This window comes from Talpa europaea, assembly GCF_964194135.1.
Source record: "Talpa europaea genome assembly, chromosome: 12".
NCBI lineage: Eukaryota > Metazoa > Chordata > Mammalia > Eulipotyphla > Talpidae > Talpa > Talpa europaea.
The window spans coordinates 89,233,197-89,377,375 of NC_140079.1; the positions used below are offsets into that span (position 1 = coordinate 89,233,197).

The 144,179-nt window shown below is 45.4% G+C and overlaps 2 protein-coding genes across 3 annotated transcripts in view; both read right to left on the bottom strand.

Annotated features, from left to right (window-relative positions):
• Positions 1–20,012: 20,012 nt before the first annotated feature.
• On the bottom strand, positions 20,013–96,109 carry CACNG3 (calcium voltage-gated channel auxiliary subunit gamma 3; the record flags this gene model as incomplete). The annotated part of the gene is made up of 4 exons (XM_084248788.1): positions 20,013–20,524; positions 25,048–25,188; positions 27,335–27,418; positions 95,899–96,109. 4 exons carry the CDS (start codon positions 96,107–96,109, stop codon positions 20,013–20,015), a joined length of 948 nt encoding a protein of 315 aa, XP_084104914.1.
• Positions 96,110–124,562: 28,453 nt separating this feature from the next.
• The window catches only part of PRKCB (protein kinase C beta), a gene marked incomplete at both ends in the record, with an annotated part of 248,868 nt that continues 229,251 nt past the window's right edge, over positions 124,563–144,179 (bottom strand). The window contains one exon of one of the 2 annotated variants that reach the window (XM_084251362.1): positions 124,563–124,715. In XM_084251362.1, the coding sequence (XP_084107488.1) occupies positions 124,563–124,715 (153 nt within the window). Of the gene's footprint in view, positions 124,716–130,590; positions 130,750–144,179 lie in introns of those variants that run through there. The other variant, XM_084251361.1, reaches the window with a different exon arrangement.

The window sequence follows — 144,179 nt, forward strand, 5'->3', positions numbered from 1 at the left end:
CTGGCTCCACCCCCCATCAGTCACTTACTGTGACACTATAGGCTGTTATCATTACTTTTTTGAACTTTGATATTTTACCCTAAAAACCAACTTTACATAAAAGTATAAATTACACAGAACAAAATGTATCAGTCTTAAATGTTCAGTTTGCTAAGGTTTTTTTGATGAGTTTTGCTGTTGTATACATATACGTAACAACCATTCCCAAACAAGATACGAGGCCATTTCCATAGATTCATTTAACCTGTTCTTAGAGCTCTCATAAGTATGATGATACAATATGCTCTTCTATGACTATCTTCCTGTGGAGATTCTCCTCCAGGTTTTGAGGTAATGGTTTCCTCCAGTTTTGTTTATCTCTGGTTTGTAAGCTATCTGCTTCCTCACTTTCAGCTAAACTTTCTGATTATCTGATGACATGTTCTTGTTTTTCTATACAAATCTTGTTACAGATTTGTTTCATGAATTTGGGGTATTCACACTCAGTTTATCATGTGAGTCAATCTCTCCAAGGGAATTTTCTAACAAATTACCTACATATTGAGTACAGAGCATGGTATTGGTTCATTGTAGGCATTGTGCAAGTTATTTGCAGAATGAATCAAGGGACTGGTGGGTGGTAATGAAACTTCCAGACACTGTAAAGTCCATTAGCCTTCCCCTCTGACCACCATAATGTAGTGTCCAGGATATGGTGCTGTGGAAATAGATGGACTAACTAGGGGGGCTCTGAACAAGTCATTTCATCTCTTTAGACCTCACTTTCTTCATTTATAAAAGGATGCTACAAAATTCCACCTTGTGGGATTGTCATGAGGATTAATGTGAAATGCTTATTAGTGCTGAGGATGCCACCTGGTATGTATTAATCAATAAGGATGAAATTTGTTTTAAATTAACAACAAGATTTATAGATCCCAAAACATTTCTGAGTCAATATTTGTTACTTGCACTCTTATTAGCAGTCGTCCCTACCTTGAATCTGTTTCCTCATTCACCTGCACCTCTTTCCACTTGACACCCTATCCCCACCTCCTCAGCACCCATGTGCTGTCTCCCTTCCAAGCAACCAGAGGCATGCCACAGTTTTCCCTTTAATGGGCCTTAATAAAAACCCTTAACCAAGCCTGTCATCACTGTCAGTAGGAGGTGAGTAAGCAATTAGCATTCCTTACTTAATGACCCAGTATTTCTCTTGGGGTGCCAGTACCAATTAGGAGATGGAAATATAGTTTTAATCTTGTTTCCTGATGGTCACAGTATAATGTGTGGTGAAATGTTTTCTCCTCCAGGCACCACTCCAATGAATTTGAGAACACCTTTATCTGGAATGTCACTGGACCAGTGACTTACAAGTCAGACTTTAGAAATACAAATGCTGCTTGGGTTCCAACGGCATCAGCCATAGGGACTTATCTGGCTAGGTTGGAAAGCATAGAGGTATGATTCTAGAGAAAATAATTAATAAAAAGAAATGTAGGGTGCATTTCTGGCAATTCAGAAAGTATTAGTTACCAAGAGATGCCTAGCTATGTGGAGAATATATTTCTGGTGGGATAAAAGAAAGCTCTTCTTTATTTGGGAACTATTTATTGAGCACTTACTATATGCCAGTCACTCTTACAAGTGCCAGGGTTACAGCAGGAAGTTAAACAGACCCAAATATCTTCCCTTAGCAAGTTTATACTCCTTGGAAAACCAAGGAACCATAGGAAAAAGTAAGTTTGGTCAGCATTTGAAGACTTTTAGAGATGAGCAATGGACATTAGAATTCTTCAAGGTAGAATTGCAGGGGCAGATGAAAACATTGAACCCCTGATGTTGGCTGGAAATAGGAATGGAGAAATTCTAAGAGCTCATTGTTGGGGAGCTCTTGTGGCCAAGGAGCTAAGTATTAGCAAGGGGACTTGTTACCTAGTTTAGGGACTGGAAGTAGGTTCTTGAAGGAGACAGACGAAAGGATGCTGTGAACTGATAACAAAGTTGGCCTTGCTGGAACAGAGGTGGCTAGAGGAATCCAGGGCTTTGGGCTGGGGAAGACAGAATAAAGTATTCTTTATGCTTTGAAATCAAGCAGGTCTGGGTTTGAGTTAGGGTCTTCTGCTTACTGTATATGCCATCTTGAGAATGTTTTCTATTTTCTCCTTAGATGAAGACCTCAACTTCCTCATCTTTAAAATGGGAACAATTCCATAGCTTGCTGTAAGGATTTAGCAGGTTGATGCTCACACACACATTTATTAGTATATACCTGCCATTATTCTGTTTGCAAAATTGTGTCTCTATGGGTTAATTCACAGCCATGTCTGAGGGGTGCCTGGGAGGAACACACCTATTTCTCCCTGGACCATCACGGCCACTGTTTCAGGAGGCGAGCTCCTCAGACGTCTAGGGTTGCTGAGGGTCCACTCCAGCTGGGAAGGGGCTCCTGGCTGCCTCTTGATGTCCTTGCACTTGGAGGCCTCTTTTCACTTTGTTTTAAAATATTTCCTGAAGCTCTAATTGCTATACTTCCTCAAATGTTTTTAATACAGGCAATCAGTGACTACTGCAATTAGGAGGGCCTAATTACCATCGGCGTTCTTTCCCTTCTCTCAGAAACCACCACTGAAACAGTCACAAATAAACCTTAATGAAGACAAAGATCTTTCTTCAGTCTAAAGCCATTTGTAATCATGATGTGTTATTGTCAAAGCAGGCAGGCAGAGGATTCCTCAGAAGGACTTACACATTCTTTTGCAGCAGCGGCAGCAAGAGATATGCAGGGCCCTGGGAGGATGGGAACAGGCAGGCTTGGGGTGGGGGCAGGGTCTGTATAAGTACCAGGGAAGGCTTGCACTCAATCTATTATTAATATATTTATTTGGCTAATAAGGCCTTGAAGGATAGGCTTCCTGAAGATGTTCTGAACAGGCCTGTTGAAGATGTATCACTTGAATGTGGACTATGTTAAACTGAAGTCAATTGAGGACCTGCAGTTACATGAGGAACATTTACCACTCCCTTAACTACCCAGTAGAATAAAAATTGGGGTTATTACCTTACCCAGAATTAGAATTTTTGCCAGAAATAAATTTTCTATTGGAGTAATCTATCTATATGACAGGGCAAATGTGTGATTACATGTTGTCTTTGTCTGGGTTTTTGTGATATGAGCCCTCCTCCTCATTCCTTGAAGTTCCAGGTCTCTGTTCCATTGCTTAACTCAGAATATATACCCCTATTTCTCCCCACTAGCTTTGGAATTCATGAGTGTATTATTAAATTTGTTCTTTTCTCCTGCTAATCTGTCTGATGTTAATTTAATTCCTTCACCAGCTCAAACACCCATAGGGGTAGAGAGAAATTTCTTCCCCTCTCCAGCTGTGTGTGTGTGTGTGTGTGTGTGTGTGTGTGTGTGAATGAGAGGTGGGGTGGGGGAGAGAGAGAGAAACCAGCCATCCAGTGAGAGGATTGCAGGAAATCACTGTAGAAGGGGCATAATTTCACCACTATTGAGTTACCACTCTTTTTAAAAAATTATTTGTTTCTTAAACTTTTGTCTCTTGATGGATAGTCTGCTTCCATGTCCTAGCTACTGTAAATAATGCTATTGTGAACATTGGATGCCCAAGAATGGGGCTGATGCTTTGTACGTTATTTCCATACTTAGTTTTTTTAAAGATAAATTCAGATCACTTTCCATAATGGTTGCACCAGTTTACATTTCTACCCCGACAGTCTCTTCATCCACTCTTTCAAAAGTTATTGAGTTGTAGCATATTAATGGTAAAGTGTAAAACTCTCACAGAAGGAAATAGTAATATATTACAGACAGTAATGGATATCATTATTATATAATATAGTTAGTACATAATATATAATCCAATAATAAAGTAAGGGAACAGAGGAAAGTTTCTTAAGATGTAAGCATTTGTGGGGCCTCCCTGGTGGCGCAAGGGGTTATAAGTCGCAGCACTATGAAGCTATCTGCAGACACTGCAGCACAAGTTCGATCCCAAGCTACCCACATGGCACAGCAGACCTCTCCTGTCTCGCCCGCTGCTCCCCTCAGCGGTGTATTTCAGTCAATCTGCCTGTTCTGTTCCCCACTCTCTCTGGTGAATCCTCTCACCGCCCCCCCCACACCGCTGACCTACACCCCAGTTCTTCTGTGCATAAATAAATAAAAAATAAATCTTAAAAATAAAGACTTAAACATTTGTACTTGGACCACAAAAACATACATCAATCTCCCTCTCCCAGTTCAGTTTATGCATTGGGTATTGATTTCTCATTGGCAAGTAAGAGATTTCATTCTACTCCATTAGAAGGGGAGACAGGGAGAAACATTGGGTCAATGTCCCTGCCAGGCAGCTGAAGTCCTAACACAACTTCGGTTTATGTATCAGATGCCATCCCAGTGTAAAGATGACTAAGGAATCATAGAATCAAAACTGATTAAGGGACCATCCAAAATGGAGTTGATGGCCATTAAGGAAACACCATGCCTGACTGCTTAGTAACCTGATTTACAGCTGCACACCTCATCCCCATTAAACCAGCATCCTGACAACTGGAATTTTCAGAGTTCAGAGAAATAAGCTAGCACAGGAATCTGCAAACACTATCGAACCCCACCTTCACAGAGGTGATCTTCTCACTACACAGTCTACTGCAGGCATCCATTCCTTTTCCATGTTTTTGCTGCTCTCTTTAAAAAAATTTATTATTTTACCTGTAGGAGGCAGTTCAGCCTATACGAGCTCTGTTTCTCTGAGCCCCCCACATTGGAATACTTACATGGCTTTTCAGGGTATGTGATGCCTGAATTCCAATTCTCTCAAAGACCCAAAATAAAGGGTTGTTTCCTCCTACAGATTGAGCTCTGGCTCATGGTTGCATGATTTTCAACACCAGAAATTGATTTTTTTTGGCACTAGCCATAGAGGTAATAGAAGGTCATGTTATCACTCTTGGGTCTTTGTATTTTGAAGCTCTAGTCCTCTCTGGGGTAAATCAAGCTCTATTTTCTAGAAGGGGAAGTAATCACATTCTTTAGGGATCTAACATGACTGTGGCATCTCCTAGACATAATCCAGAAAATACCTTTAAAGGGTATATTGCACCATTGTCTGTAAGAATGAAGTAAGAACTTTTAAGAATTCAAAGGAGCTGAATAACACGTGGATTAATTTCTGGGATAGATAAAAGATAGTACTTCCTGGATGCCTGGGATCTTAGGGTGGATGGTGAGTACTCTAAGTAGAAGAGGTAAACAGATGTTTAACTCTGATTCTCCTTTTTCTTCTCCCCCTCTTTCTAGCTCTCCTTCCTCTTTTCACTCTCTTTGTAAATAAAAAGTTCTCTCAGCATGCTTGATTTTGGTTCTTGTCCCAAATTCTTAAGCCTGTGGGTGAAGACTTGTTACTGAGTGAAATCTGCATAAAAAGGGGAGGTTCCAAGTTCCCTGTCCCACCTAATGAAGGGTGGAGCTGAGTGGGCGAAGGGAAACTGACGAACACTCAGCAGACTTAGAAGAGGCACATGAACAGGGTGTGTTTGCGTCTCAGCTTTGGACTTGCCTCATGGAACTCGGGGGACATGGAAAGAGACACATGGAGTTGAGGCATGTAGAGACATTTGGGAGAGTAGTGGGGGAGACCCAGGTGGAGGCTGGCAAGGGTACCTGTTACCTTGATTTATACTTTGATTTTCTCCTTGCATCCCAGACTTGCCTGGCCCTTTCTGCCCCTTTCCTATGGGCCCCAACCACAAGGCACCTTTGACTTATGGTTAGTTTTTGGGCCTCAGCAGCCCTGCTTTGGGCCAACCCTGTTTTGTTGGACATTTACCCAAGAGGGACTGGGTAACGTTGGGCATTTCATTGGGAAACTACTATTCTTTCTTACCTCTCAATGCACAGTAACGGAGTAAAGTTCTTTTACACTAAGAATTTGCTTTGGCTTCTTGTGGCAGATGGCAGAACCCATTTGAAGCATGAAAGATTGGGGGGGTCCCATAGTGCCCTGCATGCTAAGAGACACAACCGAGGTCACCCTTGTTTCCCCTGGTGTTGCCTTTTCCCTATTCCTGTCCCTATTTTCCTCCCAACTTCAAAGTCTGCCCAAAATTTTTAAATCCACCCTCCCTTTCAACAAATATAAGACCCCAGCCATCCAAACCTGCCATCTTGGTGTCTATTGTCCTCTGCTTTCTTCTGCTGGTGGGGAGCGATGAGTTCTGATTTCCATTTCTTCTGATTTCTCAAGATGAAGAGAAAGAAGTCCTATTTCCATGGGTGAAAAGTACAAGGAATGGGGTGATCTTCCAATGGAGCTGTGACTTGTTTTCTCCTAACGTAACTGAAATCTGGCACTAGTTGCTTCTCTGAGGGTTGGCTTCCTAATCAAATATCATTCCCCAGTTTCAATAAGCTATGTAGTTTGTTAAAACATGAAATTTATTCGGATACATTTAGAAATCTTGCTACAGGGCAGCCCCAATATAAAACGGGTAGCCTGACTGTGGGTCCTCACCCGAGCTTAAAAAGGACTTATTAATACTCTACTGCAGCACACACAAAAGGTTAATAAAAAGTTTATTTACAAGGGAAAGGGGAAATGAGGAGATATACAACTCAGGGAGAAATGAAGGAGATAAAGTCTTAAATGCATCACCACCCTGGAATCCCAATGGCACTCTGAGAGCTGGTGGTGAGCCAAGAGCTGTGAAACCAAGAGAGAGACCCAAGGCCCACGTGTCTGATTTTACACCAAACCTGGCGGCTTAACTCCACCCTCAGGTCCCAGCAACCCTCCCCTTGATGATGATGGGATTTGTGTCTTGATGGCTTTGGTCTGGAGTTGGGGTGGAGTCCACAAAGCCTGTATGTAATTAGCTCGGGACATCCTTTCTCCCTACCAATCTGACTTTTTTATTTCATTTTATTTTTTTATTTTATTATTTTATTTATTTATACAAGTACTGGGTACAGTCAGAAGCGCGAGAGGGTAAGAGAATTCACCAGAGCCAGAGCGGGGAACAGAACAGGCAGACTGATGAAATACACTGCTGAGGGGAGCAGCAGGTGCAGCAGGAGAGGTCTGCGCACCATGTGGGACCATTGCCGGTGGTCTGGGATAGAAACAGCACTGCAGAGGCTGCGGGTGGCTTTGCAGCCCAGTGCTCAACCATTGCGCCACCAGGGGAGGCCCACAATCTGACTTTTTTTAAAGGAAGCATGAACCAGACAGCATCCCATTTAGCAAGTACAGTTGCACAAAATGTAAAGTTTTTGTACTCCAATAAGGTGGGCCAAGAAAAGAAAGATTATTTCAGGCAAATCACCTTCCCTCAGGAGAAGGCAGAGTGTCTAGATCAGGCAGATGACCTCACTAGTGAGGCATAGAATGCGCCAGATTGATTGGTTTAAAATTCCACTTTGGAAGAGGTTGAAACTGCAATTCAATAGGCGTTAAGTCTTGGCCTCCTCTGGCAGCGCAGCGATTGAGTGCTGGGTTGCCTCAGCAGCGCCGGTTCAATCCCCGCTGCTCCTCGGCCACTGGAGGAGGGTCCCACATGGCGTGCAGACCTCTCCTGCCACCCGCTGCTCCCCTCAGCAGTGTACTTTGGTCCTTCTGCCTGCTCTGCTCCCCGCTCTGGCTCTGGTGAATTCTCTCACCCTCCCGCGCTTCTGACTGTACCCAGTGCTTGTATAAATAAATAAATAAATAAATCTTTAAAAAAAAAAAAAACTTGCATTTGAAAAAAAAAAGGCATTAAGTCATGGCACGACTTGGCGTAAATGACTCCATTTTTGGGCCTTTTTTTTTTTTTTTTAAACAAGGGGAAACCTGCAAAAAATAAATAAATAAAAAGGAGATGGGGTGGGCTCAAGCCAGTTTTGAGTTATTTTGGAGAAATAGATCTGTAACTGTACTCACTCCCACCCAATGTTGTGAACTATTTAAAATCTAGCACAGTTACTAGTAACATAATTATGGAGGAATATAAAAGTGTTAACATTTCAGAGGCCCAATGCTACCCAGGCCTAATATTAATCATGAAAAAGCTTCATATTCAAACAGAATTGGAATGAACCAGGCTGCTGTAAAGGCCTTCCTTTGTGTTCAAAGAGGACATTATCTTCTCAAGGGTAGAATGGCCTCCATTTGCATAATGTCTTTCCTTTTGTTCCTTCCTGGTCCCAACTAATTGCTTTAGAATACTTGACCTCTGCTATTTCCCCTATCTTTCTTGCCAATAATGACCTGTGCGCCTCTTCCCTCTTGATATGTAAAATGTAGGTAAGTTGAGACACTTGAAAGCGTCAAACTTCAAGTGAATCCCTCACAGCTGGGGTGGAGAGATGGACTTATTAACGGTGGGGTGCCAGAGAATGATCAGCAGAGGGAGAGACTAGCTAGCTCCCTAGGGCTCTCTGCTAAATGGAAGTGTCTTATAGCGTGATGGGAGGGGGTAGGTTGGAAGAAAAGATTATAAAATTTGCGCCTTAGAAATTCCCCTTTGTTAACCTAAAAGCTCAGGTGGCAATTAAAAGACTAAACAAGTTTATCTGGGATCAAAGGATTATAATTTGGGGAGCACAGATTCAGGCAGAAAAACAAATCATGGTATGAAGAGGGACAGAAGTTAGGGGTTATTTATAGAGAGAATAAAAAAGGATGATGTATGGTCAGGTGAAGAGTTGGAGGGGTCACAAATTAAAAGTAGGTAAATCCAGCAGGGTATTCCTATTCTTGCTAGTTTGGGGGAATGTTCTTGGTTTCGCCCAGGCTGAGCATCCAGCCCAGTTTAAAGAGCAAAGAGGTTTTGTTAGAGGGTAATCCCAAGGGAAAACTGGGTGACCTGGATGTGAGTCCTCACTGGTATGCCTAAGAGCTCAGGACAAGACACAAGGGCAGGCACACAGGGAACAGTTAATAAAAAGTTTAAATATGTGGGAAATGGGGAGAGGAAGAACTCAGAGAAAGAGAGATTAATAGGTTAATGCATCCTACCAGAAACGTTGCCTGAGATGGAACCCCAAGTGCACGCTGAAGGCAGGCAAGGCCAAGAGGGCATAAAGGCACATTGCTTCATAGGAAGCATGGCTGCTTAACTCCACCCTGGTTCCCACCACCTCCCCACTCAGTCAAGGCACGGCAGAATCATGGCATGCTGGGAGTTGTAGTCCCCAGCTCCTGAGCTCTCCCTGGCATGGAAGTGGGGGTGGAATCCATAAAACATCAGTGGGTGGAGTTCATTCAGGACATACTGTTCCCCTAGCAGTTTTTCTGCAATGGTAACTTGGCCCCATTTTAAAATGACTCCACTAATGTTAACGTTTCACACCTTCCTGAGATAGATCTGGAGTGAGAATTGCCTGCTTCCTTGTGGTTAATAAATTTGGCTGAGTTTTTATGACTTAGCAGTTTGGCTTTCTTTAAATTGTCCTTGATGTTAAGGGGCAGGTGTCAGGGCAGAGGGGAAATTCTCCCTATTCTTCTAGGTTCTTCTAGGCTGGCAAATAACCATATAAACATCAGACAAACTGACAAGAGAGAAAACAAAAAAAGTATGAGGACAGTGGCTTTTGCAGTGCTACCCTCTGACTTCCTAGTAGGGATTGCTGGCACTGAGGGATAGTGTTGGGCAGCTGGTGGACTTGAAAAGAGAACAGGCAGGCAGAGCTTGGGGTTCCTCTGACTGGCTTCCCGCCTGTCCCCAAATCTAGCAAGAATGGGAATATGCTGTTTAGCAAGGATGGATAAAAGGGCATTTTTACCTACTTTTACCCTACTTCGGGGGTCCTGTCACTTGCTTCCTACAAGCAGCCGGGAGGATTTCCTAGCTGGTTCCCCTCCTGGGTTTTTTTTTTTTTTTCTTATATTTATTTGTTTATGCATACAAGAACTGGGGTACAGGCCAGAGGTGTGGGGGGTGAGAGGATTCACCAGAGACAGAGTGGGGAGCAGAACAGGTGGATCTACTGAAATACACTGCTGAGGGGAACAGCAGGCAAGACAATGTTGTAGAGCAACCCCGAGTGCGCTTATGGTGACCAACGCAAGGAATGTTACTTTGGGCTGGTCAACCGCGGGTGTAACTTGGAAACCATGCTGGGCGCCAAACTGTTGTAGAGCAACCCCGATACAAAACGGGGTGCCTGACTGTGGGTCCTCACCCACGCGCTTAAAAGGACTTATCCATGCTCTACTGCAGGCACACGCGAAAGGTTAATAAAAGGTTTATTTACAAGGGAAGGGGAAATGAGGAAATGTACAGCTCAGGGAGAAAAGTGGGAGACAAAGTTTTAAATGAGTCCTACCCGATCCGCCGATCAGGAATCCCAAAATGGCACCCTGAGAGCTGGCCGCAAGCCAGGAGCCGTGAAGCAGGGAGGCGAGCGATAGCGAGCCCCCCAAGGCCCACGTGTTTGGTTTTTATACCCAACCTGGCTGCTTAACTCCACCCTCAGGTCCCAGCCACCTTCCCTTTGGTGGTGACGGGATTTGTCTTTCCCAATGTCCTGATGGCTTTGGTCTGGAGTGGGGGTGGTGTCCACAAAGCCTGTATGGGATTAGCTCAGGACATCCTTTCCCCCTAACAACAGGAGAGGTCTGCTGTGCCATGTGGGTTGCTCCCTGGCTGGCTGGGGATCTAACTCGTGCTGCAGAGGCTGTATGCGGATAGCTTCAAGTGCTGTGTTTAACCGCTTGCGCCACCAGACAGCCAGCCCTCCTGTTTGGATCCCAGGCTCAGCAGAGTGGATGATATCTAGGGTAGGATAAGTAGCACCTGGCTGTGTACAGGTCAATCAATTTTCTTTTCCCAGGCTCTCTCCCTGTTCTCCCATTTTGCCACTCCCTGTGTAAATAAACTTTGTTTTTGTCTGTGTGTCTGCTTTGGGGTAGTGTTCTGCATTCCGAAGTGACACCAACTAGGTCATTCTCTCTCCCTGGGTTTTGTCCCTTTTCAGAAGTTTAATACCTCCTGTGTACATGGGAGAAAGCCAGTAGAACTAGGCAACACAACAAAATGTCTTAAGTGACCACCTTAAATAACTTCAGTCAGAGACATAGGACACTGGGGTGGGGGAAAGCCAGCCATGGTGTTAGAGTTGGGGGAAGGCAATGCCTAGAAGAAAAATAAATGGCCAACTACATGCAGGACCCAAGAAAACACTTGCCAGGGCTGATAAAACCTGGGTCAGGAGCCAAGAGACACCTAGAGGGGTGAAGGCAGACCCCACCCCAACCTACAGACAGGCCAATGAAGCCCCAGGAGAGAAAGAAGTCGCAAAGGGGAGAATGCAGGCCCCACCCCAACTGGTTGCCAGGGCTGATAAAAATACACCCTGGGAGCACAGTAGAAGGGAGGTGATTTAGAAACTGCTGCCTGGACCAATAAAACAACACCCCAGAAGCACCTGTGCAGTAAATCCCGGAAAGGGACAGAGTGAGCAGCCTCCTGCACCCCACTGAAGCCAGGAGTCCCCCACCTTTGCTTGAGTTGTTCTTCCTTGTACTCTGCTGCCCTGACCTTCCTGGGTGCACCTTCATTCTGTCTGTAACAAATTGCTTTTGCTTCTGCTAAGACATGGCTTTGAATTCTTTCATGGTCATAGTCAAGGACTGAGGAACTCCCAACCCAGAAACATCTGGGAATCCCAAATCCCGGTAACAATGAGAGCTCCCCAGGAAAGCCACAGGCCTTATGCTGATTAAGTTGCTGCCTTTTCCATTTGTAGGAGTTAAAGAGATTAGGTCTTCCCTATGCAGCGAGGGGAGCACCCTAACAAAGGGGCATTTCCCTTTACACATGTGGCAATTTCTGTTGTGTCCCTATACAAAATGAGCATATTAACATCGAGTAAAATGTATCTGTCACCTCCTATTAACCTGCTGTCAAGTGATAAAGCAAGACCATTTTGTAATGTGCCTGGCGTGCAGTCTATCCAGCTTTCAGAGCCCCTCTTATGAAATAATCCTTACACCAAAGATACATATTTTGGAAATGCCAGAATTGGCATCTAAGGATTCTGGGGGTAGAGGGGATGTGGACAAGACCAGTATTGGTAACAAACACATTCTCATCTTAGTCTCATAGCCAAGGCCCTGCAAATTAAACTGATAAAACAACATTGAAATAAATTTCTAGACCCAAGATGGAACTGCTCGGCAAACCAGACCCTACTCCAGGAAATGCTCATCCCGACTAGAAATAGTTTATTTGGTCAGCTGATTCCCAAATGCCAAGCCCAGCACTATGCTCTATACTGACACCCTCATCCCTTGATTTTTCTAAATAAGGTCAGAAATGCAACCCCAGCCGCTCACTCCCTATTTCCATGTTGCTGCTTCTGATCTTCTATAAAAACCTGCTCTTGCCCCAAATCCCTTCAGAAGAGTGTTCCATTGCTTGTGAGACACTCTACCCCGCTCCCCAATCCATGGATCCCCTTGAATAATGCACTCCAGACTCATTACAAAATGGTCTTGCTTTATCACTTGACAGCAGGTTAATAGGAGGAGCCAGATACAGCTTACTTGCTGTTAATATGTTCATTTTGTATAGGGACTCAGGGATCTCAAGAAAAGGCAGTGAAACTCAAATAAGTGGTTAGGTCTGAGAGCTTATATATCAAAAGTGATAAATTGTGGTGATAAGACAAAGGGAAAACGCTTGGGTTTCTAGGAGCTGTTAGTTGCAGAAGATAAGGGTTATTTCAGTCCAATTTGTTTATGCAGCTTCAAGTTGGTGCCCTCTCTGGGCATAAGGGCTGTTTCCTCCTCCTGGTACGGGAAGTGGGGGGGTCACCCTCTCACAAGGGAATCTGTGTTTTGCCTTTAGGCAGAAAGGGAGAGGGTAGAGCTTTTCTTGTATCTGCTGTTCCTCGATTGCCTTCTGCTCAACTTAATCCTTATGCCAAAATGGCATATTTCACCGTGGCATATCCTGAGCCCTCCAGCAGCTGAATGAACGGAAGCATAGAAAGCAACTTGCCCAAAGTCTCAGAGCAGGGAGCTGAACTGGGTATGTTTGCAAGACAGGGAGCTGGGGCAACAGGGGCAGAACTTCCAATGGCAGGGGGTCAGGGTGAGTAGCTTTTGGTGTTTAACTTTTTGTTAAAAATGATATATAAATATCTCTTCTCCCAAGCCCTTTAAGTTACATGGCCAACACAGGGGAAGAAACTTCTAAAATTCAAGGAAGTGAACAGTAGCAGGAAAGAACCAGGAGGATAAGAACCAACCAGGAAACTTCCACCAGGGGAACTGGAATGACAAAAGGACAGGAACCAGAGATGACTCAACACAGAGGTAGGGAATAAACACCCAGATGTATGCCTTTTAACCAAGTGGTGGCGAGAGGGAGGAGGCTGGGTAGGATAAGGTCATTGAAGGTTAAGGCTGTAAAAAAGATCTAGTGTAAGGAATCGTGAGGCTGGCTGGGCTAATTGGAAATACAAGGCTGTCCAGAGGCAGAATTTCTTCTTTTAGGATGCCTCTGTTCTGCTCTTAAGCCCTTCAACTGATTGCATCAGGCCCACCAGATTATTGTGAGTAATTCCCTCTACTTAAAGTCAACAGATTGTAGGTGTTGATCCCAAAAAGCAAAACTGCATCACAGCAACACTGAGATGAGCGTTTGATGAAATAACTGGGTTATTCACAAAAATCTGACCATCGCGTACTCAATAAACACTTGCTGAATTGAATAAATAGGAGTAAACTAGTATTTGTTGAGTAGTTGATAGATGTCAAGTATGATTGTAAGATCTTTGTATGTGTTATGTTCAGCCTCCTGACAAATTTTTAAAGTCAGTAATATTATTATTGAGTCTGACATATGTGCTACTTATCAATCAATATTGCCTCTTCTCTCTCTAGGCATGTGGTAGGTTTTCACTTTGCTGTTCTTATTCAAGGTCAGCATAACCATATGAATTGTTTTGATCAATGAATTATGAACAGTAGTGATGTGCATCATTTCTAGGTAGAAACACTTAAGAGTCAGTTTGTCATCTTTTTTCTTTTCTCCTTCTAATTTTGATCATCAATGTCCAGATGGTGGAGCATCTACCAGTTTGGGTCTCCTGGATTCGTTGACTTGACCACATTGGACATAGAGTATGTGCTTCAAGCTTCAGATATTTGGGAGTTGTTTGTTTCTACTGCATAATCCAATTTATCCTGATTATGCCATTTTATAGGTGAAGACACTGAGGCACAGAGAGGTTAAATATCTTGTCCAGAGTGACCCAACTCATAAATGGTTGAGCTAGAATTTCAATTCTATTCCCCTTGTACTCTAGACTCCCAGAAAGGCTCAGGTTGCCATGTTTTCTAAGACTTAATTCCACAGTTGTTCCATCCTGTACCAGTGGATCTTAATTGGGAGCAGCTTTTGCCCTCCTACTCCCCCCGCCCCCCACCACCACATTGGCCAAATCTGGAGACATTTTTGGTTGTCACAATTTGGCAGGGAGAAGGTTGACTTAGTGGCATCCGGTGGGGAGAAGCCAGGGAGACTGCTACACAGCCTATACCGTGCAGAAGCCAGCCCCCCACGACTAAGTGTTATCCAACCCCCATGCCAATAGCACCGCTGTTTGGAAGCTCTGACTTAGATGAATTTCCTCGGTGGCTTAAGTTAACCATGGCTGGCTTATTTCGTTTGCAGCCAGAGAATTGGTTGGGTTGTTATGATTTAGTTAATTGATTAATTGAAAACAGTGGGGTGTTGGTGCTGGGACTGGTCTTATTTGACATTTGCCTAACTGATGTGGAGGAGGAAGTGGGGAGAGCTCCACATTTGCTGATGACACTTTGCTGTGCCAGGTAGTGAAATACCAAGCCACTGGTGATGAGCTGCAGGAAGATCTCACCAGGCTGTGTGAGTGGGCAGAGGAGTTGCCAAGGATGAGCTTTAGTGTGGGCAAGTGCAAGGTGCTGCAACTGGCAAAAAATAATCCAAGCTATACTTAGAGGTTAAAAGAGGATGGAGCAGAATAGAAGAAAATGAACAAAAATTGAAAGGACTCCAGGGGGCGATTCCCAAGCCTGATTTGAAGACACACCTGGGCTGTAACTAATGATGTGGGTTTACTAACCCTCAGACACTGCTACTTGGTTTCTGGCTCCTGACTCTTCCTTGGTTTTGGCTCTTTCTGAAATTAACTTGTTTTGAATTTCTGATCTCCCTTCTATAAACATCTTGACTAAATACCATTCTAGCTCAGCTGTGCAGCTGTTTCTAAGAGGGACTCTCAGCGACCCCCATATGGCTAGGCGGTCCCCAGTGCCATCTGTGGTCCAATTATCTGTGCCTGGGGACAAGGTCATGTCCAGTTATGGTCATGTCCACCTGCTAGGATCTGCGGACAAAGTAGGCAACAACACAAGCCTTTAAAAAAGTATTTCCAGGTTCAGATGTAGGAAACTAATATTTCACTGGATGCCTAACTTATTAAACTTCTGAAAACATGTTAGATTGTGTGTAATATAATCTTGATTAAAACTCTTAAATGACTTCTGAATGTCCTTAGGATCAAAACTCAAAGAGATTTAGTGTCCCTGTAATGAATGTTGCATCCTCTGAGTCCAGAGGTCTCAGCTGATGCTGTTCTTCTTCTCACTGCATCATGATTTACAGATTTACTCTCTCTCTCTGTGTGTGTGAAGAGCCCAGCTTATATTCCTTTGCATTATCTGCACTATATTTCTCCTTCGGGACACACGTCACAATTTTAGATGATGCTGTTTTTTGCATTTACTTGTGTAAATCTTGTCTCCTCCTCTGGACTGAGAGTTCCATGAGGGCAGTGGTCATATCTGTGGAGGCTGTGACTGTTTCTGGCACAAGCAATAGTACAATAGATGCTTGAGGAGAGGCGCTAGATGAATGGGTGACAGAATGTGTCAATGAGTGAATGCCAAGAAGTGAGAGATTCTGTGCCTGAAAAGTCATACAGACTTCATGGAGGAGATGAGGCTTGACTGAGGCCTCCAGGAATGGATAGAATTTGGAGGGGATAAAGGAGCACTGTTTATCAGCAAAGCTGAAGAATTGGGAGTGAGTTTGGTGCAGCCACGGTCTAGTGATCCCTGGTCTGATCACAGCAGAGGTTGTGCTTGACCCTCTGAGCTAGAAAGGAAGATTATCTGGGGCGGGGGTGGGGGTGGTGGTGGTTGGTGAACAGCCCAAGCAGAAAAATGTCAATCTACAAACTGTACTAAATAATAATTGCACATGTTTACATGTTGGTTATTATGTTTCAAGTACTTTGCCAGGTGCTTTATGAATGTAAGTTCATTTAATCCTCCCAGCACACCTATGGCCTTACCACTTTTGTGTCCATTCGACAGTTGAGGAAGTAGAGACCCAGAGAGATTATTTTATCAAAATCCTGGCTGATAAGGGCAGCCATAGCTGCAGAGTTTGCAGGCTTGAATGCTGCGCCAAGCTGCCAGAGACACAACTTCATGAAACAGAATAGAGAAGCATGAGAGAGAAACCCCAGGGCTTTGGTCTTGGGGTTGGCAGAAGGATGCTGCTGGTCCAGAAATAAATGGGCTAGGAGAGGTAGTTGCAGTGGAGGAGAGAAGGGTGGAGCACGAGAAGAGAGGAGCATGATGGGCAGAGCTTAGTGAGGGGCCAGCGGCTCTGGAGTGAAGCAGTCAAGGGTTCAAGTACTTGCTTTGCTATCTCTTTGCAATTCGTAACATCTATCCAATGGCCTGGACAGTAGTGCTCCCCTCACAAAGTAAGATTGAATGAGACAACATAAGTGAAATTCGAGGCCCATGTCTTGATACACAGGGTGGGAGGACAGTGAATGCAAATCTTCTTCATGGGGATTTGGAAGACATGGATCGGCTGGGCCGTTATGATCTGAGAAGGTGGGATGAATATCTGTTGATGCCAGCAGCTGGGTGTAGCTGAGCCATCTTCAGGCAAAGGCTTTCTGGGGCTCCACATGCCAAAGCCTTGCAGGGAGCAGACATGGACAGGGTGGGGTGTCCTTCTGGGGATCTCTCTCCAATTCTCCAGTTTTCACAGCTTTGTCCTTGGTCTCCGCAGCACCTGGCCAGTCCCTGGACCTTTCTCTTCACGCCTCCCAGCTCCCCACATGCCATTTTACACAAACTCCTCATTCCCAGGGCTGCAGTTGCTGCTTCTACCACTTCGCAATTTTCAACACTTATTTTCTCCATCTCTCAGAGCCTTCCCTCTCTAAGGGTTCCTGGAACTGCTTTTCCCAAAGTAGAGGTTGGGTTAATTTGACCTGACACCCGGCTGCTATGTTAGAAAGTACAGAATCCTGCAGTGAGAGAGGCAGCCTCTTCCTAGTCCCCTTTGCATCCTCTTGATGAAGCCAAGGGAAGCATCTTCAGTGCTTGACTCTACAGAACACCTTTTCTTTCTTTCTTTCTTTCTTTCTTTCTTTCTTTCTTTCTTTCTTTCTTTCTTTCTTTCTTTCTTTCTTTCTTTCTTTCTTTCTTTCTTTCTTTCTTTCTTTCTTTCTTTCTTTCTTTCTTTCTTTCTCTCTCTCTCTCTCTCTCTCTCTCTCTCTCTCTCTCTCTCTCTCTCTCTCTCTCTTTCTATTGTGTGTGTTTTAAATTTTAAAAAATTGAACGCCTTCCTAACACCGCAGTTCTGTCATTTTTACAAAGAGGAGGCGGCCAGGCTCTCACTTAGAACAGGCAGCAGCTAGGCTATGGTGTGATTGTTTTGTTTTTATTGCATTTATTTTCCCAATTCGGTTACCATTTTCTTAGCAAGTAATTCCAGTTTTCTTTTTACAGTAGTGATATAAAGTTCACTGTCAAGATATACTTATTGAAATAAAAAGTGAATCAATTCAAAGAGAAACATAAATAATCCCCCATGGGGTATGTGGGAATGAAGACTTTGCAGGGGCTGCTTCTGCAAAGCAAAAGTGGCTGGGTTTGCAGTCTTGGTGAGGGAGGAAGCTAAAGGTTGGATATAAACGCTGCCTCTGCCCCTTTGCACCCAAGATTTTTCAGTGTCCTTGAGCCCTCGCCCCTCCACATCCTCCCCTGCCAAAATGTGGATAATAACTCCCATGACATGTGGGGTTGTTTTAAGGACTTAATGAGATCATTTGATGCATGGGAGTGCAATTTCCATGCAACGACTCTTAAGTGTTAAACAAAATGAATTGTGAGCTGTCTGCGCTCTGCAAAATCTCTTGTGTGAGTGTAAACAAGTCACTGGCTCCCCAGAACTTCCATCCCATTGTAGGGATGAGGATTAGGCAAGTCACATGATCTCTCTTGCCTCAGTTTCCTCTTTGGTGAAATGAGCACATTACTGGGAAGATTAAATGATGTCCTATGTGTACAGTCTGATGCATCGCAGCACTAAGTTAATTGGGAGCTTGTGACAATAACTTTGTCCCCTGGAGTGACTGGAGCTTCTAGTGGGAGTGCTGTTGGGAAGTGTCAAGTGGTGGATGTGGGCGAGGGCACGCCAGGAAGTCAGTGTTGGGGTGATGATTCTATCTCTCCTGCTTTTGATACCAAACATTCAAAGTATTCAAAGGTGCTTATACTCTCTCTCTCCCAGCATCCTCAGAGTCTGCAAAGTACCTCCCTCTCCCTGTTGAATCATTCCCAAGGGCTTTTATCTTCCTGCAATAATGCCAGCGTGGACGGCATCATACCACCTCTCCCTCCCCTCGATTCATATGTTGACGCTCTAACTGTGAATGTGATGTAATGTGCAATGTGATGAAATGGGGCTTTGGGAGGTAGAGTCAGATGAGATCATAAGGGTGTGGTCCTTGTGATAGCTTTGTAAGAAGAGGAAGAAAGGCCTCTCTCTCTCTCATGGAATTTGCAAGAAGATGTTTGATTACAAGCCAGGAAGAGAGCCCTCTCTGAGAACTGAACTGATCAGCTTCCTGATGGTGGTCTTCCCAGCCTCTGGAACGGTGAGAAGTAAGTGTCTGTTGTTCAAGCCCCCAGACTAGATATTTTGCTACATACTAGCCCAAGCAGACAAATACAATGCCCGCTCTGCCTAGAATTCATCCTAACATTTAATAAAGTACATTGATTATTTACAGCACGCTGATCACTTTATACCTGACATCTATTTAAACCTCACAACTTCATGGAGGAGAGTTCTATTCCCCTGTCCTGGTTCACAGATGAAGAGACTAAGGCTGCAAGATTAACTGGACTTGATTAAAGTCCTAGAGCTATTGTGTGCTGGGGTCAGATTTTGGATGCCAGCGTTCACAGGCTTGTCCCCAGATAGCCTCAGGGCATCCAGGGCAGGACTCCCCAAAGCTGATATCGCTGGGAAGAACCTTGTTGGCCTTAAGAGGTGAAGGCAGTTTCCCTCCAGTGACAGGGTGTTGGCGACCTGAGCTCAGCTTCCAACAGATGAGCCAGTCAATGTGCAGGAAGGAAGAGCCCAGAAGAGACAAGACACCTCAAGTCGCTTGGTTACGACAAGGCCAAACCTTTAATAACATGAGTGCTTATTACATTAGCTGCTTCAGGGCTCTGACATCTTTGATTTCTGGTCATGATTTTCTAACACGGAAAGTTGAATGCCTCTCTCAGGACGCCCTGGGCACCGGTGTCCTGAGGATTTGTGTGAGTGGACAGTGGGGACAACCGGGCACACACCTGGTGGGAGGTCCAGGGAGACCCCCCCCCAGTGACCACCTGTGACTTTTAGTAAAGTCCTCTTCCAAGGAGGGAAGAATGTGGAGGTCCTTCTAGTAAAGAAGGAAGAAAGGAAAACATCTGGCACAGATACACAGAGAGGAATGATGTCAAGGGCATTGGCTTGAAAAGTTAGGGGGGAATGGACTGGCTGGACTGGGAGGGCCAGGGGCAAACTGTGGGAGAGGGCTGAGTCCATTTGGTTTCATTCTTTGCAAAAAGTAATACCATCACGAGGACCATGCCATGCAACCTCAGAGACACCTCTGGACACTGCCCCCAAGGCTGTGCTGGGATGGAGGGCAGAGGGCAGAGGTCAGTTCATACGGGCGTGGTGCGCCTGTTGGCTGGATTATTATGCAGCGACTCTTTGAACTCTTTGGGCGTGGAATTGTGGAACTGTAGAAAAGCGTGGTCCCGGTCGGAGTTTAGCAGGGTCCCCATGGTGATCTTTGAGGGGTCCCGGGAGAGGGTAAACATAGAGATGTCGGTGGACGGGATGGTGTGGAAGCCTTTGCTGATGGGGGACAGGTCTCGGGATCTGGGCTCTGTGGAGCGAGAACTCGACCGCCTCCGGAATCGATACCTGTAGGGTGGAAGGCGAGCAAAGGTAGATTTCTTCAGGAACTCCGAGTGGGATCTGGCACGTAACTGCTGATGTTTTTCTATGTAGATGTGCACAGCCACTACTCCCACGATTTCTGCGATGATGAAAGAGAAGGCTCCAAAATAAAAGGACCAGCCATATGAGTAGCTTTTTTTGGAGTCACGCTGCCCGGGGTCTCCAGCATTGGCTGATATATAAACTATGATGCCGATGATGTTGCTTAACCCTAAGAGAAGGGGAAAGAAAAACAAATCTTTTATAAACCTCAGCCACAATGGTCACTTGCTATCTTGAAGTGGTTATAGAAAATGTAGAGGAAGTGGAAGAGAGGAGAATGGATGGAAGACCAGGAAAACCAACTGCTGAGCTCTTCTTTGCGAGGTCTGTCTTGTAGCAAACACTCAGTCCTGAAGGGTGTGTGTTCAGCTAACGAATACATCCTACTCCCACAGTGAGTGCAGTAGATTTCAACGCATGCATCTTTCCTGATGTAATTTATTCCATCAACAGTAAATTGTTGGCACTAAATCATAAGGATGGTGAAACAAACAAGTATAGGTCCCTGACATGTACATGCAGTTATAGCAAAATACAGTAGGCCTCCATCAGAGGCACGTAGACAATGGTTCAGGAGAAGGTAACAATGAACATGGGTGAGCCAGGAGATAAGAAGCTACTGACTATGGCATGTGAAAGCAGACTTTGGGGAGGACTTAAGAGGGTTCTAACTTGGATGATGGGGCGATGGGTGGCCTTGAGTTAAAACAAGGACAGCAGGGGCCTCCCTGGTGGCGCAAGGGGTTAAGGAATGCACTGTGAGGCAATCCGCAGCATGAGTTTGATCCCCAGCCAGCCAGGGAGCAACCCACATGGCGCAGCAGACCTCTCCTGTCTCGCCCACTGCTCCCCATAGTGTATTTTGGTCAATCTACCTGTTCTGTTCCCCACTCTGTCTTTGGCGAATCCTCTCATCCCCCATATCTCTGGTCTGTACCCCAGGTCTTATATGCATAAATAAATAAATCTTTAAAAAAAAAAAACAAGGATAGCAGAGGGACTGGGTTTAGAGAAAAGGGCAGATTTGGAGAGGCTGAGTTGGAAGTGCTTATATAGAATTCAAATGTAGCTGAGCAATGAATATGTATGGGTCTAGAGCTGCGGTTTGGGGAACAAATAAACCCATGGGGAAAGGGACATTAGCTTATTAAGTCCTTCTAGCTGTATAGGGTAAGGTAATAATTTAGATCGGCTCTTGTTTGAACATCAGGAATTGGGGAGCATGAGGCTGTTGTCCTCAGTAAGCAAGGCCTGCAGCCTTAATTCCTTGCGTTTATGAGTCGCCCTGGAAATAGCTGCCCAGCCAGATGGAGGGGAATTGATGTTCTCAGGGAATGGTAAAAAGAAACCATGGGATGGGATTTCCTGGGGCTGTCCTCATCTCTGGCCGCCTTTTTCACATCACTGCTCTAAAGGCAGAATGTCTCTTGTCCCTTTGCTTCAAGGACCTCATCCAGACCTTGAGACCAACAGTGACTCACGGAGATTGGTACATTGGCTGGTATCTCCTTGCTTCCAAATTTAGGCTATTTATAGGGTAGGACTAAACTGTAGTTTCCAGCTCTAGTTGGTAAATAACCCTTTCTAGTTGTCTCCTGAGTCCTCCATCCCTGAATGTGCCATAATCTTCCTGGGGATCCTCAGAATCTCCCCATACTCCAGCAGCTGAAAGTTTAAAGTTTGGCAGAGCTGGGGCCACTGAACTCTGCTCCAGTGTTCTTCTGATTGACTGGTGCTCATACATTAAAGGAAAGAATATTCCAAATATGATCTCTGGCCATACTCTACCCGGGACTCACCCCCAGACAAAGGACCAGGCTCTGTACCCTGTTTTCTCCTCTTGGCATCTCCCAGCACAGGCATTCAGCAAGTAGCTAGTGAGTTCTAATCACTGAGCTATTTCCTAACATAGTACTCGACACAGCCAGTGCTGTGTCAGGCTGCAGGAAACTGTAGGGTGAAAAGCAGCACCTCTTCCTGGAATGTCAGTTTGACTCGAAGATTAGCAAGGAAGACATTCTTTTATATTAAAATGAACACGGATATAATAAGGAGGCAAGAGCAGGATTCACATGAATTTTTAAGTGTAAATGGAAGATAGGCTTCAAAGACATTTCAGCTCAATGAAGGTGGCCTCCAGCAAAGCCCCCACCTCCCCTGGGCCATGTCCCCTCCTCACCTCTGTCTGCAGGGAAATTTTGGTGGTAAAGTTTGGGAAGCCCCGAAAAGAATGCAAAGAAGCTTACTGGGAAAAAAAGAAATGAAGTTCAAAGAGAGGCTCAGATGTCAGAGCAGGTTAAAGGAGATAGGAAGCCAAGCGAGTTTTCTTTCCTTTACAGAGTACTATGTTCCAGACTCAGTGCAAAGTCTGTGTGCACTATCTCAATTCATCATTGCAATAAGTCTGCTTTAAACGAAAATTACCCCTCTTTTATAGAGAAGAAAAGCAACTTCCTAAAGAAATGAAAATGGTGGAAAGAGGATTGAACTCAGAACTGTTTGTTACTCTTGGGTGGATTTAGGTTTCAACAACAAAATTTAGGAAGAACAAGATGTAAGTGGGCAATCGCTTTCTCCCAAGCATCAGACTGTCAGCTCCTTGAGGGTAGGGACCAGGCTAATTTTGTTCAAACCTACAGTTCTAGCTCCTACTCCGGAGCCTAACCCATATTAAGAGGTCAGTGCATATTTGTTGAGTGAATGGATGAATTGAGTGTAGGTACAATGTAGGTAATAACAGCTACCATCTACCAAGCAGTTACTGGGTGCTAGGTTGATTTTATGCCCTTGACCTACATGAACTCATTAAATGCTCTTAACAGCCTCAAGGTAGGTACAATTGTTTTCTCCATTTTTCAGATGAGGAACCTGAGGTACAGACAGGTTAAGAGACTTGTCTGAGGTTGCACAGCTGAGAGGTAGCAGATCTAAGATTTGCACCACACAGCCACGTTCTTGGGCATGATGCACTCTGCCTGGCCCCCAGGCGACACTCCATAAAGATATTGATTGCTTGCCTGAAACCAAAGATTCTTATAGCTGAGTAACTAAGAGCCTTGGAAAGTGCTGAGTCCTTCAAAACTTTCAGTTTATAAGCGGAAAAATGGAGGCTGTTTGGACTTGTCGGGGAGACCAGTGGGAGGTCCAGGATTTAACCCCAACCTGGCCTCTCTTCATATTTCCCAGTTCCCATAATGTCTAATATGCTTTCTATCTCTCAGAATATGTCTCCTGAAAAGAAAGCTGCTGGTGTTATTCTTCCCTGACAATCCCCTTGGGGGAGAAAATAATGATCTGTTTAGGAAATGCTCATGTCAGCACATGCATCCTCCTCTGGGTCGGTCAGAGCCCAGGAAGTCTGGCTAGACTAGAATATGCTAGACCAATGACTAGAATATGCTTCAAAGCAAAATAGATCCCTCGGTTTGCCAGTCATTGCCATCTGTCTACCAGAGCCATACCCACTATAGGGCTGACCACACCCCTTGGCAAGATGGCGGCTTCCTTTCCTGGCCTGGTACTTGAGTTGGTTCCCAGAGACACAGATCTGGGTGTCATCGTCCAGCTTCCCCACTTCGTGGAAGGGGAAATCATGGGGAGGGAACCCAAGCAAGATTTAGTGGGGGAGCCAGGACATGATGCTTCATCTTTGGAATTATGTCTTGCTTTTCCAATGCTAGAAAATGATATTGTGCTCTTTATGTTCAGCCTCCTTCCAACAAACTTACAAAGTAGCTCCTATTGTTACTTCCATTTTATAATGGAGCAAACCAAGCTACAAGGAGTTGGTAATGTCGCTGAGCTCCCACAGATGAAGTTGGAGTTCAAATCCAGGAACATCTGCCCTGGTACCCACCATTCTGTACTCTCCACCAGGTTCCCAGCCTGGTAGAATTCTGCTATTATTTTGCAAAGTTTGAAAGTCATCATCAAAGAGCCAAGCCTCCTCTCCCCTGCTCCTGCTCTGTCTTTGCTTCCTGAAGACATTTCATCCAGATGGGATTGACTGAGGACTGGGGTGGGAAGAGGTGGGAAAGTGATGAAGGAGATGGAGGCCCAGTGCATAGGAGGGAGGTGAGGAGAGAGCAGAGGAGAGGGGCAGAAAAAGGAAGAGACAGAGGCAGAGAACAGGACCCCTTCCCAAAATGGTCTCTCATGCTTATCTCTCATCCTTGGCCCCGGTGATGAAGGCTTCCCTGAGAGCATCTGAGGCTGCTGGGTTTACCTCACACTCAGAGAACCTTAGGACAGTATGAGGATTTTGAGAGCTTAAAAAACTGTGCACAAGACTTAACCAGCATGCGCATCTCTCCAGAGTCAGAGTGTTAGAACATGCCCAAGTGGTCAGAAAGTTGAAGCCTTTAAAACACACTGAGGCAGTCTCAAGTGTGTGTACCACACTCGCCAATTGGGGTCCAGCTCCCCATCTACAAACATGGACTCTCTCATGGACCAGCCTCTCCCTCTGAGCTGAGCTGGCCTCGCATCTCTACCTCGGCACCGCTTCATTCCACCCTAAGCAAGAGTCAGAATCTTTGTTTCCACTTAGAGTGGGTCCTTATTCTTAAGACAACAAATTGGCCATTTTCTTACTCTTTCCCCAGAGGGGACCCTGCATATCATCACTCTGTGCTTCTGGGCCTGGCATGGGTTTGGTGTCTGTGAAGATCTCCGGGCTGGGGCCAGACTCACCTGCAGAGACAAAAAAGATGCCGGCGCTGAGGATCACATTGTGTCTGCTGCGGTGGAACTCGCTGGCGGCTACGCAGAGCCCCCCGAAGAAGAGCAGAGTGACGCTGAGGATGGGGAAGACGCTGGAGGCCCTCACAGCCCCTGCGGGAGGAGACAGGCTCAGTCTGCACCCCAGCCAGCCTCAGAACCCACCCACCAGGGACATGGGGGGGGGACCCCGAGGGGAGAAAACTCTTGAGCAGGACAGAGCCCGAAGCCACCCTGGCGTAACTGTGGCGCAGGACCCCATGCTTGGGGATCCCACGCTGCAGTCACTGGGGACTCGGACTTGACTCCTGTGGGGTCCCACTACCCACCACCTCCCACGTCCATCCTCAGCTGCCCACTGCCCTGTTCCTGGCGGGCCCCTGGCGTGGACACTGGAAGAGTCAGGGTTGGTGCACCCCCCAGCCACCTTCCAGGATATGCACCCACCCACCCAGGGTCCCTGTGTTCTCAGAGTGTGACATTAAATAGCAAAAGATACTGTGACAGATCACAAAAGAAAGGAAAACGCCCTATTGCCTGTGTTTTCAACAGGGAACCCAGGATTTTCACCATCATCTGTTTCTGTGGGGTGAGGGCAAGTGCCCCTGTCTCCCCACCTTCCCAGAAGGGAGAGAAACATTTTGTTGGAAAAGTAATCAACCGCTTTGAAGAACTTAAAATCAGCTTTGCAAATTGTGAACTTGAAGTCACAGTTCTGTCTGTTTTTAACAGGACAGATATAAAATGTTTCATCGAAGTAGGAAATAAAAAAAAAAGCAAAACTCTGGGCATTTTGGTAAAATTCCACGGGGGATGATTCTAAAGTCACCTCTTGGCAGGTGCAAGTAATGTGTCCATCCCCTAAACTTTGGTGAAGCCACATCTTTAAGTGTGTCTTTATTCCTCACACCTAACCTTTGTGAGCTGCTGGTATAAATCCTAGTAGGCATTTGGATAAACCTAGGAGCTGGATGAGGATCCAAAAGAGAGAAATATATTTACCATAAAGCTAACAAAAAAGGAAACTTAAAAAGGACTATTCCTTTAAATTGAACCCCACACCAGTTGTCTGATTTAATCACCTGTATGATTTAAGGCTCATATATGGACCAAAAGCACATATATGATCGCCCATCTGTTAGACTATCAGGGGTGAGAAGAGCTAAAAATGACTTAATTTAAAAACTCATCTTGAAATATGTGTGAGTTATAAACAACCCAACAGGACAGTCTCTTAAAGCTTTAACTTAGAAAAGCAGTTTTTTAAAAAACAAAAAAACACCCAGACCTCACATTTAAGGCTTCCTAATAGTGAATTAATCAAAGCCTTAGAATGTTCCATTTGAGTGAGTTGGACACACCTTCTCGTTGAAGAAATTACATTGAAATTGCATTAAACCTCCAGTTCTCTGTGTACCTGGATCAAGGTCAGGACCGAGTCCGCAGCTAGACTTTGCTCTTGCTGATCTCATGCAGCCAGAAAAGAACTAACACGTGTGGCTTCATGACGGTGTGTGGGTCCTAGTTTAGTGTGAAGTGCATTCGCTTATTTATTTTTCATGACCTTGTTCCACAGATGATATCCACTGAAGTCTTTGTTCATTTAAGAGAGGGGCAGGTAATGTAACTTGCCCCAGGTCTGTCCCAGCTTTGGGAGTCAGGGAGTGTGAACCCCAGAACCCTGGGCCTGTGCTGGAAGCCACACTCCATTGAGAGGCAGCAGGCGAAGCTTAGAGTCACACAGGACAGATGCTGCTTTAGTGACAGTCCCGTGTCCTAGAGGCAGTGACCTTGGGTGACGCTGGCTCTGCCTGGGTTTGGAGGATGGTGAGCTTGCTTTGCCCGTGCCGTGCCCCTTAGAACCTTGTCCATTAGCACCTCACCATTCACACCTCTCCATTCCCACTTTGCCCATTAGCACTTCCACCCTGGGGGGACTTGAAAACTTGTATTCAAGTTGATAAAAATTCCTTAGATCTTCTCCTAAGCAGATGCAGACTGAAAAGAACTTTCCAGGTTTGACTCATCTACTTTTCCTTCTTAAAAAAAAAAAATTCTATTTCTATTGCTAGTTCATTGACATTAAAGTCTTAGTTATCAGAACCACATGAATGTCTCTATCTAGTAGCGAAGATCCCTCAAGCTCCTTTGCTTGTTACTTATTTCTAGGATGGGTGTTGAGGACCCAAGCTCAGAAGTAGTGGGGGATCTCAGGCCATTCTCTCCTTCCCCTGGGAGCCCCGAGAATTGGGGAACTTACTCAGGAGATACTCCGCTGTGTCCTGTTCGTAATCAGCATCTTCAGGGAAGTGGTCTATTTTCTTGCACACGCCTCGGAAAGCCCCTGTGGGAACAAACGTGGTCTTGAGCAAGGGAGGAGGCAGAGCCCCGGGTTCTCACTCCTACTGCAGATCCTTCTCTGGCTGCTGCTGGACATGCCTGGCCAGCCCCTCATCATCCTTCTTAGGTACATCCCTTCCCAGTACAGGGAAAGAAAAAAAAAGCAGAAGGCCATTTGCAGCAACATGGATGGAGCTGGAAGGGATCATGTTCTGTGAAATAAGCCAGAAGGAAAAAGAAAAATACTGGATGGTTTCAATTATAGGAGGAATATAAGGGGACCACATAAGGGACCAGGACAAAAAAATAATTATAATAAATAAAAAACCAAAATAAACAGGCAATTATAAATCAGAGACATTCTGCAGGGGAGGGGTATGGAGAGGCATCAAAAGAGGGGTAGGACGAGCACAGGGGACTGTGGTGCTGGTGCACGGGTGACTTGGTGGTGGGAATTTCACGGGGACCACACCTGAGAGAAGAAAGCATACACTGTACAAAAAAGAAGAATGATGTAAAATATATATACATTTTTTAAAAAGCATAAGGCTAAAATTTTCTGCTCTCTAGATTTTTCATGATGCTGGGACCTACGTAGAAGAGCAAAGAGCTAAGAAGCAAGGAAGCAAAATATTCATTATTGGAACAGTGTTGTCTTATATTTTTCTCTTCACTCCCCACTTCCCAACCCGGTTTTGGTGAGAGGAAAGGGAATGGCATTTACAGATGAGGAAACTGGGCTTAAGAATTTTTCTGGAGCTCACACAGGCAAGGACTAGGGCCCAGGTTGCTTTCAACATCTGCTGATTATCAAATAAGGGATCAGTGGAAAAATAATAACAATAAAAACTACAACCAAACTAAACAAAAATAATCAAAAACCATAAATCAGAGACATTCTGCAGGGGGGTGGGGGGAGAGGGATCAAAATGAGGGCGGGAAGAGCACAAGGGACTGTGGTGATGGAAATTCCATGGGAACTACACCTGAGAAAAGAAATCAAACATTGTAAAAAAAATGAAAAATGAATAATGATGTCAAATATATATATAAATAAATAATTTATTTTAAAAAATCTGCTGAATCCATGGTGTGGATTCCAGGCATTGATTTGGAAATAGCCTGCTCTCCCCAGTCATGTTCATTACTGACACCAGTGGTGCCTGGCCCTGCCCCTCACCCAGGATTGCAGCTTTCTGGGCTCTGCTGTGGGCTCCCCCCTTCAGGAGGTACAGAATTTTCCCACTCTCTCCTGGGGAAACTGACTGAATGTATTTTGCTTCCTTGTCTTTCTTCAATATCAACTTGGCTTAACTCATTGTTTGTGCCTGTGAACTAGCCAATTAACCAATCTCTGGGGCAGCTGAATGGCTCTGCCACTTCTTAGAAATGACAAACAATTGCAGAACTTCTCACCTCAACACAGCATGAAATTATACATTACTGCTCTCATCCCTGCTGGGAAGACAGGGTAGAGGTGAGGGGCAGGGCGGAGTCGTGGCAGCAGGCAAGGTTTAGAGTCACACAGTGCAGGTCTTAGATTTCGGAGTGCTTACTGGAAGAATTCAATAAGGCGGTACATGAAGACCAGATAATTGCCAAGCTCTAGGCACATCATAATAACAGTCAACACTTCCAAGTGGGTGTCCGGTGGGCCAGGCACAGCACTGAACCCGACCTTCCCTCTCTCATTGACTCTTGTCTACCAGCCCGGGAGGTCGGGGCTATTTGTCCTGGCACTTGGTGATGAGCAATATAGGATCACAGCTGATGAGAGGGGATCCATTTTTTAAATCCAGATTTCAGGGCCTCCCTGGTGGTGCAGGGGTTAATGTCACAACGCTATCAAGCTATCACCAGCTATTGCAGCATGAGCTCCATCCCAGGTTGGGAAGCTGCACACATGGTGCAGCAGACCTCTCCTGTCTCGCCCGCGCCTCCCCTCAGCAGTGTATTTCAGTAGATCCACCTGTTCTGCTCCCCATACTGTCTGGTGAATCCTATCACCCCTGCACCTCTGGCCTACACCCCAGTTCTTGGATGCATAAATCAATAAAAATAAATCTAAAAAAAAAATCCAGGCTTCAAAGTCTGTGGTTTTCACCATTATACTATAATAGAAGCCATTTTTATTTTCTGTCCATTATTATCTTATTATAATGAGTGCCATATATTTACCTCCTACTCTGAGTGGGCTCCCCACCAGAGGCATTTTACAATCACGTGTGGAATATGAAAGCATCCCCTTGGTTCTGAGTCTCCACTCACTTGGGCAGAAGCCCAAGAAGGAGAGAAGACTTGAAGGCGCAAGGAGATTCTAAGAAGAAAGCCCAACTCATAGCTTCTTCCTTGATAATGAAAAAATGGTCTTCATTTTTCTTGTTCAGATATTCCAGTTCTATTCACCTATTCCTGTTTGTTTTTCAGCCCCATCCCCTTTCCAGCTGGCTGGACAAAATATCAACACACACTGAGCACTCCCACACGCCAGCTGCCATTGAAACACACTACACCTTTTATTCTCCTTAGGGCCCCAGACAGCCTGAGGAGGTTGCTGCTTTTGTGATCCCTATTTCCCCACCAGCCTTAGTGAACTAGGTGAGTTCCCAGGGACACAGCTATAAGAGGCTGTGTAAGTTGGCCTGCTCCAAAGTCAAAGTTCCTGCCCATTATTGGGAATTGCAGTCTCCTCAAAAACATTGAGTTGGAAGCAAAGTCTTTTGCCTAGGTAGTGCTATGATCTTCCTGCTTGGTGCTCCTCCCACTGGTGCTCCCCTCACTTGGTGCTCCTGCTTGGTGCTCCTCCCGCCAATATCAATGGGGGCAGTGGATCTGTTTTCTCATCAACCATGATTTTCCCCTCATGAGACCCAGCAGGGGCTCCTAAGCAGGGCAAGGCAGTGGTTGGGGGACCACCTATGTGAGCTGTTTTATCCACAGGGAAGATTTCAAAGGAAGAAAAGTTTCCATTGAAGATGAAATTCAAACATTAAGAAAACAGACAAGCCAGAACCATGTGGGAATAAGGAGCTCCACGCCTGCCTGCATCTGCTTGTGAAGTGGGTGTTACCCAAGGGGTTTTAGGCAGCTTGAAATTAGGTCTGAGAGCCAGCTAGCTCCAGCCCTCCTGGAGAATCAGTCTCCCATCTTTAATGGTCTAAAGCAGCCCACCACCTGTCTTTGCACCCCCTCACCAATTAAAAATGATTTTTGCATATTTAAATGTTTGGAAGGAAAAACAAACAAAAGGAGAAGACTGTTTCATGACATGCAAATAAAATATGTGAAATTCAAATTTCAGTGTCTGTAAATAAAATTTTATTGTAACACAGCCTTGCCCATTTGGCTGTGGGCTTCGTGAGAGAATGACAGGATTGAGTCGCTACAACAGAGAGGGCAAAGCCAAGCATATTTACCATCTGCCTAAGGATAACCTTGCTGATCCCTGTTTAAAAGGTATCTGTCCTGTGAGGCAGCACTGTCTCCATGAGGGCAAGAGTGGATGGCACCACCTGGGACTGAGGTCTTCGCCCAGGCTGGTGCATCTAATGCCGATGATGTAGGATGTCAAGGGCAAATCTGGGTGCAGGATGCTTTGTTTTATGTGTGTGTGTTTTGTTTTCTATCTGCGGTATTCTAGTATGCATTTTGTTGTCATTTAAAAAAATTAAATATGTTGCTACAATTTGAAATGTCATATGAAAGTCTGGAAGCTTCCCTTAAAAAATAAGGAGCCCTGCCCCATCTTTCCATGTAGCAGCAGTTCTTTGTAAGTGGACATAAGCATCCCTTGGGGTGCAAGCTCTCATTTTCTTCTTCTACAGAATGAAGATAATCTTGGAATTGCCACCGGAATTAATTGAGGCAGTAAAAGTGGTTACAGTACCGGTCAGTGTTCCCAAACCTTTATGCAAAACTCTCTTCATCAGGCAATGGCTAAAGCTCTTAGCACAGTGCTGGCCCATAGTAAGAACTCAATAAATTATAGTTATTACTACCATTGGTTCAGGTAGGGATTTCAGAACATTGGTGCCAAGGTGAGCGTTTTAGAGGCAGTATGAAAGGGAATCAAGAATTTCCCCGAGGAAGACTCCACACTGAAAATGAAGTTGCTGGCACCCGAGTCAAACACTCATCAAAAAAGTGAACTTGGCCATTCATGTAAGAAGCATATTGCTAGCTCCCAGAAATAACCGTTATTTAGCATTTCTGTCTCTTTCCTTCCAGGCTTTTTTTTTCCCCCGTGCTTTCACACACAAGCGGTTTTACAAAATCGGGATCATGCTGTTCTCACATTTTCTCATGAGTATTTCCCCATATCAGTAAATCTAAGAAAAATAGGCTTGGACTTGCCCACAAACTGCAGAGGATGGGGCCAAGAGAGAAAGGAACCCATATGCACCCTGCAAGACAAAGTTGGCTCACAGAGACAAGCACTGACCCAGCAGGGGTTATGCTAAGGCACTGGGGCAGAGGGAAGCAGAAACCAGACCGGGCAGTGGGTGTGTGAGGACAGATCCAGTAGGACCCGGAGGTCAGGCAGATGTGAGAGCTCAGCTGCGAGAACACATAGCCCCTAGGTCTTGGAGTTGAAGACGGCACCAGGGAGCTGATGAAGCATAATGGGATGGCTGCTTTGGTGGTGGCAACAGCCTGCTCCCAGGAGAGGAAACTGTTTTCGTGAACCAAGGTGCTCACAGTTGAGGTCCAGCTTGGACAAGGGAAGAACGCTTCATGGAAGGAAGATGCCTTCTTGTAGTCCTGGATGTCATCCCAGTAAAACCAAGACTGAGCTAAGAATGCCCCTTGGTGCCTGTGTTATGTACCATGATTCTACACATTCTAGGGCAAGAAGAAATAAAACAGAAATAAGAGATAGGAAAAAACAGGGGTGAATTTATCATTTTTTCCCCAGGTGCTAGAATAGTCTACTTGGGAAGCTAAAGGCAATTTTCTAGGAAAAAAAAATAAAATGAATGAAAGAGCTCGGTAAGGTGACCTCATGAGAGACATTAAACCATAAAAATAAAGCCGTTATAGTTAAGTCATTGTGCTATACTGATATTTAAAAATAACATTTATTAGGATTTTTAATGCAGAGAAATATTATTAAAAAAGAAGTCCATTATCCTACGTTCAGAAAATCCCCATTAAAATAAAAGAATATATGTATGTAATTAGAAGATTCAAACAGTAGCTATAGAAGAGGACATGATTTAAAGCCCTTTCTTCATCACCCGAAATTCTGTCACATGCTATTTTAGTAGCGTGATTTTTGTTAACTGAACGTTGAATGACATCACGTCTAAGCTGAGATCTGAAGGTTAATTAGAAGTTAACCAGAGTAAAGGAGGTGTGTGTCCAGGCAGCCTGGAAAACCACATGTGACGATGAGATAGAGTGAGTGAGAGAAAAAAATCCTTCAGGAACTTGAGGGTAGTACAGAGTGTTTAGAGGTTTTGGGGTGGTTGGTCTGGGGGACACATCCAGGGGTCCCAAGTGAGATGCGATGAGATGCTGGTGACCTGGGATAAGACAGGTGTGAGGACCGGGATGGGACTGGTTGATTCAGGCTTTGTCCTTCTCCTTCCTTCTGTCTCTCCCTTCCTCCTGCCCTCCCTCCCTTCCTTACTTCCCCTCATCCTTCCCCCAAATGTATCAAGCACCCACGGTGTACCAGAGCTGTTTTAGCTCCTAGGGATTGAATAGTGGCCAAGATAATTCTGGTCCTCAGAACTTGCATTCTCATTGGAGACGGTGTACAGACTAGTAAGTCAGTGAGTGAGATAACCATCTTTGAAGGAAATGCAACAGGATGACATGATGGCAACTTGTGCTGGGTAGAGCAGGAGGTGGGCACCTTTAGAGAAGGTGAAAAGGTGATCTGGGGGGAAATTTGACTCAGATCTTAGTAAATAGATGGAACAAGTTCTCAAAAGAGCAAGGAAAGGCCTTTCCAGGCAGCAGCAACTGGGCATGCAGACTCTGACATAGGAATGAACTTAGTTTGAGGAGCAGGAGAGAGGCCAGTGGGGAGAATGAAGCCCATTGTGGAGCTCTGGCGGGTGCACCCACACCCTTCTAGCAGTGCCATTACCACTGGGGTCTCTAGAACATGGAAGACATCAAGCTGTTCAAGGACAAGCTCAGCTCCGTCTCTTCCTCAGGGTTGGGCAACCTAAAGCTCCTACCGATGTGGTGCAGAGTGGCTTCCAGACATGCAAGGTAGGCAGCAAGAGTTGGGAGGGAGTCTGGAAAATGGGTTATTTCTCTAGGAAGAGAAATAACACATATCTCTAGGAAGAGCTCCCAGGTTCCTTGACTGAAAGTCTCCATTCTAGTTCCTTCCAGATTCTGGCAGCGCTGGCCCCCAGCCCCATACTGGGACATGGCCATGTTGTGTAGGTGGGATGAGGCTGCCAGACTATGAATTTTTAGAAGTAAGTCAGAGTCTTGCATTCTGGGGAGAAGGGAGGCTGCCTTCTTCAGCAGGTGTGTATTGGACCTCTGGAGGGGGAGACAGTGGGAGTACATACTTTGGAGACTTCAAGTTCAAATCCTTGTTCTGCCCATTCCTAACTTACCAGTTGGGTGATCTTGGGTGAGTTATTTATTTCTGAGTCTTGATCTATTCATGTGTAGAATGTCTATAAGCTGAAGATTGTTGGGTTGTTTTCAAAGAGATGATTCTATTGTTATGCTTGCTTAGATGTGTTCTGTGCCAGGCTTCAGGTTAAGGGGTCTTTGGGAAGTCTCATGCCCCCACAAAGCAGGTTCTTCCATTGGCCGTAGAGTGGGCTGAGGAGCTTGGAATCTGGAGCCAGACTGCTTGGGTGTGAGTCCTGGCTATGTCACATATTAGCTGCAAGTCACTTATGTGTGCCTCAGTTTCCTCGTCTGTAAACAGAATAATGCTAGTGCCCACCTCAAGGACTTTTTATGAAAGATCAGAAACGGTCAGATTTTTCAAGTGCTTTAGAGTAATTCTTGGCACCTGTGTTTGTTCATCAACAAGTACATTTTAGATGGGGAAACTGAGGCATCAACCAAGGTTTGTCTAACCACAGAGTCTGAGCTCTTAATGGCATCTTTTAGCACAGAGCTGTGTATCTAGAAGAGAGTTAACAAGGGGCAGTTATTAATATTGTCACATCCACTCTCTTCGGCACGGGGGAGAGGAAACCAGTGGAAAGCTGGAGATAATGTCTCCTCTCCCCACCATCACATGGACCCACACACATCATTGCAGGTCTTGATGTGGGTCTTGCCTGTGTCCCCACATAGGGCTATCAAGCAGGAAGCTGGGGGAGCTGTCACACTGCAGTGGGAATAAGTCTCGACCACCTGCTAAGCTGAGTTTGGGCAAGCGCCAGACACAGTTTTCTGGGTCATCCAGAGACGGCTCTGCAGTTAGTACTTTTGGACTCAAGTCAGGAAATACTAGACCCAGAGCAGAGAGGCCTGGGGAAGTGAGTGCTACCCGAGTCCCAGCCTTTCCCAGTGCATGGCCCTGAGGGGAGACCCTGCATGGGGGCAGCTATTTCTGGATACCCTCTCTGATAGAAAGAGAGAACTTCAACAGAGCTCCCCATGACCTTCCAGGAGGAACCCTCCACTGGCACCTCCCATGGGCGGGGAGCAAGATCTGGTGTCACCCATGATAACAATGCGACATTTCTTTGAACAGTCTCTGCCCAGTAACCATGACCTCAGAGTGAGGGTGGACAGTCCTAACAACCCACCCAGCCTAGCAGTGGTACCAGAAATTGGCCCAAGCTCTGCCAACCTAGTGCCCAGAGATTGGCACCCATCACAGTCATAAGTCTAACTGGTGAAACCAAATTCCAGGATTAAGAAAGCAAAAGTAATGATCTAGCTATTTTATTTCTAGTATTTTATACTCCTATGTTCATTGCAGCACAATAGCCAAGTTATGGGGACAACCTAAGTGCTCAACAACAGATGAATGGATTAAGATGTGGTTTATATACACAACTATAAAAAGAGATGAAATCTTGCCATTTGTGACAACATGGATGGAATGGAAAGGATTATGCTAAGTGAAATAAGTCAGAAAGAGAAAGAGAAATACTGGATCATTTCACTGATACGTGGATTATAAAGAAACAAGAAAGGAACAGACAAAACAAACCCTAGATACATGACTGCAGAGTTGAGGGTACCACAGGGGGTTTGGTGGCGGGTGTGGCGTGGAGTGGCCATGCACCTCTAAATCATAGTGCTGTAAGCCAGCATCCCCTCAATTAAAAAAAAAAAAGAAAGAAAGAAAGCATAACCATCTGACAGCAAGTGTGTTTGGGTTCTAGGTGTTACAGCAGCTCTATTATCTGAGGTTGAGGATGCCTTCAAATGACGATTCTAAAGGTGTGTGGCACGTTGGCATCACCGTGGAGGGGGAAAGTTCAGAAAACACAGAGGCTTGAATTCCACCCTCAGAGATTCTTTTTTTTTTTTTTTTTAAGAAGCTTGCTTTATTTATTTATTTATTTATTTATTTATTTATACATACATACATACATACATACATACATACATACATACATACATACAAGAGCTGGGGTGTAGGCCACAGGTGCAAAGGGTGAGAGGATTCACCAGAGACAGAGTAGGGAGCAGAACAGGCAGATCCACTGAAATACACTGCTGAGGGGAGCAGCGGGTGAGATAGGAGAGGTCTGCTGCACCATGTGGGTAACTCCCTGGAGATCCAACTCATGCTACAGTGGCTTGTGTTAGTTTGATAGTGCTGAGACGTTAACCCTTGCAACACCGGGGAGGTCCCTCACCCTCAGAGATTCTTACTTAAGTAATCCGGGCATTTTTTAAGCCTTCCAGATGATTCTAACCATCCAGCTAAGGTTGAGAACTGCAGTCCTCAAATGTGGCCGCTGAAAACAGGGCCCATCGTATCACAGTGAACAACAAATTCCAGACACGTGCTTCCAACTCTATCTTGAAAATAAAATGACTGTTTACAAGAACTTGCTGATTTCACCTTATCTTTTCTGACGATGTACTAGGGTGCGCAAAAGAGAGTAAGCAGTGTTGATTTTTTGGTGGGGGAGGAGAAAGCCACAGTGTTCTGATAAAATCACAGATGGTCCAACGTGAATCCTTCACTTTCCAGCCAGGATCATCAAGTTTGACTTTCACGGCAAAGAGGGTTATTTTTGCAAAAACTATTTGAGCACATCATCCGTTTTTCAAGGTCTTCCTTAATCCTTTGATATTCAAATCATCGCATGTGCCTATCACATCATCCTTCTTGTCGATTTTCTCTTCTTCCACTGTTAACGGCTGTCTCTCTGCCAGGTTGATTTGACACATCGCTCCTGGATCTCCAATACCCTCACACCCATTTTATGAAGTCCTGTGTATTTTGCTAGATGTGCAATCTCACTTTGCCATCGATCTGCCTCTCTTTTTGCATTGTACTGTCACACGTTGACAAGAACTGGCAATCAGAGACAGGCTGCTAGACAAAGACAGTGAATTGCAGAATATTAAATGGGGATGGGGTGTGGGATGGAGTGGGTGTGTTTGAATTGAGGTGGGTTTTATAAAGGGTGAGGCCATTAATGCACATTTTCATATGGAGATGGAGCTTGCTCGCCTGCCCATGCAACCCTCGCGTGTGCAGGGACTTGGGTAATGAATTCACAGATAATGAGGAGCTTGAACTAAACCGGGTCTCTCTGAGCAAGATGAAGCACTTGGGGTGTAGCCGTCATGGCTTGTGGCTTCTAATAAGAGAAGCACAGGAGCAAGTGAGTTAAGGAGAAATAAGCTTCCTTTCATGTGTAACTGAGCTGTGTTGTGGGTGCACACCCGAATTCGTGCTTTTGTTCACCAGATTGCATTGAGGTACCTGTTTTGTGTTAAGCACCATCCTGGGTACTTGGGGGGGGGTGTATTAGTTAACTCTAGATTCTGGACCTCAAGACCGTTAATTCTACTGGAGAGAGACCTACAATAAACTAATAAACAAATGAAAGAAAATGTATCAGTAAAAAGAAAGGTAATTGCAGACTGTGATGCTGGCCTTGCCTTGAAAAGAATAAATCTGGAGAGAGACTGACTGGGGCTGGAGGGGGCAATCGAGATTGGGTAGATACTCATATGTGGAATACAGAGAAACAAAACAAAGGAATTGACGAAATTAAACCAAAACAGACCTTAGAACTATTACTGCAGAATTGAGGCTACTAGAGGGGGAGGGGAACATGGGTGCAAACAAAGGGGGAGGGGCCCAGTGGTCTAAGGTAAAGGCTAAGGGTGCTTTGGTGGTGGGGGAGATGCAGCAACATACATCTGAGGAGGTGTGGACTAGTCCCTAAATCATATGTAGTGTGTAAACCAGTGTTACCACAATAATAAAAGGATAGACAGATACATAGACAGACAGATGATAGACAGACAGATAAAAGACTTAATTTGCCTTGGCAGGTAGTAACAGAAGCCAAGAAATCCCTCTTCCAGGACTTGGGGGTATATGGGGTGCAGCAGCTCTGGGGAGAAGACGGCAGCTCCTTCATCTCTGCTGTTAAGTGGGGCTGCCTCTCCTCCAGAGGGGTTGGGGAAGTTGGCTCCCCATGTGAGAATAACAGAGGCATTCCTGGGCTCCACGCAAGCTACCGGCTGAGGAGCTGAGCTCATGGACTCCGCCAGGGTCCCAGTGCGCAGCGATCAGAGCCGCGCTGCTGGTGGACAGACGGGGCCTGGCCTCTGTGGACCATGTGGCCGTGACTTGATCACAGGCAGGCAGGGTGGCTTTGGTGTTTGGAGGGTCTGTGGAGTGTTATCTGCTCTCACAGGGTCTGATGCAGAGGCCCATATAAGGTTTGTCTGTGGTCTCCCCACGTAAGCCTCACACAGCCCTGAGTCCCGGCCTCTGGCTGTCAGGCACAGGAGGCCCAGCCGGTGGACTTGGCCTTCATACTCACAGGTGCCAGGGGACTTGGACATCATTCCCAAGGGGGCTCTGCACGTGGACATGCCGACGGACCTGGGACTCACCACTTGACTTTGAACCGATCGCCTTTTACGGACCCCTCCATTTGTATTCTGACACCACTAAGTAGATGTCAGTGGCACTTATAATACAGTGCGGGGGTGGTTTCGAAGGGTTATTATTATTTCAAATAGACTTTTTTAAAGAGCATTTTTAGGTTCCTAGCAAAATTGAGCAGAGGCCACAAAAATTTCCCGTATGTCCCCTGCCCCCACACATACACAGCTGCCCCCTTTATCAATACCCTGCCCCCCAAGAGGGGTAATTTGTTACAGCTGATGAACCTGCATGGCTGCGTCAGTTTCACCCAAAGCCATATCTCCTATTAGGGGTCGCCTGGCGGTGTTGGGACAAATGCATAACGATGTGCACCCACCTTTAGAGGGTCACACAGAGTAGTTTCATTGCCCCCCAAATCCTCTGCATTCTGCTTATTCATTGTTCCCTCTACCCTCACTCCTGTCCACGGGATACTGTCTCCAGGCTTTGCCTTTCCCAGGACATCACATGGTTGGACTCGTACAGCAAGTGGCCTTTTCAGATTGGCTTCTTTCACTCCGCATAAGTATTTCAGGTCCACACGTTTCTTTTCAGCACTGAATGATCGTTCATTGTCTGGGTGTCCTTACTGAAGGACAGTGTGACTACTTCCAGGTTTGGAATTATGAATAAAGGCGCTATAAATATCTGTGTTCAGGTTGCTATATAGACATAGATTTTCAACTCCTTAGAGTAATACTAAGGAATATGGTTGATGGGTTGTGTTGAGTATGTTGATTCGTAAGTCATTGCCAAACCTTCTTCCATTGTGGCTGTACCATTTTGCATTCCTGCCAGCAATGAATGAGAGTTCCCACTGCCACACATCCTCGTCAGCACTTGGTGTTATCAGTGTTCTGGATTTGGGCCATTCTGAAAGGTGTGTCTCTTGTTTCAATTTGCAGTTCCCGGGTGACTGGGGATGTGGAGCACTTTTTCCTATGCTTATTTGCCACCTGTGTGTCTTCCTTCATGAGGTGTCTTTGGCCCATGTTTAATTCACTTCCTTTCTAATTGTTGAATTTTAAGAGTTCTTTGTATATTAAGGACAACAGTTTTTTAGTAGATGTGTCTTTTGCAGATATTTTCCTCCAGGGTGTGACCAGTCGCCTCATAATGTTGACATTGTCTTTCCAAAAGTTTTTCAACCCTGATTTGGCACTTTCTTCATTAAAAAATTCCAGAACAGTTTTCTCTTTTTTTTTTTCTTCTCTAATTGGCATCTCTTAACTTTTGAGAAGCCGAATTTCTGTCCACTGCAGACTCTGAAAACATGTTACAGAATCAAATGGGAACACTGTCCCCTGTGTTTAAACTATCTATACAGAAAGCCACACTTTTTGACATTTTTTGCCCATCTGACTCTGCTGAGCTGAGCAAGGGGAGAGAGAGGCTCTTGGATTTGTTGCCAGCCACCCTGGACTGCTCATTTCAACCTTCAGTGGTCAGCTCTGCCCAGTGCCAACAGATTTGCTCCCAAGCAAATCCATCCCAGGCCCTGACATTTATCCAGCGTCTTTTACTCTCTTCTATTCATTAAGCATGGACGGTTGTCATAGCAACCATTAACTGCACCTGACATCCAGGAATAGTACTGGCGTTTTGAGCAAACATCACACTGGGATTCAGTTCTGCAAGGTAACGAACCTGGTTACCTCCCCGTAACCTGTGCGGATGTCATGGTTTCTCTCTTGAATCTGAGCTGGGATTCAGGACCTGGGGCGGGGGGGGGGGCGGCGGTCCTTCTCCAGATTCCCCATTGTCCCTTCCCACTCACTGCCAGAGTCTTTCTGAGTTGCAGTTAGGAGAAGGTGTGGCAGGGAGTGCCTCTGGGTGGGCTGTGTCTAAGGACAAGAGTGTGTATAATGGGAAAGGGAGGAAGGAGGAGGGAGCCCCTGGGGTTATCAGAGGTGGATGCAAAGCACTTTGGAAAAGCAGAGGATAGAAAGGGGTCCATGGTATCCATGTGTGGATGTGACTGTGTGTGCACGTGCTGGTGAGGGTGCGTGTTCTTGGTGGGTGTGGGGTGGAACCAAACCATGCACTGGGGGCAAAACCCCTATGACCTTTCACCACCTCAGTTCCCTCATGTCCCACTCACCTCCCCACTCATTATGCTCTAGATCAGCTGTTCTCAAATATTAACAAGTACTTGAAGATGTGGATTCTGAATCTGAAGGATGGGTCCAAATTTTTGCCCCCTCTGGGAATTCTAACCAGCTCCTAATGGTGCTGAGGTTGCTGGTCCATGGACCACATTTTGAGTAGCCAGACCTCAGGGACCTCTAAGTTCTGGCTGATATCAGAAGCCCTTAAATAGCACTGCCTCAGGAATCCTACTGCAGACCAGTGGAATCAGAATTTCTGCAAGTGAGCCCAGTCTTTTTGAGAAGCTCCTCCATACCTTTCTGTCATGGGCCTGATGTTTCTTACCTGCTGCAGGGCCTTTGCACCTACTTGCTCCACCTCATTTACCCTGTTCCAGCCATTCTCCGTGTGATAAATTTCTACTTGTCCTTAAAATCTTACCCCCAACATGTCCTCAGGCGGTGCCATATAATTATTTGCTCTCACAACACCCCATGCTTTTCTTTGGGGAGAGACATATTGTAAATAATTAAGTACAGGTTTAATTATATGTCTGTTTGTTCCATGCTACTATAAATTCCGAGAGTGCATCTCCGTCTTGGTCACTGCTGTCTTCCCAATGCCTGGCATGCAGTAGGTGGTTAAATAAGTAAATAAACAAATGCAGGGATGAGTATTATTGCCTCCAAGTCTGGCTTCTTCTCTAAGCTTCTTGCATTGGCATCGCTTTACTACCCAAGACCCTCCTTTTATTCCAGAGCCTTCCAGTGTTTTGCCTCACTTCCTCTCCCCTCTCTCAAGATCATGTTTTTTTCTGCATGGGGTCCTGAGCCCAGCCCACTCCTTTGGTGCACTCATCCCTGTGGGGGGGTGGTGGGGCTCAGAGCACATTCACTACAACCCTTTCAGCAAGCAACATGCCCTGGGTGTGGCCAGCCCCATCACTGCCCTGAACTCAGACCTGGAGCCTGCTGTCAGGTGACATTAACTGGGATGGCTTAGGATCTGGGGCTGTGGGGGAGGAGCACAACATGTCCCTCTCTGAAGGTCAGGGATGCTGAGGTCACTGGTCAGCCCCAGGACTCTGGAGGGGACGTCTGTTCTAGTTATCTGAGGAGTATCCATTCTCCCTTCTGGCAATGGCCTTGTGATTCCACAGTAGGAAACCACTTCTCTCCTCCTTCAGTCTCTCTTTTCTCTGTGTGTGTGTGTGTGGGGGGGGCACCCCACTGTTAGCTCATGTTTGTGATTCAGTCATGACCAGCCAGAATTCCAGATCAGCCTAGCTGCCGTGCTGTCTAAAGGGCCCACTGTCCGACCCAGCTTGGCCTCCTTGACCAGAGGGATTGGCTCAGGGGTGGGGATGTGCCCACATTGGTTAGGTGAGGACAGTCTTGGAGCCTCCAGCAGAACCGTTAAGAAAAATTCTTTTTCACTGGGTTGCTGAGAAAGTAGGTGGCGCTGGAGCTGCCAAGAATCACTCTTGGGGAGGACAAGCTTTGGGTGAAGCCAAGACAGAGATCAGAGAACAGAGAGCTTGAGGGGGTATTGGAGGTCTGAATCTTGATTGCTTTGGAGCACACGGATCCAGCCAGGTCTGAATGCAACCACCCATGAGTATTTCAGTAGCATAAACCAATGATTTCTCTGATCGTATGCATATTTGAGGGGAGTTTCTGTTGTTTGTAATTTAGAGTCCTTACAAATATAGGCTCCCCTCCTGGAATGGCATAATTTGCTACACAGTAAATGCTAACTATATAATAATGATAACAACAACAATAATAACAACAATCATTAACTGAGTGCTAAGCCCAGTTGTAAGCACTTTAGATCTCACCTTGCAAGGCAAATATTATTATTGTATACTTATTTTATTCATGAGGAAACTGAGTCATAGAGAAAAAAGCGTGACTCGCCCAAGATGACACCTCCAATCTGTGGCAGACTTGGAAATCAAACCCCGAACCTGGTTCCAGGGTCCAAGTACTTACCACTATCCTATCTTGCCCCTATCTTTCCTATACTACTGCTCTAACTATTCTATCCTACTTCATCCTCACACCACACCACTTGAAACAGATAAGCTCTTGTTAGGACTATATTACAAATGTTAAACTGAAGCTCAGAGAGGTTAATAATCTAGTCCAATTAGCACAGCTAATGAGTGGCCAATTCAGAACTTAAATACAGATCTTTCTGACTCCAACATCTGAGTCTGCTCCTTCATGACTAGCCAAGCAGGGGTTTAGTAACCAGTCTTCAGTTCTCACAGATCCTAAATCCTCTGCAGGGTCTTCTCTGGGTGTTAAAGTGTTCATCTATACTGCGGCCTCAGCCTGTGCCTAGCTTGGATCCTTCCTTTCTCCAAGAATGGGTCTCACCCTTAGAAACCCAGAGCTTCTATTCCTTTCATTCAGTAAACAATTTATTTCTTGCATGATAGAATCAGTGTGCCTCCGGCTGGAAGGACCAGGCTGACAATGAACAGGTATGTAGTTTCAGCAGTTACTCTTATGTTGGGGTAAGGGTGGGAAAGCTGCTTCAGATATGGCTGGATCCAGGAGCTCAATGAAACCATCAGGATTTATCTGATTGATTTGCTTTCTCATCACTCCAGTGTGGTTTCTACTTACAACAACTGTATGAAAAGCTATCATCAAAGAGAACTGGTGGACTCAAGAGCAAAACAGATTTGTCTCCTGTCCCAGCTTTGCCCCAAATCCACACTGCGAACCTGGGCACTTTACATCACCATTCCAGGTTTTGGTATCCAGGTTTGTGAAGTGAGGCTTACCAGCCTTACCTTTTTTACCTGGCAGGTTTGCTATGAGGATTGGAAGAGGTGATGCATGTGAGGTGACTTGTAAACCATGAACTGTGAAAGCAAGGCAGCCAGAAGTGATTGTAATCAGCTAGTATGTTATTTTGAAGGCACTGGACTTGGTGTGTGCGGAGAGGGTGGTGAGAAATGCATCAGCAGTGTCTGTTTTCGGTCCATGGGACAGGGGTAAATAATGGGAAAGTAGGATGAGATGAAAATATTGGCCAAGGAGTCCAGTTTAGGAAAGAATTGGAGAAATTAAGTTCACTGGCATAAGAACAAAAGAATGTTCATGCTCACTTAGGTTTGTGGGCTGAGATCTGTACCCATGAGACATATAAGCAAAGAAGTGGGTTCAAATACAGTTTCTACCAGTTCTTGTATGAACTCAGGCAAGATGATCAATTTTCTGTAAACAAGGACAACAGCATCTTTCCAAACAACTTTATTGTTGCTTGTTTGACGATTTAATAAAAATAATTATATGAAGCATACAGCAAGGCCCCTGACACTGACTGGTTAGTTAGCTTTAGTTTTTGTCTCTCCCCTCTTCCAGGTAATCCATTCATGAATTGATATTTATCCTGTCAACCTGTGAAGAGGATGACCTTGACTTATTGAGAGTTGCTGAAATCCATGCTCAGTGTCGTGTGCTTTACACATATGGGTCCAGACCCACCTGGGATTGAAACCTGTCTCTGCCACTTATCAGCTGTTCATCCTTTGGCAAGTTACACCACTTCTCTGAACTCCAGTTCCCTTAGCTTAGTGTGGGTATAGTGATGCCATCCTCAGAGAACTGCTGTGAGTGTTAAAGGGATAGGCTAAGAGCAAAAAGGCTTGGGAACATCTTAGAAGACTCTCATTAGGAGAAGGGTTGGGCTTAATGAGGTCCAGTAATGGACTACCCAGCTGCCATGGCTCTGACTCTGTGGGAGACCAGGAAAGAGGCCCAGGACAGGTACAATTTTTGAAAGTTGTAGTTGATATAGAAGGCTTCGTCTCATATTTGCAAGACAGAAAAAAAGCATGTGTGTGGATTTTAAGGCAGTGGATGTGAATGGTGGCATCAGTTGAGCAGCACATTACCTGAGCATATAGGTTATTTTATGGATAAACATGTAAATAGGTAGAAATTGACTCAGTTCTGTAATTGTCCTAGACAGAGGTCTGGATCCAGCTGTGTCTCAATAAGCCAAGGACAAATTGAGAAGGTTACTCTCAACTTTGTGGTTACCACTGTGGTTTTGGGAGAAGATAGAATTTGAGTGGCAGAAGTCAAGCACAATTCTTGCCTCTTACTCTCTCTCTCTTTTTTTTTAAGTAGACAGTGAGTGAGTTTTACTTTGGGGGGGCATTTTTCTAATTTAAAAATCTAAAAACAGAGGTAACATATAAGAAGATGTCTAGCTGACCACAGCCTGGCAGGGGGCTCTGTGTTCAATAAAAACAAGGCAACTGAAGGGAACAAAGAGGCCACCGGGAGTGTTGCTGATGGTGAGGGGCCGGCGAGATGGAGCTGTGGCCCTGGAGCACAGTTCATCTTGGCAGTTTCTGGTGTGCACCCAAGGTTGATCAGGTTCCTCTGAGGTGCTGATGGGATCATAGAGCTATTCGCAAGTGCTGGCTGAGCTCTTCTTCTGGGGCATCTGCTGACCGGTGTGTTCTCTTTCTTGCCTAACTAAGGATTGATGCCGATGTGAGAGTCTCAATCCAAGTGGGAGAGTGGGGTCAGCTGCCCTGGCGTGGGCAAGGAAGAGGCCATGTCCCATTTCCAGGCCATTCTGTTCTCCTCCACTGGCTTGTCTGGCTCCAAGTCAGGTCCCACCATTGTACTGGCTGTACTACCTTGGCATGTGAATCAACCACTCAGTTTCTTCATCTAGAAAATGGGTATGAGCCTAGGGCATGTCTCTTGGGATCATTTTGAGACTAAATGATATCAAATAGGTGAGGCCTGACTCATCTAGGACCAATGAGTATTACTTCTGAGGCCACAACCCTTTATCCAAAATTCTGGAATCCAAAAATATGTGCTAATAAAAAATTCCCTGGCATTTTCTTGGGAGCAAAACTGTGAAGTCATCACTAGGACTCTGGGCAACAAAATCTGACCCCCAGATGCCATTCCTGGTCTTTATCCACCTCACTGTGACCATTTCAGAGTTTTGCTGCAGAGCTGCGCACGTGTCTGATAGCAGAGCACAGCCCCAGAGGGGGTCAAGCCATGGATGGCAATAGTCCAATGTTGCCTTTCTTATGCCCTGGACATCCTGGTTCCTGAAATGCCTCTGAGCACCAGACGCAGGTACAGCTCCAGCCCCAAACGCCCCAGGCTGCACGCCTTTCTCCATAAAGTCATCATGCACGTTTTCGAATTCATCTTCTACTTCTCTATAAATTAACTCCCTTTTTTCAAACCTGAATTTATTTTAAAAGGAGACTTTAAAACCTGACTGTTGATGGAAAGCCTGCACTGCTGGCTGTAAACAGAAGGCCACTGCAAAAATAAATACAATGAAAACAAAATGATGTGATTCAATTCCAGCTAGATACTGTGAATTGAAAACCAAATAGCTTTCTCACCATGTGGTGAGATGTTACTTAATGCCATGTCCCGATGTCAGGCATCAAGCACGGGCAGTGCCCACTGAGGCATGGGGAATGAGCCTCCCTGGTAGAAGGCGGGGGCTAGGGCAGCCCCCTTCCATCTGGGTGGGAGGCACTGCTTATCATGCCCCAAGGGGCAGCTCAAACAGCTGCCTTTCATGTGATGAGACAGCAGAATTTGCCCAAAGCCCATACCTGTAACAGGTGCTGTCCCACCTGGAATAGGAAATTGCCTTCTGAGTGGGGCCTGAGTTCTTGGAGACTTTGCATTGCAGGAGCCATTGTCTAATCCCCAGGGTGTGGAGCGCCTAGTAGTTGGGGTAGGGGCCAGAGGCTCAGGAGCTGGGCCCCATGCAGGAAGCTGTGTTTATTCATTCATTTGTCAAAAAAAAAAAAATGCATGGAGTGCCTCTTCTCTCTAGGCCTATGCCTGGCTGCACGGCGCTGGACGAACATTAGATGAACAAAATCACACCTTAGTAGATGGGGGGGGAGGGGGGGAACAAGCTCATGACTGTGTGGGGGATGTGCTGTGAAGGAAATAGATGGAGCCAAGACACAGCAGGCGGGGGCGATTGCAGCCTCCTGAAGGGCCCTCCGAGCGGAGGCCAGATGCCGCACCTGAACCAGCAGGGCTAGGAACAAGAGGCAGAGCCTCCTGGTGGGGTGACGGATGCACACAAGAGCCCAGAGGCTGGAATCTTTGAGGGCAATGCTCCTTAAACTTCAGGGGGTACAGACTCCTGGGAATATACTGCTTCCCCAGAGATTCTGATTCAGCCAGTCTGGGCTGGGGCCCAAGGTTCTGCATTTCCCACAACTTCCCAGGAGATGCTGCTGCTGCTGGTTCAGGATCTGCCCACCCCACCCTACTTACATTCCTCCTGAGGGAAGCCCCCCACCTTTGTACAGCTGCTGGTGCTGTCTTTAAAGACAGATGCACCCGCCCTAGCTGAGGAGGTGGTACAGTCTCTCCAAGCTCCAAACCTGCAAACACTCCAGATGCCAAAGCCAGCCTGGGTTCTCTCCAGACTTACTTTGTGCAGCTACCCCTCCACCCCCACTCTGGCCTGAGCAGAAACCAGGAGGCTCACTTACTTGAGCACCTAGGCTCGGGGCACCACAGCAGCCCTGCGGGGCCCCAGTGTACCCATCCCCGGTGGAGAGGGGATCCTCCACCTTCTGCCTGTAATCCCTGGAGCAGGCTGAGAGGCACAGCTGCCCCCTGGGCTCTACCTACTTCGCCCCCATTATCTGATTACTTGAAGATAGACTGGTGCAGCCCAACAGCCTGGGTGAGGGCTAGCCTGGCAGGATAACTCAGTGGCTAAAAGCTTGGACTCAGGAACCAGGCAATCCACAAGTTCAAACCTGCCCCCGCCCCTTCTTGGCTGTACGACTTTGTTCAAACATCTCAACCTCTCTAAGCTTCGGTTTCCTCAGCCGGCAAGTTGGAGACCAAGTAAATGAGGTAATACAGAGCCCTGAGCGTGTCCCTGGCCTGGGGCTACGTGGCCGGGGCTGGGGGGTGGGGTGGTCACTGGTGGGTCCCTTGTGGGACCCCTTCATTCCCATCCACTCATTTAGCCCCTCGTTCTGATGTTGTGGTGAAGCCTGTGCTGGGCACTGTCCCAGCTTTCTGCTGTTATTCCCGGTGCTCTTTTGTCTACATGCCACAGGTGAGGACTCTACAGCTTGCAGAAGTGAGGGAAGTGATCTAAGGCTGACCCGGCTGCATAGCTGGAATTTGAACCTGAGTCTGTTTTCGGTCTCCACAGGCCACCATACCTGGGGCTTGGGGATGCCAGACAAACTGGGCAGAACTGTCACCCACTCCCAGGAGCCAAGGGCAGACAGGCACAGCCCAGAACAGGTTGGGGGGCTCGGGGCTTCCAGGGGTAGGGTGGAGTGCTGGGGTGTCTCAGTCCAGAGGTGTCCAGAGCAGAGTGAAGCCACAGAGGGCTCAACCAGGGGGCAATGTGGCTGCCCACCAGTGCTGGCTCTGTGGGGGGTGCAGGGAGCAGGCAGGACCTTCATCTCTCTGGAGAGACAAAGCACAGACTCACAAGGAGGGAACCCACCCCAGAGCGGGCAGTGAGTGCTCAGGGTTCAGAAGAGCTGCCAGAGCCCGGGGGAATTGGGCTGGAGCCTGAAGAGGAGGCTGAGTCCAGGCCTGGGCCAGGTACCGGTGGGAAAGTTGTGGGGCATGCTCCAGGGGCTGGCAGAGCTCAGATCAGTGGGGAAGCTCCTCATTAGGCGCGGAGAGGGTGGCTGTGCCCGCTCTGTGCCTGGGAGGTGTAAGGCCCAAAGGGCACCTGAGACTCTCCAAGTGGGGACGAGCTCACTCGCTCCTCTGATCTGGCTCCCGGGCTGTGTGACCTTGGGCAAGTCACGTACAGTCTCTGGTCCTCAGTTTCAACTCTGTGAAGGGGGGATAATAGCACGACCCACCCCTTGGTGTGCTGTGGACCAGGATGAGGCCGGCGGGCCCAGAGCACTGTCTGGTAGGCCCACGCTGGGGTGGGGGGAGGTGCAGTGCAGGAGTGTCCTGGCAGCTGCGAGGTGCGCAGAGGAGCCCACGCGTCCCTTCCTGGGGTCCGGAGACCGTTCTCCTGGAGGCCTGGGTGAGACCAGAGGTGGGCAGAATGGGCCGGGACCAGAGACCCGCTTTGCAGCCCCCGGCGGCAGCAGGGCGGCCGGCCCTGGGGAGCTGTCAGTGAACACGTGTTGAGTTAATAGAGCTCCAGACACAGTCCTGCGAGGCATGGGGGGGACCCTGAGCTGGGGAGGCCCAGTGCGGGCGGGCCGGGCGGGGGCCTCCTGCTCCCAGGCCCTGGACCCTCACGGAGCAGCCATATGCCCGCTCCGAAGCGCCCCAGACCCAGGCAGCCAGAGAAGTCGCTCTCACTGGCCCGGCGCCTGTGGCAGCCCCCCAGGACACCCAGGGGCCTGCAGTCGCGGGGACCCAGCCCCTTACCCCGCAATGCCTGTCCCCACCCCACTGCCTCCGGGGTTCCTGGCTGTAGGGACCCTGGATGGCGTGAAAATGAGGGAGAGTGGGCAGGGCTGGGAGGAGGAGGAGGGGAGGGGGGAGGAGGAGGAAGAGGAGGGGAGGAGGGAAAGGGATGATAGAGAGGAGGAAGAGCAGGAGGAGGGGGAGGAGGAGGGAAGAGCACAAGGAGTGAAGGTGGGAGGAGGGGGAGGGGGAAGGGGAGGAGAAGAGGGGAGGAGGGAGAGGAGTGGAGAAGGGTGAGGGGGCAGGGGGAAGGAGGGGGGAGGTATATAGGGGGGAGGAAGGGAGAGGGCAGGGGGGAGGAGGGGAGGGAGGGCAGGGGGAGGACGGGAGGGGGCTAAGGGAGGGGGGAGAGGGCGGGGGGAGGAGGGGCGAGGGTAGGGGGGAGGAGGGGAGGGGGCATGGAAAGGAGGGGAGGAGGGGAGGGATATAGGGGGAAGGAAGGGAGAGGGCGGGAGGGGAGGGGAGAGGAGGGGAGGGAGGGCAGGGGGGAGGAGGGGAGGGGGCTAGGGGAGGAGGGGAGAGGGCAGGGGGGAGGAGGGGAGAGAGCAGGGGAGGAGGGGTGGGGGTAGGGGAGGAGGGGAGGGGGCAGGGGAGGAGGGGAGAGGGCAGGGGGGAGGAGGGGCTAGGGCAGGGTGGAGGAGGGGCTAGGGCAGGGTGGAGGAGGGGAGGGGGTAGGGGGAGGAGGGGAGAGGGCAGGGGGGAGGAGGGGCTAGGGCAGGGTGGAGGAGGGGAGGGGGTAGGGGGAGGAGGGGAGGGGGTAAGGGGAGGAGGGGAGGGGGTAGGGGAGGAGGGGAGGAGGGGCAGGGGAGGAGGGGAGGGGGCAGGGGGAGGAGGGGAGGGGCAGGGGGAGGAGGGGCAGGGCAGGTGGGCTTGCTGGGGGGCAGGCAGAGCCCTGGGGGGCGCTGCGGCCTCAGGAGGAAGCTGCTGCGCGCTGGGTGGGCGCCCAGGGCCTTCTCTGTCTACACTCGGTGGTGGCCCCACACGCAGCACTTTGTCGGGGCTCATATCCTGGGGAAAGAGCTGGGCTGTGGCTCAGGCGGAGGCGGCGCCTGTCTCCAGAGGCTGCCAGGAGCCCGGGCCGCCCTCCGCGCTCTGGGCCGGGCCCAGGCCTCTCCCCCAGGCGCCCACAGGCCCGAGGGACCCCACCTGGGCCAGGGCCCGTGTGGAAGGCGCAGCCCGGTGTTTTCTGAACATCCCCGTTCCCTTCTGCGCGGGGCCCTTGCAGGAGGCCGCCCGCCCGCCGGCACCCCGGCCACCCGGGCACCCCGGCACCCCGGCCACCCCGGCACCCCGCACCCCGGCCACCCCGGCACCCCGGCACCCCGGCCACCCGCACTGGCGAGGGGCCGCGCTGGCCCCAGAGCTGTGGGAGCGGCTCGCCGGCGGGGCCGTGTTTTCATAGCATCTGACGGGTATAAAAAAAAATAAAGGTTTTATAGACAAAAACACTAATTCCTAATTCCCTCTTCTTGCAGGTGTGGAGCCAGAGTGCTTGGATTCAAGTCCTGACCTTGCCATCTCAGGCTGTGTGACCTTGGCGGGCTGCTCTACCTCTCTGGGCCTCATTTTCCTCATCTGCAAATTGGAGCTAATGTCTGGAACGCATCTCAGGGGGTTGTGGGGGAAATAAATGAATTCATAGATGTGAAGTTCTTAGAACAGTGAATGTTTCAGTTATTACTGAAAAAAGACAAATTGCTCCGTGCACCAAGTTTGGTGTGTGTCCAGGGCTCCCGGGCCCTAGAAACCTTCTTTTCTTTAATTGACGGAACGTGGCTTTGGGACGCTGTGTAAGTGTCAGGTGTGCAGCAGGGTCGCCCTGAAGGTCACTGCTGAGAATCCAATTCTGTCTTCACTGTCTTCACTACACCTCTGTCCTCTTTTACCTGATGTCCCCAGCCTCCTTCCCCCTCCTTTCCGGGAATCGCTAACTGGTCTTCGAGTCCAAAAGTTTGTTTTTGTTTTCTTTAGTTTATCTGTTTGTTCTCTCTCTGTGCCACATATGAGTGAAACCACGTGATATTTGTCTTTCTCTGTCTGGCTTATTTTACTAACCATAACTCCCTCTAGGTCCAGCCACGTTGTTGCAAATGGCAGGATTTCATCTTTTTGGGGGAATAGCTGAATAGTATTCCATCGTCTACACATAGCAATTCACTTTCTTTACCTGCTCATCAGCCAGTGGTCACTTAGGCGGTAGAAACATCCTCTTATGTAATCTCATAATGGCATCATAAGATACATATTATTATCATTTTCATCCAAGTTTTTACCAATGAGAAAATTCAGGCACAGAGTGGGTCAGTGACTTGTGCAAGAAAAACAGCTAACAAGTGGCAAAAAATCCAGGTGCACCAGTTGTAAACACATCCAGCTCTTTTCTGCCCCAGGGCCTTAGCACATGCCATTCCCCCTGCATGAAATACTTCTCCATATTCAAACATGGCTGGCTTCATCTTCCCATTAAGTTTTCAATTCAAATGTCACCTCCTTAGATATGGCCCCTGCCATCCCATGGTGGGGCATGATCTGATTTACTCTTTAAGAAGATCATTCTCGTTGCTTAGTGGCGAAATTATTACTTACACAGTATGTTCTTCCTCTGTTTCTACCAAGTCCCACCAGGCACCAGGCACCCCTGCGTGACAGTCCGTGAACTATAATTCATCTGCTCACTCAGCAGACATTGTGCTAGGAAGCATGTGCAAAACCAAGACAAGTCAGATAATATGCTGTCCCACCAGGAGGTCACAGCCTGAGCCAGAAGCTCCTCTGGTGGTTTCTTTCATGCTGAGAACATTTCATGGCCCACAGCTTTCTGTGCAGAGTGTGCTGCTCACACAGGTGTGAGAGACCTGGCTTTGAATACCTGGTCTCACATTTGCTGTGATGGCCATGGGCAAATTACTTAACATCTCTGACGCCCTTGTACCCTCTCCCCATCTCATAGCATGGGGAATTACCTAACACACATTAAGCACTGACTGCCATTTATTTCCTGCCTCCTTTTCTTCTCCATCTAGTCCTTAGGCCTTTTTTTTTTCTTGCTCAAATGTCCTATTTTTGTGCACATGGGAGAGAAACAGAGCAATGGTTATGAACCTGCACTCAGAGACCAACTCCACTGCTTTATCAGCTGTGTGACCTCAGGAAGATTGCTTGGCGTCTCTGTGCCTTAATCGCCACACCTGCAAAGCAAGACCAGCAACGCATACAGCTCTTGTACAGGTGACATGAGCAAATTCAGGAAATGTCGTCGGGCCAGTGGCACCAAATAAATGTGTACACATGATTAGCTGTTATCACTGATAATATTAATCAATTAAGTGCTTACAGTGGGCTCAGGCCTAGATTAGAAGATGCAGAAATACAGAGGCAGGGAGACACAGCCTAGCTACAGGGACAGCTGGTGGAGACGATGCCGGAACGGAACAGTTCAAGGCCAGAGCTGCGAACTGCTTAGATTGTGCAGATTCTCAAGTTCACCAGCGGGACATGCACTGCCACTGCTCTGGCCAGGCAGCCAGTGTCAGGGGCAGCCACACCCAGGCCCCCCAGCAGTGCTGCACCTTCCCTGAGGGTATGCACTGCTAGCACAGGGTACAGCATGGGGGGGTGCTGGGGGCTCCCCATTATGTGTGGTCATTCCACCTTTCCTGGCTTCCTTCCAGGGTCCCAGTGTGTCTATTCATTCAAACCAAACTTCCTAAGTGTCCACAAAGCCAAAGGCCCTGTCTTTTGACCAGGAGTTTCAACTGCAAGTAAGTACTAGTTCAACTGAGACTGGAGCAGGCATGGTGGATCCATCAGCAAGCCCACTGTCCCCTCCCCCAGCAAGTCCACTGGTTCCCGCCCCCCCCCCCCCAGCTACAAAGGGGAGGACACAAGACTCGCACCCCTGGGCCAACAATGGGAGAGGCTTCTGCTGCAGGCCCAGGCTGCTGGAGTGACAATGGCTTCCCCAACCCACCACCTGTCTGGGGAGAGGCCAGCAACCACAAGAGGTAGAGTCTTGAGTTAGAAATGCAAAGGGTGCAGTCAAGTCCCCTGTGGACAGGGACCCCTGCCCATCACTCCAGGTGGGGTTCCCTCCCTGGATGCTTGTTCTCACAGTCAGCTTGTCCTACGTGGGGATCTCCAGTTCCCCTGGGAGGTGCGTGGAAACTGAGAGGGCTTGTGTGGTTCGGGGAGCTGCCATGGCGGCCAGTGTGAGTACAGTGGAGCCCAGGAGTTAGTGTGACTTGGGCATCTTAGTTTGTGGTTTCCAGATCATAGACTCCTAGAGATTTGCCTGCCAGAGGTTTATGGGGGTGGACTCTTGGGAACAGCTCCCAGGGGGAGGGGAACGGGGGAGAGAAGCAGGACTGAACAGAGGGAGGCTGGGGATGTGACGTGTTCATTATGTGGACTCAGCCAGATCCATGGGGACTCGAAGTGAGATGGCACTTGAGATACCCCGCGTGAAGGCAAGGAGGCCGGGCCTTCAGCCCCCACCTTGCCCAGCCACAGCATGTTGGAGATACCTGGGCCCCAGGAGCTCCCACACAGTGAGCACAAGCCCCAGGGAGGGGCTCAGCTGTGGGCAGCTGTGTTAGCAGGTCCAAGGCAGCAGCTGGGAAGACGCAGGCTGAAAGGGAGCTTTAGGTGGTGCACCCCAGCCGTTAGCCTCCATGTCAAACAGACTGTGTTGTCAGTCTTGACCCTGCCACTTACTAGCTGAGAGACCTTAGCTAAGTCACCTCCAGAGCCTAATTTCCCACCTGATAAGTGGGAATAAGACCAGGAGGGCTTTCTAGGGCTAAATAAGGGGCTGCAGGTGGAGATCTAGGAGAGGGCACGGCAGTGCTCTGAGGCTAGCAACGCATACAGCTCTTGCTGTCAGCACTATGTCAGTGTCATGCAGAATGCCACCTCTAGTGCATACTGTTGTATTTGTATGTGGCACAGGAGTTAGGAGTGGGGAGTGTCCAGAAAGACTTCTTACAGTGGGATATAGTTTACTTTGGAAGAAACTGAGTACCTGGCCATATGGGCAAAGGTATGGGTGAAGGAGGTGCAAAATGGACAGAAGGAATAGTTACCAGTTTCTAGACTGCCAGGTGGTCCCTGACTTTTGGGGTCCATAGCAGAATGCTGTCTCCCCCCTCGGCCCCACCCTCCTGCTGCAGTGGCAGTTGTGGCTTAGTAGTTTTCTGCTTCTGGAACGGCCATGCAGCCTTCCAGCTTCACTCAGCATGGCCGCTTCATCAACCAGAAGGGAAAAAAGAAAAGCCTAGGAGGGAGATTAGGGACGCAGAGCTTCCATGGGGCTAAGTGAAGCCCTGGTCAAATGCAGAGAAACCCAAAGCCAAAGACCATGGTGACTCCAAGAAGCCCACTGCAGCGATAATTCCAGCTAATACTGCAGAGCCGAGGCACGGCTGAATGTGTGACCCGGGGCTCCCTGCCCAGACACTGAAGAAAACTTCCCTTGCTGGTTCCATCAAAGGCTCTTACCCACCTGACCCGGTGCCCACACTATCAATTGCCTGGTGCACGGAAGCAGATAGAGGTCAGTTCTGAGCCCGTGGCATTTTTATCTGATTTTGACAGCTCAGTCTCTGAGAGCCATGCTCCCTGGATCCCCCAGCAAGAGCGTGCATGGAGATTACTGGGGGGAAGTAATTCTCAATGAAGCAAATACTTTATCCAACAAACACGGATTGACCGTCTAACGTTTATCAGGCACTGATAGCTACAGTCACTGGGTCGCAGAAGTTGATGTCAGATTAAGATTTTTCGAAAGACCCAGTCTACCCTGTTGGAGTCAGGGCTGGTAGTGACCAGGAGGCGCACAAGGGAAACTTTTTGGGTGTCTTTTCTTGATTGGGGTGCTGGCTATGCAGGTGCGTTTAGGTAATGAGCTTTCAAAGAGTTGTCTGCTTTGGGTATGTGTGCAACATTTTCATTTTTTTAGCTAAAAATTTTAAAGACTCGAGTACTAGGATGACAGTACCCTTTCTGCTGTGGGATTTTTAAAAACCCACTCTTCTTAAAATATGTCTAAGGAAGTGCCACAAATTCTAATTTTTTCCATGATGATCACTTCGGTCAGTTTTTGAAATATCAAATCTCTTTTTTTCAAAAGCCTTCCTCTTCACTCCCCTGAGATGTTCGTGCCCAAAGCGCAAGCACAGTTGGCTATGGATCCAGGTCCTGATGCAAATCGAAACCCATACGGTCCCTGTCTTCCTGAAACTGAAACCCTAGTGGAGGAAAGCAGTCAGTCCTTGGGCGAACAGAGATAAGGTCCCCGCAGATGGCCAGAGACTCAGTGAGCCGGTGGGAAGGGATCAGAGTGGGGGAGTCAGGGAGGTCCCCTGAGAACTCGGCCTTTAAGTAGCCCTAGATGATGACAAGAGCTTTCTGGGCAGCAGGGATGCAAGATTAAGGACCCAAGAGTTTGCTAGATGATGAGAAAGGACTGAAGGAGAGGGAGGAAGAGGTGAAAATGAAGCTGGAGAGGCAAGCAAGGGACAGAAAAGGCAAAGTAATTTTTTTCACCCTGATTTGCACCTTCAAATTCCCTGGGGAGGTTTGTAAAACTACTGGTGCCAGGAACCCACCACTGTGGCATTGGGCCGAGCCGGGATGTGCTTTAAAACTCCCATGGTGATGAAATATGCCACCGGGGAGGAGAGTCAGTGCTGTAGAGCCTGGGAGCCCAAGGTTTCCTAATCTCCGTGTGCATGTGCACCCCAATTGCCAGAGAAGTGGTTCCAGGGCAGATCCTGACTCAGCAGGTGAGTCTGTGGAGAGTTGTTCCCTGCAAGGCCCCAGGTGATGTGGACGTGCCTGGTCCAAGGACCACACTTTGAATAGAGAGATTCCTGGGGGTGATAAGGAGGCTGATTTATCAAGAGCCTTGAGAACTCCTTGGAGAATATTAAGCAGAAGGATAGTACTATCTTATGGGTGTTTTGAAAGGGTTACTCAGCCGACAATGAGAAAAAAGGGGTTGGGGGGAGAAAAGGGGTGGGGAGTCTGCAGATAAGTGATGAGGAATAAGAAGAGAAGGCAGAACGACTTCTCTTTACACATGGCCCGAGGCCCTAGGGGGTCTGGGCACTGGGGTAGCGGAGAGAAATTAGAAGGTCAGCATCCAAGGTTTTAATCTAGAATCCCTGCCCTGTCATCCAACCAGCTCTCCCAACTGTCCCATAAAGAATAATTCATCCAAGTAATGATTTTCTAATCCTATGCCCCAGCCATGGGGAGCATGGGGAGAGGCAAGGAGGTTCAAGAATAGGCAAGTGTAGACCTGAAGCATATGCAGTTGTTGTAAACTCTAAGAAAATGATCTTTCGGGTTCTGACTCATTTGTTGCCGACGAGTTGGGTGGAAGAACATGGGCTGCCAGCCAGGATGGACAGAGGAGGGAGGTTTTCATTTGGAAGCCTGGTACCTCAGTCTCATTCCCTGCTTCGGGGATGCCAACCCACCTCTACACCCCTGAAAAAGTCCTAAGTCAGCAAGCAAAGGCTGCCATGAAGAACCTAGGTGATGAGGGTCACGCCTTCCTCTGTGATGGTGTTGGGCTGTGGGACAGCTTGCTTCCCCTGCCCCCTGAGAGAAGTTGGCTGACTTGGGCATTTATGATGATTTGCAAAGTCCCAGCACTGGTCCCTCCACAGTCAGAGAATCCACATTCCAGCTTGTCTGAAAATGCATTGATCCAGGAAAGAAATAAAGTGAATGTTTTTGCAAGACCAATAAACCCCCAAATTTCTATAATATAATGGATTTTTAATGGAAGGTGTTATATGTATATAATATAATGGGTATATAATACATCATCACATAATTTAGTTGTTATGCTTTTCTGTCACTAGAGAACAAATACTGAGCGAGGTTCCAACTGGAGTTCTGAAAGTCATATCCTGCCAGAGGACACACTGGCTGACTCTTACAGCATTTTGGAAAGATTGGCAATCATACCAATGTTTAAAAACTGCATGAGTCTACCCCCAAAATCTGGATTTCTGACCTCTTCCAAAAAAATCAGAGGACTTGGAAACCATGGAACCACGTTCCTATAACAGGTCATGTCATCCCTAGTTTGCCGCAGTCCCCCAGACATGCACCCATGCCCTTTCCCTGTGTGTCACCCACCTGGCTCTGCAGGCACTGGTGCTCGTGACACTCGTCTGCAGATTCCAAAGCCCATTGTTTGCCCCGTGAGGTCCCAGGTCCACAAGTTGGGAACAAAAGACTCACTCTTTATCTGGGACTTAAAAGCAGATCAGAAGCCATGCAGATCAAAAGATCTTAGTCATAGCTCAAAGAGGACTCTACAAAGCAAGCATGAAAAATAGAGCCAGCACTTTTCTGCAGGGTTCTCTGATGTTGGTGGTCTCTGGTTCTCAAAGTGGGTGAGTTGTGCACACAACTACTTTTAGATTTTGATCTCTTCAAGCAAAAGCACAGTAAGTACCTCAAATAGCAAGAGACATGGTGTGTGACTGTATACTGTGTGTGCGCAACCACGTTGATTAAAGCCTGATGGGCAGCAAATAGGTTCAGGGTGTATGTTACATCATGGTCAGGTAAACCAAAGTCTCTAAAATCTAGCTGTCTTCCCCAGGGGGAAGCCGGCGTGATACTGGATTAAGATTGGGGATATTAGTACAAACTCATGTTAGTCTAATATAGATACAGATAGATACATACAGAAACAATTATAGATGTGTCTGCACACCTGGGTGAGTACAGCCTTCCTGGGTATTCATGGAAGGTTAGTTCTAGGACCCCAGCACATGCCAAAATCCTCCGATGTTCAAGTCCCTTCTAGAAGAGTGTGTACATTTGGATGTAACCTACACACAACTTCTTAGTCATCTCTAGATGACGTATAGTACGTAAAACAATGTAGATGCAAATGTTATGTCAATGGTTGCAACACTATATTGTTTAAGGAAAAGTGACAAGGGGAAAGTGTACGCATGCTCAGTGCAGACACAGGCATCGTAAGCCTAACTATAAGGTAGGGATGTGTTACCCATGGTTAGTTGGCTCCACAGATGCACAGCCTGAGAGTAAGGAGGTTGACCCTTCACACACCATGTTTCCAAGCTCTGTCTACCAGGGAGGGGGTGGGAATTTCAAGGCACCCTCTTCCTACAGCTGTGAGCTCGGTTTCTGAGCCCACTCTCCAGCACAAGGCCCCACAGAGTCTTGGAGATATGACTTCTTCTGAGGCAAGCACTGGGACTATACCAGATGAGCCTCGTAACGAAAGCCAGAGAGTAAGGAAATGTTCAAGATACAAAACTCTGTGGGTATGTCAGTGGCATCAACTCAATGAGCTCCCAGTGGCAAAAGCTGGAAAAATCTGAGCAGCAAAATAGATAATGTAGTGATGGATTATAACCCAAAGTATAAAATAAATATCTATCTTCAGTAAATAAATGAGTGAATAAATAAATAGGCAAGAATAGACAAACCACCTGTACAGAAGAATTTCAAATAATTTATACATATCCTGCTACCTCAGGGTGGGGGTGAAGCAAAAGTCCCCACTTCTTAGGTGTGGGCTGCGTGCATAGTGACTTCTTCCGAAGAGGGGAGTCTGGAACAGGAGAAAAAGTAACTTTGTCCTAGGGAAACCTGAAAAAAGGGACCTCAGCGAGGTGATAAATGTCAAATCAAGGACAGTCATGTCGGTGGCACGCTTCCTTGATAGGACGTGGTGAGCGTGGCACTCACTCCCTGTGGTCTTGCTCTCAGAAACCCATAACTTGCTGATGTAATCACGAGAAAAATATCAGACAAAGCCAAACTGAGGCATGTTCTACAGAATATCTGGCCGGTACTTCTCCAAATTATCAAGGTCATAGGAAACAGAAAATCTGAGAAACCGTTACAGTCTAGAGCCTAAGGAACAGTGACTAAACATAATAGGGTGTCCTGGATGGGATCCTGGAACAGGAAAAGGATATTAAGTGAAAGCTAAGGAATCACAAGGGTGAACTAAGGGCTTAGTTAATAATAATGTATCAATATTGAGTCAGTAGGAACAAATGTATCACATGAATGTAAGATCTTAACAACAGGGAAATGTGGGGTGTAGAGAAATGTGGGGTGTACAGAACACTCTGTACTATCTTTTTAGCTTTTCTGTAAATATAAAACTACTCTTAATAAAAGGTTTATTTAAAATAAGCTCATCTTGGGATCCAGTAATTTCAATTCTGGAAATCCCAGGAGGAAATTATTATGAAGGTGTGTAAGAATTTATTTACAATGAACTGTGTGTCTATTGTTTGGCGTTTTTAACTGAAAACAAAAACTCAATAACAGTTGATGAACTAATTAAATCATGGCACATCAGACAGCCAGTACTGTCCAGTCATGAGGCAGTGCAGTAAAATATTTGTTGATATAGAGAAGATGGCATGAAAAGTACGTTACTGAAAATGGACAATAGAATCCCATTTTAGCTAAAAATAAGGGATAGCTACAGAGTAGAAAATGTAAATATGTACACCTGGGGTTTATAGGAGGATAATTATTACTTGTTACTTTTAAACTAATTAATATTTTCTCATTTTCCTATAGTGAATAATATATCGCTTCTATAACAAAGGAGGAAAATAATGGTAAGAAAACATATTTTTTAATAGAAAGAAAACAGGTCCCTGGGCACAGGTTGTGGACCTGACTTAGCCAAGAATGACAGGAAAATCCCAAAATGTTTCTCCTTAGAGGGACACAACTCCCCTCTGGGCTGGAGAAATGGCTATTGGTTATTAGTGAAGAAAGGTTATTTACATTTTTAAAGATATATTTATTTATTTATACAAGAACCAGAGTACAGGTCAGATGCGTGGGAGGGTGAGAGGATTCACCAGAGCCAGAGCGGGGAACAGAACAGGCAGACTGACGAAATACACTGCTGAGGGGAGCAGCGGGCACGACAGGAGAGGTCTGCCACACCATGTGGGACCCTCACCTGCTGGCTGGGATCAAACTGGTGCTGCAGAGGCTGCGGACAGCTTCACAGCGCTGTGCTTGATTGCCTGCGCCTCCAGGGGAGGCCCTATTTGCATTTTTCCTTTCCACCCATGATCACAGAATGAGCTGTGCACACAAAAATTCCCTTTGCCCTTTTCTCATGGACACCAGAAGAGCACAGAAGATCCTCTGGCACACTGGTTTTGCAGCTGACTATGTCTGGGACCCAGAACAAAATGGTCCTTGTGGACAATAACCAAATCGAAGAGACACCCTATAGATTGGGAGGAAATATTTGCACTCCCTACAGCTGATAGGGGACTGATTTCAAAGATCTACAAAGAGCTCACAAGACTCAACAAAAACAAAGCAAACATCCAGTTAAAAAATGGGCAGATGAGCTAAAAAGACATTTCGCCAAAGAGGAAATGCAAATGGCCAACAGGCACAGGAAAAAATGCTCAAAATCATTTATCAGGGAAATGCAAATCAAAACCACAATGAGATGCCACCTTACACTGGTGAGAATGACCGATATTTAAAAAACTGGCAACAACAAATGCTGAAGAGAATGTGGAGAAAAAGGAACCCTCTTACACTGTCCAGTCGGGAGCCTAAGTGGGAATGCAAACTAGTCCACTACTAAAAATGGAGCTACCATATGACTCAGCAATTCCAGGAATCTACCCAAAGGACACAAAAACATTAATTCAAATGAAACCTCCACCCCTATGTTTATGGCAGCACTAAGATATGGAAACAACCTAAATGCCCCAAAACAGATGACTGGATCAAGAATATGTGGTCTATATGCACAATGGAATACTATGCAGCAATCAAAAATGATAAACTCATTCCATTTGCAGCAACATGGATGGAGCTGGAAGGGATTATGCTCAGTGAAATAAGGCAGGAAGAAAAGAAAAATATCATGTGGTATCACTTATAGGAGAAATATAGGGAAACCAAACACGGTATCAAAAAAAAAAGAGAAAACTGAGCCATAGAGGTGGGGAGGGAGAGAAAGAGGAACCAAAACTTGGGAGGGAAGAGCACAAGGGATGAAGGTGACAGTTCATGGGTGCTATGGTGGTGGGGTGGGGGATTTATAGGGACTACACCTGAGGGGAAAAATCAAATACTGTACAAAAATGACCAGAAAGTTAAAAAAATTAATCAGAAAGTTAAAAAGTTTAAGAATTAAAAAAGACAAACATCAGAACAGTGCAAAATGAGAGAATTTGAAAAGCAAAACAAAATAAAAAGCACAGCACCACAAAATGGTTGTCATGGACAGAGAGGTTCTAGAATTTTCCAAGCTGTTCTACCCATGATCTATGGCTGTCCTTCACCTTGTGCTCCCTTTTTGGGTGACAGTCAGAGGCCTGGGTCTCAGAAGCTGCAGTGTCAGAGGTGTGCCCCCTACACAGCCCTAGATTGCCATGTGCTCTGGCTGTGGCATCTAAGGGACACTTTGACCTGCCTGGTGGCAACAGGTTCCCAATAAATACCTGGTGAGGGAGTGAGGGAGTGAACAGCTGAATGCATCCTCGGCTTGGCTTGCCCTGTGTCCTCCATCATTTACAGTTTTAAGTCGAGGGGCCTTGGCTCCCTGCAGCCCTGGGCTGCCCACTCCCAGAGCAGCTTCAGAGCAGGGCCTATGGTTTAAGAAGATCCAGAGCAGGGGGTAGGCATTGGCACGCTTGCTCCCTCCCTGGGCCATTTTCTGTGCAGCAAGTTCTGAAGATCAGCTTGTAGCCACGTTCTCAGCCCAGGTCTCTGCTTGAAGGACAGTTGTAGGTGAGGGCCACTAGCAGACCCTAAATGACCACCAGACTCCAAATGAGTGACGGAGCCCTTTCTGACCCACAACATCACTTCTTGGGGACTTTTGCATCAAGTCATCACATACGCACCAAGCAGCCCTGCTCCTCCCCTCTGTGGTGTTTTGACGATCCTGGATTTATCATTGAAAGCTAGTGAAACTATTCAGACATGATAGTAGTTGCCATGCACACCAAGGAAGGCTTCAATCATTTACTTACAAGGACATCAGAGAGAAAGGGTGGGGGAAGCATTATGAGGGAGCCCATAGATCTCGAAACATCCACCAGGATGAGCACCTATCCCCAGCAAGCCTAGCCTCCTTTCCAGAGAATAGTTCGGGACTGTCTGCAGAGATAACAGCCCTATTGCCACAGCCCCCTGAGCTGTGCCTTTGCAGCTCTTATCTCAACTGTAATTGATTAATTTTTTGTGCACAGCTGGGTGTCTGGTAAGGAAGAAGTGTAATTTTGTTTCCTGCAAGAGAAGCAGTTGATGTACAACTCAGGAAAGGCTGCAAGTTCAGAGGACAAATTGATAGAAGGAGATCGAGATGCATAGTTGTGGAGGCCTAGCAGGCAAAGTGGCTCAGTGCAAGGTCAATGATCACCCCCAAGATGAAAGTCCCAAGAGTGGAAGCAGACGGAACTACGGGTAAGGTCCCTGAAAGAGAAAGCTAATCAAGGATTGGTGGTGACTGACTGGGAACACTCCTGACCTTGCCATCTAAGGGGCAAACTTGAACTTGAATCCATAGACACATACTTCATATTTCACTGTCATGCAAAATTCACATCCTCCTAGTGCCGGTGAAGCTTGTTAGTTAGAATGATGGCCCCTGTTCAAATCCTGACTTTTTTACTGTGATAGCTGTGACCTAAGAGGGTTACCTCTGCAAGCCTCAGTTTCCTCATCTGTAAAATGGGAATAAGCCTAATATTTACCTCTTAGAGTTTTGTGGATTAGAGTAACTATAAAAAACAGAGTCAGAACAATATCCAGTCCATAAATTGTTAAATCATTCCATAAATGTTAGCTGTTTTTATTAGTCACACCTTAAAAGATGCCATCAGCTTGGGTAAAATTGCCCTATCTCTGGGCATGGGTCCAGCTGCTGTCAGCCAGGAATAGCGAATTGAGATCTATCTGGGGTTTCCCTGCCCCTGTAGGCAGGTGGGGGTGTGGTGGTGGGTGGGAATCAGAGGCCCATTCTGAAGCTGGCATCTAGGTGGCCGCTCCAGGAAGCACCTCTGGGCTCCAGTTTGGGCAGTTGGTCTGGAGAAAGCTCCACTCTTTGAACTCTAGGGAGCAACCTAAAAACTGAGGCAGAGATTTAGAGCGGAAAAAAAACAATTTCCTGCTAAACTGGCAGGTGGAGGTCTAGGAGTGGCCTCTGGAGGGTTCTCCTGAGAAATCACTCTTGGGCTTAGCCTGTTAGTGACACACCCATTCTTTCCCATAGGCCCAGGGGGGCAGTTACCACCTGGCACCACTTTCTCCCCAATGCTTGGCACCCATGAGCTGTCAGTAGCTATCACTGGAATGTAACAATGAATGCATGAGTGAAAAAGTGCAATATACTTCTCAAAATCTTTTAATACTAGTGCCTTCTTTAATAATCAGTTATGAGCCCTTTGAAATGTGCTAGCTAAGATTCCTTCTTCTAATCTTATCAGATGAAGTGGCACAGGACTCATAACTGGGAGTGTTCCAAGTCTCTTTCCTCTACCATAACCTGCTGCTTCTAAAGTGTCTTTGATTTGTTTGTTCGGACAGTATGGTTTCAGCGCCATCATCCACCTCGGCTTCGCTGGAGTGTATAAAGTCACTTGACCTCCTTGCCAAGCATCCCCTGGCTATAAAGACAATTATCTCCTCCAGTGCCCTGGAACCTGGACCTTCTGTCCGTCCAAGCAGACAGACTTCTCCATCAGCCTGTGGGCAGCATTAATGAGCAGTGGCTGGGAACCCTGTGGCTTTGGCACAAGCAGTTCTGTTGCCAGCAGCGATGGTGTTATATCCCTTCACACTGGCTAATTCAGGGGATTTCTCATTCCCAAGCCAAGGGGATGCTGGCCCAGCTGCCTGGGAGGAGACACTCGGGTGCCATCTTCCCAAATCCTCTCTAAGCTAAGAGTTTGCAGATAAGCAAAAGGAAGCACTTTTACTGCCAATATTCACCTCCGGCTGCCACACCTATGATCAGGTGCACAGACTAGGTTTGTGGGAAGAACATATTTTTTCAGCTGCAGTGAATGTTCTCAGAGGGAAACAAGGCGAGAGCAGTTTCTATGAAAACACATTTCAGCAGCCGAGGAAGAGGCTGGAGATCAGATGGATGGATTGAAAAGCTCTTGATTCAAGGGTCTTTCTCCCCACTCATATGTTCGCGGTGTGAGTCCCAGATGCAGGGTCTAGCAGTGAGTGGCAACTTCCCCTTTCGAGATCTCCCTTGGCACGGTCAGCGGGCACTCAAACACATCTGATGCCTGAAGCGGGCATGTCATTTTGCCTCTCTGGTTTTCGGCTTTCTCAAGCTGAAACTGAAATGGAACCAGAGCCGAGGGACAACCAAATCTCAGCCCCTGTCACTTGTAGAGGGTATCACAGAATCTCCTTACTGATAATAGTGTAACTTCTGAAACGTGCAAGTGATGTCCTTTTTATTTTTATAAATTAGGGCAGATTCTATTCTCACTCAGTTGCATTCTGTTATACTTCCCTGAGTGGGGTGAAAAGAAGTGGCTCAGGCAACTCTGTTGTGATCCATTTGGCAAATGAAGAAATGTGACACCTGTGGGTTCAAGTGACTGTAACCACCAGGTACCGAGGCAAGATTCCAGGGCTCAAGTCCACACCCTTAACTGCCTGTCAAGTAGAGGTGGCAAGGGCAGAGATAACCAGGGACTGAACATCAAAATTGGAGGGCCCTGAGGTCCTTTAACCTAATTCTCTCATTGTATGAAGAAGAAAGCAGGGCTCCCCCAAATGGCCTTGCTCCCCGTTCCAGGGACAGAGGACTTCAGAGGTGGAGCTGAGAAAAGAGCTAAGACTCTGGCTCTTCAAACAGAGAAGATGTCAAATATTTCCCTGGCAGCTCCACAATCTTTCAATTCAAGGGACAAAGAGTTATGGACTTGGGTCGAGACCCACATCCAGAGAGACCAAGATCTGAAAGGCCAGGTCTACACAAGTAACCACCCAAACGTTTCCAAGAACTAGCCACTAGGCAGGGAATGGACTTGACATCCAAATGATTGAATGAATGCTTCCCTGCCTTCCTGTTGACGTTCAGGGTCTCTTATCAAATGCCTTTGCTCGGCTTCCTCTCTGACACGCTGGAGCTACCTCTTCTCTATTCTTCCCATTTCATCCTGGGAGTTTAGACTCTTTTTCCTAATCCATTTCATTTTTCAGGATTATTGTTTGGCTCATTCTGGCTTAGATTGTACCCAAATTTCTTAGGACTGACTCAAAGGAAAAAGCATTTTGTTAAAATAGCTGCGTTGCTTTTAAACAATTTGTCCTCCTACTCACTTTTTCTTTTTGGAAGACAGAAACTGAATATAGATTTGTGGGAGAGAGATAAAGAAGGAACCGGAGAACAGGGGTAGAAAGGAAGAAGGGAGAGGAGAGAGAGAGGATGGGGGAGGGGGTGGTAGAGAGGAAGAGAGAGAGATGAGGAGGGGGAGCAGCACTGGAAGGCACGTGAGCCCCCAGGGTGGTGCAAGGAAATCAACCAGGATCCCTATTCATTTCTGGATCTCTACAAGCCTGGGCCCAGTTCATGTCAAAAGGGAATCGGTGCCAGCTGCCTGCTGGTCCACTGCTCCAACCACCCGGCTTCATTTAACAAGGGGGAGGGAGGTCCTCTCTGGCCCCTGGCCTGCACCCAGGGCTTGAACCCAGAAGAAACGGGCCCAGACCACACTCAACATGGAGATGCCTACTGACTCTGCTTCCCATTCATGACTCCTCAGGAAGAGAGATTGAAAAATCCAGCTATTTCGCACAGCGGGAGGACAGTTCATGCATATTCAAATCCCTCCTTTCCAGAGCTAAACTTAGCTGCCACCTAGCTCATCCTGCATGCCTTCCACCTCCACGCACTCCGTTATCCACTCCACCTGTGCCCAGGAGCCTCTCTGGTCCTCACCTCCGTGTCCTCACCTCATCAAGACCACCCTCATTTAGCTTTGTCTCTTTCATCCTGAAACGCCATTCTGTCTCCCTTGGAAGGGAAATCCACCTCAAGCCTTCCCTCCACATCCATGGTGTCTCCAGTTTCTCGGTGATAACGACAGATCACCCTTAGAAGGCACAGAGGGATGAAGTCACTTTTCGTAGGTCACACAGCCAGGAAGTGGTAGACGCCGCCTTCACCCCAGAGCAGCCAGGCCCCTGGGCCATGCTTCTAACCATGAAACCTTCATAACCACCCATGTGTCTGCCCTTCACCAGCACAGATTCCTAAGGAGGAGCCTGAAATGGCCTGTCCTTCAGGCCCAGGTCTTCCCAAGGGCCCTTGCCTTCTCTGAAAGGCTGCTGCATCCCCCCTCACTTGACAGTTTAAGCTTATATGGTTTACACTCAGTTGCCAAGATCAAAGAGCTTGCACGCTAGACAGGGAGGGCAGTCTTTACAAGCATCGTCAAGGCGTGGTCACCAAAAGGGCGGTGGACAGGAGAAAAGCCAGCAATGGAGGCAGATGATGTAGCCCACTCTTCTCCCAGGTATTCTGAGTGTCGCCCTGGACCAAGTCAGACTAGCTGGATGAGTGGTGGTATGTCAAGAGGGACAACTAACACCGCCTCACGGAGAATGAAGTGTATGCCAAAACTATGCTCACTGCTCTATCAATTGTTATCTCATGTAATTTCCATATCAACCCTATAAGGGAGTTACTACTATTTTGCCCATTTGTAGGCAAAGAACGTAAGTACCAGGAAAGCAAAGCAAAGTGATGATGTACCCAGGGCCACATGGCAGGCGCGGCCAGACCAGGGCCCCATCTGGGACCCTGTCATGCCCTAAGCACTGTGCTCTATGGCTTTGGGGATCCTGCCATAGAGCCCATGTTGGAGACACCATGTTTTGTTATGTGAAGCATCATCCTCTTAGGAAGAGACATTCCTCTCTGCTCTTGGCTCCAAGGAGAATAGCTATAAATTCTAAAATTTGTTTGAGCTACTATTTATCGAGCACTTACTAAGTGGCTGGTGCTGTGATAAACACTTTACGCATATTATTTCATTTCATTCTCAAAATAACCCCATGACTATAATTATTGTCTCTATTACAGGTGAAGAAATTCTGACACTGAGAGATTAATTTCAACAGGAACAAGCCACAGAGACTGTGTGTGAGCCCAGATTGGTGACTAAGGGCCTGCCGGGGTGTGGGTTTCCCTGTATGCTGAGCAGAGGGACAAGCCACTGACCAGCCTTCCCTTAGTCCAGAAGCTGCAAGGGAGTGGCCTGCAGGTGGCCTTGAGCTACCAGGTGCATATTTAGAGACATACTTGCCTCTGTCCCCATCTTTTTCTTAGTCCAACTTAAACACGGTCCTATCTTGTTTTGTTTTGTATAATTAGAAATCCGTTAAATCCTTTCTGGAACAGAATGCATGTATGTCAACAAATACATGAAATATTAATTTTGAATCCCAGTAGGACTTCTGACGCATAGTAGGCCCTCATTATATCTATAATGGCTTTTGTCCTAGCCGCCCCCTGCCTTACTCGATTCCAAGCCTCGGAATCCCCTAGGACGAGGCTTCCCGCTGTGCTTAGTCACTGCCCCAAATCGTTCTCTGCAGTTGAGATTTCTCTCCTAATAAAAATAGCCAACATTATTGAATGCTTCCCATGTCCTTGGTACTATTCTAAGGCACTTTCAAGACATAGCCCAGGGCCCACAACAACTCCACTAGGTGTCATTGTTCCTACTTTACAAACAAGGAAACTGAGGCACGGGGGACTTACATAACAAGAATCAGGCCCTGCATTTCATAGGCAGTGAATCAGTTCCGCAAACCCAGGCTGTCTGGCTCCATAGACAGAATCCTAACCACTCTGCTGTCCGCTGAGCTGTAAGAGCCATGGGGCAGTCTTTGTGGGCTGAGCCAGGGGCTCTCTGAGCTCCGCAGGTAGCTGAAAGGGAGGTGAAGACCCAGGCGTGGAGGGTTCTCTACAGGTGGGTGGCCACCCATTGCGTTGATGGCTCAGGCCCACAGGCTCATCAAACCCTTCTGAAATGCAAGGCTCCCACTCTTGTCAAATTGAGCCGGCTTTGCAGATTTCACTTTCAATCCTGCCAACTTGAAAGTTTTAGCATTTCAGCTGTTTCAGAATTATAAAAGCCTACAAATGCTAAGGTGCTTTTTTTAGAGTTCAAAAAAATGTGTCTTTTCCCCACCATCACATAACAATCCGAAGGGGGTTTTTGCAGAATCTTGCCAAATGTGTATTTTTAAAGATTGCATTTGGCCAAAGCCCAGAAGTGGAAAATCTGGGAGGAACGTTGGGGAAGTTCTAAGGCACATTTAGAGAGGAGAGGGGAAGCTCTTTCCTCTCTACAGGGCCCTCACCTGCTGGGGTGGATGCTGTTTATTTCAGCTTCCTTGCTGCCTTTGGTGACAGAGTGTTCCCTTAGGATACTGACACTTCAGCTGCCTGGGTGGCCCAAAGACATCAGGGCTGTGCCCTGGCCAGGTGACCACCAGTGCTGCAGGAAACACTCCCAGTTTAGCAATTGTCGCCCAAGGGAGATAGATAGCCCCTCCATGGACAAAGCGATTGTACCAATTGCATCAGGTGTCAGTTCAATCCTCACTAATTAAGTGTCTGGTGTGTGTGAGTGTGAGTGTGTGTGTGTGTGTGTGTGTGTGTGTGTGACAGACTCTCCCCCAGTGTGAATCAGCTCAATCATCATTTTGCAGTATTTCAGCTTCAGATTGCAAACATCCACCAACAAATAGGAGTCTTGCTTTCTAACGAGCTAGAGATGTGTGGGAAATAGAATCACTCGCAGTAGTAGTGAGCCACAGATGTTCCATGGAGACAGCAGGCTGTGCCAAGTGCAGACGACACGTGTGGCCACGAGACAGGATGCAGAATCTTGTCATGTAAGTGCTGCCCACATTGTCAGAAGATGAAGGGGTGAAGACAGGTGGGACAGATTCTGGAGTCTTCTTTCAAAGGCCTGACCTGTGTAGCTGCATGATAGTACCTCTTGAGGAGGCCTGAGAGCTGAATGCTCACCAAGGCCTTCACTACCACAGCGAGGGGAATCTCAGAGACCTGGGTTCAAATCCCAGCTCCAATACTGATTATGGGCCACAACCTTTTGGGATCTCAATTTTCTCATCTGTAAAAGGGGATATAGGACTTTCCTACTGGGTTTTGTGAGGATTAAATGAGAGTGTAAACAAAACTCAGTGCCCACACACAGCAAATGCTCCAAAAGCAATAGCTCTCACCACCACCACCACCACCACCACCACCACCATTTTTAGCTCTATAAACCCAGAAAACTTTACTTTGTTAAATTTTATTTCTTTCTTTGTACATGGGAATAATTGTGCCTATTTCACAGAGCTAAATGTTTATTAAGTCCAGGACAGTGCCCAACACCAGAACCTTAATCTTGGGAGCTCTCAATCTCACTTTAAAACAGCATCGAATTTAGTGATGGAGAATCAATATTTGCCCAGGATTATGCAGATTCCTCACCCCCTGAAAGTCAAGAGGCTACTGGGCTCTCCTGTCCCCAAGAAGGAGAGGCTCTAACAAGTCAGCCTAGATGCTGAGCAGGGGTGGAGCTACCGGGGGCCACAGGCCTGGGACTCAGGATGCTTGTTCTGGGCTCGCTGTGATTCCAGAGTCTACACTTTCAGCCACAGCTGTCTGTTCCTACCACCAGAGAAAGGGGAGCGGTAAACTACAGCTCTCCATTTCTCTTTACTGGTCAGTTCATTTTTTAGGGGTGGAGGAGAGAAAGAGAGAAGAGGAGAGAGCAAGTGAGAGAGAGAGAAGCTGGCTTCCAGGTTAGTGGTGCGGTCTCTTGAGGGATCTGACAGGACAGTCTCAGCAGTGGCATCCTTGGAAGAAATTCCACACTGTGGTTGGGAGCACCCAAAGAACTGACTCAAATCCCAGCGGCACCTACTAGCCTGTGACCTTGAGCAAGTGACTTCAACTTTCTGGGTCTCAGTTTCCCTTTCTGTTTGTCTTTCTCTTACATCACAGCAAGATTAAAGTGGATAATATGCACTCAAGGCACTAGTTTATTCTCTGGGAAGCTCCGGATGAAGGACTTTGTGTGGCTCTCATTGTATTCAGAGCAGCGCCCCCTGGGGGCTGATAAGGAGGTGGTAACAGAGGGTGCTCCTGACAACCTGAACTCAGGACTCGGAATTGCGTTTCCTACCTATTCTAGGGAGTCTCTTTTCAAAGCAAAAGTCTTTGAATGTGTGTGGGGGGTCTTTTGTTTTAATAATTCAGACATTTGCCTGGTAACCACTCTACTTCCCAGCAATAGTGTTTCAACAGGATACTAGTCTGTCCACATTTACTAAATCATAACCCTAACCTCCATTGATGCAGCAACCTCACTTTGGTAATCTAGCCTCCATAATATCCATCTATAAAAATAAAGGTCCCAGTATGTAGAGCACATCTATAGCATGACCAAAGCCAAAATTAACCAAACAGGAAACAAATAGTCCATCCAAAGGAAAATAGTTGAATACACTGAAATGATGAATTTTGATGGAATATTCGGTAGTTATTTTAAAAATGAGTTAGATCTGTGGAATGAGGAGAGCAGGAGGGGTGGGAATTGTGCAGGGTATATTATTTACTTCTTTTTCTACTTTTGAGTAGTTTTCATCAGTAGGATAAACACGTTACTCTTGCACTTTTTGAAGAGGGAAACTTACTCTGTATTTGCAAGCTTAAGAAAAAAATAATGGTGTGAGGTAACCTTGTGATATAGATCACATAAAGGAGACAGGATTTTCTTCCTACTCTGAGTCACTGCGGGCAGGGGTCACACCTTTTTGTCTTCATGTGTCTAAGGAGAGCACAACATTTGATTACCCAGAGAAAAGATTTGATGAGTGTGAAATGCATGAGTGAGCAGCTTCTACTCAGTCAGCCTTAGGGGATCTGGCTTTCCCGTAAGTTCGTGGAACTTGAAGTGCATTGGCCCTCAGATGCATCCTCTGATGGCGATCAAGCTTAGCTAATTCTTTGCACTGAGCTGTCTTCTGGAACTTTACCTTTTTAATGGTTTTATCAACAACTTAGTAAGAATTGAAGTGGCAAACTAGTCATCACATAGGCAAATGACACTGGGAGGTCTGGTGGTATTGCTGGATGGCAGTTAGGATTCTGAAAAGGATCTCTTCACATTCAAACATGCCAATCTGAACCAGATGAAAATTTAAATCTGGGTTAAAAAGTCCCAAGAGCAAAAACGAATCGCTCAAAATGACATTTGGCTAGCTGCCTTCAAGCAGTTCTTAAAAAACACATAAAAAACCAGAAAGAGAGGAAAACTGAATGCCTAAAAATTGAAGACTGAGAGACAACTTAATGGCACAATCTTGGAAGAAACAACACCAGCTATAAATGCAGTTGGAGACAAAAATGAGAAAATAGAGGAGAAAAAGGACTTGGAAGAAAATAAACTGATCACACTGTTCAACGCTGAACAAAAACATTTATACATTTCTATGAAGTGAATGATTTTCTAGGAAACAAAAAACGAATCCAGAAAAAGGCCTGATATAGACCAAAAAAGACGTGAAAAGAGTTGTCAATGAACAACTTTCAAAAAGGCCCCAGGCCCAGAGGGTTTTATATGAAAATTTCCATGCTGATTAAACTATTTCAGAGCAAAACAAAAAAATCACTTTATCAAGCTACTAAAACACTCTGATATCAAAATCTTGCAAAAAATATCATACAAAAGGCAGGCCACACATTTTATTGATAAATACAGAGAAAATCTTAAATTATGTATTAACATTATATTTCAACATTATAAAAAATAAAATATGCCCTCAAAGAATTTATTGCCAAAGTGAAAAAGAGTCTGCTAATATGGAAGGCATAACAGAACACTATTATCCTGTAAATAGGCCAAGGGAGAAAAAAATTGTAATTTCAATAGATAATAGAAAATGTAAACGGTAATACCTGATTAAAGTTTCTAGTTGGTAAGACACTGATAGAAACCTCTATAGCCTGATAAAGAAAATCTTTCTAAACCAACAACAAATACCACACTTTCTGGTGGAAACCTAGAACAGCTGTTCAACTTTATGGGGAGTAGGAATCACCCCAAGGGTTTTCTAAAATGCAGATTACTAGGTCTACATAAATTCTTAGGGTTTCTATCCAGACCTGTAACCATACTTTTAAGAAACACTGTCTGCAAGGCATTCCAATTACAGTTGGAAGCAAGGCGGAGTGGTCTTTGAACACCACCATTATTTAATACTATTTTCCAAGCCTCCGTCAAAGCAAAAAGAATAGGAAAAAAAAATTCTACCTATTATTTGCAGATGATATGACTGTTTACCTTGAAAACAAAATGAAATTAATTACAATGCATTTAGGACCAGTGGAGAAAATGTAAGCAGTTTACAAGTAGATAATTACAGACCTATAACTTCCTCACATACCAGTAATACAAATCACTTAGAAAATATCCTGGAAAACACCAGACATTAACATAAAGAACAAAAATAAAAACTCTAGCTAAAGTACCTGATCATTGCATAGGCTTGAATGAGAAAATGACATTAACTGTTCTCCAAGATACAAAAGAAAAACATGAATAAATAGGAGATGCATTATGTTTTTAAGTGGTAGAAAGCTCAATTTCTAAAGATGTCAATTATTCCCAAATAATTCTATGATTAAATTTTTATTAGTCTATTTTTTTTTCTGGCCACTTGATAGAAAGGTCAGAATATTCACTGGGAAAATCAAGACAAAGGAACTAAGAAGATGTTGATAAAGAAGCAAAATGAGGAAGAATATGCCCTTCTGGTTAAGAGTCTTATTAAAAGTCTTATAAAGCTATATCAATCCGAACAACAGTTACAGAACATCAGAAATAGAATGTAGATTAAAAGAATAGAAAGTCCAGAAACAGACACAGAAGCATTGTGTGTGTGAATTTAATAAAAGATAAAGGTCATAATTCAGCTCAATGTAGATGAACTATTTCATAATTCATAAATAGCTTAATTTGCAGTTTAAATATCTAGGCCAACTGTGCCTGTAGGTTCTTGGGATTCTTCTTTCTGCCTGCAACAAACACAGGAGGAAAGTAATGTAGAAGTAGCCGACGGGTAAAGGCTCAGGATTAGCCTCCAATGGGACTGCTATGTTTCCAGGATTGTGTGGAATTGTAAACATTTACTGAACCTATGGACGTCAGCATGGCAGGTCAGAAGGATGGGCATGGGATTCCACTATTTACTGGATGTTTGACCTAGGGCAAAGCAATCATTCTGAGCCTTACTTTCCTCATTGGAACATGGGGATAATACCCCTGTCTCATTCATGAGATGAGAAAAAACGGGGTTATCTCTGGAAGTCCTCTAAGTGTAAGGTATTGATTGGCAAGTGGACATCGGGCAACCCCATCCTAATTTAGGGTTTGAGCCAGGCTGTGTGGAGAGGGGCCGCATCCTGAATTTGCATCCTGGCTCCATCATAAACATCTGCGGATCTTTAAGAAGGTTACTCCATGTCTCTATATGCTGGTTTTGAGATTTACCAGCTGTGGGTTCTTGGGCAAGTTTCTCAGCCTCTCTGGGTTTTGGCTGTCTTCATCATTAAAAAGTTGAGAACAATAGAACCTAACCTACAGGGTGCCTAAGAGGAGCAGATGGACACAAGTGTGCACCTGCTTGGCACAATTCCTGCCAGGTGGTGACTGAGCGGAATTGTTTCTGTGCATCATAGTTATCTCTGGGAGCTGCGCCTCTTCCACTCCATGGTTGGAGCACATGGCTGAGGCCCATCAGCTTGGGAACCCTTATTTTCTTGGATATGTGACCTAATTAGAGCCAATGAAATGCAGAGACTTTTAATTGCTGGGAAAGGAACCCATACTCTTAGGCTGGATTCAAACATAGAATACATCCCTGAGAATGCCTCGTATCCTGGAGTCTCTCATTCATTACTCTGAAATGGAGTCAGAGAGGAAGTAGAGGAAAGTGGGATAGAGGGACAGTGTCCTTGTGAAAGTGATCGCTGAATCAAGCCATGCGTTTACTAGCCAGGTATGGGAGCCAATGCAGTTCTCTGTCTCTGTCTCTCTCTCTCTCTCTTTCTGTTTCTCTTTCCACTAAGTCAGTTAGAATTGGTTTGTTTATCACTCACAACAGAATGAACTCTAGGTGATAATACAGCATTATTACTGTACTGGTGTGGCCTCAGACGAAGTGCTCCCAAATTCTCCAGCACAGATTGGATATGGTTATTAACACAAACTTGGAACTTAGTACATTTTCCACCCTCAGTGTATGGTTACACCATTATGAATGATGACTCTTCATCTGAGCAACGTGCATTTTTAAGGATGAAAACAACACTGCCCTTTTCCAAATTCAGGTTGAGAGCGTAGGGCCAGAGACATGTCAAGAGCTTCAAGCTCACGACCTTCAAACAGCAGCCCCGGAGCTGGCATGGAAATTAGTCAGAAACCATCATTTCAAATTTCAAAAGGTCACCATTTATGAAAGGACTCTTTCATGTTCACCCCAAACCAGATGATAAGTCAGAAATGGAAGGAGAGGGGGCTGAAATGATGTTCACATCCAATTTGCTTCCCACGACCTAGTAACTCTATACCCAATTAGGGGGGCAGTGACCGCCTGATGTCACACTTGGGTCTATAACATCAGTTAATCTGTCACACAGAACCCCAACTAGTAACCTTTCACTGGCTGCCTCTATTAGAATTAGCAAAAGTTGGAATGCACATGTTTGACTGTTGCCTGATCAAAAAGTATAGCTACATATATGAGGTGGCAATAAGACAAGACTTCCAACATCCCCCATAACACCCCTACTTGAATGTTGGAAGCAGCAAAGTCAACGTGTTGGAAACAGAGCTCACCCCTCCCCTCAAGCTGTCCATCAGCAGAAGGCATCACTGTGCCTTCAAAGGTAAAAACCAACCTTGAGAATCCCCTCACCCTTTTCCTACAACAAACAGAAAATTGGGTTGTTTTCAGTTTTTATACATTTTCCAAAGTGATGGCCAGTTTCCTCATCACCACTACCACCTCCCCAACAGGGAAATCCATCGCTGCACCTGGATTATTGCATTGAGTTCTCCTAATTAGCCTTGACTGCTCCTCTCCCACCCATTAGAATTGGGTTGTCTACACGCCAGCCAGAATGAGCCTCAAAACCTCAAAGCCTGAAAACCTTACAGTGTCAGATTTTTTTAAACTTCCCTTTCAACTTTCCGAAGGATTTCTCTTGCCCAGTGGACGAAAGCTAACGTGATGTGTCTTCTGAAGCTCTGCATGGCAGGGCTCCTACCTCTGCTGTGTCAGGTCTTGCCATTCTCTGTATTCCCCTCTCCTGGGAATTTGCCCCTTTCTGCAGCCATCACGGAGTGTTTGGGGTTCTATCATGCTGTGCTCTCTCTGTCTCCAGACCTCTACCTGTGCCATGTCCTCTTCCTGAGCCCCACTTTATCCTTCATCTAATTCCTCTTCTTCCCTCAGCTCTTATGAGAATTATGGCTCTTCTTTTGCAAGTTTCTTCTCCATCTAGGGGGGCAGCTTGGTGATGAAGGGGGGAGCCATGGAGTCACATCATTTGAGTTCCATTTTCAGCTCAGGTAATAGCCAGGGTATATGACCTTGGGTCAGTTACTTAACCTCTTTATGCTTATGAAATGAGGATGATAAGCATTGCTAAAAGGGTCAAGTGTGGTCATGTAAATTACTTAGGATAGCAGCTGGCACATAAACTCTGAAACAACGTTAGATATTATTATTTTACTTGCTATACATAAATGGTCCCAAAGGCTCTTTGGTTCTATTCTCTTACTTTTTGCAGTCTCATGGAGAGTCTTACTCACACCCAAGGCTCTACTATGCCTCTGTATTTCCAGATGAGACCGCCTTCCACACTTCCACAGTCTTTTACCAAGACTATTGCAATAGCCCCCTTGCTTACCTCTCTGCTCCACTCTTTGACCTCTGAAATCTGTTTCCATATGGTTATATAACCATACTTTTACAAACATCAGTTCAGACCACATCCTCTGCTTTAACCCCTTCAATGGTTCCCACTACCTTTAGATCAGGTCTCCCAAATTTGGCACTGTTGACACTGGGGACTGGATAACTTTTGTTGGGGGGCTATCCTCTGATCTGCACTGCAGAATGTTTGGCAACATCCCTGATCTCACCCACCAGATGCCATTACTACTTCCCCACACCTCTCCCCAAATCTTTACAACCAAAATACCACCGGACATCACTAAATGTCTGGGGGAGGGGTTGTGGGATCATCCTCTGTGGAGAACTACCACCTCAGTATAGACTCTTGATACCTTATGATAATCTTCAAGGTCATTGCTGTGTCACATGCTTATCCCAAGAGCCAGGCTGGAGTCATTTAAACCCAAACCACGTAGACTGATGGAGGAGTGATAGGATGACAAGGTAATCGCAAAAGAAAACCAGAATGTTGTTAACAGAGGAAGGGAGGATGAATGTGGGCAGACAAAACAACGAACAAACAAACAAACAGGAACAGATCTTCCCAGCAATGTTCCAAGCCTCCCTTCTATTTGTCATTTCTCTTTGTTTCCCAGGATCCAACACTGGACTGGCCAGAGAAATGTTTGTTCAGTGACTGTCCAATAGTCCCTTCCATTCCCTAAAGTGTCCATCTTCTTATACAATCTCTTTTAATGACTGGTAGGAACATTTATACATTTAAACCCCATCCACCCCAAATCCAAGGAATCACGACTTGTCCTATACTCTGATTTGTCTCACATGTGAGGAATCTCACTAAAGATCAGAGCATTCACCTCTCTGTGGAGTCATGGCTGAGCTTTGTCATGTTTGTGAACAAAGACACAAGACATGATGGATCCTCCAGGCCCTGTCAAACTTTATACCAGCAGGGTTGCATTTTAATCAAAGACACCTCTTTCAGTGCCTGCTGAAATCTCATGTTGCCTCTTACATCCCAGCAACGGGAGAACAATGCCTTAGCTTAGCTGCCACTAAAGAGAACGCAAAACCAGAGAGAACAGAACTCACCAAGGGACTGTTTCATCTCCCACTGGAGAAGAAAAGGTGGAACTAGAAGGAAAGTATGAAAATGCCTCCTTTGGTTTCTCTCTTCAACCATTTGAAGTTTGTCAGCAGAATTAAAGCACAGATGGAGCAGAGGTACTCAAATTTTTGAGTCTCAGACCTTCTTTCACTTGTGCAAATTACTGAGTTGTGGTTTTTATAGGTTATATCTATCAGTAGTTACTGTATCAGAAAATAATACCTAAAACATTTAAAATACTTCTTTTACAATCCATTTGAAAATAATGAAAAATCCAATTGCATGTGAGCATAAATAATATTTAAATAAATAACTGCATTTTCTAAAACAAGAAAGTGAGAATGGTGTTTGTTTTTATGTTTTTGTAAATCCCTTTACTGTCTGGCTTAAAAGAAGGCACATAGATTTTCCTCTATTGATCTGCTGCCAAGTGTTGTTTTGGTTGAAGTATGTAAAGAAAATCTAGCCTTATGCAAATATGTACATAGCAAAGAGAGTATCTGGATAGCCTTTGGAAGTAATTGCGACTATTCTTTGATAGTACACCAAAACTCGACAAGTAGTAGTTTCTTAAAGGCTAGTTCCAATGTGGAATCTGAAACTCTACTAATTAATTTTTCATTTTCTAGTATATTAAAACCCATTGTTCTAATTTGGCACTTTGAATGAATATTTTACCCAGTGATAATCATGTGATGTCATGCTTTGGTCATGTAGAAAATATTGGTTCACTGAGTTATGCAGATCTCCCCAATTTAGCACATTTCATTAAACAACATATAAAAGATCACATTTTTTCACAAGGGCAAATACAAGCAAAATTATAATTTTCACTTGAAACCTTGAATTTTATCCTTGGCAACAAACACTGTCAGTTGCTTTCCTTGAAGTGACAGGCTCACTTAGCTCATTTTCAAGAAAATGTCTGCCAAACACCCAAACCTGAATAACCATAATTTGCCTGTCAGTCGCTCTTTCAAGTAAATATGGTGTTTCATGGGGGGAAATCAGCTAGTTCAGCTCGCAACTCAGTTGCACAAGTGGCCTTTGCTGGAGACCAGCCTCATACTTTGGCTTGAGCTGAAGTGTGTTTTCCATTTTGTTACATACCATTTTCACAACTTCATAAAATTTAATCAATACTTTTTTTCACTGCTTCCCCAAGGACATTTCAAAGTGAAGCTAGTGTTCTCTTTCACCATGAGTGACAGGTGGTGATAAGCACAGGGACAGCAAGTGTTGGTTGGTGTCACCATGCTGATGCCAGCTTAGGGTCAGTCGTGCCCCCCACTATTGCTTTTTTCTTGCTGTGCAAATGTCAACACAGTGAAAAGGGAAAATCACATCATCTTATTATTACTATGAAATAATTTTGACCTTGCAGACCCCTATGAAATAGTTTTTGGAATCACCTTACCCTGGTGGTTAACAAAACACCCTTTGAGAATGCTAGGCTATCCTATCAGGATTAAGGATGTTCATTTTGAGTTAAAAGACTTGGGACAGAATCCTACCTCCCCTTACTCACAGCTATGTGAATTCAGAACAGTTACTTCTCTGAGTTCCATTTGCTCAACCATTAAATTGGTATAATCCCACTCCGTGCTCTGGAGAGGACCTCATGAGATAATGTGTAAGAACAATGGGTATATAATCACTACTATTGTTTATTCAGTGCTAACGGTTTCCCTATGTGGCCCATACAGGGGACATTCTAGAGTACAAATTCCCTAATGTTTTGACCACACCCATCAACCAATCTGGAATAAATCAGCCCCCAGACATGTCACCAAAGACCTCGTGTCTGATTCTCTGGTAGGGGCTGAATCAGCTATGTCAATGGCTTTGTCTCAGTCTTCCTGAGGCCTGTTAGGCCTGTTGGGGACTAATGGAGTGCTCAGTGGTCACTGCAGGTGGGATGACTCCTTGCTGTTGGTATCTGCCAGAGCTGTGTATCACAGGAAGGTGATAACAATTAACACAAATTAGTGCTAATATGGGCTGGGCACTGTTTAACTGCCTTACAAATATTACCTTATAAATATGGCAACCTTATGAGTAGGTTCAATAATAATAATCCTCATTTTAAAATGAGGTAACTGAGGTAACAGAGAGCATAAGTAATGCACCCAAAGTCACACAGGGGTATGTGGTTGACCCAAGATTTGAACCAGAACAATCTTTAGAGACTGGATTCTTCACTATGTACAATGTACTGAGGAATTGGGGGAAGAAATTGGGGAGAAGCATGATTTTTCTGGAAGGTCCTTTCCTCCACCACAGGACTTAAGTTTTAAAAGCCCAATTTTGCTATGAAACTACCTGTTTTTTTTTTCCTAAAAAAACCTTTGAGTCAATCAGAAACTCCAGGGAAAAAGAAAACTGTACCGAAAAAACCCAAGTGCAGTGCAGACAAATGTATGGCCTGATTTTGAACAACCGGTTAAGTGCTAGAAAGGAGACTGTATTTGCACATTATTCTTTGCATGGCTCAGAGTATATGACATTGAAACCACAAAGGGGAAAATGCAACCCTAGAAAACAACTTAGCTTTGCAGTGAACATTCTGTACATAATCTTAATAACCTTCATTGGTTTTCAAAGTTCAGAATCTATCCATAGCCCTGGCAGGGAGGACATTGGCATAATTATAGAATAGAATAACAATGGGCTGAATCTTGACCATGAAAAGGTAAAAGTACAACATAATAGGTGGAGAGGGGAATGTGAACACCTTGATTCTATAAGATGGGATGCCAAGATATTCAACCTAAGGTGGATAGAGGAAAAAAATGAAGATTTATGTTATTTTTAGAAATTAGAAAGGTAATCCTTGTAGAGGGTGGAGGGAGCTAAATCCTCACCTATTATGGCAGGAATTCAATCAATTATAAATCAAGAAATAGAGGGATAAACATGTTATTTAGAGATATGGATGTAACCATCAGAAGAATCAAATCAGAAGTGGTTTTTAAAAGCTTGCTCTGAGGAGTAGGACTTGGGGTGAAGAGGGGTGAGTACCCCTGAGATGCATGCTTGTCATTAAAAGCCCTGCTGTATGATTTGATATTTAAATGGTGTGTCTGATTAAATGTCTTAATAAATTATGTGATAATTAAAAAATACTTTTGAGTAATTTATGAAGAATTTGAACTTGAAGGGGAAAATATTTCCTTTTTAATGTCTTTGACTTGGTAGAACAGAAAAACAGTGAAATAGAATTTACTAGCTATTCCCCAAACTGGAAACAGCAGTCATTGGAGAGGAGAGGGGAGATTGTGTTGAGGATAGTGGGGAAAGCTTGCCTTGTCTATTTTTGTTTTAAAAGTTTATATTGAGAAATTTTGTTACTTTTATACTAAAAGTATTTTAATTAAGAAAACATAATAGCTCATCTGCCCATATTTTGATTGGGTTACTTCTTTTCTTCTTGATGAGTAATATTAGTTCTTTGTAGATCTTGGACAGTAATCTCTGGCTGGGTGTCTGATGTGCAAATATTTTCTCCCATTTGGTAGGGTGCTTTTTCATTTTAATAATAATTTCTTTTGCTGTGCAGAAGCTTTTTTGTTTGATGTAATCCCACTTGTTTATTTTTGCTTTTACTTCTTTTGCCACTGTAGTAGAGTCACCAAAGTCATCACTGAAGCCAAAATTGTGGAGTGTTTTAGCAATGTTTTATTTTTGGCTCAGGTCTTACATCCAAATCTTCAATCCATTTTGAGTTAAATTTTGTGTATGGTAGGAAAGAGTGGAAGTTTCATTTTCTACATGTGGTTGTCCAGTTTTTCCAACCCCATTTTTTTTGAGAGACTTTCCTTTCTCCATTGTATGTTCTTGTCCCCCTTTTCATAGATTAACTTCATATTAGTGTCATTTTACTTCTGGGTTCTCAATTCTATTTCATCGACATGTGTCTCTATTTTCAGTCATTACCACACTATTTTGATTACTATAGCTTTGGAGCATAGTTTGAAGTCTGGGAGTGTGACACCTCACATTTTTTTTTTTTTTTTTTGCATTGTCAGATTGCTTTGGCTATTCAGGAATCTTCTGTGGTTTCCCCAAAGAAGACATGTAGATGGCCAGTAGGCAAATGAAAAAAATGTTCATCATCATTTATTATCAGGGAAATGCAAATTAAAACCACAGTGAGATACCATCTTACACCTGTGAGAATGGTCCATATCAAAAAACCAGAAACAAGAAGTACTGGCAAAGATATGGAGAAAAGGGAACCCTTTCTTACACTGTTGGTGGGAATGTAAATGGGTTCAGCCTCCTTGGAAAACAGTATAAAGGCGCCTCAAAATAGTAAAAATAGACTTACCATATGATCCAGCAATTCTACTCATTGGTATTTATCCAAAGAATGCAAAAATCCTAACTTGAAGGGATATTTGCTCTATGTTCTTTGCAGCACGATTTAGAATAATCAAGTTACGGAAACAATCTAAGTACCTGATGAAAGATGTGTGGATAAAGAATACAATGGAATGCTAATCAACTATAAAAAGAGATGAAATGTTGCCACTTGTGACAGCATGGATGGAAGTGGAGGGGATGATGTTAAGCAAAATAACTGAGAAGGAGAAAGACAAATACAGGATGATTTCACTCATATTAAAATATATAAAGAAGGGCCTCCCTGGTGGCGCAGCGGTTGAGCGCTGGGTTGCAAAGCTGCCTGCAGCCTCTGCAGCACCGTTTCAATCCTCGGCCACCGGGTGAGGGTCCCACATGGCGCGCAGACCTCTCCTGCCACCCGCTGCTCCCCTCAGCAGTGTACTTCGGTCCTTCTGCCTGCTCTGCTGCCCGCTCTGGCTCTGGTGAATTCTCTCACCCGCCCACGCTTCTGACTGTACCCAGTGCATGTATAAACAAAACAAACAAACAAATAAATAAATAAAACATGCCTCTATAAAAAATTTTAAAAATATATAAAGAAACAGATAAAACTAAACCAAAACAAATCCTAGAAATATGACTGCAGAACTGAGGCTACTGGAAGGGGAGAGTGGGGCATGGGAAACAAGTGATGGAGGGACCCATTAGTCTATGGTGGAGGACTGTGGGTACCTTGGGGGTGGGGGTGGTGTGGGAACACACCTCTGAAGAGGTGTAAATCTATTCCCTGAAATCACATACAGTGATTTAACATTGTAAACCAGTGCTACCTCAATCAAGGAAAAAAAAAATGTTACAATTGTGTGTGGGGGGTGGGGAGGACACAATAGGGAAAATATGCACCCAAAGGAACATGAGAAAAACCAAACGCTCAGGATTACTTTAAAAAATTTCCAAAAGTTTTTTTTTTTTTAAAAGAGGCTAGTAGTTACTCGATTTGTCTTCACGGCCTTCTAGAGGGGGGTTACTGTCCTGTCTCACTCCCCTTTGCTCAGGAATAATGCCATGGAGCTGTGTGCCCCCTTCCACCTCCAGCCCTGAGGAGAACTCAGTCTCCTGTTACTCTACTCCAGCCTGCTAATGCATCTGGAGATGTATTATAAGGACCTACCACATGTAGGACCTTCTTGGTGGCTCCGGGGTTAAGTCTCAGCACTATCAAGCTATCACCAGCCACTGTGGCCTGAGTTCGATCCCTGGCCAGGGAGCTGACCCACATGGCACAGCAGAGCTCTCCTGTCTCACCCACTGCTCCCCTCTGCAGTGTATTTCAGTAGATCCACCTGTTCTGCTCCCCACTCTGGTGAATCCTCTCACCCCCTGCACCTATGGCCTACACCCCAGTTCTTGTATGCATAAATAAACAAATCTTTAAAAAAAAAAAGAACCTATCATATGTAGACTAGGCACTTGGGGACACATGAGCCCCCTAGGAAAACCTGTCTGTGATCAGGCACCCCCGCCCCGTTACTCCAGAAACACCTCCTCGGTGCTCCAGGAACACCCTGACCTTCACCCACACTCCTCAGAGCAGTTCCTGCGTGACTATGAATTCACCAAAGATGGGAGCTAGTCTGTCTTGTTCTCTGTCGCATCCTCAGGCCCTGGTGCAGAGTCTAGCAGAGAGCAGGCACTTAATACATACTTAGAAAGTATGTATAACCCCAAATGCAAACCAAAGGAACCCCAAATGCAAACCAAAGGAACCCCAAATGCAAACCATTCACTTCACACCTCTCATCGGATCTCCAGCAGAGGAGACACATGTGGGAGGACGCCAGCTGGAGCTGGTGAACGGTGAGGGTCTGCCGGGTCAGAAGGGGCTGCCCAGCAGGAAAATGGGTTCTAAGAGCCTCAAGATACAGTAAGCTTTAGAAACTCCCACATCATTGCCATGTTTTACTCCATTTTCCACAGTGAGAAATATAATGCTGACCACGATAAGGACCAAAGCTTTGTCTTCAGGGAAAGAAAGAAGACAGTGTAGAAGAGACGCAATTCCACCTTACCTAGTCTCAGGCGCGAGGGCAAAGGGAGGCAAAACTTTAAAGCTGTAACCGAAGTCCTGTGGGTGGGAAGCAAGTGAGGCCACAGGCAAAATGCTCCTCTGTCCGGCAGCAAATAATGCAGATGGCAAACTCAACTTGTCATTTCTGCCCTTGAAATCCTCCGAAGCCTTCTGGTTCCTTCACAGTCAAAGTCAAAGTTCTTACAACTTCCTTTGAGGCCCTGCACTATCATGGCCTCCAGTGCCATCAGCTGGTCTCCTAGCTCCTCCTCTTCAGAACACTGGCCTCCTCACTCCTGCACACCCCAGCCCAGCCCTGCCTCTGGGCCTTTGCACTGCTGTTCCTCCTCTCAGCTGTGCTCTTCCCTCTGGTGGCCACCTTCTTTGGTTCTTCCACCTCTTCATATTTTGGGGTAAACACCACCTTCTCAGTGAAGCCTATGTTGGCCATACTCTTTACAATCTCCAACCCCTTCTTTCTGCTTTATGGCAGCTTGGGAAAAGCCCAGACTCCCATTCCTTATGCCCACGGATGTCACATAACCCCAGGGAAAATCATCTTGGGAGAGGGGAGCAGGCTGAATTTTCCCGGGCTCAGACCTTGTTGTGTCTTGGAACCCAATCCCTGCCATCTCCCCTCTACCTGGGAGCTAATCGCTCACTCAGCCCAGAGTGAGAAAAGCAGAGAAGTGTAATTATCATGCTGGGCGGCAGCCCTTTGACTCAGATTAACATCATTGCCTCTTGATTTGATCTTTTTATTTTTCCTCCAAACACTCGGAGCATTTTGATTGCAAGTCATATTTGTCTTTGGTGAAAAGTCGTATTTTGAAAAACCAGGACTGACTTAGTAGTACCTATTTTAAGGCATTTTAATCTGATAAACAGCTAATTGGTTGTGCTGTCCTGTAATTTGCAAAGGGTCAAAATGATTTGTTGCAAATATGCATGCATATGAACTGCTCTATGCCAAAAGCAATTTCCACAGGTGACAGTTGAATTTTAAGGAAGGCACCTCAGCAGTTACCCAGGTTTTTTCGAATCACTTTAATTGAACAGGTAAGGCAGGTCATTACTGTTTTCCAAGGCAGCTATCCATGGTGCTGAAGGGCGTATGTCGCAGAATACAGAGTGGTGGAAATTCCACTCTATAAAATGCAGGTAACCAAATATAGAGAGGATCTTAAGCACAAGAAATGGAAACGGTGCCTGCTGGATCTGTGCACCCTGTGTCCCCCAAACATGTGTTTTCTTTTTTCTTTCCCCAAGTTTGCACCCAAGTATTAAGGGGATTTTTAATGAGGTGGTTTGACATCCCCTGGACAAAGTTTCAGGGAAAAGATGGAAAAGAAGGGATGGAAGAATAACAGTCAGACTTTTAAGACTGTGAAATCACACTTTCTCAAGCTACAGGCTGCCAAATCATCAACAATTGTGGCAGGGATTATAGGATATATTATTTTTAAAGTAGCTTATAAACACCTAAAAGCAGAACAGTGGTTCTTAGGATGGAGTTGCTAGGAGAAGCTCAAGGTGATTAAGTTACCTACCTTCAAGCAACAAACCCAATGCTTGTTAAGCACCTTCCATGTATTCATCAGGGGTTCTGTGCTGCTGGTTCAGGGAAATGTAGCAGACGCAGAGTATTCGAGTGACATAAGCTATTTTGCAATATTTCTTACAACATTCAGGTTAAAAGGTAAATAGATGGTGTTAGATTTGCCTGCTCCATATCATCCTTGTGGCCCAGTTCTGTCAAGTCCAAGGTCACTAAGAAGCAGGCCAGGCAGTACCTCACCTGCTGCCTGTGTACCGGGTCCTTGGTGCTCTGAATGTTGCATGAAGATCAGGCTGCGGATTCCCAGGTAACAGAGTCATCCAAGCCAGAAATATTAGCTCCTACCAGGCACAGAGCCTACAGCTCAAAGAGGCCAGATAAATGATGTGCCCAAATTTACTCCGCAGGGTATGTGGCAGCCATGAGCCTCATGGGATCACCCATGCAAGCACCCCAACTCCAGTGTAAAAGATGCAGTAGTTTGTTCACCTGAATTCAGACTCTGAATGTTTTGTTCTTCCCACAGGTTGTATTCTTCACAACCTAATGTGACAATGTCTAAATCTTGCCAGCTCTACCATTTCTTTTCCTTGACCTGGCTCTCTGGATTTATAATAAAAATTGGCAGTGAGATATCACTTCATACCTGCTAGAATGACTATTATCAAAAAAACAAGGAACAACAAGTGTGGCTAGGGTGTGGAGAAAAGAAACCGCATACACATGCTGGCCGGAATGTAAACTGGTGTAACCATTATGGAAAGCAGAATGGAAATGTCTCAAAAACTTAAGAATAGAAATACCACATGATCCAGGTATTCTACTTCTAGTTATTTATGCAAAACCACTAATTCTCAATATTCATTGTTGTGCTATATATAAGAGCCAGACATGAAAACAACCTAAGTGTCCATCAATGGGTGGATGGTTAAAGAAGACAGGCTAGATATTATGTAATATGGAATAATATTCAGTAAGAAAAAATAAAATCTATTTATTTATGACAGTGCGGATGGACTCTGAGAGGATTATACAAAATGAAATAAATCAGATGGAGAAAGAGAAATATATATGATGGTACTTACATGTGGGATACAAAGAAACAAATCAAATAAACAAACAAAACAAAAACATACTGTGTTAGATACAGAGAACATTGGTGGTTACCAGAGGGTGAAGGAGTTGAAGGTGTGTGAATTGGGTAAAGGGTCAATTATATGGTGGTGATGATCACAGGGTAATATATGCTGTATATTATAATGCTGTACATGAAACATACAATGTTGTAAGTCAGTGCTATCTCAGTAAAGATGAATTTTTAAAAAAAGTTTCATAAAGGCAGAAGCTATTGTTAGTGAATTACAAAATGGACAAGAAAGTATGTCAGTTACACAAAAACATGAATTCAAAAGATACTTGCATTCCTATGTCCATCACAGCACTATTTGCAATAGTTAAAATACAGAAACAACCTAAAGACCCCAAAACAGATGACTGGATCAAGAAGATGTGGTACATATACACAATGGAATATTACTCAGCAATCAAAAAAGATAAACTCATGCTATTTGCAGCAACATGGATAGAGCTGGAAGGGATCATGCTCAGTGAAATAAGTCAGAAGGAAAAAAAAAAGAAAAATATCGGATGGTTTCACTTATAGGAGGAATATAGGGGAACCATACAAGGGATCAGAAAAAAAAGAACAAGACTAGCAGGCAAACCATAAAATGGAGACGTTCATCAGGGGAGGGGGTGGCATCGAAACAGGAGGGAAGCGCCCAAGAGTCTACGGTATGGTTCACAGGTGTCTTGGTGATGGTAATTTTAGGGGGACAACACCTGAAAGGAGATATCAAACATTGTAAATAATGAACAACAATGTAAAAATAAATAAATAAATAAATACTATTTAAAAAAGAAAGTATGTCATTTATTAAAAATAAAAATGATCCCAATTAAAACACTTTCAGCATATTAAAATATTGACAAACTACAAAAAAATACTATCAAAGCTTGGGTTAACTATGCTCCACAGTTTTTCCAGTTAGTAGCAGGACAAGTGACTGACACCAAACTTTTAGACATGGGAGTGGGCAGGGTGGAGGAAGCCACCCTACCAGCCTGGGCCCTTAAGTCAGGTTAGTGCAACCTGGTTTTGGGAATGAATCTTCTGGGTTAAGTCTCAGCTCTGTCACCACTGGCAGCTCATCTTGTACAAGCTATGTCACATCTCTCTGAGCCCTGGACTCCTTGTTGGGAAAACAGGCTGCTAATTGTACACAAGGCTTAGGAGACTCTTCACAACTGCTTATTCTAAGGGCCAGTGCAAGTGCATGGAGCCCGATACCAAAAGGCAGCACAGGTAAGTTTGGAGCCCTAACCCTGCCTTTTATTAACCATGTGCCTCTCTGGGTCTGTTTCCTCCTTTCTAAAGTGGGATAAAAGTAGCATCTACCTCCTGAAAAAGTCACAGGGATTAAATAATGTGTCAAGTGCTCACTTAGAACAGTGTCTGGCATATAGTAAGTGTCTGTTCAATACTCAGGGGTTAGCTAGAAATGAATGTTCATTCTGCTCTAATAATCACACCTAGATATATTCATTATGTGTTCATTATGTTACTTCTTCATTATTTTTGCTGTTTCCTGGGGTTCTTATGGCCCAATCTTTTCTCTTACAGTTTCCTTGGAATCAGCCTCCAGGATCTATATGGGCATGTCACCTGCTGACCGATGCCAGGAAGAACAGCAGACCTGCCCCACAAGTGGGCCCCCTCGTGCAAAGCCAGGAAGAAGCCCGCAGTTGGTCCTCCTGCCTTCAAGAAGGATACTATGGATACTGAGGATACTATGTGGTTATACCTATATAGCAAAAGAGAACAAGTCTCTGTAAAGCTTTTATTGACAGCATTCAGAATTATAGATGCTGAAATTTAAATATCCTATTATTTTCATGTGTCAAGACATAGAATTGGATATTTAAATTATTTTTCAACCATTTGAAAATGTACAAAATATTTTTAGCTTTGTGGATTGTACGATAATAGATAATGGGTCAAATTAGGCCCATGGACCAAGGCTTGCCAACCCCTGAGATAGGTACACATTACTGAACTTTCAACTTCTCAAATTTCAGAGAAAAAACATGATGACAGATAGCCTATTTATTGATTAGTCTCAACTTAGTGGGGCATAAACATGCAATTATTTAATTCAACTGTGTTATATCCAATCCCTCATTTTCTGGGTGATATTTTGGGCAGATTTCATAACTTTCCAGTCACTTTCAGATGTTAAAAATTCCCAACTGCATATCTGATTGCAAAGCCATATCCTTGTTTCTTCCTCTTTTAAATTCGAGCACCTCCTGTATACTGTGCAGGGAGCAGCAAGTTTAAAAAGACCAAAATATCACTTCACTTAACTGGATGAGGTTGCAAACCTTTATTGCTCATTGGTAGCTGCTCTTCCAGCTAACACTGATAGTCAGAGATCTCGACATGACAGAGGATTGTATGGGGCCTATCCTCTGGAGGAACACACATTGGTGATGACAGGGTCCTCTGGGGCCCTGCAACCTTCTTCCCTCATGTGGAGTACCCAAGTCTAGTCCAGTCTTTTCCATCCCACCATCACTCCTATCACTGGCAACTCATAGCTGCATACTGCTAGACATGCTGTAGGCCACAGAGAATCCTGTGAACGCTTTTAAAGGCCCTCTTCTCTTTGGATAAACTCAATTCTGGATGAAGGTGCATTGTTTCGGGGGTAGATTGTGGGCTGACTCTCAGCTTCTGTTCAACCCTTAGGCCTGGCATCCTTGTGCAGGGCAATCTCTCACAATCATCCTGCATCCCTGACGAGGTCTTTTTGTACCATGGCCTACTCTCCTGGGAAGGACACTGAGAAAATGGCTCGAGCTCAGATATCCACCACCAGATCCACTCAACTGAACCTCCCATGCCCAGTCCAACCCAGTTGCTAGTCCCTCTTTCAGTCCAGGTGCTTTCCCTCAACTAACTTGCTGAAGCAGGTTTGTAAGTAGGTGAGTGGTTTTGCTATTTAAGCTAGTGCCAATCCAGGAATGAGATGCCAGTTTCTTTTTTCCCCAGGTACCTGTAGTCTTATGAATGACTGTTCTTGGAGCAACAGGTGACTCAGCAAGGAATTAAAAGCATTGGGAGGGAGGAGACTAGCAATCTAGGAGAGCTAATTCATTATTTGTCTTAGTTAATGGATATTGTCTAAAATGAATGAATCAAGAACTAAGGCTCAACATATGGTTTAGATTTAGAGGTATAAAGCAATGAAGGAACCACAAGAAGAATTAAAACAGAAAGAGCTTGCAATTTTTGTTTTCCCATTTTTTAGGTTAGGACACTTATACTTAGTGGTTAAGTAACTTCCAAGATCTGTCAAGCCGTAATTGGCAGGGTCTGGGTAAAAACCCAGGTCTACCTGATCCAAAATGCCCCACTCTTCTCTAATATTCTCTATGATCGTGCATAAATTGTTAAAATTCCATTTGTTCTTACACTGAAAAAGCAGTGACTGCTCTGGCAGTGTCATGGGTTTGAAGGAAAAGGAAAACAAACTTGGAATTTTAGGGGCTTCTCTTTAACCTCAGAAGCTCTAGTCTCATGGGGGGGGGGTTTACTTCCAGATGTCAAGATACAATTTTCAAGCTATTGAAAACAATTCTCCTAAAATTCACAGCGAGCTTCTGTCCAATTTTATTCAACACTTCAATGAGGGAACTCGCAGAAAGACAAAGTTGGTTCCATGGAGGATGTTTTTATTTATTTATTTGTTTGTTTGTTTATTTATTTATTTATTAATTTATTTGTGGGACCCTCGCCAGTGGCCGGGGATTGAACTGGTGCTGCAGAGGCTGCAGGCAGCCTCGCAACCCAGCACTCAACCACTGCGTCACCAGGGGAGGCCCGAGGATGTTATTTTTTAGTGAAAAGAAATTCTGAAATAAGGTGGTTAAATTAGATAGAAAACTGATTGATGTCATAGAGGGCAGGCAATAAATCCGCAACATTTGAAGTTATCTCCTCTAAAGAAGGAGAATCATTTTTACCTCTACTGAGCAAAAAATTATGTGCATCTTCCCAAGTTGTCTGCTAGTAAACATCTAACTGTACAATTGGACCCAAGTCTATAATAAAAGCTAAGACAAACAAAGCTACAGTCCCTTAGAGAACGAGATGATTCCTTGGGTAAGTTTTTTAGACACTGCTCTATGAGACCATTAAAAGGACACAGTCATCTTCCTCCTTGATTTCTGGTTTGATTTTTTTTCTTGACATAGCTCATAACCCACATTTGTTCCCCATGCAGATATTAATGCACACTGGCCATTCAACTTTGGCACGCAGATCAGTTGCCTTTATTCTATTCCAGAAGATAATATATCAAGTGATCAATCAAACAAAAGTATTTTCAAGGCATCTACTTTCCATGTGTGGAATCCTAGAGTCAAAGGGTAGAGGACTGTGATTGAGGTAGAAAGAAGAGGCCTAGGTCCTCTCAACCATAGATGATACAAATAGGGTGCAAGACCAGTCAATCATAGAGAAGCTTCCACAAGGCTGGGACAAGAGCAAGATGGTCACCGCCAAACTAGATCTTAGTCCTTTATTTGATGGCCCTTATGGATGCCTGCAAGGTTCCAGGAAGGGTTCCAGGTGGTTGGAGTGGTGGGTGTGAAGAGGGGCATTGTTAGAGAACTGGGGCCAGATGCTGTTTCTCAACACATCGGGAAGTATTTCAGCATTTTAACAATCAGGATGGCTATACAGACACGTCCTGGCTGAATGGTGTACATGCTCACATCTCAGCCTCTGCCACCTCCCCAATCCTGACCTGCCCCACACGGTCTGGAACAGGGAAAAAAGAGTCTTGGTACAGTGAACACAACGAATAAGGGAAAAGGCAGTGTGAGACCTAGGACTAGAAGAACAAGAGCGTCTACCTGGTGATGTTTCCAAGTTTGAAGGCTATATCGGGGCCTCCAACAGACAACAACCCCAGTCCTTATTAAGTGTACATTCTACTGAAGGAAGATGGGGGATGTAAAAGTATGTGCGATCACCTGGCACAGGACATGGCATATAGGAAATACTCCATAAATGTTATGTCCTTCTCTCACTCCTGTCCTCAACCATATCTTCGCAACTTCCCCGAAGGCTTCCGAACACATAAATAAAGCTGGAACCCCATCTGGCTGAAAAAGTCAACCATCTGGAGATTTGGAAATAAGGGGGAACTTCTAATGACTGGCTAATTTTTTTTCAGTTTTCAGGCAGATGTTTGATGTCATCCAGACCCATCTGTAGCAGAAATAGCAGTTTATTGAACCTCTTTTCCATAATTTCAAGTTCCTTCTCCTAAAATCCTAAGTGGGCTTTCTTTTCTTAGCAGGCATTTTTAGAAAATGAATTGAAAAAGTGATGACTGACTAATGAAGAGAAACTCAGGAGGCAAATATGGAAATATTACAAATCTGGATAAAAGGGGACTTTTAGATCATTTCCAGTGTTCCAAACTGGCAAAGTTTGACTAGCACCATGTTTGACTAGCACCATGTTTTAAAAAATTTGAATTAGTTGCCCACATTTTAAAAAATCTCACTTTTAAACATTTGGATTATTGAGTGAAATTTGGTGTAAATTTCTCCAGGGTGAAAACCAATTCAAGTTAAGTGGCAATTGTCCTGAGCTGTGGTTTGTACACGCCAACTTGCCACAGTCCCCACCATTTTCTCCCCCACATTTAGACCAAGTTTCAGTCACTGGATAGCTTCTCAAATGCACTGGTATTCCCTCCTCCCCATAGAGTTGAAATGCTTCTGTCTAGTCCAATTGGATTTGTTATTCCCTAATCTCTAAAGCTCTTATTTTATAATTGGGTAAACTAAGGTCTAACTCAGGAAATAACACGCACAGTTCACCTAAGTGTTAGTGACAGAAATGTAATTAGCATTCAGGGTTCTTTGCTACTAGGCCAGCAGTCTTTCCACTATCTAAATACATCACTTTGATTGTATCTAAGACCTTGAGAGTTTCTCTTAATGAGAGAATCGCATCTTGAACATGCTCTCATTCAAATTCACACGCTGCCATAGAAAGCACGTGGCAGGCTGGGGCACCACTTTATGAATGCCTCGCATGCTTTCCAGATAGTGAGTCAGGCGTTCGTTCTGGGTTCCCAGTGTGGGTGTCTCTACATAGGTCGATTGTTTTTTCATTCAAAGTGTGTCCTTTGCTGCCTCTGAGTTTGCGCCTCTCTGGTGGCTTCTGCACCCCTGCAGGTGCAGCACACGCAGGCTGTGTGTTCTGAGATCTGGGACTCCTGAATGGAAAAACCCCTGTGCTCGGGCCTTCTCACAATCTCTTGTCTGTACCAGTAGCTCCTTAGGCACCAGAGCACGAATTAAGGTTGTATAGCAAACGCTGAGAAACATCATGGCTTAGGTGAAGTAGAACCTTTGAGTTTAGATAGGTGACCTTGAGTAAGTTACACAATGTCTCCAGGCCTCAGTTTCTTCATCTGTCAAATAAGAGCAATCATAATACCTAGACAATTGAGCTCCATTGAAGATGAAGGAGTTAATTTTTCCAAATTCATAGAACGTCCTATCCCACAGTAAGTGCTAAGAATGAGTGACATTATGGCGAGCTGTAGAAATGAAACCTGGAAATCCCTCTTCCCTCATTAAGTGATGCGATCCTTACTTAGCACATAGTCATTCCCAAAATCAGTGTAAATACTCAATACATGATGGCTTTCGTGTATTGAAAGCATGGAAGACTTAAAAAAAAAAACAAAACAGATTCTAACGAACCACTGCAGGCCTATGGATATAGAGGATCTATTTGTGGGATCTGATCATCCAATTTTTAAAGGTCCCCATATGATTCTGATGATTAGCTAAGTTTGAAAACAGTTGATGTTGTTTTCTGATCCTTGAATCCCTTCGGTGGTGGGGAATGCGTCACCTCTTAAAGCTTCCCATTCCACATTGAATCCTTTTTTTATATTGAGGTAAATCCTGTTTTTCTCTAACTCCCACTTCTACCCCCTTGAGGCTACACAGAACATTTCAAATCTCTTTTCTATATGACAGCCCTTCAGATATTTGCAGACAGCTGTCATGTCCTCATGTCCCACTCGAGTATTCTCTTCATTTGGACAAAATAGCCACATTCTCTCAAGGCTCTTAAAAAAGTATGGAGGAGCTGACTCTAATTTTATATCTAAGAAAATTGAGCTATAAGACCCATCAGTTATCATCTGACACTTAAAGGACCAGAAAATGAAGGTATTGAGACTCTGGGGTAGACAGGAGATATTGGATGAAAGATGGCTTCCAACTTTCCAGAGAAGGATGGGTACCCCTATTACATCTCTCTCCATGCAGAATCAGAGGCTCCTGCAAATGCCTTGAACACTTGATATATTCAGTACATGAAGAAAAACCTTGGCTTCAGATTTCAGCTGGGCCCATTGAGGAGTTGGTTATATGGCATGCACATAGCTAAGAATTCATTGTGATTCATCAAGGTTTGTGCAAGTTACTATATTTAATCCTTCCAAATATGTTTTTTAAATAGCTGACTGCATGGATACTACAACAAATTTTCTCAAAAGAATTAACCTGCCCAAGAACATATCCTAGATTCACCAGTTCCTTCTTGATTCAGAATCTCCCTTCTTCCACTACATCCACAGAAGGCCAGAGTGGGGTCCAAATTCCTATACAGTCTGTAGGAGTAGGACATGATGTTGAAGAAAAGAGAAACCATCAGTTGAGAAATTCTAAGGGTTCAGGAATTGTAGGCCCTAATCAGGAAACCAAAAATGGTGTTTAATTGTGCATTCCAAGGCTTAGTGCCAAGGACAGAGGAGTCAGAAATATAGAGACATGGATTCCATACATGCCACATTTGGTAGGAGTTTCCGATTTTTTATGCCATCCCTAGAATCATGTAAGTATCAAAACATCCTCCAAATTACAGCTTTACAAAAAACAGAATTCAATTCCTTGTTGACAACAAAAGAAAGGGAAATAGGGAATTTGCCCTAAAATAAATAATTTTACCAGACTTGATCACAAATGGTCACAAATATTAGATTTTTGTCAATGTTTAGGAAAGAATAATTATGGATTTTCCATCAATATACTGGATACAATAAGATTTTGGTTTAGTACTAATTCACGACCACTTATTCCAAATTAATCATTTCCCAGATTCATAAACTGAGGTCTCAAGTGGGTAAATGTCACAGCCAAGGTCACACAGGTAGTTGGCGGCATTACCCAGGGCTTCTGACTTCACATCTAGCCATCAATGTTGCATTTTAAATAGTCCTTTCCTACCTGGACTTCCCACCAGTTGCAAATTTGGTTGGAAACAGAATTAACTGTAGTAGTGTTACGTTCAGGAGAGCCTTTATTCAGAGTGTCAGGACATGGGAAGAAGGCCAGGGGATGATGCAATATTACACTAGCAAGTGATGTCATAGCATGATTTCCTAAGTGATTTACATAAAAGCAAGTTCTCAAGAAGCTGTGGCAAATGCCAGTCAGTGGGAATGCAGGCATGGGGAACCAATGGCAAGCAGGAGAAGAGAACATATAGGAAACCAAGATTTTCTTGCCTATCACTGTGGCAAGCTTCACAGATTTTCAGAAGCTTCAGAAAACCCCTGTTTGTCCCTCAATCCAGTGCTTGCCTCAGACACATAGGCTCTAAAGAGCTTTGGTTTTCTTCTCTGTCTTTCTGTTTACTCCCGCTGACATCCAGGCATTGCCCAGTGATGCCGAGCGTGACTCCTGTTGTACTGAAGGCAAGTTTAGTAGTGACACAGGTTACCCAAGAGATTTACATTCCAAAATTGGTCTTACTTCTTCATTGTAATTTAGGATGAATCCTCAGTTTTTTATAATAGAAGTGAAAAGCTTCAATTCTTAAAGAATTGATTTTATGTAATTGTCATAGAAATATATTTGTTTGGCTTGGGGGATGATTTAAGAAAGAAGACAGGTAGGTATTAAATTCTAAGATTCCATTTTTGTTTTCATCCAAAACAGTGAAGCATGTATTAATAAGGAAGTTTTCTTAAAATGTGTGTGTGAGTGTAGGTCATATATGTTAGTCTGAAGCTGGAGGGCAAAGGAAGTTCGTGAAAACCTAGTTAGACCAAACTCAGAAGGAACTGATAAGACTGTTGAGAAATAAGGAAAGAGCTGAGTGATCCAGTCTAGGTCAGGGTCTCTTTTCTCTTCTCTCTCTCTCTCTCTCTCTCTCTCTCTCTCTCTCTCTCTCTCTCTCTCTCTTTCTTCCTCTCCCTTCCCCTCTCCCTCCCTCCCTCCACTATTCCTTCCCCCCACTGGAATGCAATTTAATCAGAGCCAACACCCCATGTCAATCCAAACATCAAAGCAGTTCACAATATGCCTAGGGATTTTGAATTTGAAGACTTTTCTTAACTGCAGGATCTGCCCAGAGTGCCACAAAATCTCATCTCATGCAGCTTATTCCAAAAACAATCAACAAGACCCAACCCCTTCATCCCACACAGCATTAGCCCTGCTGGGAACAATCTGGACATCTGCACATTTTCAGCAACAATTTGAACTATTTCTCTTTCCCCATCACTGCCTCCATCTCCCCAAACACCACTGGAATATCAGAAACTGAAGCATTTGGGTATATTGAGAGGGATTTGTAAATACCTTCTAGGCAGCAGGTCCTCCACAGCCCCGAATGGGTCATTACTTCTTCATTCTTCCTGCTGGTTTCATTATCACTTGTAGATTTAGTCCTGCACACACCTCTGGAATATAACCAGTAGTCCGTGCCCACTGCAATGGTCATTAAACTAAAAGCTGCGAAGGCTCCCACAGTGGTGATCAACATCTGGATACCTCTGTCACACATCCTCATAATTCTTCATGGTACTCTGGATGGATGGGTGTTGGAGGGGGAGGTTCAATGCCAGAGGGGAAAATCACTCTGCAGCTGGGCAAGCTAGGACAGGCTCTTCCAAAAAATCGGGTCTCCTTTCGTCGGCATCCACAGGGACTTTGCGAAAGCTGGGATTTCCTGTCTGGCGCTCTCTCCAGTTCCCTGGGTCGCCTATGGCCCTCGGAAGGGTGCAGGCTCCAGGGGGTTGGTCCACATCACTGCTGCCTTCTGAGGGTCCCTGGGTTCCTTTCATTCCTCAGGAGCTTGGTAAGGATGAGGGTCTGTGCAGGACATGGCTCCGGAGCCTGGAGCTGCCGGCTTGCTTTGAGATGCTCCTGGCTCCTCACAGCCCCGGGAGACTCAAGGCAAAGAAATCCAGAGAGGTCTGTGTGTGTGCGCGCGCGCGCGTGCGTGCGTTTGTGTGTGTGTGTGTGTGTGTGTGTGTGTGCCAGCGCGTGTGCTGGGGGTGAGGGCGGATGGCAAAAAATAGCACTGCTGGGAGGCGAGTCGCTGAGAAGAGTGTTCACTGCTTCCCCAGCCTCCCAGGAAAGCTCTCCGCCTGCTCCCGACACCCCCGCTCAAACTGGAGAAAAGACAGTCCTGGGGCGGGGGCCGGGCGGTTTCATGGGAGGGCAAAGGTCCGTGGTGCTGAAAAGACAGCTCCCCGCCTGTTGCCCCGCCTCCGCCTTCCCAAAGCCCAGGCTTCAGGTCCGTGGTGCTGAAGGGACAGCGCCTCTCCCGCTGCTGCGCCCCCGCCTTCCTCGCGCCCAGGCTGGAGACTGGGACCCTAGAGGGTCGGTCCTCCCCCGTGCCCGACCCTCCCCTCGGCTCTTCCCAGGCCAGTCAGCCAGCTTGGTTCTGCCTAGCAGAGCCCACGCTCCGCGCAAAGTTTCGGGAACCCAGGGCAGTCAGCGCCCCAGCACCTTGGCGCTGCAGCACGACCCGGCTCCTCCGCCCCCGGAAGGGTTAAGGAAAGGGGAAGGGGAAAGAAGCCCGCAGCGCACTCCGGCGCGCTCTCAGCTCCCACCCTACGCCGCGTTTCTCCCCTTCCCACCAATGAGCCAGGCAAGTTTGCCTTTTGCTGCGGGCGCCGCTGGAGACCATTGGGGAAGACCGAGTCTTCTTAAAGGGACCGGCGACTCCGGGCGAGGGATCTGTGGTTCATGGGAGCGGGCGAAAAGTGTTGTCACAGGCACATCTGTGTAGAGTCTCTCTCAATTTGGCTCCCCAGAAAACAAACCAATATGTCTACCCTTCTCTCTCTGGAACTCTGGTTTACACCGGAGACAACGTGGATAGATCAGACCCAGAACTGTTCATATACAAATGATGGGATATCGCTGAAAGACCAGAGGGGTAAATGTGCATAGATTGTGCTACATGGCTATAGACTCAGGGATTTGGTGTGAAGGAGTATGAGAGATTAGTTTCTGAAGACACCTCTTGGATGTTTTGACACCCCTGAATTTGAGGGGTGATGGGGTGGGACAATCACTGAAAATGTCAGATTCTCTCCAAAGGTCCCCAGGATGTTCTCTTGTTAACATTCTTGTCTAGGTTAGACCAGGGGCCAAGTGAAGTTAGGTCTGTTTCCCTAAGTCCAGAGTGCAAATGTCATTGCGTAAACTGAAAACTAGTGAGTCCCTTGGAAATCGTCAATATTGCGAAGAATTCGCATTTAACCAGTTTTTATTCTCTTAATTTTGAATTCTGGTGTATGCGTGAGCAAGCACTGAGTTGACTGAGGACAGCCCACAGAATGCCTTTACATCGGTTTCCCATGGCATGCTGGGACACATATCTAGAGGGTGGGTGTTTGGGACTGAGGCTTGTTTCTGCATTCCTTGAGGTGTGGGCACAACTGGACAAAAATACAATGGGAAGTAATCACAGACACATCGCAGCCCCCTGGTGCTGTCTCCAGCTCTCTGTCAAGAGCTGCTCTACAGATGACTGGATGGCGGCAATGCACGCACGAGTTCTCAGACCCAACTCACAACTTTTTGGTGATGCTGCTACTTTTGATGTTAAGGTCACTTGAAGATTTAGCTTGTGATATTAGGTATACATGCAAGTATATGTGTAGGTTTGAATATGTAGTCACGGTGTGATTGTGTATGAAAATTCACTTGAACTGGTTTTATTTTGTTTTGAGCTCCAAATGCCTGTGGATTTGTTGGAGACATTTAACAGGTATGTAAGTACGTGTCTGTGCCTGTGTGCAGAGCGGTGGTCCAGGAGTGTGTGTTTGCCGCATAAGCATAGTCGTGTGGGGGTGCATGTCTGTGTACAGATATAGTGGAGGTTTGGGCACCCATATAAAGTTAATTTCATATGCATATGTCGTGATTCCCAAACACTGATTTGTGGGCAGAAAGTAAAAATATGAAAAATTGGCCACATCACCAAAATTTAACAGATAAACTTGGGACCAAGATCACAACTAGCCATACTTCAGAAGAATGGTAGGAGATCATGGGAGACAACACACAAGACCTCTTATAAATTTCTTAGTGTTTTTTCCAACAAAGAAAGATAATTTTGTTTGTTCTCAATAAAATGTCCTGCCTTAATATTCTTAAGGGAAAGTCCATCTATAATGTGGAAGTAAAGTTGGTCTTTCCTGAGAGGGATTATTAAATTAGTGAAATTTTCCTCTCCTGCCCCCAAAATAAAACTTAAACAGCATGAAATAACTAATAATGACCAATTCCAATTATTCTAATTCCCTTATTCCTTTGTTCCCTATTCCAGTAATGTGAGAAAGGTCTTTTCTCCAATCAGGACCATGTAGCTGGAAGTCAGTGGGCTGCGGGTTTGGGGAGAGTGTGCTGCCATCTCTCCGAGCACCAGACCCACAGCAGATAAGAGCAGCTGGACTTCCCTGGTGGTGCAGGAGGTTGAACGCAGAGCTGTGAGGCTGTCTGCAGCCTTTGCAGCGCAAGTTCGATCTCCGGCCAGCTGGGGAGCAACCCACATAGGCATCAGACCTCTCCTGTTTCCCCCGCTGCTCCCCTCAGCAGTGAATTTCAGTACATCTGCCTGTTCTGCTCCCCGCTCTCTGGAGAATCTTCTCACCCTCTGCGGCTCTGGCCTGTACCCCACTTGAGGGAAAAAACTTAATTAAAAAAAACAAGAGAAGCCCCATCTCTACCTCCTCTGCTCTGTTGTATAGGCCCAGAGGGACAAGATGGGAAGGTTCATGGAAAAAACCAGCGACCAAAAAGAACAGCCTGAGGAGGGTTAGGCGCTCAGGCCGATGAAGGGAACAATTGTAGATCAGGATGTGAAATTTTTTCTGAAAGAGAGAAAGGAACACACATTACAGGAATGCAGTTTCTATTGACCCTTGGGCTTATGAGGCAGGAGCGTCCCTGGCAATTCCTGTCCAGGCCAAATCTGATTCCACAGAGTGGGAAGTTCTGAAACCTGCATTTGGAGCAAGTCAGAACACCTGACTGGAGTGGGTGTGCGGAGGTAGGGGGGCCGTCATCTAGTTCCTGATGATGCCTCCCCACTTACTAGGGGGTGACCTCATCCTTTCATTCAATTGAATGTGTAGGTGTGTGTACATGCTTGTGTAGTCAACTTCTAAGTCTGAAGCTAATTGTGCGTTTTCACCACTAGAGGGCTCTTGCACCAGATCCGTCAGGGACCCAGGAGATTCAAGAACTGTCTCTCTCACAGTGATGGAGCCAGACTCTTTCTGTGTTTGCTGACCCTCACTGACCCTACTATGGGCCAGGAGACTGGGAGGCATTCAGACAGTTGGAAACTGATGTGGATTCCCGTATGAAGGTTCTCCCTTCATTGGACTCTTAGCTAGTAGAGTAGTTGACCTGTTGTATCTGCTTTTTCCAGTTCATTTTCTCATAATCAGAGTCACTGTCACCTCAAGAGAGGTCAGCACGCTCTGAAAGTGGTTGTGCCACTTAGGAATGTGTCCTGACTGCTGAGCCACTCATTAAGTGCTTCTTCTTGAGTGCCTACTAAGTACAAAGCATTTTTCTTAGCACTTTGGAAAATACACAGATATAGCGCATATTCACACTATATCAGGCCCCACTGAGGAACCTGTTATATAGTAGGGAATACTTTACTAGTGAGTAAATTTGGTTGTAAGTAGCAGCAACTCACTGGAGCGCATTTAAGAAGCTAGCGGGTTTGGTAGTATGATGTGGCAGTTTCAAGTAACCTTCCAGCAAAGCCTTAATCCAGCCTCAGCAAGTTGCTGAAACCAGGAAATAAAGCAATCTGGAATTCTGACATTCATTCCATTTGATCTCTGCTTCTTTTCATATTTTCAGTTGAAAAAAATTGTTTTGCCTTTCTATGCTTATATTTTCAAGATGGAAGCTAGATTTTGACTTTTTATGTCCTCTCTTTCCAAGGGAACCATGGAGACTAAACTGGGCAGTTTTAGTACCAATTCAAAATTTCCAGGAGAGATAAACTGATGGACTATTTGGGGCCGTGTTCCACTTCCTGGCCCCATCAGCTTGGGTTACAGAGGCAGGGTCATGTAGTGAGAAGTGGCCACCGGGACCAGCCTCTGTGAGTTGGGAAAGAGAGGACAGTTCTCAGAGTAGAGAAATTTCTGTGACTTTTCAAAGTCCACGTGGTTCCCACGTGGAGTCGCTCTGATGATGCCCTTGGACTAAGCAGTGAAGCACGGTCATGAATGAGAAGACAACACAACAGGAGTTGGAGACTCTGGCGATACTGGAGACCCCTGCTAGAAGTGGATCTGGGCTGGGTTTCAGTTGTGTCAACTAGCTTCTCCTCATGTCCATGTGCTTCTTCCAGGAAACAGGTTAAAAGCTAAAAACTTTTCAGAATTAAAAGCACCCATATAGGTGTAAGTTAGGAAGACGGTGAAAATCAAGTAGACATAGACTGAGTAGTTAGTCTCCGCCATCTTGTAATTCCCCCTGGACATTTCCACGCAGTCCGGTTATTAGTTTTCCATTTTTAGGATTCAACCTATCATAAAAGTGTTGAAAATTCAATATGGTCATAAGACACATCCTCACACTACTTAACTTCAGCCTTATTATCTTTCAGTATCTGACCCCCTCTCTTTTCTCTGTCACACCCAAGTGCTTGCAGGTTCTGTTCCTGCCCCATACAACAGTGGTTAAAGTCGAATGGCTGAAAGAGGAGAGAAATGGCAAAGATGGGCCATTCTGATGTTACAAGAAGAACAGCCAAGATAAATTGATAGAACATGTGTGATAAAGGAGAACCAGAGGCTGGAGCATGTTTCTGAAAATCACAAAGATAACCAACAGAAGAACTAAGAATATTCTCCAGCTGTATTTGGGGTGAAGTGAGCTAAACTAGGAAAGAATTGGGTAACTGTGGTTACCTTTGGGGAGAAGGAGTAGAGTAGGACCAGGACAGCTGCTTCCCATTACAGCCCATTCAATCCTATTTGGTTTTTGAAAATCTTGTGCATGTATACTTTGATAAATGTTTAAAGTCAATTAAAAAATAAATGAAAACAGTAAGCAGCATGCCACCTGTCCATCTCCCCCAGCCACCTCCTGCTTTATCGGTATAGAAATGCCAGGTGTTTCCTATGATTCATCCATCCATTCCCTGTGCTTGGAATGCTCTTCCCTGAGATATCGTTCTCATAAAATCATTTATTTTGAAAGAATTTTTGAATTTACATAAAAGTTGCCACCACCAGATGTTCTCATGGCTCACTCCCTCACTTCATTCATATCTCAACTCAAATGTCACCTCAGACAATCTTTCTTTAACTGTTCTACCGAAAATAATATCCCATACTTCTCTCTATCCTCTCACTCTGCTCGGTTTTTCTTCATAATATTTATCAATACCTGACATTATCCTCTGTCTCTGTGCACATATGTATGCATGTATGTTTTTGTGTTTATTGTCATCTCCCCAACAAAAGAATTACAAGGTGCTTTGTCTTGTTCGTATCTAAATTACAAGACCCTGGACTAGTGCCAGGATATGGTAAGCTCTCAATTAGCTTACCAATTAGGATATGGTAAGCGCTCAATGAATTGCATAAATAATCATTAAGTTGCACACCTTGTGATAGACACTGGCCAGTCAATAATAACCAAGAAAGGCATGGTTCTTGCTCACTTGCTACTCAATTTAATGGAAAGGACAGAGGTAATTGAACAAATAAGAGCAACTGTAGTACATGCCTACTGGTGTTACAGGGCAGCCCTGATATAAAACGGGTTGCCTGACTGTGGGTCCTCACCCGCACGCTTAAAAATGATTTATTAATGCTCTACTGCAGGCACACACAAAAGGTTAATAAAGGGTTTATTTACAAGGGAAGGGGAAATGAGGAAATGTACAACTCAGGGAGAAAAGAGGGAAATTAAGTCTTAAAAATGTCCTACCCTTTCCACTGCCCCGGAATCCCAATGGCACTCTGACAGCTGGCTGCGAGCCACGAGCCGTGAAGCCAGGAGGAGAGAGAGCGAGAGCCCCCAAGGCCCACGTGTCTGGTTTTTATACCAACCCTGGCTGCTTATCTCCACCCTCAGGTCCCAGCAACCTTCCCTTTGGTGGTGACGGGATTTGTCTTTCCCAATGTCCTGATGGCTTTGGTCTGGAGTGGGGGTGGGGTCCACAAAGCCTGCATGGGATTAGCTCAGGACATCCTTTCCCCCTACCACTGAGGCCACATGCACACCCAGATTTCCTTTATTGGGTTGGTGCATTTGTACCCCCAACCCTTTTTCTTGTCCTTAGCTGCCCCTTCTTAAGAGAATTGCTCCCAGCTGATAGGAGATGCCTGCCCCTCCCCCAGGGCAGCCTGATACAGGGGTGCTGGATCAGACGGAGACAGCTCAGTGGTGTATGGTGTAGTTGATGTTCCAGAGTCCACTGTGCATCAGACCAATGCTAGGCTTTACCTGGGACCACATCTTTGATTGACGTTGCCCCCTGCCCCTTTGCTTCTCAAACTTTATGGTGCATCCGAATCACTGAAAAGGCTGGTTAAATGGCACGTTACTGGGTTCCAGCTGGTGGTTCTGGAAATTGTGTTTGGTAATCTCGTAGGGCCCCCGGCAATGCTAACACAGCTCCTCAGGGAAATCACAACTGGACAATCCCTGCGCTTCCTTCTGCTGTTCCCATTCTCCCTTACAGGATTTTCCTAGAAGTCACTGCTTCTGTAAGTCCTGTAGCTTCTGAATTCTTACCTCAGGCTCTGCATTGAGGGAGCTGGGCCATCACTGAGGCTCAAGGAAGGACTCAGGAAGCAGTTCCATTGAAACTGATCCCTTGCAGATGAATAGCCAAGGGCAGAGCAGGGAAAACTGTCCCTGGCAATTGGCCCACCCTGTTCAAGGCCCTGGGGCATGATGATTTTGCAGGAATGAAAGAAGTCGAGTATGGTCAGTGTGTAACCTGGGCTTGGTGGAGCAGATCTTTCGTACTTGAATATTATGTCCGGATTAGCCATTTGGTCATGGAGACCCCTAACAGGAAATAATTGAAATCATTTTTGGAGGAACTATTTTGCCAAATATTTGCTAGGTTTGATATGGAGCAACTTGAGGATACTAAACAGGTAAATCCTGAATGTTTTTTGAGCCCAATGGGAGGCTCACCCTTTCCAATTCCACCACAGATGCATCTAGAAAGAGAATGAACGAAGAATCCTGGAGAGGGCAGATGGAAGGGTAATAACAAATAAGGGAAAAGGGAGTTCCTCTTTGCAAAGAACAGATTTGCTACCCAGGAAATCTTCCATTCTTGGGAAAGAGAAATTTCCATATTCCTGGGTTTGATCATTTCCCTGAATCAGTGCTTTGTGCACTTTAGTCTCTAATCAATTTATTCATTTTTATTGTGGTAATGTTGGCTTACAGCGCTGTATATGTTTTAGGAGTCTAGTCACATCTCTACAAATGTATGTCAGCCCACCACACCAACCACCAAAGCAGCAGCAGTACAATGGGGGCCCCTCTCTCCTTCTGGTAGCCTCAGTTCTGCAAATTCTAAGGGTTGGTTTTGGCTTGTTTTCTGTCTCTTTGCTTTGTTTCTTTGTATTCTGCAGATGAGAGAAATCATTTAGCAATTGCTTTTCTCCTTCTGACTTATTTACCTCAGCACAAGGCCTTCCCGCTTCATCCACGTAGTCACAAATGGAAAGAGTTCATCTTCTTTCATACCTGAGTAGTATTCTGTTGTGTATATACACTGCATCTTCTTTACCCACACCTCTGTTGTTGAGAACTTAGGGCCATTCCATATCTTGGCTATTGTAAATAGCATTGCAATAGACACCGAGGAGTTAGTGTTTTATATATTTCAGATAGAGAGATACATAGGAGTGGAATTTCTGGATCCTATGATTGATCAATTTTTAATGTTTTGAGAAGATGCTATACTGTTTTCCATATGGGTGGGCCAATTTACATCCCCACCATGGCGTACAAAGTCTCCTTTTTAATGTAGACCATTCTCACAGATGTGAAGTGGTGTCGCATTGTGGTTTTGATTTGCATTTCCCTGATAATAAGTGATGATGAACAATTCTTCCATGAGTTTGTAGGTCTTTGGAGAAGCGGCTATTTAGATTTTCTGTCCATTTATTGATAGGTTTCAAAAAATTGTTTTTTGTTGGGTTGTATAAGTCTTGGTAGATCTTGAATATTAACCTCTTGTTACTTGTATATATGTATATGAGTTTGAGCTACAACGTGGAAGAAACTTGAAGACATTATATTTAAGTGAAATAAGGTATACACAAAGATCAAATGTATGATTTTTTTGGTGGCACATCAGATTCTTGGCTCTGCTTTATGGATTGGAAATTGTAGCAAAGACCAAGGAGATGGCAAGATAATACCAGAGTCCTTTGCTTCCAAGCTTCCCCTGGGCATTTGCTTTCCTTCCCATCTTTGAGGTTGAGGTATGCGGAAGGGAGACACTGACCTTCTTCCAGACTTGACTAAGGAAGCCGGATTCAGATTAAAGATCCCTTAAGTGGTGTCCTGGAATCACTTCGCTAGAACTAGAAGAAAGAGCCTTTGCTCTTCTCTGATTCAGAACATTATATGTATGGAAGTACCAAACACTGTACTTGATCCATGGTAGAAGATATTAGTAGAGAAGATGGGATTTGGAGTCGGTGAAACCTGAATTGAAGCCCTAATTGCATCACTGGCTGTGTGACCTTGAGAAACTTTCTTAACCCTTCTGTGTCACTTTTTTCTCATAAATAAAATACTAGGACCTATTTCTTTGGTCAAGATCTCATTATATAATGAGGATTACATATGATAATACACTTAAATGCTTAACACAGTGCCTGGCACTTATGAAGTGCTCAATAAATATCAACTGCAGCTATAAATAAAACTATGATGCCATAGCAGCCAGCTCTCTTAATGAGATTTGTTTTGATCTGCCACCTTCAGAATAACAAATGGCTGGCTGTTTCGTGGTTAATCACTTTTCATGAGACTTGTGCATTAGGAAAACGAAATGACCCAAGGGGCAGTTAAAGATTCAAAAGGTGTCTTTCTTGAGAGATAAACACCCCAACAGACAACTAAGAGGCTTGAAACCACCTTGGAAACATTCTTAAAATTTGTAAAACAGGATGTGGTTTAGGGCTTTCCCTGTTGGCTTGGAAAGTTGGTGAAAGCCCCAAAGCTGACAACAATAAGCATGAAATAGTTCCACATCCAGAGTCAAAGAGCTGCCAAGTAAATCCCAGGGTTCATGGAGAGATGGCCGGACAGTCCTGCCATCCTCCCTCGAGAAGCCCCCACCCTGATTATACAGACTGAAGGTGAAGTTCAAGGAGGTTGGGGAGGAAGGTGCTCTGAGTCTTCTTATCCCGTCTCCATAGTGAAGGAGGGGGGCTCTTTCCAACCAAACCATCTGAGAAGAGTCCAATCAACTCTGGCAGGAGAAGGCAACTGCAAGAGCAGAGACTGACATCTCAGTCCCTGGTAGGGGCTTGCTGAGCTGTGGAAGCTCCAGGCTGGCACTTGGAACAAAGTGGTGGGCTGCAGGGGAGCACCATGTGGGAGCACCCAAGAGACACTGACAAGAGTTGTCTGGTGTTTGGAGTTTACAAGAACGTGTAAACAAGTTCCTGGTTCCCACCTGGTTAGAGCATCCCTAATGCAACCCTCCATCCTTAAGGAACTCTCCATCCCAATGGAACGCTCCATCCCTAATGGAACCCTCCATCCCCAATAGAACCCTCCATTTCTAGCGGCAAGAACAAGGGCATCAAGAAGGCAGCCTCAACTCCCAGGGTTTGCTGTTGCAAAGATGCAAAACTGGATACTCAGGAAGATAACTGAGTTCAAACTCCCTTCATGGGCCCATGCTCGTGAGAGAGAGCATTTGGATGCAGGGCACGTGGAGAGCAGTCAGGGCCTGAGAAGCCATCTAAGCCTGGTGCCTCTCAGCCTCTGCCCGCCACTCCTCATCCCCAGCAGAGCCAGAAGGGGAGGAACCAGAGAAGGAGCTCTGAGGGCCTCCCATCTCGCACTGCAGAGACTCCCGGTTCACAGTGAGGCTGGGCGGCAGAGTGCAAAGGCTTTGCTTTGAATGTGAGGTTGAACGTTTTGGTTTTGAAGGGACTTTAAAGACCTTTTCATTATGAAAAATCACCAGATATGTATAAAAGTGGGGAGGAAAGTACAATGGATGAATGACCTTGTCCTCCCATCAGGCTGCAACAGTAACTGACTCGCCCCCAATCTTGTTCCATCTCTATGTCCCATTAACTGCCCCTCCACTCCGATTCGTTGTAAAGCAAGTCCCAGAAATTGAATGGTATATTGTTTCTGGATTGGGCTTCCGAATGCCTATAGTGAGACTAACTACATAATTAAGGTTCTTAACATTTAAATTGACCAGAAGACCCTGAGTCGTGCACAGTGTTTATTTTTACAATCTCCAGAACATAAAGTTCCAAAACATCAGAGAATTTTTCTATTTTAATCACTGCTCTGTCCCCATATTTAGCATAGCACACAATATATAGGAGGGGCTCAATAAATATTTGTTGAGTAAATGAATATATATTTTTTCCAGAACAGTCCAGTCTTTCTTACCTGTAACCTGAGGCAAAAGATTGAGGTAAAAGATAAAAGTTATTTTATCTTATTCAGTTGGCTTGTCTCAGTGCTGACCCAAAGTTATTCCATGAAATGTCCCACCTTGAAGGACTGGCTGGGCTAATCTGAGAGACAGTTTTCAAAATGATTCCAGACAGTGGTGTGGAGGTTACCTTCCCAAAATCCTTCACATTTTTAGCATCTCCAGGAGAACTTGCAATCTGAGAGTTCACAGGTTCCTTCCTGTCTGCTAAAGTTTTGTTTTGCCCTCCTGGTTTTACAAATTGCTTTGCACTGAATTGAATGTGGGCCCGCATTCCTGCCAGCAGCTGGCTGGAGGAGGGTAGCATCTGCCTGCTTCAATGAGGCATGCGTGATTCATTTTACCACAGTCGCCAGCCCTCCCTAAGACCCCCCACCTTGCCACTCCGAAGTCATATGCTTGGTTCCAGCAGGTCCCCTTGCTTAAAACATAACAGAGACACGGAATTATAGATTCTGCCAACGCTCACCAGGTTGTCCAAATGTATGATCTCATGAAGCCAACCGGGTCCACAGTCATTCTTTGACTAATTTTTCAGTTTTTCCCATGATTTTCTATCTTACTCAGATCTTTTTCTTCTATTGGCATCGATTGTTTTGACCATATGTATTTTCCTATAAGCTATCTCGTCAATTTTTCTAATTTACCAGCATGAATTTATGCACTATATTCTCTTACATTTTTACTTTATTTTCCTTAACTGTATTCTGATTTCTCTTATTCTTTATGTTGTCATTTCCCTTTTCCTCTCATTGATTAAATTAACCAAAGATTTGTTTTTTTTAATTGACCTCCCAACACAACCAAAGATCCAGTTTTGAATTTTGTCTCATTCATATCATATTGAGTATAAGTATTTTGAAGTTTCAAAGACATGGATGGCAGCCTTTCATAATTTCCAACACAGATACAGCTTTCCCTCTAATATTTAAACTATAACATATATACATGTGTGCATGTACACACATATGTAGTGTGTACACACACATGAAAAGCATACATATGTATTTATAGCACATATGTATATGCATGTATACATATACATAATGTGCCTGTATATACAGCATGTGTGTATATGTGTATAGTGTGTGTGCATCTGTGTATATATCATGTGCACGGACATGTGTGTATGTATATATAGTATGTGTTTACATCTGTGTATTTGTAAGATAGTATGTGTGCACACCTGTGTAGGTATCGTGCATATATATGTGTGTATAGGTATAGACAGTATATTCATGTGTGTATATTTATAGTATATGTGTACATAATAAACATAGAGTATATGAACATCTGTGTATATAGTGTGTACACAGAGTGCATGTGTGTATAGTGTGTATACATGTGTCTATACATACATATTTTAAGCAGGGGCGTCTGGGAGTAAGTGGGTAGATGTTAGATCAAGCTGCCTTCTTCCCCAGAACTTTGTCTAGATTGCTTATTAGTTTTAATTATTTTATTTTATACTTTTAAATAATTTAGTGCTTACATTGATGTATAGTGTGAGATTAAGATTTAATTTTGTTTAATTTCTCACTCTCAAATATTAATCAGTTGTCCCTATATCATTTATTGAAGATTTCTCCTTCCTCCATCATCTCGTGGCTACTTTTATGATCCAATAAAGTCAGGTACAGGAAAGATCGTCTTGGGCTATTTGTTCTGTTCCATTGGTCTAAGTCTCAGGACTTACGTCCTGTGCTATTTTCATCTTTGAAGCTTTATCATCCATTTTAATATCTGCATGCAGCATGTCCCCTATTTATTCTTTACTTTTAAGTTGTTGGTAATTTTGCCCATTCATTCTTCCAGTTGAATTTTACAGTCAACTTTCAAATGCTTCTCCTTCCCATCACAGGAAAACAATCATAAATATAAAGTTAACTATATGGGGATTTTTTATTGGGATTGCATCAAATCGATTTAGTAAGAAAGAATTGCCAAAGGACTATTCTTTGATTCCATTTATCTGATCTTGTTTTGAATCCCCTTAATGAAGTTGTGCTGTTTCCTCTCACAAGTTCTGCACACCTCTGGTTATGTTTATTTCTAGGCAGGAGCTGTTTTTAACCCTCATTTTAAAAGCAAAAAAAAAAAAAATGAGTATTCCCAAGGTCACACAGCTAGTAAGTGATGGAGACTGGATTTGAAGCTACATCCATCTCGGGGCAGATCCAGCACTCTTAATCACCGTGCTACTTTAAGATTGTATTTTACCTTGAAAGCATCTTGGTAATTATTTTCCAGAGGAACATCCATCTCATCAAGATTTTCTGGTTTGTTAGCACAGGATTTTACATTGTACCTTCATTTCCTTTTCTACTTTCTTAGTCAGCTGCGTACTTCATTTAATTTCCTTCTTTCTTTTTTAAATTAATGGAAACCATATGGCAGCCCTCTCCTTCCCACACTCGCTGTCTAATTTCTCCTCCTGAATTCAGATCCTGGTCAGTTAGCTCTTCTGTGTTCTGCCTCATCCACCTGTTGCTGAAACAGAGAGACCATCATTTTGGATAAGTGGTGACCTGATGAGGCCTCACGTTCAGCTCCTGGACCCCAGGGTTTCAATGTTCAGGGAGTTCAGGGTTGGATGGCTCAGCAACGGACTTCTCAGCCAGTGGTGTGAGTGGAGTCCCCTAGTCCTCTCATCTTCCCCTTGGGTTTGGTCTATGGAACCCCAGAAATAACAATCTTAAATGTTTTCAAATTGAATATTTTTTATTAGCTAACACTGGTTTACAAGACCAATGTTTCAGGGGTACAGGTTGAAACATAGTGCATGTGATTACTACACTCACCACCAAAGCAGCCACAATCCTCCACTATAGTTCATTGGACCTTGTCGCCCTATCTGGTAGCCTCAATCTTATACCCTATTTTTCCTCATTCCCGTCAAGGTTGGCCTCTTTTTTTGTTTGTTTATTGAGTGAATGTGCCAAGCCTTTCCCCAAACCCTGGTTTTCCTGTAGGTGTTTCCACCTCCTGGGATATTTTCTCCAGGGTCACAAAGCATAGACCTCAGGTCATGTGCCTCAAAGGTCATATCTGCAGAGCAGTCGTGGCTGCCTGTAGATGGAAGGTGGCCCCTTTGTCACTGGCATCTCATAGCAACGATTGCAATCAGCAATGCTGTCACTTACTTGCTTGCTTGCTTGTTTGTCTTATCGCCTGCCCACCACACCAGAGTCCAGGTGCAATGCCTCATCTGTCTTTTCTATGGTGTCTCTAGGGCCTGCCAGAGCATGACACATGGTAGAAACTCAATAGATACATCTTGCACGGGGGAATCAACGATGATGCGAGCCTTCCTGCATTCTAGCTGTGCACCTCTGGGCAACTTAAGTCCTCGAGTTCAGTTCCAAACCTGAAAAAATGACAATACCACAGGGGTGTTTTGAGCAGAAAAAAAACAGGAAAAATGCAGGCAAAGCTCTAAGCTCTCTGCAAGGCACATACAAAACTTTCAAGAACCAATAGCATGACATATCATCATCATTATCCCAATTATTTAAATTAATAGCACGGTCACAGAGGCAGGTGGAGAGTTGCCCAGACAAGGTTTTGGAAGACTGGAGTCTATTAAGTTTGGAGTCAAATCATATAAATCAAGCAGCTCATTTTTTATTTTATTTTTTGCCAGCACCGAAGAATTTATCATTTTTTACAGGAATTAATTCCTACTAACTGTTCCTAATGACAATCATTTATTATTTTCTCTTAATGCTTCTGAGAATTGACAGGGCTCATCTATGTGGTTCTTATTTGGGGTCCTTCTCCGGTTCTCTAGATGGTGGCTGGGACTGCAGTCATCTCAGAGTCTCTCCTTTATATGGCTGTCAGCTGGGACCCCGGCAGGGGCTCTCAGGGGGCACCTACTGTGGCATCTGTGTGGCCTGTGCTTCCTCAAATTTAAGGAATCCCAAGAATAAGGGCATGGAGCCAGGCGCAAGCTCTATAGCTTTTCCTCCCCTAGCCTCAGAAATCTCAAAGCATTACTTCTCCCACATTCTAGTCATGAGAAGTCAGTTCACAGTCAAGGGGAGGGGAACTAATCCCTTCCTCTTGGGGTGTCAAAGAGCTTGTGGACATATTTTGAGATACCCTACTAATCAAATTGAGAAAAAAATTTGAGGTACGGATCAAATTTTTTACTTTTGCTAATTAGCACAAGTAAATGAAGTTGTCAAATGGTCTACAATATTCATGTCAACTCAGCAATGCATTTGCTTTCTGGTGGGTGTCACAGTGTGGTGATCAGGTTCGAGTGCTGAATTCAAACCCCACAAGGTTCAAATTCTGGCTCTGCCACCTATAGACTGGGTGTGGAAGGTTTCCTTCGCTGCAAAGCGAATGTGATAAAAATACAATGCATGAGGAATACGAGCATGGGGGCGCAGTCTCTACACGGGGATGACCTCTGTAAGTCTCTTTCCTCTCCCAAATCTTTGGCTGTTACAGACATTCCAAAGTGACACGAGGCAGGCTCCTTTCCAGACAGTGAGCAAGTGAGGTGGGCACCCTACCCCCCGGGGTCACCTTTGGAACTTGAGCTCCACTCCCCATACAGTGCATCCAGCTTTCAAGTGAGCCCCTCTGAAGGCTGGATTCCAGGCTGCTGGGGTGGGTGGGCATGGCAACAGCCCCATCGCAGCCGGCGCGTGGCCAGGACTCAGATCTGCCAGTGTGGGCGCAAACACTCTCTCCCCAGAAAAGCTGCTTGAAGGCATAGACGAGGGGAAGGGAAGGTTAAAAATAAAGAGTGGTCATATTCAGCTTTGCAATTAAGGAGAGCCATGGACTCAGAGGCCCTGGATCCTCTTGCTTTGGGAGGGGGATGGTGTGGAGGTGGGAACATTTGGGGCTTCCTTTCCTGAGAACCTGAGTTCATGGGAGCACCCCGAATGGGGCAACCGTATCCCCCCACCCCCCTCACAGCCTTGAAACAGTCCAGTTCCTTATGTTGCTTTCTCCCAGGGAGACTTCAAAGTCTGAATGATTCTGGACCAGGCGTTTGCTCTCCAGTTATCCCCACCACCCTGTTACCTGTGCCGCGACGCTCTCATCAGCTGCAGCAAACCTTTTCTTGGTTCTCACAGTTACTCAAGTTTGGTGTTCACACCCAGTGTCAATAAAACTTACGTGTAGATGCGCACGAGACATTCTCAGAACCTGGGAGAAGGCAACCGGGCGTCAGTGGGATCCAGAGCTTCACCCACAAGGACAAGGATGACGAGCAGCAGAGCTGGGACTTGAGTGCAGACAGTGGGGGAGTCGGGCAAGATGGGGCCCAGCAAAGCCTTGATGCCGGCCTGTTCCGCATGCGCCAAACCAAGCCTCAACAGAACAAAGTCAACGACCCCTGAAAGATAAATGGGTGATTACCGCACACCTTGGGAGCAGTGGTGTGGCGGAAAAGGGCAGAGAAGACTAGTTAAAGTGTGTTTGCTGCGCCTCGACAGTGCAACCCACGAGGAGACGGGGCACCGCTGTATGGGGTGCCTCTGCTGGGGTGCCTCTGTTGTTAAATCAGGGGCACACGCCCACGTGAGAGACTTTGGGGACCAGATCTTGCCCTGGTGTGTGTGTGGGGGTGTGTGTGTGCCGAGTTGGCCTGCTGGATAGAGGGTGCCTCCTAGAAACCCAGAGGAGCAAGGTGCAGGTGGCCATCACTGGCTTGCCCTGAGGCTCCCCATCTGGAACAGTGGAATCCGAGCACTGGTAGTTTGGTATTATCTCTTGGGAAGTGACAGAAAAGCCACTTCCAATTGGTTTAATTCAGGAAAACAAAGCTAGTGATTGATTGGCTCCCACAGGGAGGTCTGGTCCAGGGCTTTTCTGGGCTGCTTCAGATTCAGGTCAGCTCCTCTCACCAAGCTCAGTGATAAAAGCAGAACTTTCCCAGTAGTGTTTTTCTGTAATGCCCAGGACCAGATGATTCTCAGGAAAATCAAATCAATAATCATCTCAGAACCAACCCTAAGGCCAAAGGCCTGCCAGGGACTTGCTTCAGGGCATGCTTGAGGCGTTGGATAGGATTAGCCCCACCTGAACCACAGTGACTGAGCACAAGGGTAGAGAGGAGTATTGTGCTCCTGCCAGAGGAGGAAACATCCAGACACTTCTCATGGGCTGGAGAGCCTGCCACTGGGAGTGAACCAGTAAACACGTAACGGGCTGGATGGAGCTGCCCCCAAAACTCAGCACCAGAGGTGATTCTATAGCCTGAGCCTTTATAACCCATCCCACTTTCTTTTAAATTGCAGCACCATGGGGAAACCACCCAGCCCCCAAGTGATTAAAGGAGACTGTCTCTACCGTCACCCTATTCCACGGGTGCACATGTGATCCAGGCTGGGCCAATTTGATATTTATTTCCCTGGCTAAAATAATTGAGACATGGATAGTCAAGCTGAGTCAGTAAAACTCAGTCCTGTAACTTTTAATGAGACGATTGGAGAAAAGAATGAATTCTCCTTCTACCGGTATTCTATGCTCTGGGGATAGTGGTTGGAGTTTGGGAGAGCCACAAGAAAGTAAATCCACAGCAAAAACTGGATGAAGTTTGAGAGAGAGGACTTCCTGATACTGTGTGAGTCCTTGGATCCACTTGGACCTGAAGCCAGCAACACCAGGGCATTCCAGTTACCATAAAAAAATAAATGATACTTTCACTTTTGATGACTCCAGTTTCAGGTGGATTTTGCCACTTGGAAACCTATGAGGGTGCAACATACAGGTTCAATACCAGGTGAGTGTGGGGTCTCAGGAAGGAACATGGCAGACAGTGGCGCCTCACATTCAGTTGAAAGGAAGGGGAAAATGCATGGTCCTTTGGTTTCAGGGTGCAGGTTATCTGAGGGCTGACAGAGAGACTCCTCATGAGGCTCTATCTTCAATCTGGTCCCTGAGTCACTGGTCACGTGAACTTCTCTTTGGAAACTCCCTGGGAGTTACATGATGGCTGACTAACACCTAGTCTCGGTGCCCATTTATTTCACTTCTCTTAGCAGAAGCAATTTGGGAAGAAACAAGCATTTTAATGTTGGGCTTAAGCACACAGGCTGTGGGGCCTAGTGGGCCTGTATTCAAGCTCTGACTTGGCCACTTACCTGCTTTTGATCTTACTCAAGTGACTCGACATTTTGGCGTCTCAAGACTCACCCGTAAAATGGGTTTAATAACAACATTCAGCTCACCAAGTTTTTGTGAGGCTAAAAGGAACTTAATATCTGTAGGAAACTAGCAATAACTCAATAAAAGCTGGCTTTTCTCTTCCTTATAAAGCAACCTGTATTTTCCCCAAGATGTTCAGTCTTTTCTGTACTTAATTCAAAATCTTTCCCTTTGTTATTTTCTTTCTTGCTCCTGGGTGTTTGGGTAGTGGATAGAACTCTAGAGAATTGACATTCTGCATCGATTTATGAACAAAATACAGCAGTTGAAGAGTATCAATGTGGGAATTAGAGGGTCTAGATTAAAATCCTGCCTATTTGTGGCTGTGTGGACTAGGCCATATCTCTGTGACTCAGTTGTCACATAAAATGGGGATAACAGAAATAGCCACTGTGTACTGGGACTAAGTATGTTAATATTTGCCGTTTGTTTAGAACAGTGAAGGGCACCTGGCTTGTGTGCCGTAAGGGTTAGCTGTCATCGATGTGTTTAATATAGTTCCACGCCACCTACAACGATGACTCAGGGGCTGAGTGCTGACTTCTGGTGGACACCAGCGACTCTGCATGTGTGATGAAGCTCTGCTGAGTTTTGATCACTTGGGTTCCCTTGGGGCCCTGCTACCCCCCAACGTTGCTCAGCCATGCTTGCCCTTATAAATACACATTTCGGTGACAGCCCTGACCATGCCAACATTGTGTGTGGGTTTAAAAAAATTTTGTGTGATTCATAACAAATTTTTAAAAGACAGCCTGCATTCAAAATCTGGCTCCACCACCTGCTGTTTTGTCTTGAACAAGTTACTAAACCAGTTTGAGCTTCAGTTTCCTCTACTGTCAAATGGCAGAAGGAATAATTCCTGCATTATAGGATTATGTGAGTTTTTATTACAAGGGCCCAGGATGGCGATTGACACATTTTAAGTGTTAAATTAGTATATTATGAATAATAGCACCCAATTAATATTCTGCACATGGAAGGCCTTCAGAAGACCCTTAACAATGCTCTTAAAAGAGCTGAAAATGTGTATCTATTGATCTCGTACATTAGAGTTTCAAGCTTATAGTCTGTTTGACATGGAATCAAATGGACATATCTTATTTGCACACACTGGAGTTGCAATTAATGGCCAATATTTCAAAATCTGGACATTTCTTATAAAATGCAGATTCCCAGCTTCTCCCAAAGAATGGGAAAAGATCCGTTGTTGGGCTGCAGGAGTCATGGTGATGATTCACTTTAGACAGGACAGGTACTCTCCAGATCAGGAAGACTTAGTTTGGAACACTCACATTTTTTCCCTCCAGGAATGCTTCATGTGTTTACTGGCTTCTGAAATAATGAAAATAATATCTAACACATACATGAAATGTACTATATTCCAGCGGCTGTCTCCTTTGATCTTCCCAACAATCCTAAGGGAGAAGCTTCACCATGGCCCACCCTGTCTTCAGAGTAGGAAGGCATGGGAAGGTTAAGTAACTTTCCAAGGTTGTACCTCTGCTACATGGTAAGCTGGATGTTGAACATTCCAGCTCTGGGTTCTCACTACTACAGAGTAGTCTAGAGTCATTCTTTTGTGCTGACCTAGGTGAAGTTGACTGCAGATGCAGCAATGGAAGGGGAACATGGGCCAGGATGTCCATCTTCAGTACTCAGGGTCATGTTAGCTTAAATGTGGATGCCTGAGATCATGATTTAGAGAAGCAGTTGCCTAATTTTCCCTTGCCCTTAATACCTCCAGACTTGTCTCTAGTAGTCTAAGTAGTAGCCCTACTTAGAACAGAAGATCCTGCTAGATGCCATTGAATTCCGTGCTCCTGAATTCAGCCCCTGAGCCCAGCGGACAAAACCTATCCCCAGTGCTGGTACATTCTGCTCATCCTTGACAACCACAGGCACAGCCTTACCAACCTGACTGTACACATTTCCCAGATGTGCTGAGAATCCAATCAAGGTGACACATTCCTTTACTGAAGATGCTATGCACCTTTAAAAAAAAAACAACAAAACTGCCCCTTTTTGATAAACATAAAATCTCACTATGGCCAGAAAATTTCAATAAGCTCTCACCCCAGTGCCTGTGACTCTTTCTCTCTTGATTGAGAGACTTCTCCATTTTCTACACAGCCCTTCCAGAGAGGATGTGGTCACGTTTTCCTTTCTGAAGTCTGTATTATAGAAACAAGACATCTTATTTTCCTTTTCTGGTTAAAAAACTTATATGATAATATTTGAAAATGTTGTTTCAAAATACGACTCACCCCTATTCCAAACCCTGGAAAATCACTGATCTATGAGTGATTCTTGTGGGTTTTTAAAAGAATATCTTTATCCAAATGGTAGGTTTTGAGATAATGCCTGACAACTGCTATCAAATGCTTAACATTTGGAAATAAATTCACAAAACACAGAAGATGAACAGATGGTCTGTGAGTTCTGTCCATTCTCTGTAGCTTTCCACCACTCTGCAGCAGCAGCCATAAAGAAACTAGAGCCAACCCCAGGTGGGTGTAATTCGAGGGGGAGGCAAGTTGTCCCCAGGCCTGAACCATACAAAGAAATGGCTGTCTTCGGGGTCCTGCAGGAGGCTGCACCCACAGTGGGGAGGGTGTCTTTGCTCCTAGTTTCAGCTGGTGAGGGCAGAGCCAAGGACAAAGGTGTTTAAAGGTACTATGGTCTCCTGTCAGGTGGCCTTCTTAGTTTCTTCTCATTTTGTTTCCGGCGATGATTGGGAGTGAGAGTCCAACCTATGACTGCACCTGCTTGGTGGCACCCCCACATTGGAAGCCTGGGGCCCATCATCCCAGTTTAGTCAACTTACCAGTAGTTGGGTCAGAATCTAGGCTATGATCTGGTCCATACCAGGGGTACTTGTTTCTTGGGATGCTTAAGTAAAGCCCACACTGGATGAATAAGCACAATTGAAATTTGTCTTTTTATTGTTCTGTGGGCCAGAAGCCCAAAGTCAAGGTGTTGGCAGGGTTATCTTCTCTTCAGAGGTTCCAGGGGAAAATCTATTTCTTAACTTTTCCAGCTTCTGATAGCCATTGGCATTCCTTGGCTTGTGGTTGCATCCCTCTCTGCTCTGCCTTCAGGCACACTGTTGTTTCCTCTTGTGCGTCTGTTATCTCCCTCCACCTCTCTCTTACAAGGAGTCTACCCTGGTAATCCAGGGTCATCTCTTCATCTCAAGATCCTCAATTTAATTATACCTGCAGACTACTTTTCCAAACAAGGTAATGTTTACAAATTCCAGGCTTAGCACTGGATATCTTGGGGTGGACCTTATTCCCTTATCCCCACACCCAAAGCCCAAATATTATCCTGCTCCTACCTTTCATGTCTCTTCCCTTCAGAAAAGCCCCACAGCTCCTGGTGGTCGCTAAAGACGCTGATGCTGGGATGGTTGAAAGAGCACTTGGCTGGGAATCAGTACAACTAGTTTGACTGAATTAGTCTAAATCAGTTACTTTCTCTTCATTCCTTCTCTCATCTTTATGACAATGATCCAGGTAAAATACAAGCTCTTCCTCCCCACTGCATGACAGCAATGGCCTCTGTTGGTCTTCTTGTTCTCCTTCTTGACCTTACAAACCATGTTCTTCAAAGTATATCAGGTCATGTCAATACTTTGCTTATGGTCTCTATGGGGAGGCAAAATAAAGGAGCTCCAAAGATGTCCACTCCTAATCCCTGAAACCTACTGATGTGTTACCGTGCATGGCAAAAGGGACTTTGCAGATGTGATCATGAGATAAGATTATCCTGGATTATCTGGGTGAGCCCAAGACAATCACAAAGGGAGCAGGAGGGTCACAGACAGAAAAGGAGATGTGACAAGGTAGCAGAGCTGGAGCAGTATGCTTTGAAGATGACAGGGGTCATGAACCAAGGAATGCAATCAGCTCTGGTAAGTGGAAAAGACAAGGAATCAGATATTCCCTTGAGCCTCCATGGGGAACCAACTCTACTGATATTTTGACTTTAGCCCAGTGAGATTGATTCTGGATGTCTAGTCTCTGGAACAATAAAATAATAAATTTGCTTTGCTTAAAACCACAAAGCTGGTGGCAACTTGTAGTTTTTGGAACAAGAAAATGATAAATTTGTGTGGTTTTAAACCACAAAGTTGGTGGCAATTTGTTATAGCAGCAATAGGAAACTAATACAGTGTCGAGGGGATTTTTACTGAACCTAGAACAAAGTCAAACCTCTCATTAAGATCTACGAATGCCTACATGATTTGGTCCCTGCCTCCCCTCTGCCTTCAGCTCCACCGCATTGTCCAGGGCTTACCATTCTCCAATGAGAGGGTCTACTTTCTGGTCTTTGGCAGGCTACTCCCTGCCCTCACCCTTGCTGGCCCTTCTATCTGTAGTGCTTTTCTCTGGTCCTTACTGTTGAGCTCAATCTATCACCTTTTCTAAGAGTCCTTCTTTGAGTATTTGGGTGAAATAGCTAACAAGTCAACCAGCCCTGGTCCTGTCCATCTCTATTCCACCACTCTGCTTTGCTTTCTACATAACACATATTGCTGTCTGCAATCATGTTATTCACCACATTTAATATGTTTCCTCCTAGAACATCAGTTGCATATGAACAGGGCCTATGTTCTGTTCCCCATCTATTTATGGCCATATCTGCAAACATGACATAAGCAAAGACTTGAAAAATACTTGCACCTGGAGATTTGCTTCCCATTGCTGCTTGTTGGAGTCCTTAAACCACCACACGAAGAAGTCTATGTTCTAGTTGGAATGTAAGAGGACACCTGTAGCAAAAACAAGTCATCCTAATGAGATTTCCCTACACCAATCAGTGAATGTGAATGACACCATCCAGATCACCTAGTTGTCAGCTTACCTAGCTGATTGATGATAAACAGACAAGTCCATGGAGACTTTGTCCTAAAGAGATTAAGGGAATAAATGAATAAAAGAAATAAAGCTTTAGGCCTAATAATTTTTCTCTGCAGTTATGGGCTTCCTGACATTGTCTCAGGCTCTGTAGCATAATAATAATAATGAGAAACTCATGAAACTCATCTTCAAGCCCAGTTTTGAGCCATAATATGATAGAAGATGTGATTTGGAGGCATTTTTGACTTGTTCTTCTGTTCAATCAGACTTTGATAAAGATGGGACACATTTGTTGGACACGGTGCTAAGATCTCCCTTTCTCTTTGACACCCCAAACTATATTAAGTCTCTTGGAGGATACCCTGTACACCTATGGTAGACAGCTTGCGTTCTGGTTCCAGTATTCAATATGGCCTTACGCAATCCTTTCTCCTTAAGTGTGGGCTGGACCTAGCGACTTGCTTTTAATGAGAACACAGCAAAAATGATACAATATCACTCCTGTAATTAATTTAGAATATAATGGGATGTTCCTTTTACCAGCATTGCCACTATATTGCTTTGACAACTATTACACTTTGATGAAGCAAACTGCCATTTTGAAAATCCCGCATGGCAAGGAACTAAGGTTCTCAGTCCAACAGCTCATAAGGAATTGAAACCTGCCAACAACCATGTACATGAGCTTAGAAGTAGATTCTTCCCTTGTTGAGCCTTCAGATGCGATCAGTACCTGCTAATGTCTGATTGCACTTTATGAGGAACCTTGAGTCAGAGAACCCAGGTAAACTGTGCCTGGATTTCCAACCCACAGAAACTGAGCTACTAAATGTGTGTTTTCAAGCTGTTAGGATTGGAGGGAATTTGTTAACAGTGATTGACAAGTAATACAACCAACATGATACTTAGAAATTCTCCATGCATCTCAAACCACTGTAAGATTAGGATCCCACATTTGAATATGAAGTCAAATCTTCAGAGAATAATCAAATTATTTTCTCAGCATTGTCCCATATGTATTTATTTCCCTCTTGGACTTTGTGAGGGATAGTGCCTAGAGAAGTGGTTGGAAACATCATCTATCATCTTTTGATCAAATGACACTTTAATATCACTCTGACATTTGGCCTGATTTGGACAGGCTATGTACCAGGGCAACTAGCATGGTAGAACAAAATCTACATCGGCGGAAGTGTGGCTTAATCACTGAGCTTCTAGAATTCAAACCTTTATTGTTTTGGGAAATCAGGATTTTGGAGTCAGCATTGCTTGTCTAGGAAATGATGAGCAGTGGAATTCCATGTGGGTCAAAGCAGTTTCACATCAAAACAGTCCCAGATACAGAACCCAGGATATTTGGCTTTAGGGCTTTTAGAGCCAGATATTGATAGGTGGGACTATATTGGTCGTCCTAGATTTGGTTCCCATGTGTCTTGCGTTGCATTTCTTCTTGACTTCTCCTGCATCCGGTATATATGTGAGGTCAGAAAAAGAACTATGGCAGGAACATCATCTGAGAATTTCAGAATTTTGTCCTTATTGACTTGAAGAGCCTACACCATGATCTCTCCAGTTGGTTCAGTTATTCAATTGATAAACCTGAATCTTGGACTTGTGACCTTGTAAATTGAGATTACAGAGACAAGTGAGAAAACTCACCTCTGACGACCCAGATGACATGACCTGGAGCAATCCAGGATGTTCCCAGCAATTTCTTTCCCATCTATTTTACGTCTTTGATGCCCTCTAAGTTCACGAAGGATACATTGATGGACTATGTGGTAGATACAAAATTGGCCACTCATTTTTTTTAATCCCTATACCCATTTGCCTTTGCAGCATGATTCCACAGTGCCTCCCATCTGGAAGTGGAATCTATTTCTCCACCTCTTAAATTTGACTTACAGGAAAGCAGCAAACATGGCATAAGCAAAGTCTTGAAAAATACTGAGGCCTGGGGATTTGCTTCCTGTCACTGCTCACTAGAGTCCTTAAAACCCCTATATGAAGAAGTCTATGTTCTAGTTGGACTATTAGACAGCATGTGTAGCAAAAACAAGCAAACCCACTGAGCCTCCCCTATACCCGTCTGTCAAACATCATATGTGTGAATGAGGCCATCAGATCACCTAGTTGCCTGCTGACCTTCTAGTTGACTGAAACTACACAGGCAAGTCCATCAAATATAAGCCTAGATAACCAAGCCAGAAAATCTGCCTTTGTTAGTGAAGTAAATGTATTTTTTTAAAGACCATAAGTTTTGAGGTGATTTGCTATTCAATATTAGATGATTGAGGTAGAATTGCATTTATGTTTTCACCCACTCATCTTTTTCGTGGATTTTGAGATCCTGAAGGCAAAGTAAATCATTTAGAAGGTCAAGTTTAGGCCCTTGCCTTGGGTGATGAGCTTGGCAATGTTACAACAGGGACTTCTGGGGTCCAAGTGCAAGGTTAAGTGAGTCACTTCTTTAATTACTTCACAGAATCGGCCTGTCTCTCACACGTCAATAACCTTATGGAATCTTTAGGGTAGCCCAAAATTTCCATCCCAGAGATTGCACCACTGTGGTTTCTTCCTAAGTATATTTCCTCCTTTGTTCCAAGGAAAATTTTCCAGTTTTTGTTCAAAGAGCTGTCGTTTTTCAAGTCTCAGTTCATCTGGAGCTACCCTTTGCTCCAGAGAGGTAGTTCATGATACATAGGGTAGACAATCTCTAACTTGGCACCCAGAGGGCCGTGCCTCTCAGAATTCTCGCCTTTTATACTCCCCTCCCCTTGAGTGTGGGCTGGATTTATTGACTTGCTTGGAAAGAACAGAAAACAGCAATATGGTGGGAGGTCACTTTTGAGACTGGGTTCCTTCTGAGGTTAGATGACTTCCAGATTAGGAAGTTTACTTGATCCATTTGCCTTGGGGGAAGCTAACTACCATGTCTAAAGACAGCCCTAGGGAGTTACTTATCTGGCAAAGAACTGAGGTTTCCAACAATCATGTGAGTAAACTTGGACGAGAGTCTCATCCCTTAACCCAACACCCTTCTCCCACCTTCTCTTGTGTCTTCAGAGGTAACAACCCTGACCAACAGCTTGACTGCAACCTCATGAGAGGTATTACACTAGCCAAGCCTCATCTACATTCGTGCCCACAGACTCTGTTGGTGTTACAAGGTTTTAAAGTCATTTGTTACACAGCAATAGATAACTGAAACAACTTAGGTCTGGCCAATCAAAGCACCTCACCCACCTCTCCTTTTCACCCCAGACACAGAGCTTGGTTCAGAAATGTACATGTGATCAGACTGAGCCAGTCAGAGTAAACTGCAGAAGTAGAAAAGGGGTCCCCAGCCTTCTAACTGGACATACTCCTAAGAAGATGAAACACCAGGACTTCTGCAGTCATCTGGCCCCCATGAGTGGAAAGTTCAGGACTATCTGTGGTCTCTATATCCCCAGCACCCAGAACTGCCTGGTTCGGAGGAGGTACTCAATATCTATGAATTGGATTTATATCCAAAAGAGGACGAAAACACAAGTGGCTGGCATGAAATGGAGAGAAAGCTGCAGTAACAACAGCCATATCTTCTATGCTATCATCTTAAACGGAACATGTCATTGAATAGCTATAGAAACTCACATATTTTTGTTTTCTAAATGTTAGGCACAGAATAGAATTTCTTCAAGTTTAAATTGATTTTACCCAATTTAAACTGGCAGAGTTTCTAAAATTCTACAAAGAGTGCACCAAGATCAATGGGCTCATTGTATCTGGGCACCTTCCAAGGAGGAAGGAGATGAATAAACTCTGTGGAGTCATAATGTACTTGGGTGACGGGTTTGCTCTTTTCTGCTACCAAATGGTCTCAGCAGTTACAAAGGCATGTGCTATAGATGGGATTACTACATCTTTCAAAATGGAAATAGAAGCATGATTTCATTCAGAAAAGAAGGTACCAGGCTGACACCCAGTGATTCAGTAATGTGCCACTCTGATCTCATAGTGAGCGGTGCTCCTTATCATGCCAACAGGTTTTTAAAGTGACTTCCCTTCCTCTTCTGGCCTCCTTAGACAGGTATAGCTGTTGAGAGAAAGGCAAACACCTTTCTTTTTTTTATTTCTGGCAGATGATAAACTAGAAGAAAAATAGTGAAAGGTAAGTAGTTTTGCAAATTGTGATATCTTCATAGACTAGAGAAAAATGGTGTCTCTGTAATGACACCAGACTCCTTGCTGACTTTTGTCATGATAGAAATAAAATTTTTGGTAAGTACTTTGTGGTTGGGGATTTAATAGACATGAGTCATTTTGACTGGAAGGCTGAGTAGACACCCTGATTATGAGCATAGGAAAATAAGGAGGTCAGGAAAATGTCATTTGTAAATGGTAAAAGTCTCAATTGCAAATGACTACAGCAGCCAGAAAAGTGGATGGAGAGTGTAGTACAATAGGGGTGGTGGTGACTGTGGCAAAATGAGAGCACAGATTGCTTTCAAAGGAGACAACCATTTCTCAGTTCTGTTGATTTATTTCCACGTGGGATGTAGGCTGAGTGTTGCCAGTCTCCTGATTTTTTTCCAAATGAATCCTGAAGTCCAGAAATTTACATTAAATATCCCATGTTGTAATGTTGACAATGATTTTAATTAAGTAAAATTTTGTGCATGTGAAACTAATTTCATCTACTGGCTACCTTGGCCTATGGCTTTCCAGTCTGTCATCTTTACCCCAGACTATTTAAAAGCAAACATATCAACGAAAGAGTTTGCATATATTAACTTAGTTTAATCATATCAATTCTTAAACAAAAAATTTCCTCCAAGAGACAACAGTTCACAGTAACTGCAAAGCTTACTCACAATTTTTAAAAATATCAGTCATGCTTAGCATTCAAAGAAGATATTGTAAATAACTGTAAAAACTTTTACCAGGAACATCAGCTTCTGACTTTAAAAATTACAAATACTGAAGCATTTTGGTATCAGACACAGTAGTTTTGACATCGTCTGTTCATTTGATGAGTTTCTGGAAGTCTGGAAAATTGTACCTCTATAATTGGATAAAGCGCTTACTCTAAACTAAACAGTTTCAAATGTAGAAAACAAACTAGCAAGCTACACATACAAAGGAAAGCCCTCAAGGACAAGCTCCCCACATGTGGAATGCCAGCATATGCACCATGAATCCCGGAAGACTAGAATTGATACATACACTCGCCCGAAGTCTTGCACTCCAGGCGCAACAATGCGGTTTGCATTCACCTACACATTAATGACAAACTCTGGGTTAGTATAGGAGAAGCCAGCAAATTCATTTTGGTCCAAGTTCATGATGAAGAGTTTATCAGTAGGTGTGAGTTCCACAGGCTGTCTGGTGAACTCTTTGTCGAAGTTGGAGGTGTCTCGCTTGTCTCTCTGCCAAATGGAAAGCAAACACATTAACACAGCATAAGAAGGAAATATGACCGAGACATGCCAGTTACTGTGCAGTGGAGGACGTCCCGTGGGTGGGTCAGAAAGAGCCCTGTGCTGAGTGGTTTTAGCAGCAGCATTGCACAACCTCTCACCTAGCTCTCACTTCACATTGTTATGTCTCCTTCAGGAAAGAAAAGCTGGTGGAAATGTTCTCAGAAGGGAAATGAGACATTGAATGTCTGAGGATTTCCATAACATGATGTGTGTGTGTGTGTGTGTGTGTTCTGTTTTCTTTGGCTCTGAGATGGATTGACTAGGGAACTACTTCTTACCATGTACCATGTCATGGAATTAGTCATTGGGTAGAGTGTCCCAGAGAAAACTCCCCAATGGCAACCCCTAGCAGCTAGGAGGCCCTTTTCTTTAAAAGGGAGGGCAGCAGCACAGCCACTCAGTTACAGAAAGACAGAGTGTGGGGTGGAGAAATCACTTCACTGCTTAAACAGGAGCTGACTGACCACTGTCCACCCCACATGTCCAGGTACAAACCAGGCTATAAAGGGATGCTCAGAAAGCCACCCACAGACTGGAATTGGGGTCTTCATCTGCCAAAAGTTCTCTCCAAGATGCTTATAGCATGTATCTAGTCAACAGACTAAAAAGAAACTTAAAGCTTAAAGGAAGGTCTGCAAGGGCAGCTTTAAACCAAACAAGACAAAAATGCTATTTTCCTAGTTAGTTTGGCATTTCTTTTCTGGGGAAAGAGCATTAACCCCAGTTTACTAACTATAGTCCAGGGCAAGTTTTACCAGGGACTGTCACAGTGGGGGCAAATGAAAAGATCTCACATCTTTGCATTCACCTCTCCAGGGGTCTCATCAGCCCCATCAGCCACCTGGGGGGTTGGCAGGGCTGGAGTCTTTACCCCCAGCCCCATGGTTTGACATATGAGGAAACTGAGGCACAAGAAGGTAACGTGACTAGCCCAAGGTTGCAGGGGGATTAGGGTTATTATCTGATCTAGTGCCTCATCTCAGTCCCTCTGACTAAAGGGACAGTCTCATGGCTGGTTTATCACAGGACAAACAAGGAGAACCCGTAGGTCTCACTGGCCCCAGGCAGGTGGCCTGGCTGAAGCCAAGGCAGTGTCAGATTATAAAGAGGGGAGGGTCAGTGAGGATTGGGGACTCACTCGAGTCATGCCAAGCCTTCCATGTGTTGGGATCAGCCCCTAATGGACAAGGACCAATAAGGAGTTTTCATTGCTGAGTTCATTCCTGAGTGTAAAAAACAAACCAACCAAAAAAACAAACAAACAAAAAAACCATACAAGAATTCCTTCTTTTTGGCTGCTCCCCTGAGATGGGCAAAATGTCCCCATGGAGTTCCCCACTTAATCATGAGGTGTGCAGGGAGTGCAGGAGTGAGGGGACCTCAGGAATGTACTTCAGGGTGGCCAGAGTGGGGGGTTGGGCAGCAGACACTGAGGGAACTGTTTTCTGGATGGCAGGCCAGCGGCCACGTCCCACCCATTCTGCTTTGCCTGGTCCTGCTCCCTGTCAGTCTGTCCCATGCCACCCCAGGCACTGAAGGTGTGACTTCCCAAGTCCAGAGCAGCACAAATGCCACCCCGCCCCCACGAACATGGCCTGTGCAGCCTCTCCTGGCCCCACGAGCCATACTTCAGCATCCTTTTAATTGCCTTCTTTGCGCTTGCTGCTATCATTTTATCAACCAGCTCTCTCCAGGAGAACAGGGTCGTTGGCTATTTCTTCACTACTGTATTTTCAGTGCTAAGAATAGCGGTGAGCACTCAGCAGGGAGTCCACAATTACTTGCTGAATGAATGAATCAGTAAGTGAAGACCTGACTACAGATAAGCTGCTTCACTTTTCCAACTTACAGCTGCCCCCAAGCCAGAGACCTCACTCTGTAGCAGAACAATGGGATTTGTTGCCACAGATCCTAAGGGCCTCTCATGAGAACAGCAGCCACTGCCCATTTTGATTCTCAGTGTGGATGAACTGTGATAGGTTTGAGAGTGCCAGGGCTGTGTGTGGGTCCTGGGTCTGTCTGGCCTAGAAGCTGGGCTGCTGCTTCCTCGTAGGTCGCCCTTAGTATCATCGACCCCCTGTAGCCCTCTCTGCCCCTGGGTATCTAGCTGAGGCCCCTTTCCCACCAGCTCCAACTTTGTAAGCCCTCCCCCATTTGTTGTGCTGGTGAGGGGCTAGTCATGCTTAAAATAGTCAGAGCCCAAATAGGGCTTGTGATCATGACGCTGGTCCTGCAGTGGGACTCCCCAGCAACAGCCCTGAACTTTATCTTAGAAGTTGGGAGAGACTGGGCTCTGTTGGCACAATTGCTTTTTCTTGGGTCAACAGCATCTGAAGTCACGTGAGACTGCTAGCACTCATCCAAAGGGGGGTATTTATCCCACCGGCCTCCTATTGATTCTCCAAGGTCATTACGGCCACGACCTTATGTTTTCATCGGAGAGGAGAAAGTTAGTGAGGAGGCTGAGCATGAAAGGAGGGATTGCTGGTAGACCATGGGTAACATGGAGTGTGGGTAGGTTGCTTTGGAGTTTCTTCTTCAGTTTCTTTTTAAAAAAAACTTCTCCTTTAAGTTCATTTGGAAAGTTCAACTTTTCTCAACAGAGGAGAAAAGGCAGACTGTGTGAGGTGGGAGTGGAGGGCAGGGGGAGCAGTGTGCTAGAACAGCAGTGTCTCCCTGGGGGTCAGAAAGGGTCATCCCTGTAGATTTCCAAGTGATAGACCACAAGAAGTGAGAGTTAGGACTCAGAACCAAGCTGTAACCTCTCTCTGTGAACTCGAAACCTCTCTCTGTGTAGGCATCTGTCGCTATGCAAATCTTGGTGACCGTGGCCTGTTCAAACATGGGCACTGCCCTTGGCCTTCCAGAAGGAGGCCGATCCAGCTACCGTCTATCCTGCTGCTCTCCCTCCCCACCCATCAATCTATACAATTGTCTCAGAAATCCAGATCAAGAGGGCTCAGCTGCTCCTTCTCCTTCAGCCTCAAACTGTTGTCTACAGAGAGAAAAAAGAACTCCAAAGAAACCTTCCCAGACTAATTCCAAAGCTAGTTATTTCTGGGTCACGTTGTGCTTTTAAGTCCTTGTTTCATGGCTGTTTCATGACTGGGTTGCATATCTATGGTTGTCCACTAGGCTTCTGGCACCCAGCATAGGGCCTGGTATAGAGTAGGTGCTCAATACAGCTCAATGCTGGTTGGATGAATGAGTGGAGGATGAAACACATGGATGATCTCAAAAATAAATGAAAATTCCTTCTTCCTGGATAAATTTGCTAAGTATCCTCCACAGGTTATACACATCAAAAGCTCTGTTTCCCAGTTTCCTCTGCACTTGAAATGACAATAGAAAAGGAAACTGCAGGAACTCTTATTCCTGATCCCTTACTTCCACACAAGGCTTCCCTGACCAGCCCTCAGCAAAGTGTGTGTGGGGGGAATACTTTGGCTTGAGTACCTATTTCTGCAAACTATTAAATTTTTGAAAAATAACGGCAGCAATTTGGAAAATGTAGAGTGCAGTGGATATATACAGTATATCACCTATCTATCTATCTATCTATCTATCTATCTATCTATCTATCTATCTATCTATCTTGTATTTATTTATCGTACATTGTTCTCTAAAGTTGTCTAAAATCATCCGTCAAGGGCCCAGTGTTTCTCCATGGTTTTATGTTCCTGAAAGCACATTTAAGGAAAGGCCTGGTGACCCAATAGCCAGAGGAAATGCCTCAAGTAACCCGCCTGTGGGTGGACCTGGCTCAGAGGTGGCAACCACTGGGAGCCAAGGACTGAGGGCTGGCACCCTCATTGGCTGACCTTGGGCAAGTCACTTCCCTTTGCCATAGGCCAGTTTCCCCAACGAGGTGAGGGGTTTCGCCCTGCTTCCCTCCCTATCTAGCCTCCTAGGATTGTCCGCTAGGACATCAGCTTTGCCACCTCTCAGGTCCAGACTGCTGCCACAATGGCGGCAGCGGTGGTCCCAAAGCCGGAAACAAGGAGAGGTGAGGGAGCAGAAAGGGAAGAATGGCAGGGGCCTCTGCAAGGCAGGAATCCAAATTGTGGTTTTCTTAAAGATGAGCGATCTTACTTCAAGGACAATTGTCACGTTTTTAAAGTCCCCTTGATGGTCTCTTGGAAGCCTGGAGCTTCCTGAAATCACTCCACTTGTGATAAGAATTCTCTAGGGCTTCACAAGAAGAGCAGGAGGCAGCAGGCAGGAGGGGAGACACCTGCATGCTCCTCTGCTCAGACTGAGCAAAGGGGGTTCCTCCCACCAAGAGGTTTTCTTGGGCTTCCAGGGCCTCAGAAAACTGCCCACTTGGAAGAGTATTTAGTGCAAGCTGGGAGGAGTAGCAATGTTGACAAGGAATTCAGGAGCCCCGGTTGACCCCTAGCCTTGACCCTTAGCCTGGACCGTGGCGGGAATGTGGCTTCGGGGTCTGAAGTGACTCAGGCCCCCCCAGCTCACCCCACCCAGGACAGACCACCATGAGAGCCTCGCTGACTGCTGAGCCAGAGGCCAATATTAAGCTCTGTGTTTAGTTCCTTTTTGTCCTGAAGCCTCGGGAGGCCCCACTTTGTAGTTTGGGTCCACATTTTTCAAAGAGAGCCGTTTTCCTTGAAATAGCATTTCTTCTTCTTTTTTTTTTTTATTGTCTCTTGGTGCTAGAAGAAAAATGGCATATAACAGATATCCAGATACAAATAAACATTTCCACAAACATCTTGCAAAACAACATCACAATGAGGAATACAACCGTGTATGTTCCAAGAAATGGTGTCTTTCTCCGAGCACTTAAACAGCTTCCCAAAGCCAGCAACAAACCTAGACCCTGCCCAACTACATGGGCGTGGGGCGGCAGGCGCCATCTCTTCTTGGCAAATCAAAGGTCACCGTGGTTAATAACATATGGACACATATTCCAAAGCATGTGTAACAACATGGTTTTTTTTTCTTTTCTTTTCCTTTTTTTTTTTGCATTTGAACAACAGAAATAAAACCCCAAAGCAAATTAAATTTGAAATGTTAATGTAAAACCATGGTCCTTTTGGACCTCCCTAGAGTGACTGTGTGTGCCAAATGCCCTTTGCACATAGTTTGGGGATGAAGGTGACCAGGGAGCAGTTGTCTCTGAAATTTACAGCATTGAGAGCACCCAAGCTGGTTGCCTTTCGACCCTTTGAAGAGCGTTTAGATGGAAGCTGGTTAAAAGCTCACTCTTGGAATTTAGAAAGGGCTTAGATAATCTTCTTAACTTTGAGTTTTTTTTGAAAAAAATAAAATCTTATTTTTAGTATGTTCTTTTCAAGTCTCGTGGTGCCTCCAAACCGGGCACAACAGGGGAATTCCCTGTAAGTCAAAGCAACCACATACTTGGGCGCAAGCCAAGCTCTGGGTCAGGGAGTGGAGGAACGCTGTAGCATCTGGCTATCTACTCATTTGGTAGGAAGAATCTACAGTGGCTGGTGGGAGTGAGAAAATGTGTAAAAATGGCAGTGCAGGGGGGAAAGGGAAAGAAAGCAGGCATTTTCTGTTCCCGCTGATCTACTGAGCTGACATGCTGGGGCCAAGAAATTGTGAGAGGACTCTGATCATGTGTTCATGACGCAGCCACGTTTTTGACAAGCCATGTGTGTAGTCTCATCTCATAGAGATGCACCAAACTACCTGAGGACATTTGGGTTCTGAAACACGGTCACTCTAGTCTCATCAGCAAAGAAAACATGAATGCAACTTTGCAATGAAAACAAAAAGTCACCACAATAGCCGTTGAGCTTGAATGACAAAAATGAAGAACGGAGATCTACACAGCTACTTAGCTCTTGACTTCAGGTTTTAAAAATTCAGAGTTAACAAAGGAAAATCCTTCGAATTCTGATTGGTCAATATTCCTGATGACTTCCTGGTCAGGAGGTGTTAGGACTGGTGGATGGCGGGTGAAAAATCGGTCGAAGTTTTCAGCATTTCGCCCACACTATGAGAGGGGAAGAAAAGAACTTGTGGTGGGTGGAAAACAAAATAAAACAAAACCAGAACCAAAACAAAACAGAACAGAACCAAACAAAACTGGGTGTGGTTTCCTCCAATCCCTTCCTTGCCACTACCTCCGCGAGGCTGTTTCAATGATCAGAAATGAGAGCAACATAAAATGCAAAATTCTCATGACCTTTGGCACATGACCTTGGGTTCCCGACTTCCGGTTCCTGTAGCTTGTGAGCTGCCCCTGGCGACCTCTGGGCAGTCGGGAGCTACATGGCAAAGGCATGAGATGGTGGGGCTGGTGGCATGTGCATGTTCCCTCACCCCGCCCCACCCCACGGAGACCACCAGGCTCCTCTGTTGGAAGAGGTGGGGTTCCAGAACCTGAGTGTTTCCATGTCAAGGTGCAAAGTAATGGCCCGTTGATACATCACCTGGATGGGGAGACCACAATCTAGCAGGCGATCCCTCCAAGTCTGTCCTCTGGCTCTCCATCAGGAACCACTGATGTTCTCCAGCTCAGTGGAATACAGAAATGCACAAACCCATCAACGGAGAGCGATCCCAAGACCCGAGTTTGGTGTCTGCGATACCTGGGCAGCCGGAGCCCAGAACCACCGCCGGAGAGTCACAGACCCTTAATTACAAGGTGCCAGGAAATCTCTCTCCAGATGGGAAAGAGGGGCGCGTGATGAAACATGAAACCAGTGCTGGGTGAGGCCATCAGGCCGGAGAGAGAAAAGCATCGCCATCCCTCACTCATCCTGCGGTGTTTCTAAAGAAAAGGCCCTGGCCGGAGGCAGAGTTTATAACACGTGTGTGCATGTGTACACGTGTCCTCCTGTGCGTGAGTGCACACACATGCACGCGACTCGTTCCCACCTAATAAGGGACACATCACTAAATCTGGCCTTCATGGTTCTTTGTTCTTCACCAGCAAAACCCACTTGCCCCAAAGCTCCCAGTGCCTCCAACACTGTCTACAGGAGGTAACTACAACCTAATAATATAGTAGCAGTGGAAGTAGTAAAAATAATAATTACGACAGCGAACATTCATTATGCGCTTGCTATATGCCAGGCACCCTGGAATGTTCTTTACTGGCTTTATCTTATTTAATCCTCCCAATGACCCCATCCAGTGGGTTTTATTATCATCCCTAGGGAGAGATGAGGCAACCGAGGCCAGGGAGACTATGCAATTCGCTCAAGGTCACAGAGCTAATGACAGCAGAACTGCAGCAGAAGCCAGGTCTTGACATTAGAGCTCAAGCTCCTGGCTCCATTTTCAAGAACTGTGGGCGAGATGGTGAGTGATTGAATAACAGAGTGGGGCAGGGGTGAGGAGGGAGGAGAAGGCAAGGTTGGGGATGATGAGGTCTCTGGTTTGAGTGGCAGAGAGTGTGGTTATATGTCAATCACTGAGACAAAGCCGGAGAAATCACAAAGATGACTCTTTCCATTTTGGACAAGAAGAAGTTGAAAAAGAAATTTAAAGGCCAGTGTATGGAGGGTGGAGAAAGGCAAGAATGATAGCAATGAAAATACTGAACGCTCTGGAGGCAGCTGGTGTTTGCTAATTGTTGCACATCCAGTATCCTCTTCATGCCCATAACAAGCTTGGGAGATAGATACTTGATTCCCATTTGCCAGGGAGAAAACAGCCCCTAAACTGTCTAGAGGGGCTGGGGACAAGGAGACAGCAGCAACCGCAGGCTGGGGGTTGAAGGAACCCAAGGGGGAGGGCATTGCTAGAGCTGAGCTGGCTGCAAGAGGTGAAGCAGGAAAGTCGCTGAAAATGGGCCATTGCACTTGGCAATTAGGAGGAGACTGATGAGAAAATGTAAGACAGTCGTTGAGCTTGAGTTGCTGGAAGAGGGCAGAAAAGCTGAGAAAGGCAAGGAATGCAAGCGCCTCTCCCCAGCCTATGGCCAAAGGAAGCAGAGGTATTTCCCTTGGAAGGATTTTCAGTCTCACGCACACCAGGGATGGAGTTCTCCTACTCGGGTAGATGAAGCCCGTGGGGCTGGAGCCGGCAGACGTGGGCTGGAGTCCCAGCGTGGCTGCCCACTAGCTCTGCAGCTCTCGGGAAACCGCTAAGGCCCCAGTTTCCTCTTTTGTGAATGGGGGATGATTCTCATTCCTACGGGGTTGTCATGAGGATAAATTAGGACGCTGCATGTGTCTGGTCCAGTGCCTGGCACAGAGTAAAATGCTCAACACTTCTGAGCTGTAGGCATCATTTGATCCTCCTTTGCCACTACAAATCCCTCCAGCCAGCATATGGTTCCTATAATGCTATTTTCACGATGTTTAATAATTTGAAGTATTGAGGAAACTGCCTTGCATTGTTAAAAGACTTCAATATATTGTTATTACAGGCTAAATGGCTTTGGCTATTTTGATAAATTGACTTCAGGTCTCAGAATATAAGAAAGCCTCACCTCCTGTCATACAATCACAACTTGGGGTCTAACAGATGCCCAGCTAGTCAGTGGGGGTGCATACCCCCAGAAGGATGGACCCTCAGACAGTGCTCTGTGGTCAGGATGACTGTCCACATTCTTTCGTTGCTTAATCATTCTCTCATTCAAGAAACATTTATTGAGTAGCTACTACGTGCCAGGTCCTGTGTGAGTAGTTAATGACATAAAACCCATGTCTCACGGAGCTTATATTCTACTGGGAAGAGAGACAACAAGCAAATACACAAAAGTGTAACTCTAAATGTAATGATATATTTCAATGCTGAATGGAGATAAATGCATTAAGAAAGATAAAGCCAGGTCAAGGATACAAGGGAGGGGATGCCTTTCTTGGTAAGGTTCTGGGAAACAACCTCTGAGTAAGCCATCAGCAAAGTGAGGGAGAGAGCCAATTGTATGGAGGGAGGAAAGGCCTTCTAGGCAGCATGAACTGCAAGTGCAAAGGCCCTGAGGCAGAAGCTTGCTTGATGGGGTCCCCAACCAGCAAGAAGGCCAGTGTGGCCAGAGTAGAGTTACCGAGGGGAAAAGGTAATCGAGGGAGACAGGTGCCCGATCACGCACCTTGCTGATCATGTAAAGAGAGAGGACTTTCATCTCAGCTGAATGAGAAGCTGCTTAAGAATTCTGAGCACTGACTGACATGCTCTGACTATGCCTGAGCAGGATCACTGCTGCTGTGTACAAAACAGACCGATGGGTGGGAGACACTGATGGAAACCGGGAGGCCAGTTAGGAAGCCGCCGCAATAATCCAAGCAAAAGGTGATGGTAGCTGGAGGAGGATCACAGAGTGGGAGACGGAAGGTGCATTTGGATTGGGGGTATATTTTGAACACAGAGTTGACAAATTTTGCTGATAGATAAGAGATGGGGTGTAAAAGAAAAGAGCACTTCTTGGTGACCCCAAGACTTTTGACCTGAGCTCCCTCATGAGTGGGGGACTTTTGGGGTCAAAGTTTTTTGTCTAAGGACAGTTGGGGGGGGAATCAAGCACTTGGTCTCCTTTATAATTTTGAGATTCCAGTAGAAATGTCAAAAATGGGGAGTCCCTGGGATGGGGTGACGGGACCTGGAGCAGAAGATGGACTGATGACAGAGCCCTCCGAGGAGGGTCCAAGACAGCTGCAAATATCCACAGGACAGAGATGGTGGGTAGGACATGAGAAAGGGGGAGGGCAGAGGGGATGGAGCCGGGAAATCGAGAGATGGGGGTGCTAGACTGCTGGGTAAGATGGCATGAAATCAGGCACCTGTGGGTGTTTCTCTTTGACCCGGGTGTTTGGACCCAGACCAGATAACGTAGGAAGCAAGTTAGTGACAGCATCTCCAGGGGCCATTTCTCTTTAAAAACCATCCATTTCGCATCCACACCAGAAGGCTGCTGCCTTGCCAGGGCCTCCCCGGAGGCTGTGATGGGAGACAGAGAAACAGCCTCTGGCAGCTCCACAGCCTGCTCTCCCAATACTCCCTCCCCTGCAGGAGAACAATGAAATCTTTAAGTGAGATAGCAGAGAGGAGAGGCTTGAAGAGGGGTTAACCAAGGGGGCACCATACAGCAGGAGCGTGATTTCCCTGCTAATCAGCAGCTTAGGGGGCTGGCAGATCACAGCCTCCCTAAGTGTCTCGGTGTTTTTCAAATGGAGCTGTCACTGCCCATTAGCTTCGGGAGCGCTCCCTAAATGGAGATGTCAGCCCTGGAGAGCCAGTGTCCCCATCAGCGCGGCGCCTCCGTGTCCTTGCAGATGGGGCTGGTGGCTGGGACCTGACTGCAGATCCAGCGGCCACACCTGCTTGCCTGGCCGACCAGGGAAGATTCTTCAGCCTCACTTAGCTACTAAAAGAAAACTCAACCCCCCTCATCATACGGAGATACTACCCGGGCCCCCAGAACAGGATCGGGGCCCAAATCAACTAGCTAATTTAAATCCCAAGGCACTTCTTCAGAGCCGGGGAGGGGAGAAAGAATTTTGACTTGTTCGATTGTGTCCTGAATTTAAGAAGCCACACAGTTTGAAAAGCTTATCTGTGAGCTCTTTTCCTCCTCATTCTCTTCTGAATTTCGGTTTCATTGTGTTAATAACAGCTCAGAGTCTAGCTGTCGAATGTGGTGTTGGCTCAGATGCAAAAGCTACAGGGATCGTTCAAAGACACCAACCGGGATATGTCACTTCCCCGTTCCTCTCAGCCATGGCTCCCCACTGCCCAGAGCCCACACGCCTTGGTAGGTCTTATAGGCTATTTAGAACTTGGCCTTCACCATGTGATCAGCAGCCCCCTCACCGCCCACCTTCCCAACACCCCTTGCAGTTGTACTGAAATCCTTCCCGTTCCTACAACACTCCTGCATTTCACCTCCAAGCCTTTGCCCAGGTGGTCTGCTCCACGGGGAACACCTGCCCCTCACCCCTCCCGCCTTCACCTGGCCATCTCCTACGCATCCTTTCTTCCCCCAGACAGGTGTCACTTCCTCCACCCAGGACATCTTTTCCCAGCCCGTCCTCCGCCCCTGCACTCCTGGGTCTAGCCCATGAAGATTCAAGATGTTTATCAAGGAGTTGTTAGAGGGGGAAAATATTAGTATCAACCCTCGACCAGCAGGGAAAACAGTGAAATAAATAATAATACATCTATTTGGTGATTACCATGCAAAGCACTTTCAAAAATTAAAAGAAGATGTAGCAGAACACTAAATGACATAATTATATATAATTACCAACAGTGTGTACAATATGTTCCCATTCTATGAACTAGATACACAAATATATATGCAACATCTGTATGCCTATTATATACGCTTCTAAAGGTTGGGCAAGTTAGATTGTTTAATTTTCTCCTTTGTCTCTTATACTTGGTGTGTTTTTTGAAAATTTGGGTATCAGGTATTATTATCTTTTTTAATAAGAGAAAAAATTCAAAAGCTATTTTGAATAAGGGAGCTACTGCCATGGATTAAAGAGGGGGAAAGAAATAAAGACAATGGGACTATTTAACCAAATTATTACAGGCGGCCTGATCCTGTTTAATGTGCCTCATCTTAGTTAAAAGCTCTAAGGTCTCCTGAGCATGTGGTTCCGGGACAGAGGGGATGAGAAGCCAGGCCAGTATTGAGGTGTCATGGTGGCTGGACGCTGGAAGCACGACACCTAAGAGGGTTTCTGTCCTGGTACGTGACAAGTGCTGCCACTGAGGACGGAGGAGCGGAAGCTGAGAAAAGCCATGGAGACGTTCTGGAAGAGGTGACATCTAAGCTGAGTGGGACTGGGAGAGACATTGCTTCTTTGCAAGGGGAAGGAAAGAGTCCAGGGAAGAGTTGAAGGTGAAGAGACAGCAGGGAAGGGGTGAGATGCTGGAGAAGAGGAGAAGCCCCAGCCCCTGCCGACAGATATGTGACATCTTGTGACACGGCTTGGTAACTAAAAGGAGGCACAGGGCACAGACAGGAGAGCTCTGGCTCCATCAAGACACCAGGGCATCTGCAGGAACCAGGGCTAGAAGGTCGCAGTGAAAAGATACTAGTCCTATAGCCTGGGTCAGAAGACAAGAGTCTTTTTTTTTTTTTTAACATGTAAATCTAATAAAATGCAGGGTTCTTTTATGCCTTCCCGCTCCCCCCAGCAGGAGAATGCAGGAGGGACCCACTCAATGAGCAGCAGCCAGCTAAGCACAGAGCTGCAGACACATTTGATCATTTTAAAAAGTCATTTGTGGACCAAGATTTCTCTCCCAAGCAGAGTCAGACAATATTCGGCATCGTCTGGCCTTTGGTACAGAAAAGAAGAATGATGACAGTCCCTTTTCGGTCACTCCTGGAGGTCCCTTACAATCAGGGACATTTGATCTCGGTGTCCCTTCAGGAGAAAGCTGGAGAGAGGGGGGGTCTTTGGTGCTTGATAGAAAGTTTCATTTTTGTTTTTTAAATTTTCATTTAAAAATAACATGCAACGTTTTGTTTTCCCCCAGATCTCAGTTTAAATGCCACCTCCTCAGAGAAGCTGTTCCGGATCACCTCCAAATAAAGTAGATTCCCCCTTCTCCCCTCCTGTTATTCTCTGGAGCATCCTGTTCATTTCTTTCATAGGAAATAAAATATCCCAATATCCCAATCTATAATTGCATGTTCATTTCTCGGTTTATCGTTTTATTATCTCTATTCCCATCTAGACTGTGAGCTCCATGAGAGCAGAAGTCACATCTGTTTTGCCCACCACTGCACTTCCAGGACTTAGTACAGGGTTTGGCACATAGTAGGCACTTACTATTGTCAAGTGGATGAATAATAGCGCAAATAAAGTGCTTATCATTAGCAGACACTGTTTAAGTGCTTTACAATAATGATCTCTCTCAATCACCCGACAGTTCTACAAAGTCTCTGCTATACAAGGGGAAGATGGGTTTAGGAAGCTTGTGGATCTAATTATGACTTGATCCCAGATCTGACAACCGATCCAGTCACAAGAACAAGATTCACATAAGAGTGTCTCGTTGTCTACCCTTAACTGCAGGAACAACAAGCTGTTCAAAAGCATCAAGAAAAATAAACAAACTTCTCTGTAATTCTTCCACCCTGATGTTTAACACTTTAGTCTGTGTCCCTGAAGGCAGGTGAAGTTTTTTACTCTTTAAACAAATGTAGAATTATCACTTTATTCTTTGGCCCAGTTTTAAAGTCCCAGGAAATCCATTCTCAACATTTTCCCATGTCAAGAAATGATCATCTTTTTCTTACCCATTCTTTCACCATTCACCCCAAACCCACGTTGCTGGCTTCAAATACCCTAGCCCCTAAATAGCAATTATCCTCTTAATTTGCCTATGATTTCACAGCTTTGATTCTTACAGGTCTGCGAGATAGGCAGGAATACGGATGGTCTCGCCTAATAGATAATTTAGAAAGTTAACAACTTGGTCAGGATCTTACAGAGTGGAGGAGGAGAAGGAGGTCAAGGTCTGGTCTGTTGAATCCCAGAGATCACAGCATGTACATCTCTCTGCCTTACACGTTGTACCTGGCAGCGTGGCATACCTGGGTACCAACCTGGGTACCATCAAGCCAGGCGATACAACCTCTAGGCAAGTTAGTCAGGTTCCCTATGTCAACTTTTCTGTTTCATCAGATGGACCTATCATGGAGTGTGTGGTGAGGCGGACTTTGTAAAATGCATATAAAATATTTGATCACCAGCTACCCGGTGGCTGGCACTGCCATTGCGTGCCGACTGACCCAGGCCTGTCCAGTGAGCTAGTCTGATGGGGTGGCCACACGCTGACTATGGAGGGTCCTGCAAGCCCCATCACATCCCAGCCCCCTGGGATGGGACCGTCACAATTACAGCCACTGAAAGCACAAAACAAAATCTTTCCCACCAGGGAAAGACTGAGGTAAGGGTTGAGTTAGAGCAAGTGAGAAGAGCTCCCAGAAGTCAAAGGGATTCACCCGCTCCCGCCCGAGCCTCCCTCCCTTGGAAGGGCACTGCGAGCAGATTCACACACCACCTCGGAGTTTTTTGTTTGTTTGTTTGTTTGTGGGACCCTCACTGGTGGCCGGGGAACGAACTGGCGCTGCAGAGGCTGCGGGCAGCCTCGCAGCCCAGCGCTCAACCGCTGCACCACCAGGGGAGGCCCACCTTGGAGTTGTTTTTCATGCCCTACTTGGGGAGCACTTAGGGGTTGTTTTACAGAAACTGCACTTGTAGATAAACAAGAAATAAACCTTTCTCTTTGCCTCTCTGGGTCGAGGACATGTCTTGGCCTCCAAGTTCTACTGTCACCAAAAGGCTTCCTGGCATCGGGATTTCAACGGAGCATAGAGGTGGGAGGAAGAGGAGTGTCCCATAAAAATAAGGGAGCAGGGGGCCTTCGGAAGGAGGAAGGCACTCTGAATTTAATCCCAGATATGCTCACACAATGAAATAGATTTAGATGTGCTCATAAAAAAATCTCCAAGAAGGTAGGGATGACAGTAAGGCCGGGATGTGGAACACAGCGCGCTAACATCCATGTGTGACGCAGCTCCAGGTATGAACACAGCCTCTCTAGAGTCACACAAGAACCTGGTGGCAGCGGGTGGCTCTGGGAAAGCGAACCAAGGAGACTAGTTGGGGAGAAAGGGGGGCAGAAGAAACTTAATTTCATTTCATAGCTTTTGATGCTGGCTGAATATTTCGCTTTTTCAGATTTTTCTCAAAGGAGGAAAGATCAAAAAACTAAATCATATGGTGAGGGCAAGAAAGACAGAAGCCTGTGAGAAGCAGCCATCCAGGGGCCATAATGACTCAACAAGAGAGATTTCAATAGAACAGTGGGTGCGGAAGCCAGATCACACCGAACTGAAGAAAGAATAGATGGAAGAGCGGAGACAGCAAGAACTGGCAGCTCTTTGAAAAGTGTTTGTATGGGAAGACAGGGCAGTAGCCCCAGGGCTGGGAAGTAGGGGTCAGGTTTGAGGGAAGAAACTTAGCAGATGAGAAAGACTTAGCATGTTTTGGTGTCGAGGGGAATGTGTTGCAAAAACCTCTGGTATTTCCAGTCTTTTCCTAGCACCAGTGACTCTATTTTTCTTGAAGGATGCGCTTCTCCCTTTTTCTCAAAATGTCTGGTTGACGTAGGAGCAGACCCAGTCCCTGACCATGGGCACATGGACCAACATCTTCCAGTAAGATTGAGCTGGGAGTTTTAGGAAAAGGAAGTTTTTTTTTTTGTTGTTTTTTAGCAGAAGCTACAAAGGTCACAGCATGTAAGTAATGATGTGCACAAGAAAAGCTTCTGAGAATGAAGTCAACAGTGAGGAGAGCCATCCCTAGGGATCTAGAGAGATGGATTCCTTTTGACATTTCAGAGCCTGGACCCAGCCACAGCTGAATACTTGGCACTTTTGTCCTTGCTGTTAAAAAGTCAGTTTGCCACGATCAGAGCTTTGATGAACAGAGAAGCTGCAGGCACGGAGGAGACAGAGATGTGGGTAGAAGATGGGAGGGTGGGGGTTCGGGGCAGGAGTGGAGGGTAAGTCTTACATCTGAGGGACCCCCGTGTGCTGACACACAGAGGGAAGGTGCCCAAGGAGACCGCCTGCCCATCGACAGAGGACTGGGCCAGGGGCCCTGAACTGCCGGCTCTATGGAATGTCACTCAGCCTTAGGGAAAGATGAAACGCTGCCCTTTACAGCAAATGGAGGAAGAGCAAGACAGAAAGACAAAGACGCATATCAGACATTTAATAGCAGATGTTCTGACAAAGTAAAACACAAACACTAGCAGGCATTAATAAGCAAAGTGAGGGTTCTGAGGCTGAGGGGGGGGGGAGGGAAAAAGGCTCAAGGATTATTAGGGACAGCGGGAGGGGAAGATGAGGGTGTAGGTGTAGGGAGGGTGCAGGAAGCTGTAGGCAGCACCCATGGCCACCCATGGACTTCAATTTTCCCCATGACTTAGGAGATAGGGCTACGGGCTGAGATCAAGGAGACTAGCACTTTAGTATGGGGGACCTTCAGAAAAGAGGTTTGGGGACTTAGGCAGGAGACTCAGAGAGGGATTGACTGGGAAAATTAGAGCCTGCGTTTGGAGGGGGGAGGGTTAAGCTACTGGCCCATCTTTATTCAGTTTCTTTTCTTTCTTTTTTTTTTTTTTAAGATTTATTCATTTATGCATACAAGAGCTGGGGGACAGGCCAGAAGTGTGGTGGGTGAGAGGATTCACCAGAGACAGAGTGGGGAATAGAACAGGCAGACTGACTGAATACACTGCTGAGGGGAGCAGTGGGCAAGTCAGGAGAGGTCTGCTGCGCCATGTGGGCTGCTCCCTGGCCAGCCGGGGATCGAACTGCTGCAGAGGCTGCAGATAGCTTCATAGGTTGTGTCTTGTCCCCTTGTGCCACCAGGGAGGTCCCTTTATTCAGTTTCTTAATAGCAAAGTTGGTGATTCAAGTGGCTCTCAGTTCTTCCTGCTTGACCCAGTCTCCCTGGGTTCATTACTGATCTTCTCCTGTTCTCCCACCCTCTTGGCAATAGCTTTCCAGGGCATCGTGATATGATTACAGCCTGGCACGGTTGACAGCAGAATTCAAGAAGATGGACTTCACCAACATGCACCCAACAGTGACTCCCCCCAGAAACATAAAAACTGGACCAAGAACAGACCCACATCGATGCAGCTGAATTTGGGAGATCAGAGAAGAACAGAGGTGACGAACACAGGCTTTAGAAGTGAAGAAATAGGACTTTAACTTAAATTGGCACTCGGACTTATGTGCTGTGTCACCACAGGTAAGTTTCTTAACCTCTCTCAGCCTGTTTTCTTACAAGTATGGGAACAGAATAAAAGCATCTATTTTATGGGGTTGTCATGAGGATGAAATGAGTCAGTAAAATCACGTGTTCTGATCTCTAGTAAAATCAAACAATTTAATAGTATACATGTGGCCCATTTTATTGTTACTGTTATAATAGAGCTATTAATAAAATTCTACATGCCTTAAAATGGAGTTTTTTGGTTTTCTTGTCCTGTTTCTAGTATATTCCCTGGGTAAGTCACTGAGGCAAGTCTGTGGGCCTCTGTTCATACGTGGAACAGCAGAGTCGAATTCCACTTCTAAGGTATCTTTCAATTCTTCTATTGTATTTCCGCGGTTATTGCCAGACACAGTCAGGAGGCCCCACTCTCCCAGCACGTCACCTTCCCTTCACCATTTTAATTCAAAGTGTTGGCTTCTCTGCCAGGGGGCAGCTCAAAGTCAGACACCTGGCAAGTGATTTAGGAACTTCAGTTGGCCCAGGAACCTGCCAATGCAGACGATCTAAAGGGAGCCTGGCTTGATGTGCAGTTTAGATTGGTTCTGCATGGGAGGGTAGATGGATAGAAAGGGAGAGAAAGAGACTCCAGGCTATGTGTCCTCAACAACTCTTGGGGCTCTTTTGAGTCAGCCCATGAGGGTGGCCTAATATTTTGATTAAGAGCGCGGTCTACGCTGCACTGGATAAACAAATGAACAGTCAGTGCCAATGGGGGCACGGTCTACAGCAGGCCTTGGACACCCCATTTCTGATGCCACCATGTCCCGCTTCCAGAGGTTATTCAACATCTGCTGCTTTGTCAGCCTAGAAATCAAAGCCTTAAGGAACAAGTGAGATTTGCATCTTCTCAAATCCCGCCAGTGAATTGTGAAAGGTGTGAATATGCTACTTGTTTGTTGCAATATTTTAAAATAAATTTAAATCACTTGAATTGTAAGACTACTTAAGGCTTTTTTTCCCCCCTGATTATGTAAGATATCACTGGATGGGGCACTGTGCCTCTCTTAATAGCACAATCATAGATGCCAAAGGGGCTCCTCTGTTCTCCATTATTTTTCCAGAGAGGTCAGGAAGTGCGGGGTCTAGGACGGGTCCTGGCACCACCACGTCTGAGCTGCTGGACAGTGAGCAAATGTCCTAACCTGTCCATGCCCTGTGCCCTCCTCTGCCATCTCACAACAATGACACCTACCTCATAGGGTTATTGTGTTAATTAAATGAGGTAATCCCTGGAAGGCACTTAAGACAGGGCCTGGCTCAGAGAACTCAATATTTCCCTCAATACATTTGCATGGTACAAATTTGATTCGACCTCAAGTCCCAATTTTTCTAAAAGGTGTTTGTTCTCTTGAGCGCCTGGTACGTTGGGGGAACTGGGTTCTATTCTTAAATAAATCATGTTAAGGGAAGTTAGGTCCTTTTCTTAAGCCTTGAATTTGGAGTTTTAATAGCAAACACACAAAGGTTACGCTTTGTGGCTTCATTGCAGGAAATGTCAGCACATCAAACACACATTCAGACACACACACAGAGACACTTACTCATACGCCATATAAAGGGCAACTGGGTTTGGAGGAGAATGTGACACGAGCAGACTCACAGCTCATTAAGGCAGGACTTGAAGCCGTTGACCTCAGCACATAAACAATGCTTTCGGATTCTGAATTACCGAGAAACCAAGTCCTGGGAGCATGCTTTCGTTTCTGAAGCAGTTCAGCCCTTAGACTCCCAGAGGGTGCAGGCAATGGTATGTGAGGAGAGAACGCAGGCAGTATTTTGGAAACGTTATTAAATGAAAGGCCAGAATTAAGTAGAATGGGACAAGGGGCTGTGCTTTTCTTATCTGCAAGATCCCAAAGCTTCCCTGCTGCGCAGATGTCTCAACATTCTACAGGCTTTACATGAAGACGAGAACAGGCAGCAGGAACAGAAGTGACTGCCCTGGGGCTGGCATACAGGTGGCAGGCGGGGGCAGGAGCTCTTGAGGCCTGGCCACAGCTGGACGGCAGGAAGGATGGAGAGCGCAGGCTGACCACGTCTAGGTCGTGCGGATGGCTGTCCCAGAGGTCAGGCCAAAGGGAAGGGCCCCTCCTAATGCCCATCTCATCTAGCTGTGCTGCTCAGCCTCCGCCCAGGGTGAGCTGACATCAGATTCCTCCCATTTCAGAACAGAGCGTGTCTGAAAGTGGCGGCTCTTGGCTGCGCACACAACGGTGTTTACAACTCCATGGATGGCAGAGAAGGGGGTGTCTGTGTCCCATCACTTCTCTCTTGCTCTCCCATGGCTGCATCTATGCCCATTGCTGTCTGGGCACACTGACCAAGGGCTGCCTCCTGGGGTGGCTGGAATCTCAGCCCAAGCTCGTGTGCCTACGTAGTTTTCAGAGCAAGCCCTGCACTACAGATAATGGACACTGCGGGACTTTACTAAGGTGATTTGCGATCATATACAAAAGCCATCAAATTCTGGTTTAAACATGCGACACTAGCATAGCTTGTATCACAGCATCACAAACCATACATTCTGCAAGAAAACACACTCATCCATGGTACAGTCTTGACACATCTCCTCTAAAGCACAAACTGAGCAGTCAACCCCCATCACAGACAGCCACATGATCTACCCGGCAGGAGGAAGTCCATCCCGCAGCATACC